This window comes from Crocodylus siamensis, chromosome 2 (genome assembly GCF_052110815.1).
Source record: "Crocodylus siamensis isolate JL-2025a chromosome 2, ASM5211081v1, whole genome shotgun sequence".
Lineage (NCBI taxonomy): Eukaryota > Metazoa > Chordata > Crocodylia > Crocodylidae > Crocodylus > Crocodylus siamensis.
Genome location: NC_143396.1, coordinates 141,404,449 through 141,546,912, shown reverse-complemented (window position 1 = coordinate 141,546,912; position 142,464 = coordinate 141,404,449). Strand labels below are relative to the sequence as shown.

Sequence of the window (142,464 nt, the reverse complement as noted above, 5' to 3'; positions counted from 1 at the left end):
GAGGGCCAGAGCTGAGTAGAGGATAGCCTAATAGAATGAAAACCTGGAGAGAGGCACTCCATAGTAACTGGTGATGGTGGGATTATTGTAGAATGGTAAAAACCAGAGGACCAGTTTGTGGCCGTAGGGGTAGATAGGAGACCCATGACAAGGTACCTTGGGTACTCTGGGTTTTGACCCCTGCACCAAGCAATGGTGCGACTGGGCTGTGGCTGAGAGAGCCAAGGCCAAGGCTGAGACTGAGAAGCCAAGCCCAAACAAGGGGGCTGGGGCCAAAGGTGACAACCAGAGAAAAAGGCCCAAGATTGTAGAGGCCAGGGCACAAACAAAAAGGATGAAGAGCCAGAGGTACCAACTGTTGGTGACTGACATCCATGAGGCATCTGTGTAGCTATGGAGGAGGCTGGAGGCCATGATTAATCCCCTTAGGGCAATTTAGTGTCCTAAAGCATTGAAAGGGCCAGCAGGGTATAGAATAATTGTGTAGCAGAGTAAGGGTCCAGAGAGTGACAGTGGAACCAAGATTCTGGCTAAGTCAATTAAAGGCAACCCAGATCACCTCAGGATTCAGGGAGCCTTCCAAATCAAAACATGAAAGACATGGCAGGAAAAATAACAGCGGGAATACACCAGGGAGCTGGAGCAAAGTAGGTTTTAAGTGGCTACCAGAGGTTGCCACAGCTGCCCTTGGGGCCACACCTGCTACAAAGAGACATTTGTTGTTGATTATAATGAAAACATTAAAGAAAGTGGCACAAATGTAGTTTTTCTTCAGAAGTGTTTACTAAAGTTACAAGAGTTACTACATAATTGACTCAAAAGTACAGTATAGCCTTCAGATATATCTCTTCTCTGCATTATTCTGTTATATACCAAGGTAATTACTAGATTGGCATAAAACTGGTATAATGTGATGGAGAGTCAAACTTTTTTAAATTTCCAACATCAAGTAAGATCTAAATCACTTCCACACAATCAAAATTGGAATAAAGAGTAATGCCTTGAGCATTAAAATGACTTGCAGGAAACTATGGCAATATTGCTGAACATAGTAATTGAATAGTACTACTGTTTCTTACCCTCTGGAAAAATTAAAATCAGCAATTTTTTCTTGTCTCTAATGTACTCACTCATTCTATTGGGGAAAAAGAAAGAAATGATTCAAACTATACTCTGTTTTTATAAAAGAAGTCCTTTTATTAGCAGTTTTGCTCATACCAAAGAATACTTTCCATCGCTAGCCAGGATTAAAACATCCAGTGGTGAAGTATGGTTGGGTACATAAATCCCTCCTTTCTAGGGTCTGTTTTTCCTGCAGTTAAAAATAATATATGTCATTTGTTATCTAAATAGGGGAATTCCAGCGTGTTGGAGCAGACTCTGTTAACTGAGTCTGCTGGACTGTGGCAATTACTGAGTTCCAGCAGTCTCCCCCATCTTGTCTATCAGTGTCCCTGTGCTTAAAAATGGCAGTGGGGGCATTTGAACTAAAGCTCATCAAATGAGCTTTAGTTCAAGCACCCCACCACCATTTTGAAGCATGGGGACACTGATACATGAGACATGGCCTAGTGAATGCCTACCGCTAACAGAGACCCAAATTCAGGAAGGTACTTACGTACCAACCTTTACCATCATTGGGACTTCTCACAAACTTAAAAGAAAGCCACATGAATCTAAATCTTAGTCAGATATGTTTGCAGAAATGATTCACAAACTATTCACTAACTGCAAAAAACTGATTTCATACTCAAAGAGCACTATAAAGTCTGAAGAAATATCCCCACAAAACAAAAGCACATAATTAAACACACCTGCTTTTTGTAATTTGAAGTCCCAGCATTCAAGCAGTTTTACACACAATTCTGATTTAGACAAACAATTAGAACATGAATGCATCCTATTTCTTATCCAACTTATTTATGGTGCCTAGAAAACCCCAGAACACTTTTAAACAGCAATCAGAAACACTTCCTGGCAGCAGCCTGTAATGGCTCAGCTTGTGCCTGTGCCAAGCTAGCTACAAGTGCAGCACAGGAAAACTCCCCATTGCTCAGTCATCCAGGTGCCTGGCTATGGTGTGGTGTGATGCATCATGTGCAGATAAAGTACCCCCCTACCCCCACCAAAGCCAAACCTCCTTGAGCTAGATCTAAAGATGCTTCAGGCCATAGGTTGCCAATCCCTGCTTTTAAAAAAGGTGCTGCTTTGAGAGAAGATTAGCCTTTAGGCAACATGACATAATGTAAAATAAATCAGCTGTTTTTGTTCTCCCAACACACTTTACAAATATTTTTACACCTTTTATTTAGTGTAGGCAATATTTCAACTTGTCAGTCTCTTCTCTTGAGACGATGCGACTTCTCAGGATAAAACTTAATTTCATTAAGTAGCATTCATACCAGCATATACAATAGATAATCACGGGATAACTAATGTTCAGAGAGTAAGTATTAGTGGCTCAGTGTCAAACTAGGATATCAAGAGTGGTCCCAAGGGGTCTGTGCTGGATCCAGTACTGCTGAATATGTTGACAAATGACTTGGACAGTAGAATTGAGTATACACTTGGTGTCATCTATAACATCTGTCTACCAAGTTATATGGGTTAGCAGACTCTTTGGAGGGCAGAATTAGGCTTTAAAATGACAAAATAAACTGGAAAAATGGTACAAAGCAAAAAGGATGAAATTCAATAAGGACAAGTGCAAGGTATTGTACTTAGGGTCAAATACACAAATACAAAATAGGAAGAGAATGGCCAGGCTGCAGTACTACAGAAAAAGATGTAGATCAGAGTTTTCCAACTCACAGCTTTCATGCACATGGCCCATCAGGGGTTAATTTGCACCCCACAGGCTCCTGCTTAGCCTCCACCCACCCCATTGCTCTGGTTGCTGCTGAAGCTGGGGTCTCCAGGCTCCCCCTCCCTCCACTACTAGGGGCAGGGTGGCATGGCCCGTGGGTTGTGGACAGCCTGGGGCTTAGGGATCTGGGTGGGTCCTGCATGGTGAAAGGTTACCAGGCGGAGCCAGCACAGTGGGAAGAGCCCAAGGGGAACCATGAGGTGACAGGAAAGCCTGTGCAACAAGAGGGTAAGGACAGAGAGCCTGCGTGGTGGCAGGGGGAGCCTGTAAGAGACACTTAGCAGCAGGGGAGCCCATACGGTGCATGACCCAGAGGTTCCACAGCTCATGTAGGTGCATCCATCAATCCCTAACCTCTGAGAAGCTGGAGAGCCCTGAAGTAAATCACAGGCTCAATAATGTAATGTAATTACAATGTAATATTACTGCAAACCCACCTTCCCCATCCCCACCCCTGCCCCCCAGCCTTCCCCTCCCCCTACACACAAAGTAAGATGTATTTACAAGATTTACAAGAGCATTGTCCAGAAGGGATTTTTCCATTCCATTCATAGCACTGCTGAGAACCTACCTGCAGTACTGTTACCAGTTTTGGGCATTATACTTCAAAAAGACATGGACAAATTGGAAAGAGTCTAGCAAAGAGCAAAAAATACATATTAAAGGTCTAGAAAAATAACATGTGAGGAAAGGCTGGAAGTCAAAGAATGATCTAGTCTGAAGAAAAGACTGAAGGGGGATTTTATAGTCCTCAAATACAAAAAGGGTTGTTATAAAGAGAACAGTGATCAACTGTTCTCTGCATCCGCAAAGGAAAGCACAATAAGCAATGGGCTCATATACCGACAGGGCAGATTTAGTTTGGATATTAGAGGGTGTGTCTACACGTGCAAATAAGTGCAACTAAATTTACTTTACATTAAGCTAATATGCATTAAGCAATTTTTGTCATGTCTCAACACATGCAGAGACTTGGCACTGAAGTTAGCACTAACTAACTAAAATTAGTGCCAAGTCCCTCCAGCCCTGCCATGTGCCCCTGTGGCCACCAGGGGGAGCTCCAGCCTCTGCCCACATGGCTGCCAGGACTTGGCAGCTATGTTGAAGCCAGAGCCATCTGCTAGCACTTGGCAGCCATGTTGGAATCTCTGACCCCTGTCTGGCCCCTTCCCTGCCCAGCACAGGGGCACCATATGTCAGCTCTCTCTTTGCCTCGCCATACCAGTGCTGCTTCAACCCCTGCCCCTACCCCTGCCCCTGCCCCTGCCAGTGACACCCAGCACCCTGCTTCTCCAGCCCAGCCCTGCCAACAATGACCAGTGTCCCACACCCCTGCTGGCTATAGTGCTGATCCAAGCAGTTCCCCCCCACCCCAGGTCCCAGAACCGCTGCACACTCACCAGCAGGGGCCAGACAATCAGGTCTGGGAGACCCTAGCCAACCCCTTCTTCCTGCACTCCCCACTCCAGCCCATCTGCCCTGCCACCCACACACCTCCTACCCCCTGCCCACCCCCCAGCACCACTCTCAGGACATGCACATGGACGAAACAAAAAAACTTTATTACCCTCACAACACCTCCATCCCTCCCCCTCAACCAACAGAGCCCCTCCACCACCCTCCCCACCCACCAACAATAAAAGAGTGCAAAACTATATACAATATTTTGGGTCTTCAAGCCCAGAGTGAGGAGTCATGGGGGAGGGGACCTAGGGGACAGATCCCCGGAGCAGGTGCCCAGCATCCTAGCTTCTGGATGTTCTCCTATGGGTCTGGGAGCCACAGTGAGCCCAGCGGGTGGCAGCCTCATGCGTGTCCAGGTCTTTAGCTGCATGGTGCAGGGGAAAGCAGTGGCCCAGGTGCATGGTGGCAGGTCTGGGGCAGGGCTGGGCCAGAGAGTCCAGCAGGCAGGAGGCACCTGAGGACCTCCTCCCAGGCCCAGGTGGGGGCCTGCTGCGGGGTGTTAGGCAGGGCCCAGGGGCCCTGTGGAGCCACAGGTGGGGTCAGGCAGTGGGGGACATGGACGGGACCACCAGGGCCAGGAGGGTGTCTGTGGTCTGCTGATCAGCATCCTGCTGCTGCCAGAGCAGCTCCATGTACTTCTACTCCAGGGCCTCCATTTGTGCCCAGTGGTCCCACTGCAGCCTGTCCCATGCCTTCACCCGGGCAACATCTTCTGTTTGCCAGGCCTGTTCCCACACCTCCCGCTGCTCTGCCACTGCCACCAGCCACTGAAGCACGAGGGTCCAGTCCTTGGTGTGCAGCTGGACAACTCTAGTGCTGGGTAGTGGTGATGCTGGGACTGGTGGGCTCTCCCTAGTGCCCAGATATAGGCCCTGCAAAGGCAAGAGATAGAAGCCTTTTGTAAGAATGTGCAACATTTCAGAGCTAAGATGCTCTGTACTAGCAGTTCTCCTCTGATTGGAGAACAGCCATGCACAGGTGCCAGGGGCCATGGTAAACCTGGTCAGGCCCAGGCAAGGCAGGCCTAGGCCCAAGTGGCTGCCACCCAAGCCCCCCAACCCCATCTTGCTCCCCTGGGGCCAGGCCAAGCCAGACTGCTGGCAGCACCTGCTGCCAAGGCTCCAGACCCCTCCCCCCACCCTCTCTCCTTGCAGCCCAACTGCTCTGCCTCACTGCTGCCTAGCCCATGGCACCTGGGCTCAGAGTGAAGTGAGCTCCCTGAAAACAGGTGAAGGGCTGGCCATGCTTCCACGCTCCCTGCAGGGGTCCTCTCTGGGGAGGGGCCCCAGAGCTGCCCCCCCCGCCAATGCTGCCACTGAATCCTGAACATGCCTCTGCTGTGCAAGCCCTGGGCAGTGTGCAATGACCTGTTTATGCAGGTGGCAGGGTACCCGAACCACTACACCTTGGTGCTGATGATCCTTCTGGTGCTCTGGGAATACCTGTGCTCCTGGTTCAGGACCAGGACCTATGATGATGTGGGGACAAGCTCAGGCTGCCCCACAACCTCCACTGACACCTGGAGGGCTACCTGTGGCAGCACTACACATCCCTGCCCCCCACTGCCGAGGAAGACATTGCCACCAGCATCAACACCTTCCTCAGTGTGTGAGAGGTCTGTGCCTTCCCAGATACAGGAACACAGGCTGCCCAGTAAAGTTCTGAACTGTATCCCACCTCCCTGCATCCTACAGGCAGGGGAAACCCAGGGCTAGGGGAGTGTGGCCAAGCCAGGGGCAGGGACCAAAGCCAAAGGAGGGGGCTTAGAGAGCCCTCTTCTAGCATGGGATTTACCATGTGGGCTGGTGAGGATGGAGCCTCAGCACAGCCCTCCCCATCCATGATGGCATCCAGCTGCACCTGGTGTGTGTGGCCCATGGGCTGTTGTGGGCTGGTGTCTGGCCATGGGTTCCCCCTGGGCAGGGGCTAGCACCGCTGTTGGCCAGTGGTGTCATGGCTGGCCACTCCTCATGACAGGCTCCAGAGCTATGTCAAGGGCAAGACAGCCATTGGCCAGGGCTCCCCAAACTGCCAGTGGAAACAGCAGTTGGGGAGGACGGTAGGGTGGGGGCACTAAAGGCCAAAGGGCCCCTCCTACAGCGATGTGTTACTGGAGGGGTCAGGACAGGGTGAGGGTTCAGCCAGGCCACCCCTGCAGTTGACACTTGCAGGTGTGCGGCCTGGGTCCCAAGGCACCAAAATACAGGTAGGCTCCCACATAAAGGCCATGGTCTCACAGACATGACAAGATCAATGATTGTAGTCAGTGACAGCCATCCACTATGCCCCATGCAGCTGTCTCTACGTGGCCAACCCTAGACCAGTGCTCAGGTGCACTCAATAGAGGGGCATGGCCAGGGATTGGGAGAGGCACTTCACCACAGCATCTGCAAAGAGACACTGCTGGAGGTGAGCAGCAGCAGAGGGCAGGTGCTGGCCCTGCTGCCAGAGACAGCCAGGCAGCAGCCCCGGGGGAGGGGTTTCATGGCTGGACAAGGGGCACAGAAAGCTGCATCCCTTTGCAACACTCACCTGTGGCCAAGCAGCAGCTCTGGAGAGGGGACAAGACAGGCAGAGACAACGTAGGTCCTGTCCAGGGGGGCACACGAGACCGGCTGGCCTCCTGCACACAGCAACAGGCTCCTTCAGACTCCCTGGTGTATATGCCCCAAGGCACAAAATGGCTGCTGACTTTTATACCATGAAGCTAGGGGCTGCCAGAGCAACCCAGCCCTGGAGCAGGAGAGTCTGCCAGCCAGGAGCCCTGGGGCTGGGCTCAGGCCAGCCTCCTAATGTTAGTGCCAGGTTGCATCTACACATGCATTAGTGTGCATTAACTTATTGCACCTAAATTTGATCACTGCACTTGCAGGTATTAAATTTAGGCACAATTAACCTAAGTTATTGCACAGTAAGGGTGCACACATGTAGATGCATGCCCATACTGTGCAGTAACTTAAGCTAAGGCACATTAATGCACCCAGAGAGTACTCTCTAACTATGAGGATGGTCAAGCAATGGAACAGGTTACCTACCAAGGTTGTAAAATCTCCATCACTGGAAGTTTTTAAATACATGGCTAGACAAATAGTTGTCTGGGATGATTTAGACAAGGATTATTCTGCCTAGTGGTAAGGGCTGGACTAGATAACCTCGTGCAGTCTCATCTAGCTCTGTTTTCTATGATTTTATGAGTCTATAATAAAAGATCACTGAGAAGCAGAGTAAACATTTGCAGAATCAGACCCTTGTCACACATTGCACTTAAGACATGATTAGCTAGATAATCATGTCTTAAGTTGTGATTAGGCCTCATGTTCTGTAACAGGGAGCCCACTGTGTACACTCCCCTTCTGGGCATTCATATAACAGAAGCCCCATCTTGCCTGCACCCCTCTCCCCACCCTCAGCTCCTTTTTGTGCATTTCTTTTTCCTTCTAAGTATTAGCAGAGACCTAGCACACTCATTGCGTGGATATGGCAAGGTTAGGAGCAAGCCAGAAAGCTGAAGTGGCTTTCTGTAGAAATCTACAAACTACATCTACATATCAACTGAGCTAAGTGTCACTAAAGAAAACAAAAGAACTAAAATATCCAGTTCAAAGCAAAGCCTGTAAGAGACAAGAAAAGCCAAGGTGCATTGAAAACATGACTGTAAATATATCCTCCTGAACACATTCCCCCTTTGATTAAGATCTATTTCCCAAAACAAACTTCCCATATCTGTCTAAAGTTTTATGCTAAATCAGTCTATGTGACTGAATCTAACCTAACTCCCTTACTGTCACCAGTGGCCTTTGATCCTCACTATGTCACATTGTATTTGTATATATTTCTCACAGTGCATTTTCATATTGACTGTCTCACCTTTGCCCTGGCATTCTGTATTTTGTTTTATACCTTTTAACTTCAATGAATGCATTCTTTAGAGTAAGTCATACCTTGTATTATTAAAATTATTATTATAAGAATGCATTGGAATTGTGATCACTGGAATTGTATTGCAGTATTGGGCTGGTCCCCTGAGTGAATGCAAGTATGTATGAGTAAGTAGGTAATTGAATGATAAAGCAAAAGCCTCTGGCTGTTAATTGACAATAGCCTAACCAAGGGAACTTACCATCACAAAACTCTACTCTACAAGCCATTTCAAGCTAATCAAGCCATCAGAAACCCTCAACAACATAGCCATTGAGTCAATCAAGTCAATGATGGACTCCAGAAACTGCACCATCGGGCAGAACCCCTGGTGACTATGACTGACAGCTGTCATCCACTACTCAAGACCCACATGGGACAGTGACCTCTGAATTGGGCAGCCAAGATGATGCTGGGAAATCACAGAAGTATGCCAGAAAGGGATAAAAGGCTGTGAAGTGTGACCCTCAGTGGTGCCCTCTCAACCAGCACCCGACCTACCAAGACAGAAGGACAAGCAGGCGACCCCCTTCTGGAGAAGACATCTCTTTGGAGGAAGCTGACCATTGACAGCAGACTCCAGTGCCCCAGATAGGTATAAACCAACATCAGTGCTACACTATTATTGAAGCAATTGCATGTGTGAGTCAGTGTCAGTGTCAGTGTGTGTTAAGGTGGCTAATACCCCTCATAACTCAAAGTTTCCATTTATGATTTTATTGGTAACTTCACATCCCATGCAATAAATTAGAATTTATTATGTTCCTGTGAGTTGGCCCTTTGTAGCCAACAGTTCAGTCAATTAACAGTGTGATAAAAGGAGGAATAAGCCACAAAGTTATTCTGCAAAAAATGTGTAATACCTTTGTGGCTTGTTCCCATCATGCTATTAATTGAACAAGTGGCCAGGGGCACCCCATTCTTGGGAGCCCCATCAACTATCTTGGGCTCCAAGCCACAGGGATGCACCATGAGTCCCCCTCCTCACCTGGAAGCCCACAGCTGACCTGTGCTTCTAGTCTTGGGGATGCATGGTGTGTCCCTGCAGCTGGGAGCCCAGGACAGTTGACTGGGCTCTGAGCCATGGAGGGTGCATGGTGCATCCATGAAGCTGTGAGCCTGAGTCATAGTGCTCCCTCACAGTTGGAAGCCTGGGTCATGGTGCATCCCTGCAATGGAGGCCTGGGTCATGGTGTGACCCTGGCAACTGGGGGCCTAGGTCAGCTGATGGGATTCCCAGCCACAGGTCCCATCAGCTGAGGGACCTCCCAGCCATGGGAGCTTGCCAGAGCAGGGGAAGGCCAGGATTATGATGGAGATTTCCAGTGATGGAGACCTCAGCGTCCTCCTGCACCAGCAGTAAGGTATGATGGGATCTGATATGTGAACCTACAATCACACTTCCTGTCAGGCACTTGTGGCATGGCGAAAAGTGCAATTGTGTGGATTGTGCACTAAATCCCATCACACCTTTACCTGCACATCTCAAGGGGTCCACATACATATCAAACAGAGTATTGTTTTTAAAACATGGGAAAAGATTCTTACAGGAAAATTTTAAGTGTACCAGGGAACCCAAACCCTGTTAACTACAATCAGAGGGGGAGCAGGATATTTGTAGCCAACAGGGGCCAATGGCTATAACAGACAGCCCCAACAAGAACAAAGACCTTGAGAATGGGGCCCATTAAGGATCTTGGGAGGGTGCAGGGCAAGAACAACCAAATCTTGTTAGAACAATTAAAAGCAGCTGAGCTAAGCTGCAGGAGCTGGGGACAGGCTGATTATCAAACAAAGCAGAAACCCATGTCTATGGCTGGAGAACCATCAGACAGGAAGGGGTGGAGCTCTGGTGCACAAAAAACCAGGGCCTGAGAGCTAGCAGGAGGGTGGGGGTGGATCTGACTCTGTAGGCAGCAGGGAGAGGAGCTACTTAAGGAGAGGGCTACAGGAATCAGACTGGCTGATACCTAAATAGTCCCTTAGGACCACAAGGAGAAAGCCAAGGGGAACTTAGAGCATGTGGTGAAGCAAGAAGCTAAAGTGGGATGACTTTGTCAGAATGCCTTTTGTTTGTGTTTATGTTTTGGCAATGCTTAAAAATGGGGCACTGTGTTGTAGTTGTAAGGGTTGAGCAATCCACAGGCAGGGTGTCTGAGAGGCACTGTCTGCTACTGTGGCTAAGACCCAGAAAGCTAGGGTCTGAGGCAATGGGCCTAGGCTGAAGAGTCTCAGGCAGATAAGGGTGGCTGAAGCTGGACAGGAAGAAGCCAGGACAAGAGTTTTGGAGCCCAAGGGGGCCTAGTGTAGATTTGGACATAGAAATCTGCTATAAAGCAGCCACTGGAAGTCCTCTGCAAGGTTTGGGCATGATTATGGGGGTGGCTGGAGGTCATGATTCTAGCCCTTAAAGTGACCAAGGCCCTTTTAAAGAGGGAGCACAACTATGGGGTGAGAAACAGAGGTAAAAGGTACCACGGAGTAGCCACTTAGGCCTTCATAGGCAGCCTCCCCTTCATATATTTAACAGCAAGTCATGGCAGACAAGAGAGGAGGCAGAGGATGTCAGGGAACGCTGACAAGCCAGTCTGGCCACTAGGGCCATTTGTAGACATACGCACCATTTTCTAAACTGTGTTAAGTGATTCACGTCACACAGTTCAAATCAAATTTCAATTTGAATTAAGGGTTAATAGATGATCATTGACCATTAGTGAGGTTTTCATGCATTTCTTCACATCTGCAGTAGAGATGGCAGCAGGCTCACTTGGAGCTCTAATACCTCGTGGTGTGCACAAGCAACAGCTAGCCTAAACCTGCCATATATACATGTTAATTAATGCAGTTTAAATTGCCTATTTAAGACTGCCCTAGTCTGCATTAACTTTAAGTAATCCTTATTGAATGAGAATTAATTCGGACTGGAGCCAATTTTAATTTGGACTACAGACGTCCACACGTGTTAGTGACAGTTGTAGTCTGGATTAAACTTAGAAAAACATAACATCTATAAACAGCTTAGGAGCACCAGACTCTGGGAAGGTCAAATACCTGAGCTTGTCACAGTAACTAACCGTACAATTTATTAAAATAATTTAATGAAACACCATTCACAACATGCTTTAAGAAAAAATATATTATGAAGCATTTGTTGCTGGACACAACGAGTAATGTAACACTGAAAGGCTTCATGACTGACAATTGCTATAGTATCTAACTATTCGGTAGCTGTCTATTAATAATGAATAGCAGACACCAAGAAAAAGTTACAATTACATTTACAATTATTTTTTAATCAGGAAAGTGGCATAGCATCATCCTATATACCTTGCAAGTAGACTATCAAAAAGTTTGAGTAAAAGCCTGAATCCGATTTCACCTGCCATGTTCTATATGTGATTGTTAAATAAAAACTTTTCACTGTGATCTGAAGCTCCCTGATTCCTTATGGACATTACAATTAATATAGGAAGTGTTAAAGTTTGTTTTTAAAACACCAGAGATAGTTCATGTGAACTACACTAATGCCTCGCTTTCTCCATTTAAAAACAGAAGAAAAGGCCTAAGAATTCATTTATAGCTGTCTGGGATAAAAATGACTCACTCGTTGTGGAAATAAATAACACAAGTCAAACATCTGACAGCAATTGCAGTACACATCTTTTGGACTTGGTAACTTAGCCAGCTTTTAATTCTGAAGAAATTGAAAATATAGGGTCATTTTCACTTTTCAGTAATCACTCAGACTAATGCAATACAAACATTGCAATGGCATTGCATGGAGTTTCTCCAGCTCATTCCCAATATTGTTAATTACAACAACTAGATTAAGGTGATTTTGTAGCAATGCTAAACAGGAGAATTCAACTGGAATATCAAAGATATTGTATGTTTTTTCCAAATCTGTTCTTTAATCATTAAAACAGAACAAACTAGGGTGGAGATTTTTTTTTAGTTTCTTTTTGAGGCAACAGCTATTCTACTGCTCTATTCATTACCAAGAGAAATAACTAGTTGCTAAATCACCTTTGAACTGTTTGTTGATGGGTGTTTACCATCTCACAGTGTTAGTATAGCACAGTATGGAAAACAGACTTCATTTGCCCTACTTTGAGTTGGACACAGTATTGTCTTTATTCTTTGCTGTAACCAGATTTGAGCAGCATCTTTATGAGTCATCTTTTCATATCTTCTTCTAGACATTATCATCTATTACTACTCTGCAGGTATCCAGTAAAGAAAAACATGAAACAATCTTCCAGGTTATTTTTGATGCATATAGACATTCCATCCAAAATCCTACCACAACTTTTGTTTATGTTGGCACAGAGATTCTAATTACCTAAACCATGTGGCAACATTTACCTGCCATTTGGAAGCTGCACTACTGTTATGTTTCCAAAAACCAGCAAGGCAAAAGCAATGCAAGCCAAAAATGCTGAAAACACAATAAAAAGCCATATAATATCAACAAAAACTAGAGCTATACAGAGGAAAAGATAAAAGCCTTAAAAGAAGAGGGACTTCATGATTCCTTCCTTGTTCATTAGCAGGATCTAATTACCAATACAGAAAAAAATCAAAGAATTTAGAGCCAGAAGGGATTAGGTGTTCAGCTAGTCTTATTTCCTTTATGACAACACTAAAGTTTCATTCATTTACACCCAACAATAACAATTCATGTTTGCTTAAAGCAGGGGAGCCTACCCATGGCATGAATGCTAAAAGTAGCAGAATGGAGGCAAGAGGGCTTGAGCCTGTGACCAAATGGAGTAGAGTAGGGGAAGGATGCTGCTATGAAAGGAGGTATCAGGTGTCACTGCCAAGAGCCAAGTTAACCCTTCCTTGGTCCTACAGCCACTGCCAAATTCAGGACTTTGGATCTCTGCTTGCCATACAAAAAACTGTGTCAGTTGTAGGGTCCAACAGAAGTGTAGCTGGGTAGGTCCACACTCCAGGCAGCCTTGCCATGCCCTGGGCAAAGCTGGTTGCCACAGTGCTGATTGCAGTGGTGCAATCATCCACCACTGCAGTTGCAACATGGCAAACTACATCTCTTTTCCTTCAAATCCCAAGATTTTGTCAGCATTTTCTACTAGCACAATTCAGTGAAGTCAGTAAGCTTAGATCTGTAAAAAAAAATTGTCACTGAGTCTCTCCAAAATTATTTAAATAGTTGGATTCTTGGTCCTTTTCATTGTTGCGCAATTTTTGCTTTGCATCTGGAAACATTTCTAGATGATCCCTTTTGTAAGTGGTACTGGTGGATTGTAAGGAATAAGTCACATTGCATACAAATATCTGAAGTATAAGAAAGTATGTAATATGTAAGAACTTAACAGATTTTAGGAATATATGCAGTCATAATAGCTCTACTGTTTTGTGTTTATTAAATGCATGTATTGCATTTATTAAAATGTAAACTGAAGTTGTGGCACAGACTAATTCCTGCATCCTTTTTATAAACTGAACCAAATATACATTCTTACATAGCTCCATGTAGTCACTATAACCATAAAGGATAAGTACAGACGTTAAAAAAGCAGAGACCAGAACTACTGCTGGTCCACTTCTGGGTCTGCCAGGGAGCGTGCTGGGAGGCAACCCCTCGTCGGCAATTAGCCAGTGGGGGACCCTGGGTGCCCCCCCCAGACACAGCAGGCACCAGTCGCTGAGCCGGGGCTATGTCTATGTCCAAATCACCAAATCTTTCCGAATCTCTCTGAATCGATTTGGAGGTTTCCAATTCGATTTGGAGAAATGAAATGGTCCTCTGATTCAACTCAGATTCAGCGATTCAGCCACCGAAATTGGGCCAAATCTCCACCAAATCAAATCAGGGACCAAAGCTTTGCACAAGCCAAGTGTTTGCCTTCTTCTAAGGGGTCAGAATGCTGGACATAGTTAAGGCTGGAGGAAGGGCAGGGGAGGCAGTGGGGGGAGAAGGGTGTTAACTGAGATGCACTGCCTGTAGTAGGAAACAGAGAGGTTCCTGGCTAAAGTGTCTTGCTCTTCCACTCATTTTGGGGTCAGGGCAGGAATTTAAACAGTTCATGCTAGTCTATGGGACCTGAACCTGTTTAGCCTCCACAAGAGAAGGTTAAGGGGGGACCTTGTGGCCTGCTACAAACTGGTCAGGGGGGATCAGCGGGTATTGGGGGAGTCCCTGTTCCCCCGTGCGCTGCCAGGAATGACCAGGAATAACGGTCACAAGCTGGCGGAGGGTAAGTTTAGATTAGATATTAGGAGGCGCTACTTCACAGTCAGGGCGGCTAGGGCCTGGAACTGGCTTCCAGGGGAAGTGGTGCAGGCTCCTAGCCTGGGGATTTTTAAAAGGAAGTTAGATGAGCACCTTGCCGGGGTCATCTGACCCCGGTGCTCTTTCCTGCCAAGGCAGGGGGTCGGACTAGATGATCTACCTACGTCCCTTCCGACTCTAGCTACTGTGATACTATGATACTATGATACTATGACCTAGAGAATAAATTTTTGCCTTTTTCCTTAGAAAGTCTTTTACCTAAGATTTTCAGAGATAGTTAACCTTCCCCTATCACTGCTGTGGCAGAGTATTAACAATGCCCTCATCTCCCCTGCTTTTATCTGTGGCATGTTATAGGGTGTCATTCACATTTCAGATATTGTTCCTTGTCAGGATGTGGCGTGGCAATTTTGGAGGTTTCCTTTGTTTAATGACTGCATGTGAATGCAGGGGATCAGTCTCAATAACCCAGGAGACCCCATCCAAACCTATTTTCCGACATCAATATAGTTGGTTCTTGCACTGATTCACAGGCAATTTGTCCATACGATGCCATGTCACATCATTAAAATGTTTGGAAACTGCAGATGAAAAGGGATAGACATTTAAGGTGAAATGCCAATAAAATCTGAAAACACCACCTCTTTCAGGACTCCATACATACAAGCAAGGGTACCTCCACACCACAGAGACTCATTCTCTTATTGCTCTGTAGCAGCTCTGGAAGACTGAAGTGTGTTTTGGCTTTTATTTTAGTTGTGGGGGGGAGGTTCCCCCCAGCTTTTGCTGGAAAACCATGGCTGTCATCCAGAACCTTGTCTAGGATTTTTCTTACAGCCCTCTCTCCAATAATTTTTCCCTATTATCCAGGCATGAACATGAGGGTTCTGAGTTCATATCACAGTTTAAATCTGGCAATCCACCTTGCCAGAAGAGAAACTAAAACAGATTTGTGTCATATAGCTGCATAGTTATGGGCTGAGGGGAATGGGAAAGTCCTGATGTGCTTTTATTGATGGTTTTAGAGAGTCAGATCTCTAGCTGGTATACATCAACATCTTTCCATTAAAATCAATGGCACTACATCAATTAATATTAGCTAAATGTCTTTCCCTTTTTATGCACTTCATGTTATTATTTGCTTATGCACTCACTGCACATTTTTAAATTGAATGAGTTCTCCTCAATTAATGTTCTAACACTGAATGGATGTCTTCCTGTAACTGGGTGTTAGGCAGCCTTTGTTGTTATGAAGATTAATGTTATTATCATCAGCTGCAAGCTAAGGTGATCCACTTGAAGTTCTGATCACCCAAAGAACGGCCTTAGGTATAAAAATTTAATTGGGAATTACCCTTTTGCACCCCATACCAAAGAATAATATCAAACACAGAAAGACATAAGGAAATGTCTCTCTCTCCCCTTCCCTTTTTCAAACTCTATTCTCATATCCAGAAAAGAAGGATTCCAAAAGAGCTCTGCCTTTATTTTAAACTAATAAGCATCCACAGTTATCAGCCTACGTACAGTTTCCCTCCCCCCACTTCAACCTCCATTCCCAGTTTTAGCTATTCAGTTTCCTTGTCCCAACCTATTTCTCTGTCCCTAAAAGTCTACTTTATCTCATCAAAAATCAGATCAAGTAGCTTCCCCTGCTATGGCAGCATGGCCCAACAGAGAGGTAACTAAGATCACAGGAAAGACAATCTCTACTCTTGATTCATTCCCAGATGCAGTCCTGGAACAGCCCAAAGCTACAATTGTGAAGACAATGCTGCTGAACCCTGTGCTGGATCATTTCCTCTGTGAAATGAATTTCCAGCCAATGTAACTGTTCATACTGAAGAAGTTTCAACTGAGTACATGCACACTGCAAACTGTCAAAGGTTTTTTATCTTAGCCAAATCAAGGCAGATTTTTGTGGGGACAACAAAATGCAGACCCTTGCCAAAATGTAATTTTCATTTCAAAGTAAGAAGGACATACTAGAAAGTCATTTATTAAGATACAGAAGTAACCCTAACAACAGGGATTGGAACCCAGAATTTCCTACTACCAGGTAAGTGCCCTAACCCCTAGACTACATAGGGTAGCACCAGAGCTAATATTTGAAGCACCTCAAAGAAGTGCTTCAAAGGACAAGTCAAACAGATACACATACTCTTTGGAGTGCTCTAAAAATGATAAAACACTTCAGAAGTAGCCCTGAAGAAAACAAGTGCCATTTAGAAGCATTCCTGTTACATAGGCACACTCAAATACACAAAGTACAAGAAGTGATCCCTGGATCCTCCAGCAGTGCTCTGCTCTCCCCCACTTGCTACTTTTTCAGTGAGTACTCTCCTCGTTGCTCCACCTCCACTGTCCCAAAGTACACTCCTCATCAGAATTGGGAGACTGGAGGTCCCCCTGTCCATCCCCTGAAACTGGAATTAGTATTCCTGCTCTCCAGCTCCAGCTGCCTTGTCATTCTGTTCTGGCAGTGGGGGACATAGAATCTCACAGTTCCAGCAGGGCATCAGCACTGGGGAGAGGTCCTCCAGTCAGCTGGAATGCTCCAAAATAGCAGCAGACAAGAGAGTGCTCATTATCATTGGCCCTGCACCCCATGTTGGGGAAGCGGGGAAGGGAGGGGAGGGAAACAGAGCACAACTACAGGTCACAACAGAGCCCTGTCATACCCCTTACTGAAGAGCATGCTTTTGTATGTAAGCCAAAGTGATGTTGAAGCACTTCAGTCAGATGGCATGGCAGGCGGCTGTATATCTCAGCAACTGAAATGTCCTATTGTTGAAGCATTTCAAAATATGTTCCCTACCAACACATGCTATGGTTTGTTATTTTGGACCCTTGAACCTTGTACTTTTGCCTACCCAGTAGGTCAGCTTCAGCAAAAAGCATAGAGGGTCCCAATGCAAACTAGACCATATGCTGGTGGTTAGCCTTCCCTCTTAGGAAGTGGGGAGCTATTGTTTTGAATCCTCTTAGGTTGAATGGGATAAGAATCCAGGTCTCCCATTTCCTTGATGAGTGCTTTTGCCATAAGGCTATTAGAGAAAAACTACTGATGTCTTCCGCTGAAGTAAATGCTGACATGAGGAAGGCATTCTGGTTCAGGCAGCTATCTCCCCTCTGAGTGATCCAGATTCCAGCATAAACAGAAATTTGTCCTTTTTAACTCAGAGTCTGACACCTACTCTCAAAGGAGAAGTGGACATCAGATGTGCCCTATGCTTGCCTACTGGCACTTCTCTGCTGAGTAAGTTATCTGGATTGCTTTTGGAAGGCTCCGAGTTCTCCCTATACACGGGAAACAGGATTCACTTCCTGTGTATAAGGTGATGAAATTTTAGGTGATGAGACTCCTAAATAGAGGTTATATAAGATCTGGCCCATAATCTCACAGCATGTTAGGTAAATTTAATAATAAGCAGTGCTCCCACCTATAATACTGAGCTAGGACAGAACTTTAATTCACCCTGCTATTAGTCTTTGGCCATAATAAAAATAGACAATTTAATCCTATTCTTTACTTTGCATCTCCAAGCCAGTTTTTGATCCTGACAGTATTTTGCATTTCATCCTAAAGATAATTAGGCTACTATACAGAAAACATACTGTCCTCTCTGGGAGTACTTTTAAATAAATTGTATTGCTTCAGGTTGAAGGCTTAACAAGCACCATGCCACACCACCTATCCACTCAGAGGCCCTGCCAGCAACCCTGCTCTGGACAACACCTACTGGACAAGGACCCCTTTCCAGCCTGGGATAGGAAGATATTACCTGCACACCTCCTCCTACAATTTGGACTCTCTTTCTCTCTCTGTCTCTTCCTCTCTCTTCTCCTGGACTTCAGTAGACTTCAGCCCCTGCATCAAGCCCCTCTAACCCCTACTGCCATTGTGGGGGGGTGCAAGGGAACCAATAAGACATTGTGTCACCATCTCCCGTTCAAAAAAACCACTGTCATTTGCAACCCCGAGTTAGGTCGTGATTTACTGAATCTCAGTCCCTTCCCTATCTTAAATTCCAGCCTCGTTCTCTCTCTATCTCTCTCTCAGCTCCAGCCCTGCCTCTCTGCTAGTTTCCCGATCTCCTCTCAATTCCGTCTCCCCTTTTCTGCCACCTCTCAGCCTCTCTTTGCTTTCCTGCTGTCTCTTCTGCCTTTCTGCCTCCTGTGCCATCTATTGCCTTTTCCCTGTGACTTTCTGCTGCCTTTCATTGCTTTCCCACTGCCTGCCACCTTTCAGTATCTCCTGCCACTTTTCCTGTGATTTTCTGCTCTCCCCCTGATCCTAGTGCCTTTTCCCTGTGACTTTCTGCTGCCTTTCTCTGCTTTCCCACTGCCCTGCCGCCTTTCAGTCTCTCCTGCTGCTTTTTCTGTGATTTTCTGCTGTCCGTCTCTCTGTTTTCAGGCTTTCCCTGCACCTTCTGTAGTCATCCCCCCACCGCCCACAGTTTCCCAGCTCCTCGTGGCTGTCCTGCAGTTTTCTCCAGCAGCTGGAGCCTTTCTCCGGCTTCCAGCACCTACTGCCGCTCTCTGCAATTTCTCTAGCTGCCCCAGAGCCATCCTCTGGCTCCCCACACCCAGAGCCTCTCTTTAACATCCACACTTTCCCTTAGTCCCATTTTCCATCTCCCCACCTACCTTTTTAGCTCCCCTGTAGCTCTGGCTCCAGTCCCAGCCCCTGTGCTGGCATTGCTCCCCTGTTCTTCAGGCTTTGGGCATTGTCTTTTAATCAATTAAGATCAATTAACCTAAAGTTAAAGCCTCAGTTTTTCAGCCCAGGCCCCTCTAGTCTACCGGTTCTAATTCTGGTCCTGGTGACCAGGAGGAGGTTAGCAGGCTGAGGGGAATCCGAGAGGCAGAGGAGGAAATTGACAGGTATTTTCTTTCCCTGCAGGGTTGTATGACCAAGGAGGATGCACCTCAAGAAGTGCCCTCCACTGCTAAGTGGCAGACGGTCACCTCCCATGCCAGGGCTGCTAATAAGGCAGCACCAGTTCCTCCAGTCCAGCTGGAGAACAGGTACGAAGCCCTGGCAGCCCTGGAGGAGGAGGAAGGAGAGGACAAAACCAGGAAGGAAGCAACTCCACGCTCACTGCGTCCCGTGCAAGCTGAAGGAGACAAGCAGGCCAGGAGGAGAAAGCATCGCGTGATCATCATTGGCGACTCCATCCTGAGAGGTACAGAGGGCCCCATCTGTCGCTGGGACCCCTCAGCACGCGAGGTATACTGCCTACCTGGAGCGAGGATTCAGGACATGAAAAGGATGCTCCAGACCATAATCCAGCCCACCGATTATTACCCCATGGTCCTAGTCCATGTGGGCACTAATGATGCGGCCAGGAGCACCCCTGATCACCTGATGGAGGACTGCCACGCTCTGGGGCGCTTGCTGAGGGAGATGGGCGCACAGGTGGTTTTCTCTTCTATCCTGCCAGTGAGTGGACGAGGCAGACGGCATGAAACGTGCATCGCGGAGATCAACTGGCAGCTACAGGAATGGTGCTTCGAGGGAGGCTTTGGCTTCCTCAGCCATGACCGGCACATCATGACAAGAGACATGCTTGGATGGGATGGGCTCCACCTTTCCCCTAAAGGTAAGCGTGCGTTCTCTTCTAGGTTGGCGGACCTCCTCCGGCGGGGTTTAAACTAGGCTCATCAGGGGAAGGGGAAGATGAGGGCAGAGGAAACATCAGACTGCCAGACCAAACAACACCCACAACTACAGCCCAGCCCAGACCAATGAGCGAAATGAGCGAATAGGTAAGCAATGGGAGCTAGGGCAACGCTGGGACTAGGGGGACAGTACACACATCCACAGGAGGCCTCAAATGCATCTACACAAATGCTCATAGTATGGGTAACAAGCAGGAGGAACTCACCCTCCTGCTGGCTGACACCAGCCCGGACATAGTGGGGATGTGGTAGGACGCAACACATGATTGGGTGGTGAATGTCAAGGACTATAGGTTGTACAGGAGGGACAGGATAGGAAAGAGAGGTGGGGGCGTGGCACTCTATATTAAGGAGGAATACACATCCTCGTCACTTAGCAAGGAGTCAGGGGAGGGGCACTCTGAAGTGCTTTGGGTTAGAGTACAAGGCAGTCGAGGGGAAAGAGACTTAATGGTGGGAGTCTACTACAGACCTCCCAACCAGGGAGAAGAGCTTGACCAAAATTCTTGGGTCAGCTTACAGAGGTAATGAAGGCTAAAGATGTGGTAGCCATGGGGGACCTGAACTTCCCGGACATCTGCTGGGAAGAACAGTCAGCCAGGTCTGAATGCTCACGTAGGTTCTTGGACAGAGTGCAGGACCTCCATCTAACCCAGGAGGTGCACAGCCCCACCAGGGGAGATGCCTTGTTGGACCTAGTGCTGGCCACGGGTGATGACCTGGTGAGGGGGATGCGGGTGCTCAACCACCTGGGCGACAGCAATCATCGCCTGCTGGAATTCACCATCCAGCACAAGGTGGCAAAGGCATGCAGTAAGGCAGCGGCCCTAGATTTTAGGAGGGCAAACTTCAACGAGCTAAGGAGGATAGTTGGAGAAGCACTGAGGTCCCAGAAGGGAGGGGAGCCAGGTGTCCAAGGAGAGTGGTCGCTCCTTAAGGAGACGATCCTCCAAGCCCAAAGGAAGGTAATCCCAATGAGGATCAAAGGGAGCAGGAGAGCACGCAAGCCTCCATGGCTCACCAAAAGCATCCGGGAATGTCTCCTTGCTAAAAAGAAGGCTTACACCCAATGGAAAGAAGGGGTCATCACCAGGGAGGGCTATTCTGTAGTTGCTTGAGGATGTAGGGGGGTAGTTAGGAAGGCCAAGCCAGAGATGGAACTAGGACTAGCTTCCCAGATTAAGGACAATAAGTCATCCTTTTTTAAATACATAGGGGGTAAAAAGAAGGTCCCGGGTAATGTGGGGCCCTTGCAGGATGCATTGGGAAATTTGGTCGTTACACCAGAAGACAAAGCTAACATGTTTAACGATTTCTTTGCCTCCGTCTTCCTAAGTAGGGACCAGAACTTCCACCTCCCTGCTGAGCCCCCCTCAGGCCCCAGGGGAGGCACACCTGGGCCAAAGATTAGCAAGGAACTAGTTAGGGAACTTCTGGAGGGGCTAGACATATTCAAGTCAGCTGACCCGGACGATCTCCACCCTAGAGTTCTAAAGGAATTGGCCGAAGTCATTGCAGGACCCCTGGCACAGCTTTATGAGCACTCGTGGTGCTCTGGTGTGGTGCCAGAGGACTGGAAGAGGACCAACGTGGTTCCCATCTTCAAAAAAGGGAGGAAGGAAGACCCAGGAAACTATAGGCCAGTTAGTCTTACCTCGATCCTAGGCAAGCTGTTTGAGAAAATTATGCTGGCACACATCCATGGGGGGCCAGCAGGGGGCTGCATGCTTAGGGGCAACCACCTTGGGTTCATCAGTGGCAGGTCCTGTCAGACCAACCTGATGGCCTTCTACGATCAGATTACCAGATCATTAGATGCAGGGGTAGCAGTGGACATAGTCTTTCTGGACTTCCGGAAGGCTTTTGACACTGACTTCCTGCCCTTTGGGCAGGGGGCTGGACTCGATGATCTCCCGAGGTCCCTTCCAGCCCTAATGTCTATGAAATCTATGAAATCTATGAAAATCTCACCCCGTTCTCATTAAGAAACTGGGGGACTGTGGTGTCGATACCCACACAGTCAATTGGGTCACCAACTGGCTGGAGGGCCGCACCCAGAGGGTGGTAGTGGATGGGTCCTTCTCAACCTGGAAGGACGTGGGCAGTGGGGTTCCGCAGGGCTCGGTCCTCGGGCCTGCACTGTTCAACATCTTCATCAGCAATTTGGACAAGGGGGTAAAAAGCACCCTGTTCAAATTTGCTGATGACACTAAGATGTGGGGGGATGTGGGCACACTAGAAGGAAGCATCAGGCTACAATCAGAGCTACATAGGTTACAAGGGTGGGCGGATGTGAATAGGATGGGATTCAACACAGACAAGTGCAAGGTGAAGCATCTGGGGAGTAACAACCGGCACCATACCTACAGGTTGGGGAACTCCCCTCTTGTCAGCACAGAGGCAGAAAAGGATCTTGGAGTCATAATTGATTCCAAGATGAACATGGGCCGGCAGTGTGGGGAGGCAGTCAGGAAGACCAGCCGTACCATGTCATGCAGGCACAGATGCATCTCGAGCAGGTCCAAAGAGGTGATCCTCCCCCTCTATGTGGCACTGGTCAGGCTGCAGTTGGAGTACTGCATCCAGTTCTGGGCGCCGCACTTCAAGAGGGAAGTGGACAGCATGGAAAGGGTCCAGAGGAGGGCCACTCGCATGATCAGGGGACAGCAGGGCAGGCCCTATGAGGAGAAGCTACGGGACCTGAACCTGTTCAGCCTCCAAAAGAGAAGGCTGAGGGGGAGTGGGTGGCCTGGTGGGGCTCCCAGTGGTGTGGGAGCCCCCAGGAAATGCCAAGCCAGTGATCACCCTGGTGAAACACCTAGCCCTCACCTTTGGGTGGGTTGCATTCCATTAGAGGTTGTTGTGGGGGTGTAAGCCCCGAGAAGGAGAGTGGGGAGTTGAAGACCAGGTATGGCCAAGGCCGCCTAAGCCTTGCAGGGGTTTGAGAACCCGAGGGGGAGAGTTGGGGCCAGGCATGGCCATGGCCACCTGAGCCCCCCCCACAAAGGAGGGAAGCCCTGAGACCCTGAGTAGAAGGGGCATGATGAACAGCGAGAAGCCCCCAGTGTGAGGGGGGCAGCGTGAGAAGCCCCCAGTGTGAGGGGCAGGGATGTGGAGCCCAGTGGGGGAAGAACAGGGGCTCAGCCATAAAGCGAGAGGGCTGAGTCCTGACCCCAGTAAGTCCTCCAATGTTGGGAGGCAGAGTTTGGGTTGAATATAACACCCAAGACCCCAATGTGAGGAGTGGCAGTGTGACAAGCCCCAGTTGAGAGGGGACAGTGATCACAAGCCCCAGGGAGAGGGTGATGTGGAGCCCAGTGAAGAGAGAATGGGGGCTCAGCCAAAGGGCGAAACAGCTGAGTGTTGACCCCAGTAAGTCCTCCAATATTGGGAGGCAGAGTTTGGGTCGAATATAACACCCAAGCCCCCAGTGTGAGAGGGCAGCATGAGAACTGAGGGGGCAGCAACGAGAAGACCCAGCTGAAGCCCCAGTGTGAGGGACAGAGATGTGGAGCACAGTGAGGGAAAAATGGGGACTCAGCCAGAGAGCGAGAGAGCTGAGTCCTGACCCCAGGAAGTCCTCCGATGCTGGGAGGCAGAGTTTGGGTCATACTACATCCATAGTAGCACCACGACCTGCTGCCCAGGGGGGTAGTGAGAGTTCCCTGTGAGACCCTGAGGCACCAGTCATGGTGTGAGATACCCCAGCTCCCCACCTCTGTGAAGGAGGACCCAGAGAGGGGGACCCCAGAAAAAGAGTATGGGTCATACAACGAGGCCTGCCAGAGCTTCCCCTGATTGGCCCAGGCAGAGGCCAGAACTAGGAAGGTCAGAAGGGCAAGGAGGCCCACCAAGAGGGATGCTCAAGAGCCAGGGACCTGGGGTCCTGACTGGCCTGGGGGTGGGCCGGGGCTAGAGGAGCCGAAGGTACCAGTGAGGGGACCACACCTGAAGGAGAACCGGTGGCAGGGAGATATATGGCCTGGTATGACGGTGGCAGTGTCTGCCTAAAGGGAGGAACCCAAGTTGGGTCCTACAGCAGGATTCTGCGGCCCACTGTGTGGGACTGGCACATAGAACATCATGAGGTCATCTGCGAGGTTTGGGCTGCGGTATAGAGGAGGAATGGAACTGCAGATAGCGCCCCTTGGCAGCGGGGCAGAAAATGGGCAGTTTATCCACTTAATTTTACATCTTTATTTATCAATTAAGATAAAGGCGTGGTGGGCTAGAAGGCGGGCGGTTTGCCCAAGAACAGGTGGGCAGGCCACGCAGAGGTTGGCCCCAAGCAGGCCCCCTGTTACATCAAGATATCTTCCCCCCAAAAAATTACTTATTCAGGGTTTGAGCTAACTGGTTATTAATTAAAAGGCAAACAAACAAAATATAATATTAAACAGTATGAATAAAATCTCACCTCCCTCTCAGTTGCCAGGTTTTGCTTTCTGGCTGCCTGAAATTTCATAATCAAATCTCCAACACTTCAAAATACTGGTATTTCTAGGGACAGTTCTCAGAAGCCAGAACTCTTGAAGTTATCTCTGGATGGAAAGGGGTCATTTTCACATCCTGGAACAGAAGCTAAAGCACTCCATCTATGAACTATCAAACAATTCCTTGTGACTACAGCATAAAAGATTGTGAGCAAAGTGAAGGGAAACTGAGAATGCTGGGGATAAGTATTCCATGAGAGTATCTTAACTCTGACAAAATGGTCCATACTCAGAAAGGTAAAAAAACACTGATGTAAAAATAAACAACTAAAACTGGCAAATCAAGGGTTAATTTTATTTCAGCCATGCTAATATAATCATTCCCCATAACTACCATCATGTCTCTTATGGACAAGAGATGCAGATTAATAACTGTATTCATGGAAATTTTAAAGGAAATTTAATGCACAAAGACATCTTCCATTTATAAACTTAACACACATCTAGTCAGAAAGACAATTCAGTTCATGTTTTCCAAAAATAATATATGTGCACCTGTGGAAACTGACTCCATGGGTGCTCCAGGGCTTAAGCACCCACCAAAAACAATTAGCAGGTACTCAGCACCCACAAGCCACATCAGGTGAGCTGGGTTAAAGTAACACACTGCATCTTCTGGCCATGTGTGGGGCTCAGCATGCAAACACGAAAAAAACCCAACCCACTGGCAAAAACTAAAGTCAGCACCTACGCTGTGGAAGATTTTGTATTTGCTGTTTTTGACAGTGAAACAAAATAATATACACCCCAAGATAGCAGAAGCAGCTGCATGATATGAAATGCTGAGGCCATAAAGCATCAGATAGCTGAATGAAACAGCAGCCTTAAGGAGAATGAGCAAAAAGAGACCAACCTTTGTATTCAGATTCAAATGTAGGAAAATTAGCTCAACTTTAAGGCTGGATGAAGCAGTGTTAAGACTGGAGGAGTCTGCTACTTTTGAATTGTTTTCAGCTTATTTATATATAACAATTAGAACATACCAGCTGTTGAAAGGTTGCCCTTTTGAAAGGGCACCAAACGTAGCTGTGTCTACATGCTAATAACTCTTTATTCTTGAAGCAGTCAATTTTTTTTTGTGAGAAAAATATTTTTTTAAAACACACAGTTAAATAGTTGAATTAGTCAACGTCCTCTCCTACTTTCTCAGTGCTCCTTGTATCTTGGTTCCTTAGCTATAGACTGGAGACAATTTTTAAATTTAATAATACAACATTTTAAAAAGCTAATAGAGTATTTTGCAAAGCAAAATAAAGATGGTTCGGTGGTAGTTTTCACAATAGATATCATAGATTTCATAAACATAGATAAAATAGGCTGGAAGGGACCTCGAAAGATCATCGAGTCCAGGCCCCTACCCAAGGGGCAGGAATTCAGCTGGGGTCATAGGATCCCAGCAAGATAAGCATCCAAATTTCTCTTGGAGGTGTTCAATGTACGTGCTTGAACCACCTCTGATGGTAGGCTATTCCAGACCTTGGGGGCTCAGACAGTAAAGAAATTCTTCCTTATATCCAGCCTGAAATGGTCTTGCGGTAGTTTATAACCATTTGACCTCATCATCCCCTTGGGGTGCTCTGGTGAACAAACGTTCCCCCAGATCCTGGTGGTCACGCCTGATAAATTTATAGGTGATCATCAGATCACCCCGAGCCTGCTTTTCCATAGCGCTCAGCCTCTCGTCGTAAGGTCTGTTTTCCTGACCTCTGATCACGCACATGGCTCTTCACTGGACTTTCTCAAGCTTCTCCACATCCTTTTGAATTGTGAGGCCCAGAACTGGATGCAATACTCCAGCTGTGGCCTCACCAAGGCCGAGTACAAGGGGAGAATGACATCCCAGGATTTGCTTGAGAAGCATCTATGGACGCAAGCCAGAATTTTGTTCACTTTACTAGCTACAGAATTGCATTGAAGGCTCATGTTCATCTTGTGGTCAGTCATGACCCCCATGTCTCTTTCTTCCATAGTTCTAGCCAGCATAGCACTGCTGAGCCTATAAAGATGCTGCAGGTTTTTCCTCCCAAGGTGGAGGACCTTGCATTTTTCAGTGTTAAATACCATCAGGTTCTCATCCGCCCATTTGCTGAGCCTGCCAGGTCAGCCTGGATTGCCCTCCTATCTTCAGGTGTGGATACTTTGCCCCAAAGCATCCACACCTGAAAAGTTTGGTGTCATTGGCGAACTTGGCCAGTCCGCTTCTGACTCCAATGTCCACATCATTAATGAAGATGTTGAACAATATGGGTCCAAGGACACAGCCTTGGGGGACCCCATTGATCACAGGGCACCATGACAATTGACTTCCATCCATTACTACCCTCTGGGTCTGACCACAGAGCCAATTTCCCAGCCAGTGGATCATGGTGGACCCAAAGCCACAGTTGGCCAGTTTTGCCAAGAGATGATCATGGGATACCAGATCAAAGGCTTTTTTGAAGTCAAGATATATATCAATCTTTTCTCCCTTGTCCAGTTGATAGGTCACCTGGTCATAAAAGGAAATGAGATTGGTCAAGCAAGACCTACCCGCAACAAACCCGTGCTGGCTATCCCTCAGGATGTTGGCATCGGCCAGTCCATTAAGGATGGCTTCTTTAATAAGCTTTTCTAAGACCTTCCCTGCATTAGAGGTCAGGCTGATGGGCCTGCAGTTTGCCAGATCCACTTTCCTCTCTTTCTTGAAGATAGGCACCACATTGGCCTTCTTCCAATCTTCGAGCCCTTTACCAGAGCACCAGGAGTTCTCAGAGATCTGTGCCAGGGCTGGGCTATGATGCTCGCCAGCTCCTTGAGTACCCTGGGGTCAGGGCCAGCTGACTTGAAAGTATCTAGCCTCTCAAGGTGTTCCTTCACGAGGTCAGCATTGATGGAAAGCAGGGGATCATCCTCACCCGGACCTCCCTGTCCCATAGTGGGCATAGGCATCCTATGGGACTGACAAAAGACCGACGCAAAGTACCCATTTAATAGGTTAGCTTTTTCCTGGGTGTCAGTTGTCAAATGTCCTGTCTAGTTTATCAGGGGTCCAATGTTGCCCTTGCTTTTCCTCTGGCTCCCCACATATCTGAAAAAGGACTTTTTATTGTTCTTGATACTTAAAGCTAGTTGGAGTTCAGTTGCAGCCTTGGCTTTCCTGGTTTCCTCCCTCCAGGAGCAGACCAGTGCAGAATATTCCTCCTTGGAGGTGAATCCCACCCTTCATCCTTTGTAGGCCTTTCTTTTTAGCCTCAGGAGGTGTGCTAGATCCCTGGAGAGCCAGGGGGGCTGCTGTGCCCTCTTGCTGCCTTTCTTCCAAGATAGAATAGACTTAGCTTGTGCATTGAGGATCGCTCCTTTGAGAAGCCACCACTCTTCCTGAACTCCCCTCCCCCTGGGGTCATGGTCCCTTAGGGCCTCACTGACAAGCCTCCTGAGCTCGTCAAAGTCAGCTTTCCTGAAGTCAAGGACTTCAGTGTTGCTGACTGACTTGCCAGCTTTACGGTGGATGGTGAAGGTAATCAGCTCATGGTTGCTGTCACCCAGCTTCCCATTGATCACTAGACTGCCAGTTAGGTTGTCCCCAGTTGCCAGTACCAGGTCGAGCAGCGCTTTACCTCTCGTTGGCCTGTAGACTTCTTGGGTCAGGTATGATAGGAAGCTTTGCAACTGCCCCTATTTTGCTGAGTGATCCTCCTATGAGATGTCTGGGTAATTGAAGTCACCCATGACAACCATGGTCCTGGAGCATGTCGCCTCAGCCAGTTCCTGGGCGAACTCCTGGTCAAGCTATTGACTTTGGGTGGGAGGTCTGTAGTAGACTCCCACCGTTGTGTCCCCTGTGCCGTGTTCCCCACGGATTTTAACTCAGAGGGTCTCTAGTTCTCCACCCTGGCCACCAACCTCAGCTTGCAGGGACGCGTAGCTTTCCTTAACATAGAGAGCTACACCCCTGCCCCTTTTATCTACTTGATCTCTCCTGTACAGGGTATAGCCATCTCTACCCATGGTCCAGTCATGGGTGGAGTCCCACCAGGTCTCTGTTATCTCTGTGACGTTGTAACTATTTGTGTTAAGCAGGATGAGTTCCTCCTGCTTATTCCCCAAGCTCCTGGCATTTGTGTACAGGCAGGCACACAAATTGTACCAGATCTGGGGCCAGGGTGGTCTCCCTTAACTGCCTTGGCCTGCTGGCTTTGCAAAGGTCGCTCAGCAGGCCAGCAGTGGCAGTATTCCCCCCATTCCCCAGCAGGCTTAGTTTAAAGCCCAGTGGAGCAGGTCAGGCAGTCTGGCTGAGAAGAGCCTACTCCGCAGTGGAGAGAGGTGGAGGCCATCTTTTCCCAGCAGCTCAATGCCTCTCTCACCGAAGAGTGGGCTGTGGTCATGGAAGCCAAAGCCTTCCCAACAACACCAGCGCTGCAGTCTTTGGTTAACTACCTGGATCCTCCTCTCCCTACTCTGAACCATTCCCCGAGCCTGGGAGGATCGAAGAAAACACCACCTGTTCCCCCAGACTCTTTAGCCCTGCTCCCAAATCCCTGTAGCGCCTCATGACCTGGCTGGGGCACCGAGCTGTGTCACTGGTGCCCACATGAATAAAGAGCATGGGATAGCGGTCTGTGGGCTGGAGGAGCTTAGGGATCTTCTCCACAATGTCTCGGATGCGGGCCCCTGGGAAGCAGTAGACTTCCCAGACTAAGGGGTTGGGGAGGCAGATTATTTCATAGATTTCATAGATTTCATAGACATCAGGGCTGGAAGGGACCTTGAGAGATCATCGAGTCCAGCCCCCTGCCCAAAGGGCAGGAAGTCAGCTGGGGTCATAGGATCCCAGCAAGATAAGCATCCAATTTACTCTTGAAGGTGTTTAATGTAGGTGCTTGAACCACCTCCGCTGGCAGACTGTTCCAGACCTCGGGGGCTCGGACAGTAAAGAAATTCTTCCTTATGTCCAGCCTGAAGCAGTCTTGCAGGAGTTTGTGACCATTCGATCTAGTCATCCCTTGGGGCGCTCTGGTGAACAAATGTTCCCCCAGATCCTGGTGGTCACCCCTGATAAACTTATAGGTGATCATCAGATCACCCCTCAGCCTGCGCTTTTCCAGGCTAAAGAGTCCCATGGCTCTCAGCCTGTCATCGTAAGATCTGTTTTCCTGACCTCTGATCATGAGCGTGGCTCTCCTCTGGACTCTCTCAAGCTTCTCCACATCCTTTTTGAACTGCGGAGCCCAAAACTGGATGCAGTACTCCAGCTGCGGCCTCACCAAGGCCGAGTACAAGGGGAGAATGACGTCCCGGGATTTGCTCGAGAAGCATCTATGGATGCAAGCCAGCATTTTGGTCGCTTTATTAGCCGCAGCATCGCATTGCAGGCTCATGTTCATCTTGTGGTTAATGATGACCCCCAAGTCTCTTTCTTCTGTAGTACTATCCAACGTAGCACTGCCAAGCCTATAAGGATGCTGCAGGTTTTTCCTCCCAAGGTGGAGAACCTTGCATTTTTTGGTGTTAAACACCATCAGGTTCTGGACTGCCCATTTGCTAAGCATGTCCAGGTCAGCCTGGATCACCCGCCTATCTTCTGGCGTGGATGCTTTGCCCCAAAGTTTGGTGTCATCAGCGAACTTGGCCAGTCCACTCCTGACTCCAATGTCCACATCATTAATGAAGATGTTGAACAGGATGGGTCCCAGGACAGAGCCTGGTCACAGGGCACCATGATGAGTGACTGGCATCAATCATAACCCTCTGGGTCCGACCACGGAGCCAATTTCCCAGCCAGCGGATCGTGGTGGAGCCAACGCCACAACTGGCCAGTTTGGCCAAGAGGTGATCAGGGGATACTGGATCAAAAGCTTTTTTGAAATCAAGATATATGACATCAATCTCATCTCCCTCGTCCAGGTGATAGGTCACCTGGTCATAGAAGGAAATGAGATTGGTCAAACAAGACCTACCCGCAACAAACCCGTGCTGGCTATCCCTTAGGATGTTAGCCTGGGCCAGTCCATCAAGGATGGCCTCCTTAATAAACTTTTCTAAGATCTTCCCCAGGATAGAAGTCAGCCTAATGGGCCTGTAGTTAGCCGGATCCACTCTCCTCCCTTTCTTGAAGATCGGCACCACATTGGCCTTCTTCCAGTCTTCGGGCACTACACCAGAGCGCTAGGTGTTTTCAAAGATCTGTGCCAGGGGCTGGGCTATGACGCTCGCCAGCTCCTTGAGTACCCTGGGGTGCAGATTGTCAGGGCCGGCTGACTTGAAGGTATCCAGCTTCTCAAGGTGTTCCTTCACGAGGTCAGCATTTATGGAGGGTAGGGGATCCCCATCACCCGGATCTCCCTGTCCCATAGCAGGCATGGGCGTCCCGTGGGACTGATGAAAGACTGAGTTCAGTTGCAGCCTTGGCTTTCCTGGTTTGCTCCCTGCGGGACCGGACCAGCGCAGAATAATCCTCCTTGCAGGTGAATCCCGTTCTCCATCCTTTGTAGGCTTTCCTTTTTAGCCGCAGGAAGTCCGCTAGGTCCCTGGAGAGCCAGGAGGGCTGCTGTGCCTTCTTGCTGCCTTTCCTGCATGTTGGAATAGATTTAGCTTGTGCATTGAGGATCACTTCCTTGAGAAGCAACCACTCTTCTTGAACTCCCATCTCCCTGGGGTCATGGTCCCTGAGGGCCTGACTGACAAGCCTCTTGAGCTTGTCAAAATCGGCTTTTCTGAAGTCAAGGACTTCTGTGTTGCTGACTGACTTGCTAGCTTTACGGCGGATGGTGAAGGTGATCAGCTCGTGGTCGCTGTCACCCAGCTTCTCATCGATCACTAGGTCGCCGATTAGGTCGTCCCCCGTAGCCAGTACCAGGTCGAGCAGCACTTTGCCTGTCGTTGGCCCATAGACTTCTTGAGTCAGGTAGAGGTCATCCACGCACGAGAGAAAGCTTTGCGACCGCTCGGATTTTGCTAAGTGATCTTCCCATGAGATGTCCGGGTAATTGAAGTCACCCATGACAACCAAGGTCCTGGAGCAAGCAGCCTCAGTCAGTTCCCGGGCAAACTCCTGGTCAAGCTCAGGACTTTGAGTGGGAGGTCTGTAGTAGACTCCCACCGTTGTGTCCCCTGTGCCGTATTCTCCACGAATTTTTACCCAGAGAGTCTCTAGCTGTCCATGCCGGTCGCCAACATCAGCTTGCAGGGACATGTAGCTTTCCTTCACATAGACAGCTACACCCCCATCCCTTTTCTCAACACGATCCCTCCTGTACAGGGTATAGCCCTCTATACCCATGGTCCAGTCATGGGTGGAGTCCCACCAGGTCTCCGTTATCCCAATGACGTCATAATTATTTGCACTGAGCAGGAGGATGAGCTCCTCCTGCTTGTTGCCTAGGCGCCTGGCATTAGTGTACAGGCAGGCAAGTGTGCCCTTGGGGGCTCTTGCCTTGCCCACAGATTGTGCCAGGGCTGGGGCAGGGGTGGGCTCCCTTAAGTGCCTTGGTCTGCTGGCTTTGCAAGGGTTGCTCAGCAGGCCAGCAGTGGCAGTAGTCCCCCCATCCCCCAGCGGGCTTAGTTTAAAGCCTGGTGGAGCAGGTCAGCCAGCCTGGCTGAGAAGAGCCTCCTCCCCAGGGGAGAGAGGTGGAGGCCATCTCTTCCCAGCAGCTCGCTGCCTCTCTCGCCAAAGAGCGGGCTGTGGTCATGGAAGCCAAAGCCTTCCCAAAGACACCAGCTCCGCAGTCTTTGGTTCACTGCGTGGATCCTCCTCTCCCTCCTCAGCCCATAGCCCTCAGTCCCCCTCAGGATGGAGTCTCCCACGTCAAACACTTTGTGTTTTGTCTCGGGGAGAGCGGGGGCGGTAGCTGCAGTTGGGCCTGTGTTGCCTGTGGTAGCTGGCAACTCATCAGGCTCTGCTGGGGCTGCAAGAGGTTTGTACTTGTTGCTGACCTCCAGAGGGGGAGGGGCCTTGGTGCGGCGGGCCTTAGGGCCCTTGACCACCTTGGTCCATGTCCTTAACTGGACAGAATGGGAGGTCCCGGAGTCCTCCCTTGTCCTGGAGGGAGACCGTGGTCTACCCTCCAGCTCCTGGGGGAGAAGGGCCTGGCAGTAGGAGTCTATCTCCTGCTCGCAGTCCTTGATGGCACGCAGTCTCTGGATTGTGGCCTGGAGCTCCTCTACCTGGCGTACCAGAGACCCCAAAAGGGAGCAGACCCCACAAGGGGAGGTAGCCATGTTCTTGGGCCCCAGAGTCTGAAATAGGGACAGGCAGCCCCCACAGCCGAGACCCAGGGGCTCTGTCTGTGTGGAGCCCAGAACCATGGGCTCTGTCTGGGTGGCTATCTCTGAGGTGCTGGGGGGGCGGCTACAGACCCCAAGGGGACCCGACGGGTGTGGCGAGTGCCCATCTGCAGCATGCCGCTGGTATGCGGGCTGGGCCCGAGTCTACCTACCCTACGGGGCTCACAGGCAAGGCCTCAGGCCCTCCTGCATGAATGTCGTGCTAACTCACATGCCGGCAGACAAGCGTGCCTGTTTGCGCAGCCTGTTTGCATGGCTCTCTGGGGGGCTGGGCGAAGTAGGAACCTGGGCAGGGCGAGACCCAGCCCGGCTCCCACTCAGCCACCTCCTCCCACTCTCTAGGGGTTAACCCCCTCCCACCACAGGCCCCGCTTACCTCTGGCTGCACTGGAGGTCAGCGGGGGGCTCTACGGCTGCTGAGGGGTCTCTGGGGGGCTTCGGGGGAGCAGGGGCACAGCGGGCTTCCACCTGCATGGCTCTCACCGCTCCCGGAGCCTAACTGAGGCTTTTGCTTTTGGCAAAAACTAAACTCACCAGGGAAAGTTACTATCTCCCATAAGATAAATCACTTAAATTAATTCAAACATTCTCAAAATTTTATTACAAATACATAATTTTGTCCTAACTCTAAGCTATTCAGGGCAAATGATTTAGGTACCAGCATAGAACTATAAATCTTTACTACTTGAAACTAGCATGAGAGTGAGGCTTTTTTTTTTAGCTCAGCTCAGAGTTGCAATACTAGTTTCTTAAGACAGACCAAACTACTAGGTGTACAAGTAGGAAGGCAGAACACTACAGACAGTACTCACTCATGAGATAAAAAACAGGCTGGGAGTTCAAGTCTGCATGTGGGCAAGTGATCTTAAAGCTAAATATGTGATAGTTGCTGGATTCATTTTTTTTTCTGCTCTGAGACATGCCAAGCTGAGATGCGATCTAGATCCCATCTGACCAGTGACAAGGCTCTGGCCTACAAAGATGGAACTTGGGGTTTCACCATACCATACTGAACCCCAAGATTCTAGGCCAGGCTGCCATGGGAGCTCTAAAAATGTGTGAGAGGATGGGTGAGTCAATGCAGCCAAATTGTTTTTTTCCAGTTTGATCCATGGGTCTCTACAGACCAGTTTAGAAAGGCATCTTTTGTGGCTAAAGGGTCCAGATTGTGAGCTGGAAATAAAAAGGGTGGCAGTTCAAGTCTGGGAGTGGGCCTGGAATCTTAAGTCTCAGTTTATGCTGGTACCTGGATGAAATTATTTTTTTCCCACCTTGAGACATGCCAAACTGAGATGCGCAGCAGAGCACATCTCACCAGTGCCCAGACTCCAGCCTGCAAAGAGGTAGGGTTTCTGTGGGAATCCTGGGAATATGTATGAAGATGGGTGAGTCGGTGTGGCCAAAAGGTTTTTTTTTTTAATTTTTTAGTTTTTGGGCAGCCAAGAGAGTTTAGGCCTCAGCCGGTAAGAAGACAGCAGGCCTGTGGGCTTGTGAAGCATCTCTGAGGGTGAACATCAGGCTGACAGATAAAAGGGGAGAGTTTGGGGCTATTCGCGGACCATTTTTGCTGAGCAGACAGCCCTTTCACGTGGCCTGCCAATTTTTATTTTTTGGGGGGCTGCCAAGCACAGCGGGTGGCATGTGCCTCTTTCTGGCCGGTGATAGTGTGAGCCTTGGGTCTCTAGGGAGCAGCGCAGGCAGCCATGGCTCGGTAAAAACAATGTCGTTCCTGCCCTAAGACGTGTCAAGCTGAGATGTGCTGCAGAGCCCATCTGACCAGCGCCCAGACTCCAGCCTGCAAAGATGCAAGGCTTGTAGTGGCATGCTGAAACCCCTTGGTGAAGCACATTACCCCCAAAGGGGTTTCAGCATGCCATAACAAGCACTGCATCTTTTCAGGCCAGAGCCCTGGCACTGCTCAGACAGGCTCTGCAGCACATTTCAACTTGGCATGCCTTGGGACAGCCCCAGGGCTCAAACTGCCATCCATCAGAAACAGGTGTGCATACCCCACCAACCTCGGCAGCACACACAAATTTTTTTTTAATTGATGGGCCATGTGAAAAGGCAGTCCGCCCAGCAAGAAGGGGCCATGAGCAGCCCCATATTCTCCCCTTTTATCTGCCAGCCTGTTGCTCAGCCTCAGAAATGCTTCAGAAGCCCACAGGCCTACTGTCCTCTTACCTACTGGGGCCTGAGTGGTCTCAGCTGCCCCAAAACTAAAACATTAAATAAATGCATTTTGGCCGCACCAACTCACCCATCCTCAGACACATTCCCAGGTCTCCCATGGAAGCCCACCCTAGAAAACTGGAGATTGACGTGGCATGCCAAAACTCCTTGGGGTGACAAGCCCTGCATGTTGCAGGCTGGGATCTGCAGCACATCTCAGCTCGACATGTCGCAGGGCAGAAAAAAAAATTAACTCAGCCATAGCCATAAATTGAGACTTAAGATTACTTGCCTATACCCAGACTAGAACTGCCAGCCTTTTGGGTCACAACTCACCGCTTGCCATGGCACCCCTTCCACAGATAAAAGCACTACAGTAAAGACTCAATGTCTAGATGTGCAGTTCTATTAGCCTGCATAAAACTAATTAACTCAGCCTCAGGTTAGTACTTGTAAATAAATACTATCACTCCTGTGATGGAGTTCTTCTCTGTGAAGCAACACACATGTAGAAGTTGATGGGGCTGGCTGGGGCACAAGGCTGCTTCAATGCAGGGGCTACCTGCCGGTTAGCCCCACACTGGAGCACTCTCATGCCAAAGCCTGCCCCCTGCAGCACACTGAGCCAGTTCGGATCAGCCTGAGGCTGGCAGGCTGACCCCCAGATTCCCCTGCCAACTGAGCTGCTCTGACCTAGCTCAATGTGCTGCGGTCCCAGGTTCGTATGAAGATATGGCATCCAGGAGCAATAAACTCCAATGCAATATGCACCGGAGTCTATTCACTCATCTTAATTTCATGTGTAGATGAACCCCTTAAGCATAAATTTAGGCTCCTAAATGATGAATATTCAGATATTCAAAAACATCCAAGATTAATGGCAACAACATTCATTCAGTGACTATATTTGGGACTGCAAAAATTCCCAGTCCCTTAAGGTGCCTAGACATGCAGCAAGGCTGCTCCAGTATGCTGTAATTACAGCGTGTGGGAGCAGACTTGATTAATCAAGTCTGCTGGAGTGTGGTAACTACCGTGCTTCTGCAGACTTTAGTGTCACATGTATCAGCATCCCCATGCTAAAAAATGGTGGCGGGGGCACTTTAACTAAAGTCCATTCAACTAGCTTTAGTTAAACTGGACTGCATGAACAATGCGTGCCTCTGGAGGCTGGTGGGGGGCACGGTGGCACTGGCGGCAGTGGAAGCGTGGCATGGGAGCAGGAGTGTGGCAGCAGAAAATGGGAAGTTCCCAGAGACGCCGCTGGCACCGTCAGCAGCAGGGGACAGAGTGATGACTGCCGACCAGAGGTCGGCAACTACCCACAGATTCCACCGGCAGTACTGGGGGGGTGGTGAGCAGCAACTTCCCGCCTTTTCGTAGGAAGCACCACCACGCTCAGAGAGAGCCTGTGTACCTGCGTGCACCCCTTACACATCTCCAATGCCACCCTGTCACCATTTTTTAGTGTGGGGACACTGATACATGTGATGCTCTGGGCACTTTAATTAAAGCGGCTCTCAGAAGTGCTCTAATTAAAGTCCCCCCGCCCTCACACCCCAAAGACCACGTCTATAAACACCCTTAAGTTCTGACTTCTATGTACATACAGAAGTGTCCCAGTCTGAGCAGCTAAGCATCAGCTAAGCTAAAGTCCTCAAAGGAACCCAGTCCAGCAGATGTGCTGCTAACTTGCATAACACACACCAACAGAACTGAATTCAACACAAAGCACAGCAGCCACACTGAAGCAACACTTGACTTTTTCAAGCAAAAACCTGGCTAGAAAAGGAGATGCTGATGGTGTGTGTTTGTAGTGTCACTGTTAGGATTTAAAAGGTAATTAGCATGAATTTAATGTTTGTTGTTATGATAGTTTATAGCTTGTTATACGTCTGTAAACATAATCACGCAAGGTGCTATCACCAAACACATAGTGATGCTATTCATATGATAAATTCCATAATCATGTGTCATGTTTATGAAGTAATCTTTGGTAACAAGTAAATTACCAAATCAGAAAATACCCTGGATATAAAACCGAGGCACATACACTTGATTGCCTTGTCATTGTAATTTAAAAGGCAATTAATATGGAATGTAATGCAACTCTTGCCCAACAAACCAGTGATAGGAGCATTTGCCAAGGAAATGCAAGACTGGGTTTGTAGGCACTTCTCAGCCAAAGGAGATTCAAACGTGCATCTCTCACCTCTCTGGACAGTGCCTTAATCCCCTGCCTACATAACAGGCCATGCACCTTCCACCTCTTCTGTTGAAAGTAGGTCCCTAAGTGCCACAAGTCATAAGGAAGTCCATTTGCTAAGAAGAAATAAAGCCAAACAAACTTGTGATGCTTCCTCCTCGCTCTTTGACAAAGAAACAACTTAGGAAAATGAAGGAATGCTATGAATATAGTATATCTGGACATCAGCAAGATTTTTGACTATGTCCCAAATGATCTTCTCATAAACAAATTGGAGAAATGTGGGCTGGACAAAAATACTATAAGCTGGTTAGATAACTAGCTCAATAGCCACAAGCAAAGGGATTATAAATGGAACCATATCAGAATGGCAGGAGGTTCTGAGTAGAGTCCCACAGGCATTTGTCCTGGGTCCAATGCTGTTCAACATGTCTGTTAATGACTTGGTTGCTGGAACAGAGAGCTTCTTGGGCAAATTTACAGATGAAACAACACTGAGAAGGACTTCAAACATGTTGGAGAATGGGAATGCAATTTAGAAAGATCTTGACAGACTGGAAAGCTGGGCTGGAGCTAATGGGATGAAGTTCAATGAAGGCAAATGCAAGATGCTACACCTTGGGAAGAATAATCAAAAACACAAATGTTGTAATTATTTTGCACTTGCTGAGTGCTATAGGTGGCCATGTTCGCATGTGCTTAGTGGTTGTGTGGCAGGTGCTGGGTGGATGGGAGGCTCTGGGGCTGCAGCGTGGAAGCAGCATGCGGCTGGAATTTTCCGCACGGGGTCTCTCAAGGGGAAGTCCAGGGCTTGTCAATAATGTGACGGTCACCGCCCCGGGCAAATGAGAAAGCGCCGCATGTAATTAGACCGCCCCGCATCACAGAGAGTATAAAAATCATCGCGCTGTGAACTTCGGGGTCTTTGCGTGCCCGACGGAACGAAACGTACCCCACGATGACTGACACGGAGCAACCTTCGGCCTGATCAGCCGGAGGGAAGGACGCCAGACCCGCCTGATCCCGACGACCCCTCCCCGCTTCCACACGAGTGTGAGTGGGTGCTCCCTGGTGCACCCAGTATAGTGATTTTGTTTGTTTAGTAATAAAATCAAGCCTGACCCTGTAAATCGAGTGTGATCTGCATAAGCCCAGCCATTATAAAAGATCCTGACCACAACAAATAGAAAAGGGGTTGCATTTGGGATGGCAGCACTACAGAGAAGAATTTGGGAGTCTTGGTACATCACTGATTCAATAAGTCTGCAGTGTGATGTAACTGCACAAGAGGCAAATAGAGTTTTGCATCCATAGCAACATTAAGTACAAGACATGGGAGGTGATAGTGCCTCTTTACTTGGCACCGGTCATTTAGAGTACTGTGTTTTGGGCTCCTTATTTTAGGACACAAAGTTAAAAAGGGTCCAGAAGTGGGCAGTAAAAAGGATCAATGACTTGGAAGGCAAGTCAGATAAGGAAAGGCTGAAGGAAATAAGTATATTCAGCTTGCAGAAAAGGCACTTAAAAGGGGATATGACAGCTCTTTAGATATTTGAAGAGTACTGTCATAAAGAAAAGGAAAAACACCTTTTCCCTTTTGCTGCAGGAGCAGGATGCAGACCAATGGCTTGAAGTTGCAGCAAAGCTGGTTGAGACCGGATATCAGAAAAAAAAATATTTCACAATTAGAACAGAGAGGTAATGAAATTGACTGCCTAGAGAAGTTGTGGGATCTGCATCATTGGAGGTGCTCAAGATAAGGTTGGACAAGCATTGGTCAGGGCTAATCTACACATAGCTATGCTTGTGCTCTACTGTGGGTAGTTCCCATGTTTCTGGGCTTTGCTGATTAATATATGTAGCTGGGAAGGAATTTTCTCCACCTCCTGCTGCTACATGCATCAGGTTCTGGGGTTTGGGGCAGGGTGGGGGTTCACCTTCCTTAGAAGTATTGGGAGTTGGCTACAGCCAAACCTGGAGATTCTGATTGTGGTGCATCAGTGTTCCTGCCAGGACTAAAACCTGGGGTTTCTTAGTTAGGTTGTCTAGCCCCACTACTCAGGGTCAGACTGATTGCCATATTTGGGGTCACAAAGGAATTTTACCCCATGGTCAGACTGGTAGACTGTGGCAGTTTTTTTACCTTCCTTTGTAGTAGGAGGTGTAGCCCTCTTCCTCAGATTTCTTGAGTATTTTTTAATGACCTTTGCAGCAGCAGGACATTGGCCACCCAATCAGAGACTCTCTGGACCCCCCCGTCCCCCTCCCCCCAAAAAAAGTTAAATAGCTCCTCTATCTCCAGTCGAGCCCACACAGCACAGAGCAACCCCCTAAAATACTCAGCTGTTTCCTTTCCTGTTTTCCCTAGCTCCTGAGCTCCAAAGCCTTTCTGCTGATCTCTCTCTCTTCATGCTCTCTCCTCAGGCAGACAAGGTTCTTTGGGTAAATGTGATATCTTTTATTAGACCAACTAAATAGTTGGAAAAATTGTTCTTTGCAAGCTTTTGGGCACAAACACCCTTCTTTAAGCATAGGGAGAGTCTGCTGGTGTGTGTGCTCTCCTGGGTGGAATAAAAGGCAAAATGGAAAATGCAGGTCTGTGAAAATGCAAATGCGTGGCAGTGAGGATCAGAGACCATGGGAGACAACAGGTATGAGACAGGAAGGGAGTGGGGGAATGCTGACCTGGTGACATAATGTAGCTGGTGAAATGCAGACAGGTTACTTGGGGTTATCGGATGGCAGACAGGTTATAACATGCCATATATTTGGACATGCCAGGACAAGAAATGGACATGCCAGGACAATAACCTGCCAACACATCTCCACCACTCCCACAATAACTACAGACCTATCACCTCCACAACAGACCTATCACCATCCCTGAATCTTACACCTCCACCTCCAGAAATGTAATATACGATATCCAGTGCGCTAAACGCCTCGATGGAAAATACATGGAAGAAACCAAATGACTGTGTACCAGAATGACACGCACCAAAAATCTATCAAAGAAAAAAAATACCCAGTTACCTGTGGGTGCACACTTCTCACAAGACAACCACACTCTCTCCAAGCTCTCATTTCTAATCCTCAAAGGAAATTAAGCGAACACCTTTCATAGACAAACCTACAAACTTCACTTCATCAATCTACTGGATACAAATATCATGGACGAAATATAGACATTGGATTTATGGCACATTATAACCTGCCTGCCATCCAATAACCCCAGGTAACCTGTCTGCATTTTATAAGCTACAGTCTATCACCAGGTCAACATTCCCCCCTTTCCCCACCACCCTCCACCACCTACCTGTGTCATACCTATTGTCTCTCATGTTTTCTGAACCTCACTGCTATGCATTTGCATTTTCATAGACCTGCATTTTGCATTTTGGCTTCTGTTCCACCTAGGAGAGCATACAATTCACCAGCAGACTCTCCCTATGCCTGAAGAACACAGTTTGTGGTCAAAATCTTGCAAAGAACAATTTTTCTGACTATTTAGTTGGTCTAATAAAATATATCACATTTACCCAAAGAACCTTGTCTGCCAATGTCCTTAGACCAACAGGGCTATAACCAACCCCCTCTCTCCTCAGGCACACACTCTTTGTCTAGGCTGTTCTTCCCATTGTTATGCATAGCTCGTCCTCCTCCAACTGATGCCTCTGGGGCATTCTCTCTCAAAGAATGTGTACAAAGCCCACCTGAAACATCAACAGGATTCGAGTCTTGCTGCTTCTAGGAATCCCTTGTCTTGTCTTGTCCTGTACATAACCAACCCTGGCACTTACCCCTTTATTCCCTGTCCACAGGCTAATGAGGTAAACTGAGGCACACAACACTATAACAATATGAATGCAGTTAACATAGAAATTCTAATATTATAAAAGCCTAAGTCTATCTGTCTCTGTCTGTCTTTAATGCTTTCTTTGCACTCTGATTGGCTGACAGAAACAGCTAATCAGTGCTCCAAGCATGGGGGAGTGCCACCATGATTCCACCCACACTGAGGATTGAACAGGGGGTAGGGGTGGGGGTGGGGGGGCCAGCAGCACCATCATTCCTGATGGGCAATTAGCTAGTATTACAATAAACACCATAGAAAAATTTTTTTAAATTCCCAATTTCAACCTTTTCTGTCACATAAACTGCATCATTCTTCCTGAATTTGTGTTGTACTTGTGTCTTTCAGTGTATGGCCACAGATTATGCATTTACAAAAAAATGACAGTGTCAGGGACTCAAACCCCAACTTCCTAGGTCCGTTGTCTGACCGCAAGAGACAGGCAACACCAGCAAGGTCTTATCTTAAAGCTCTTTATTGAAGCATGCATACAACAACAAAGAACAGCCCATCTCCTCCAAGAACCAGCCCCCCTTGATAATAAGTAAGCAAGTTTATATAGACAGTTTTGCATCACAGATTCTACACTTAATTGACTCAACCTCTATGGTTAGTTAAAAACTTCTAGTGCGCATGACATGATACGCACGTAGGTGGGAATTTCCCACTGTAAAAGAAAGCAAGATATCAGGTTAGTGTGAGAAAACTTCTAATTAGTTCAAACTGGCTTTTGGCTACATACCGTATTTTTCGGACCATAAGACGCACCTGACCATAAGACGCACCCAGTTTTTATGGCAGGAGAGACTATGTGTGCCGGTGGCCGGCCATTTTTATTGCCGGCTCCCGGCCACCGGCACGGGCGCCGGCTTCCGGTGTAAACAAGCGGCGGATGTCCCACTCGGGCTCCGCCACCTCCGCGGGCAAGCTCCGCCCCCATCTCCCCGGGACATGGCATAAACAAGCGGCGGGTGTCCCACTCGGGCTCCGCCGCCTCCGCGGGCAAGCTCTACCCTGTCTCCCCGGGACACACACCTTCGGACCATAAGACACACCCTCGTTTTCCCCCCACTTTTGGGGGGAAAAAAGTGCGTCTTATGGTCCGAAAAATACGGTACTTGTTTTGATATGCTAAATCAGGGAGGAGGATTGCATCCCTGATTGTTTCAGCTGTGTCTTTGAAGCACAGAGTCTGCTTTGTAGATTTATCTATGGTCTTGTTAATTTCTACAGCTACACAATAATAGGCTTTGAGCAGTTCTTATGCATAAGCATCTTCCTTATCATCAAATATGCAACTTTCTTTTCAGCACTGTTACTTATGCCAGTGGGTTCAAGGTAGGTTCAGTTTGTACCATCCCTATTTATCAACTCACATTCCAAATGTCATCCTGCATACAGAGAGTTCATGATTATCCTGTTTATGGCCTCTCAGCAGTATTTTCTTTGTTGGCTTTTGGGCCCGCTCTCAAACATCATATATATCAACACACTTATCATTTCTCTGCGAAATGAAGAAAAATAAACTTTTATAACAGACAGTACTATGATGAGGAATACCATAGACATTTTTGTTAAGTTGTGCCTTTCTCCAACAGAAAGAGCTGCTTGTGTGCATTTCTTCATTTCTCAGAAAAATGGTGTGTCGTTTTTGTAAATGCATAATCTGTGGCCATACACTGAAAGACATAAGTACAACACAAATTCAGAAAGAATGATGCAGTTTGTGACAGAAAAAGTTGAAATTGGGAATTTTTTTTACTTCATTGTTGAAATTATAAGAGCCAATCAATGGTGATGAAAGATTTTGCATCAAAAAGCAACAAAGAATTTTTAGCAGAAAGCTGTGAGAAAAAAGAAAGATGTGACAAAAATAGTGGCTTTCTGTACCTTTCTCCACCAGAGAGCTGAGTTTGTGTATGTTTCTTCATTGTCACAGAATAAGGAATAGAAGATAATGACAAAACAGTAGATAGCAGGCAGGGTAAGTGTGTACCTTAAAAACTAACTAAATCAGAGGTGCATAGCATAAAGTTTTGTAAGCAGCCGCTTACTTTATCAAATGCTAACTTCTTTCTTACTTTTTACCTACTACAGCATCTGATGAAGCATTTATTTACTACAGAATAAGTCCATCAGCATCTGATAGTGAGTGGCTGCTTAGAAAAGCTTATGCATCTCTGATTTAGTCTATAATGTGTAAATCTATGCCTTCTTTCTGCCTGACTTCAGACTAACACAGATAACTGCCTCTCTGTGATCTTGGATGCAAAATCCTTTATCACTGTTGATTGAAGCCAGTAGATAACCTCCAGACGCACAACACTGTGATGCCTTGCTTTGGGGCAGTGGTTCTCAACCTTTTTAAACTCAAGGCGCCCTTGGCAAAGGTCATTCTTAGTTTTCACTTTCTTTTTGATTTAAAAAAAAAAAAAGTAAGAAGAAGGTAATTTTCGACCGCGTGTGCGTACGCGACGTGCGCGTGCCCAGGCCGCCTCAGCCCCGGGGCGGGGCGGCGGCGTGGTTCGGGCGCTGGGCGCTAGAGGCGCTGCGCAGCAGACAGGCCGGGCGCGGCGCGGTCATCGTGGATGTGGGGCGGCGGCGATGGAGGGCGAGAGCACGTCGGCGCTGCTCTCGGGCTTCGTGTTCGGCGCGCTCGCCTTCCAGCACCTCAACGCCGGCTCCGACACGGTGAGACCTGCCCCCGCTGTGCGCGTCTCCACGCGGGGGCCTGGGGCCTGGGCCTGGGCGTCCCCGAGCCGCCGGGCGGAGGTTGCCCTCCCACTGTCTGGGTGTGCGCGCGCGCTGTGCGTGGGAGGGGTGAGACGGGTCCCGGCCCCCGCAGTTGCTTCGTGTCAGCCCTGGAAGCCCGCCCCTCCCCCAATTGCAGTTTAACAGCCGCGGCCTCCCGCGCGGGGCGGGGCGGGGCCCGGCCTGCCAGTCGTGCTCACAGCGCCGCCGCCCGGCCACTTCCTTCCTTTCTGTTCCCTTCCCTTCTTGGTGCTGCACATGGTAGGGGGGAGCTTAAGCCTCCCTCAGAGGCACTGGGTGTTGGCTGCAGCAGCCAAGCCTAGGGAAGGTGCCTGGGTCGTGCCAGTGCTCCTGCTGGGGCCCAAGCCAGAGGTTTCTGGCTGGAGGGCATTGCCCCTTTGCTCCAGGTCAGACCCAGCCTCATATTTGGGATGTGGAAGGAGTTTCACCTTATGCTCAGACTGGCACAGGCTGCAGGACTTTTGCCTTCCTCTGTGGCGCGGATGTGGCCCTCTGCCAGGAGTCCCTCAGGTGTACACTGACAGCATTTCACAGAACCAGGGCATTGGCAGCCATGGGTCCCCTGCTTCACCCATGGCAGGAGAGGGTGTTGTGCCAGGGCTGACAGTAGTCTTCTGTAGAGTTTAGATCGGATATCAGCAAAATACAGCCTGCGGGCCAGATTCAGTCTGCTAAGGGGATTTGTCTAACCCATGGTGGGTCCATCGGCCTGCTTGGCCTGGGCAGTGGAGCGTGCAGCTGATCCCACTGGCCCCAGGTGTGCAGTAGAGCTGAGGCACTGTGGCCAGACTCACTTCCTGGCAGCCCCCCCAGTGGCAGCTCCTGCCAGCCTCTGCCACTGGACCCACCCCTGCTGCCCAGGCAAACCAGCCTGCTCACCCCACACCCACTGCCAGGGACAGTGGATGGAGTGGGTGGGTGGGGTCTCCATAGATACTGGCCCAGGACCCATGTGGGCAGGACACACTGATGGGATGCAGCTGTGAGCAGGCAGGGAGTGGCATTCAGGAGCAGGACAGGGGCAGAGAAGGCAGGGTTGGGATCAGGATTGGGGGCAGTGACAGCGTGGGGTCAGGGCCCAGGGCAAAGCCACAGTCCATAGCGCACACATCCCTGCAGTGGGCACTGATTCTGTGGGCACAGGTATGCAAAGAATAGATCATGGCTCGGCCCCAGCCCCACTCCGTAACCACCCCCAATACTGATCCCAGCCTGGCCTGGACCAGTCTCCATGGAGACCTTAGAATTGCCTGGTGGCAACAGAGTGGGGCAGGCCCCAGGCAGAGCCACTTAAGGAGTTGCTGTTTTGTGGGTGGGGGCTGAGCTGACCTGGCCTGTGACATTCACTAAAATTCCCTAAGTGGCCCTCCAGCCCAAATAATTGCCCACCCCTCATTTAAATTATGAATTAATTGTACAGGTTGGTTTAGAAAAAAGATAATCTTGCCTTAGGCAGAGGATTGGAGTAGAAATTCTCTTACCTAGATCAGTGGTTCCCAACCTTTTTTATACTGTGGACTGGCAAACATTTAAATTTACATATTTAAATTTAATTTTTATATGAGGATTGGATCCTCTTGGGGCATTGCAGCCATAGGCACCAGGGGACTCTGCAGGGCAGGGGACTGTGCAGGTGGTGGCCTGCGGGGATTGAGCTGGGGTCTCCCAGTAAGAAGGGGCTCCACTGCCTTCCCTAGGAGCAAGTAGCAGAGCTGCCTCCCCACACTCTTCCCCAGGCATTTCCCCATCCACATGCCCCTCCACCCAAGTGTGGGTAGGGCTGGGTGGTCCTGCCTTGCCAGGCGCAGGGCCTGATACCTGCTATGCAGGCAGGACCTCGCCTCACCAGGCACAGCCATCATGGCAGGAGTGGGACAGGGCATACAAAGCCAGCTGTCTCTCTCCAGGGGCTGCCCCCACCCCAGCTTTAACCCCGCACATGACTGCCAGCGGCCCAGCAGCCAACCCTTCCATGCCACAGCACAGTGATTGGGAACGTCTGACCTAGATTACAGGTAAACTTCTGTGTAGACTGCTGATAAAAGAGGTAGGAACAGGTCTACAATCCAACCTTTTATTTGCTTGCACCTTAAAACAAGAAAACAAACTTTTATCCCAAAGTCTATCTGGCTACCTGCAACAGCACAACATAGATCTCCTGTATACAGGCTGGGGAGGCTCAAGGTGAGAGGAGGGTGGCATGCAAATCGGCAGCAGGTCTTCTTGAATTTTCAGAGTTCTCCAAATTTCCCTCCAGCCCATGCCCAATATTTATAGATGTCTGGTTTTAATATTCTAATAAATGACCTCTGATTGGTTTTATTTAAATTTCTTTGTTTCACTGAAACTTTTGGAACTGGACTGAACCAGATCTTTTGTGGACTTGAAAGGTATCAATTATTTGGGATTTATATCCTTGGAAAAGAGTTGTACGTTGTCTGGTTCTTATCTCCTTTCCTTCCCCATTGTGGAATGCTGTTTCTGGTTCTTCTTTACCTTACTTTATAGCCTTTTTGACAGGCTGTTTTTGTTTTTACTAATTGTCTAAATACTTTCACAAAAACAAATCTATTATAACAAAATAATATCTAATGCATTTGGTTACATGAATCACTACTACTACTACTTGAAGATAAAGCTATGATATGGCGTATATGGATCATTTAATGTATTTAATTCTTTTGCCTCCTTTTAGGCCTTGTAGTTTAAGTGTGTTTGGTGATTTCCTGTCCATGCTGACCAACTTAGTTGTCATGGCTGCAAAGGTTCACACTCCTGTTACTCAGAAACAGGCTTTGGACCTTCTGCTTAACAGCACTTCTGCAACTTAGCCTAGGCCCCCTGAAAATGGCCAAGGCTGGCAACAAGGGGTTGACAGTGTTTTTGGGCAGAGTGCCAAAAACGCCTACAGTCTTGATCTGTAAGATGTTAGCATGTTGAAAGTGGATGGCAGGGGAACCACAAGAGTCTGGATCCTTGTAGCAGCACAGCCCCCGGTCCCTTCCTTGTTCTCCATCTCTAGGCACACATGCCAAACAAAATTCCTTCACATGCCACGCTCTGGCATGCATGCCAGGGTGGTTGCTTACCCCTGGACTAGATGACCTGTAGAGGAGAGTTAAAAACACCCTAACAGATGTAGCAGAAAGGGAGGGCAGAGCAACCAGCAAAGCCCAGAAGCCAAGAAATACCCATAGAGGAACATATGCCTAAATTGGACCGACCAGTGGCTGTCCAACCTCTTTGTGAACTCCTCCCATGTTGCAGTATTTTGCGTGTTTTAAAATTGTCAAAGGGGTTATGAACTAGGTTCTAATTGCAGTACTTTTTGTCTTGTTTGCAACATCAAAGACACCCTCCAACCTGCTTCATGCAAGCAGACTGCCCTCCTTACATGGAGCTGACTTGGCTTAAATGAGGATCAGCACAGAGGAAGGAGTTTGTCTATGCATATGTATTTTCAGGCTCTGATTACTGATCTGGAAGCAGAGTTGGGACTATTGGAAAACAATTTATGGTGCCTATATGATTTAAAGTTTAAACTACACTTTAAATCTACTTTTTAAACTGTGTTCATAAACATCAAGACTTGGATGCAATTCTAGCTGTCCTTTATGCATTCAGTTTAGTTTTAAACTTTTTCTGAAGAGGAGACCTTTTGTGCTAAAAGGTCTACTCTGTTACAATGTGGTGTAGAATTTAAGTACATTGTTGCGAAAGATGTAAGGGTGCCTGTAAATCCACAGCAAGGTCGCTCCAATGGGCTGTAATTACAGAGCATCAGAGCAGGTTAATCAAGTCACCTAGGGCATGGTAATTACTGTGGTGCAGCAGACTCCAGCATCACGTGCATCAGCGTCCCTGCACTGAAAAATGGCAGCAGGGATGCTTTAACTAAAGCTCATTCAAAAAGCTTTAGTTCAAGTGCCCCCACCACCGTTTTTCAGCATGGGAACACTGATACACATGATGCTCTGGGCACTTTGATTAGAGCAGCTCTTGAAGCCGCTCTAATTAAAGTGCCCCCACTCCCAAAGCACATCTATAAACCTCTAACTGATTTTGTCACTAAGCCACAATGCATATACATGTGGATATACATGATGTAAATTATTTTGTGTTCCTGCATCAGAGACATGGGTTTTCTGGAATATTTTGAATTGGAAAATTTTCCAATGCCCTAAATAGAGCATGATCTGATTTAGCATGTTCATTTGACTTGTATTTAGTAAACAAAACTAAAAAAGTACCCCCATGTTAATTTTATGTCCCAATAGCCACAAGTATGTGAACTGAAATATTTGATTAGGGAAAAAAATTAAATACAGCACACTTGATGTAGTTTAAATGTTATATTCAAACAAATTCAAAGCTTTACATGGAAAGAAAATTATTTTTATTGGGATACTTGTAAAAATATAAAGACAATATACAATAGCATGTACTTCCCTTACATTGTCTGTTTAAATTTAAGAAAAAAAAACCAAAGGCACTGAAAGCAGTTGACACTAATTTTAGCACACCCAAAGAACTGTGTATGATATACTGTGGTTGTCCATTCATCTACTTCAGCAGAGTTTAACATTCTTCCACTGTGGTCATTGCAGCACCTCCAGTTTCCACTGTCGCTATCTGTAGAATCACTTTCACTACTTATTAGTTCCATTTCAGAATCAGATTGAGGCAAATCCGATTCAGAGCTACTTGAACCATATTCTCTTTCGCTAAAGGATGGTTTTACCAATGAGTCTAGGGGCAAGGGCAACTTATCGTCACACTGCATCTTCTTTACTAGCTGTGGTTCTGACTGATTCTCCAAAAGCAAGAGATTTTGAGAAATAGAAACAAGCTTAACAGTGCATTCATTTGGTATTGATTTGACCTGCACAGCCAATTAAGTGAATTCATATCTTAATTTTTTATTTGGATTATTATGTGAGTGTATTTACCCTCCTGTTCACAAATCAATTAAAGATATATGTACTCTCTCACACACTTCCTAGGGATAATCACCTGAAAAACATTCGTTACAACTTTGAAACTGCCAAGTTTACCTAATATTGTACTGGCATCCATTCATTGTTACTAATGAATTTTATGAAACAATTAATTTTTAGAAATGGAAAATGTCCCACAGAAAAATAAAACACTGGAAAATTTTCCACCCCACATCTCTGTTCTGCTTAAGATTTTGAGGAATAATTATTAAGAGATGGCTCAACCTTTTGGTCCAAGGCTGACAGGCAGTCATCAGACTAAGTCCATGTCCCATTGAACTCCACTCCCCCCCCCCCATTCTGACAAGTGAAGAGATTCTGAGAAGAGATCTCAAATCATTCTTTTACATAATTGTATGTTTAAAAACAAAATGCTAAAAACAATTAAAAACCTATTTCTTTCATTTTTTTTGCTGGTAAAATGTTCCATTTGCATCTGTTCCATCTTTTGTTCTCCCTGTCCCTCATTTTTATATATAGTCTGCTGAACTAAAGGGGAAGTAGCAGAAACATTTTGGGGCCATTTTGCCACTCTGCTGCATTTTCTCACATACTTTAACTCCGCAGTTCTGGCATTAAATGGTGGAGAAATTGTGTCTCCCGTTAAAGCAAGGGACAGGTGCAGAAGAACAAAAATGTAAAATATTTGTTTAAATATTAAAATACCTTGCTCCCATAATTAATTTTCCAGAGGACATAGCAAAACAATGAAGACACTATTTTCTAATGCAGTTTTCCTTTGTTCTCTCTCTCCTTTCCAAGGAAGGTTTCCTTCTTGGGGATGTGAAAGGTGAAGCTAAGAACAGCATTACTGACTCTCAGATGGATGACGTTGAAGTTGTTTATACAATTGGTTAGTCTTTTTATTTCCAGTATTTAAGTTCCTAAATTGGAGCGTCAGGCTGGCAATTTTATAGAATTTATTACAGCATGATATTTAAATGTGGCATTTATAATCTGGTGTGCTGATGGTTGTTTTTTTAACTTTCGGAAATTTACAAACATTTTAAAAACAAAACATTTTCTCTAACAGCTTGGATTTGGAAACAAAAGTATCCATGTAAAATTCTTTGAATCTCTTTTCTATACCAGATAGCTAAAAGCAAATGTTGGACCCTGTACCTTTTCTTCCTTAGGTATATTGCTTAGCTACTCTTGGTCCAAATTCACTTTGGAGAAAATTGGCATAACTCTAAATTCATTGAGGTTTAAGTCTTTTTTCTCCATATGTAACATGTGGATGGTATTGCCTTATACAAAAATAGTGTGAGGATTAATTTGTGTCTTAAAGCTGGAAAGTATTATGTGTGAGACTCAAAAGCTATTTATGTTGTTGTTGACAAACTTTCAGATTTTTCATTTTGGGCACTAAAATGGGGGGAAGCATGTTATATTTCAGACCAACCTTTGAGAGACACATATGAGAGGCCTTTGAGAGGCATTGATTCTTTAAAATGCCTTACAAAAAAGCAAAATTGCTATTGTGAGACAGTGTGTGGGCCCACATACAAACACATGCAGGTGGAAGAGAGCTTACCCTACAGCAGTGGTGCCCAAACTTTTGGCCCTGCAGGCTGGACGAGTGGTGTAGGGTGGGTTCATGGTTTAGATTCACTCCATGAACCTAATCTGGCATGCATGGGGCCAGGGCTCAATCCCACACGCACTGGATTAGGCCCCAGTCCCACAAATCATAGTCTAGCCATGGCCGCATGCTGGATTAGGCCCACCGCCCCTACCCCAACCCCATGTGCTCTCGATCAGGCCCACAACCCTGGCTCCAGCTGAGCCCTGTTTGTGCCGGATTGGGCCCCTCTGCCCTAGCCGTGCATGTGCCAAACCCTGCCCTGGGTCTCTTTTATGTCTTGAGTTTAGTCCTGCACATGCCAGACTGGGCCCCTCTACCCTGGCAAAGGTGAGTATTTTACATTTACAACTGAATTAATTGAGTGTGTTGTTATTTGGGCAGCGGCATACTCTTCAGCAGTCCCCTTTGAAAGGTCTCTCTCCTAAAGCCATAACCTACCCCTATTGGTCATCAGCTTCAGTGCTTCAGAAGAACCTTGATGTTATGCAAGGTTATAGTCCCAGAGAGAGAAACATGGTGTCTCACATAGCCAGGATCACTTTTCTAAACTATAAAAATCAGGAGGCATGATCCAGATATATATCTGAAACATGCCTACATTATTGTGCGTACTATAGTACTATAATCACTGCTTTCCTTTTGTCTGTCAAATATATTCTTGAAAAGAAATTTAAATGGTAAGATTTTGATGCTGAGTAAAGAAATGGAAAAAACTTTACCATTGAACATTACCAATCCTTTGCTCTTCTCCTGAAAATTGTTGCATGAGGGTAGACATTTGTGTCTGTAGTTCGCAAGTTCTGAGATTTAACAAAAAGATAAGGAGCAGTTTGATTACATCTTTTTAGCCTTACTTTTGTACTCTAAAAGGGCTGGGGGAGGAACCAACTATGAGTCCTGCTTGGCACAACAGAAAAAAATAACCAGTTTGTAATTATGCACATTTAGGCTGTCTAGTTTTGGGAAAAAACCAAATATTATTTTTAAAGATCTTTCTCCTTGCCAGTGTAAATAAATATGGGACTATTCAGTTAAAAAATAATGAATTTTTGACTGGTTACATCTTTGGAAAGTTTGGCTATGAGTATGGTCTATAAAGAATGTATGTACTGAACATGTGGCACCAGATTAACATGTTGTTTTCTTTGCAGATATACAAAAGCATATTCCATGCTATCAGCTTTTCAGGTGAATATCTTTTAAAATATCTGCAAAATTAAGATCATGGTTTTCATTGGCAGTTAAGCTCTAGTTTTGGATGCCATATCAGCACCTCAGAATTGCCGATACAAATAAATTATATCTCCCTCATATAGTATTGTATTTTATGTACTTTTTTTAGCTGTATATCTGTATCCATTTGTAAATTGATATACCACATGTATTAGTGTATGGCAGAACCCTGGTCAGCACTCTTTACATAACTGAAACTCACTGGCTGCATCTACATGAGGTGCTTACTTTGCTGTAGTAGTCCTGATCATTTGTTTGGGTAGATTGTGTGCTGAAGTCTGTGCTACCGTTACCTCAGCAATTCATATCCATCCTAAACTGAGTATTTCTACACACTCTGCAGTCACATCTGGCATTGCAGTATAAATACATCTTAGTTTTATTAACCTTGTCTGTTCAGATAAAACAAGACAACTGTTAAGTTGTTTTGGAAAGTATTTGTGCTACAGCAATAGTCTTTTGCTTTCTAATGTCTTCTAATTATCTCTTCTAGCTTTTACAGCTCTGCAGGTGATCTGAATGAGGCTGCACTAAAGAAAATGTTATCAGGCTGTGAAAAGGTATTTTTTCTGAAAGGTATCCATTCGCCAGGGGCTGATTTAGGGTATTGTGCTTACACTAGGAAGCTATGATGCTGAATCACATTTAGTTACCTGTCATTCTGTAGCTTCACACCAGTTACTTATTCTGTTGTTATACATATTTTGTCATTTTTCCTTGCAAAATGAAGGGATAGGTCATACTCACTTCTTTCCTTTCTACTATTTTTGTAAATCTTTCTCATCTCCCAAGTATGCTGCGTAAGTGATCCTGTAAAACCACCTGGTTTCATCTCTATAAAATCTGCAGCGTGCTTCAGGTTAAATAGTTCACTTGAGATGCAAGCAGTTGGTTTTCATGTTTAAGTGCTTTGTAGAACAGGAATGGGACCACTGGAGAGATGCACACTGCACATATGTACATTACTAATGGGTTCTAATGCTGTCTTTGTGTGCTCAGCCTCTTCTAAATCTTCCCTACCTTTCCATATAGTGAAGTAATTCTAGAAAATGATATCACTGAAGATAAATCTTTCTTTTTCCCCACAACCCAGAATGTGATCGGCTGGTACAAATTCAGACGTAATACAGACCAGACAATGACATTCCGAGAGAGAGTTCTTCACAGGAATTTACAGTCAAAATTGTCAAATCAGGGTCTTGTGTTTCTTTTACTAACTTCCAGTGTTACTACAGAAAGCTGTTCCACTTACAGATTAGAACATGCTTTGCATAGACCACAAGAGGGGTAAGTATGTCTGAGCTGCTTAGTCTCTATGGTTTTAGTAGAGCACAGTGACATGTGACATGCTATGATTTGTTTGATGCCATTTGTCATTCTAGTAATTCTGGTCAGAACTACTATTTTCAGTGTCAAGATTGACTAGTTTACATAAGATACCTATTGATTTTCTTCCACAAAAATATAATCTTCAAGTAAGATAGATACAGCTAGAAAAACAAATCTAGAAATAATCTTTTATACAAGGGGTGTTAGATGCAGCTCCCAATGCTGCCCATGGGTTTCAGTGACCCACAGGCAGCATGCAGGGTGTGCCAGATGGCCCCCCACACAGCATCCATTCCAGCTCAAGTCCTGGAGCAGCAAAGCCCTGCAGCTCTGCTGTTCTAGGACTGCCCTGCATGTGACAGCCACTCCAGCACACATCCCAGAGTGGCAGAGCAGCTGCTGCATGCAGCACATCCCCATGGCAGTAGCTCCAGAGCCATGCAGCACAGCCCTGGAGCAGCCAGACCAGGACTGGGCCATAGGCAAAACCCACTCTATCCACTCCAGGACATGCACTGAATCTGGAATGCAGGGCCAGTCTGTGGGTCCAACCTGGCCCCTGGACTGGCCCTTGAGTTCAACATCCCTGCTTTAGGTGTATATTTTCTTCCTTTTAAAATTAAAAGAAGGAATCCAACCAAGTAATTTATTTTTCTTATTTCTTTCACTTGTATCCTCTCCCCATCCTGCAAACCCTTGACTACATTCACCCTTCTCTGCTCCAAGTTTTCCAGTATTTGTCACATCAGGTGACCTAGTAAAGCTTTGCATTTCATCCCAAGTAGCACCTTTCTGAGGAGCTATAAAACAGGCACATACCAACCTTTGCCAAAAACTGCTTTTCAACTTTGACAAAGCTGCCCATGATATGGGCAAGGAGGAATGCATGATGGTGGCTATATTAATTGAATCGTTCTTAATTTATGTTCTATAATATCAAGTTATTCATATTGGGAATACTTTCTACAGGCTGGGCAGTTCAATATATTAATCATAACAACATCTGGGTATCTTACTAGGGGCACACCAGTAATTAACTAACCATATCAGCTGATGCCAATACAATAACCAATATTTAGTAATATTTTAAACTACTGACATAAACCTTTTGTTTTACATTTAACACACACATATATGCCTCCTGCCTGCTCTGTCCCTCAGTGAGGAAGGTGGTGAAAACCTTATTCCCATCACCCCCTTCACCCTTGGCTACCACCTGCAGCCCTACTCCCCACACAGGCCATGCAACTGTCCTGGGCAGGCAGGGTGGACCTTCATGTGGACAGTGGTGCCAGGTACATTTGGAACCCCAGAGCATACCACTGCCTCAGTGCCAGTGGACCCCACACAGCCAAGTCCCGCAGCTGCTAGGGAGAAGTCACTTTTGCGAAGGCACCTAGTGCCCAGTGGAGTGGAACATTCCTCACACCTTACCCTGCCTGCACAGGGCTCAGCACTATGGCAGCCCCAGCACTCAGGCCTTTGCTGCGTGTACAAGCATCACCATGGCAGTTGCAGCAGCCATTGGTAACGGTCCCTTTGTTGCTGAGTGCAGCACCCTGTGACTGCTCCCGTGTGCCCCCTCACCCTCATCGCTGGGACCTGTAGTCTCAGCACAGGCTCAGGCTGGTGAGGGGGCATGGGGACTGTGCTCACTAGGGTCCTCTAGGCACACAGCCATAATTATCGGCTACAGTGACCAAAAAAACGCACTAGCCAATAAAGTTGTTTCTCCTTTTATCAGTGCCAATCCAACCAATATATCAGTGCACCCCTATATCTTATCTAGCTTGCTCAAGCTAGCATGCCGTGCCTACCAGTTTTTTTATGTTGCACTTTACCAAGTAGAGGGATGTCAAAATTCAAATAATTATACAAGTATATAATTATTTTATAAATATTGGAATTCAATACCATGTAGCACCAATACACAAAATGATAAAAACCCCTCCACTTAAATTGGTCATAAGTTTTCATTCATCACGTGAAATAAGTTTCAGATCTTTACATTTGGAAAGCAGCAAGAAGGCAAACATTGTGGGGAGCAAGCAGCCTGATCCCTGTACCTTGTTCTCCCCTCCCCAGTACATACCTGTCTACTGGCTACTTGCCCCCTCTGTAACCCCGTGCTGCCTTTCCTGGCTGATATGGGTATAGGAGGAGCCCCAGCAGTACACAGGTTCTTTTTTCCAGCATCTGCTTCCTGTCCAGACACTCCCAGTTAGAGTAGTACAACACCTAGCTGACAGGTGTGGGGAGCCCCAGAGCTCATTCCTGCAGCATATGGCAATAGTGGGTCAGGTAAAGTTGTGGTGGCACACAGGTTCCATCTTTACTGCCTGGCTCCCTTATGAAGTCCTCTTATTAAGACCTGTTGTTGTGTGCTTACAAAGAGGGGGGGAAAAAAAATCTATGCAAGAGGATACTAAAAAAAGATTCAGTTCCTGTTTTTGTATCAGTTTCCTGCTGAACAAAGCTAAGTATGCTACTTATGGTTGTAAGGTCTGTGAGAATTGTTAATAAAATAGAATTTTGCATCTGCATCTAACTTATACTACTGACTTCTGGAACTCATCATGATAACATTAACAGCTCTGCTTTTTATTAAAAAGTTTGTTTCAGAAAGTTCCTCTAGTGGTAACCAACTTAGGTATGGCAGAACAGCAAGGTTACAGAACAGTGGCAGGTTCCTGTATTTCTGCTGGCTTTGGCAAAGCAGTAAGAAAACACAGGTAGGAATATACACTTCTTCATATTGAGTGTGTGTTTTCTAATGATACCCTGCAGATTTCAATTACTAAAATTCTGGCAGAGAAGAAACACTTAAATTAGTTTCAGAATAAAACCACAGTGGGGGCAGGGAGGAAGAAATCACCTATATTACATTTACCTACAGTGCCTCATTTGATAAATACCAGCAAGTAACCATCATAACTAAAAGGCTTAGTACTTAATATTGTGTACCAAAGACATTATATAGTCTAGCTTAGTGTTTCTCAACCCATGGGTTGTGACCCAAAAGCGAGTCGCAAGAATATTTCAAAGTCGCAAGTGGCAGAAAAATGTGCAACAGCATGGGTTTCCCCTTGCAGGCTGGCAGCGTTCCAGCCTGCAAGGGGCTGCTTGGAGTGCGGCCAGCATGCAGCCAGGCAGAGTCATGGGAGTAGCCTTAGGAGCCAGATGAAGGTAAGTGTTTGGGGAGCAGGGGTTAGAGGGCTAGGGTTTGGGGGCTGTCTGGGGGTGTGAGGGGGAGGAAGCGTATACTCCACACACCACCACTCTCTGCCCCAGCTGGCAGCAGGTGCCAGGCAAGTGCAGGGCTCCACCAAGCCCAAAAGGCTGCAGCATCATCTGCCTCTGGCCTGAGCCCTAGCCCCTCACTGCAGCAGCTTGGCTTTGGGGCTGCAGCAGGGGCCTATCCTCCCAGTGGCTGTGAATAGTGCCGAGCTGCGTTGCCTCGGTGCTTTCTTCAATGGCAAACACCACTCCTGTTGGCTGTGCTGAGGCCGGTTTGGGTGGGCAGCTCATCATAGGGCCCTGCCTCCCACCCATCAGCTAGGCTCCAATTAACACTCAGTAGCTCCAGTTCACACACAGTAGTGTCCAGCCCAGGGTGTACTCCAGGGGCCCACTCATCACCTTCCCCTGACAGCTGCAGCTCTGGTTCTGTGCCAGCGGAGGCCCCCCTCTGCCCCATCACCAGCTGCTTTGCGTCACTAGCTATGGCCCTGAGGGCATCTCCAGCAGCCTAGAGCAATGAGTCCTAGCCAGGGGATAAATGAGGTGTGAGGAGATGAGCAGATTAACTAAGCAAAAACCCACAGGCTATGGCTTCTTCCAGGGCTGTATCCCTTTCCAAGCAGCTAGACTGGCATCTATAGTTACAGGGCCGCACAGCCTTGAGTCTGGAAAGGTGTTAGTCTGAAGTCAAGCAAAAAGCAGCATGGATTTACACCTCATATACACACTGTGCCTGGTTTATACATAGAAGTGCACCAATACATCGGTTCACATCCTATTGGCACCAATAAAAGGAAAACTGACATTATTGGCAATTGGCTGTTTTTGCTGATGTCACCAGTAAGTGCTGTGTGCATGCACGCAGCCACAGCATGCATGTGGCCAGGAGAGCAGCCTCCAGCCAGTTAATTTATTGGGAAGGGGGCAGATTGAGGCCCCCATGGTGAGGGAGGGAGTGGGACAGGGCACAAAATAGTGCTGGTGACTCAACCAGGGTATGCAGGTGGGTAGCCCCACCCCCATCTGTGCATAGGGTAAGCTGCCTGCTGCATGCTTAGGTCCAGGGCTGTTCTGGAATAACCACTTCTGAATTATTCCATTTGTGAACAGGATCATTCCAGAACAAGTGTGCCTTATGCAATTAACTCAGTGAATAAGACCATGTACACAAAAGACTAAAAAGCTTGGCATTTACATGGGAGTGAAAACTATTCCATTCATTGGAAAGCTAATGCAGGAGAACATTTGCATTATCCTACTCATTCTCTACCCAAAAAACAGTCTTTGAGTCCAAATATAGTTTATCCAGCAGCAAAATAAAAACCCTGATCTACCACTGCCTTGATCTAAAGTGTTTTGATGATTACAGATTCAGTTAGAGCAACGTGCTGTATCTTTCGTAAGAATTCACACTCAAAATCTTCTGGTGCACATATGTAGTTAAGCTTACCATTTAATTACAGGTTTCCATCGCTTTATGTGGGTTCTGTATGTGCAAATTCACTCTTATGTGATGACCCTTTTTATACCAAAAATTCATTATATGTGAAGTAAATTCACTCTTATGCAATTGGTGTGGTGGAAGCCTGCAATCACCTACTTTGCAGTGCATAGTGGGAGTGACCCACATCAAAATATATTCTGTGTGGATCTGTGTTTTGCACTTGCTACCAACTACAGAAACATCTTGCAGACAACATTATGATAGTGCCCTGCACTTGTGTGTACTATCTGCTGTGGGCAAGTACCAAAACATCTTGTAAAAGTGGTAGAAATGGGTCGGGGGGGTCAGTACAATCAAGATCTTGGAACATATCCCTATTTGTTACATTGTAAAGTGGGTTCCCTTTATGCAAAATTTGAGTTATGGGCCATTTTCCAGGAACATATGTACTGCATGAAGTGAGGGAAGTCTATATACATTATAGTTGCAAATAATACACCTCAGGCTCCTCTGTCTAAAGGTCAGATTTTTTTTATGAAGATGGGTCCCTAAAAGAGGTTCAGAAGATTAATGAAATGTATGCTACTCTTCAGGAAGAATTGAAGGTAAGTCATTAAACTGCAAAAAAAGACAACAGTTTTTTTGTTTGTTTGTTTGGTTTACATTATGTGGTACTGGAAAAAAGTGCTCGAATGGGACTGGATTTTCATTTTTACAGAAATAACTTTACAGTAGTCTGGCAGCCCAAAGCTGTTAGATTTAAACATAAAATTGCACCCTGTTGTATTGCAACTAAGTGTAAAACGGTCTGATGTAAATGAGTAATAATACTCATTTACAATCTGACCTGGATAGGTCACAGGGTTGGGCAGATGAGAACAAGATGGGTTTTAACACTGACAAGGTGCAAGGTACCGCACCTGGGGGGGGAAGAACCAGCAGCATACCTACAGACTGGGGAACTCCCTTCTCATCAGTGCAGAGGCAGAAAAGGATCTTGGAGTCGCTGTTGATTCCAAAATGAACATGGGCTGCCAGTGTGGGGATGCAGGCAGGAAAGCTAACCACACCTTGTCATGCATCCACAGATGCATCATGAGCAGGTCCAAGGAGGTGATCCTCCCCTTCTATGCGACACTGGTCAGGCCGCAGCTGGAGTACTGCATCCAGTTCTGGGCGCAGCACTTCAGGAAGGATGTGGACAACATGGAAAGGGTTCAAAGGGGGGCCACTTGCATGATCAGGGGGCAGCAGGGCAGGCCCTATGAGGAGAGGCTACGGGACCTGAACCTGTTCAGCCTCCACAAGAGAAGGCTGAGGGGGGATCTAGTGGCCATTTACACGAACTAGTCAGAGGAGACCAGCAGGCAGTGGGAGGTGGGGGTCCCTGTTCCCCTGAGCACTACCAGGAGTGACATAAAATAAACACAGTCACAAGCTGGCAGAGGGTAGATTCAGATTAGACATCAGGAGGCACTACTTCACTGTCAGGGCACCTACGATCTGGAACCAACTTCCAAGAGAAATGGTGTTGGCTCCTACCCTGGAGGTCTTTAAGTAGAGGCTAGATGAACACCATACCAGGGTCGTTTGACTCCAGTACTCTTTGTGCCATGGCAGGGGGTTGGACTTGATGATCTGTTCAGGTTCCTTCCGACCCTACCAACTGTGAAAAAGGTTTCTAGTGATTAGAATTAAGAGAATGAGTTATCTTCATTTTTTTCCAGATATGAAAATAATCTAGTTAAACAACAGCTACAGTTTCTTTTCAGCTCATAACCTCTCTCAAATAGCAGCAGCTGAGTCTGAATTCAGCTTGTTGCTCAATACAAGCCTACAACTTCTCCCACAGTGCAGGGTGGTTTAGAGATAAATCCCATTCTTACAAAAGGGGGGTGGGATCTGAAAGCACTCTCAAGTATGAGGGGTATCTATTATTGTTACTTCAAACTCCTATGATAAAACACAGCAGTTTTCCTTTTCTTTATCCTACTTATCTGCAGAAAAATGATACCAAGCATATCCAAACTAATCTTAATGAGAACCAAGGATGATTTTGGTGACATCTTGCTTTTGGACCAAACAAGCTTTCAAGCACAGAATACCCTATTTCACGTCACTGTTTCAAAGCTTCCTTCAACTATATAGTCAGTTCAATAAAAGGTATCACCAAAACAAAAAAGTCCCCTCACTTATCACCTGTTTCCTGGACCGTCATAGCTACAGTGACACTCCAGCCTTTCTACAGATTAAGATTGGTCTTTCTACGTATTAATTATACTTTGGAGTGAGTGAACAATAATGTATTCACATGGAAGACTGGGCTATTTGGCTATCATTACAGGAACCATGAAAGTTTTTGTAGTAGATGTAACTTCAGTGACTGAGGTAGTAGATAAGCCTTCTAAAATGGGTTTCCTCTCAGTTTGGGTAATCACCTAAAACTGAATTGCACAAACTTTAGTATCAAGTAAAATAGTAATTCTTCCATGTACTTGAGTAATGGTTCAGTGTAAAATCATGAAGGTTTTGAATTTGAAGATAGCAATGTGTGCAAATTTTGCAAAAGCAAAACATGGTAAATTCATTCCTGCTTTCTAAAATTATCGACATCATCTTTATAAAAAGCGACCTTGGAAAAAATAAGTTAGTGGTTTATAAATGTTTGTTTTTTTTATCATAACTAGATGCCAGAATTAAAGATCATTAAAGAAGTCTTTTTTCCCCCCCCCTTTTTTTTTTTTTTTTTTAAAAGGCAACTCAAATCTGTACCCTCTAAAATACTTTCAAATCCTTAGAAAAATAATATGTAGATAATAGATTCATTATTTAAAGTTCTTTATAAACTATTATAGGAAAATCCATGATTCCTAGCATTTATTAAAATATATAATAGCATCTAAATCTCTGGAAATAGTCATTCAAATTTGTCTGGATAAGCACAGCAAAAACCAGTTGTGTTAAAATTGTTAAAAATAGAAGAACAAGGAACAGTAACATGATATAGTATATATACCTACGCTATACAAACGACATACCGTCCAGAGACTAGTCTTCCAAAGAAGTATGTCCTATTTCTTGGAATTTCATAGATTTCACAAATTTCATAGAAATTAGGGCTGGACGGGACCTCATAAGATAATTGGGTCCAGGAAGGGGCAGGAAGTCAGCTAGGGTCAAGGGATCCCAGCAAGATAAGCATCCAAATGTTTCTTAAAAGTGTCCAGAGTAGGTGTTTCTTGGGGGAATCTATTCCAAACCTTGGGGGCTCAGACACTAAAGAAGTTTTTCCTTACGTCCAGCCTAAAAGAGTTTTGCAAGACTTTGTGACCATTAGACCTTGTCATCCCTTGGGGTGCTATGGTGAACAGGTGTTCCCACAGATCCTGATGCATGCCCTTTATGTAGTTATAGGCTGTCACCAAGTCACCCCTGAGCCTGAACTTCTCCAGGCTGAAGAGTCCCATGGCTCTCAGCCCATCTTCAAAAAGCCTGTTCTCCTGCCCTCTGATCATGCACATGGGCTCTCCTCTGGACTCTTTGAAGCTTCTCCAAATTCTTCCTGAATTGTGGAGCCCAGAATTGAATGCAGTACTACACATGCGGCCTCGCCAAGGCCAAGTACAGTGGGAGGATGACATCTTGGGTCTTGCTCAAGATGCATCAGTAGATGCAAGCCAGAGTTTTGTTCACTTTGCCAGCTGTGGTATCACATTGGTGGCTCATGTTCATTTTGTGGTCAATCATGACCCCCAAGTCTCTTCTGGCTGTGGTGCTAGCAAGTGTAGCATTGCCAGGCCTATAAGTGTGATGCAGGTTCCCCACCCCCAACTCCCTCTCAGAGGTGGAGCACCTTGCATTTCTCCATATTGAATGCCATCAGGTTTTCATCTGCCCAGCTTATTAAGGTCAACCTGGATCAGCAGCCTGTCCTCAAGTGTGGATACTCTTCCTCTTGAACTTAAAGATCTACTATAGCAAACCATCTGTGACTAGAAATTAAAGATAAAAATTAAAGTATTTTTCAGTTATTGTTTGCCATTTCAATAGTCTTACTGTTCACTATGTTTTCAGTGTTTTGTATTACTATCCTCAGTTCTATAATAGTGGACTGTTTTTAACAATTTTGTATAATGTTTTGTTAGACTGCAAAAAAGCTTTTTTAAAACTATGCACTTAAAGCTAAATTACTACAATTCATCATTACAAATGACTCTCTTGCAGAAAACATGCACTAAAGTAGAAGTTAGTGAACGAACAGTAGAAAAACTCTTAGCAGAAGTAGGCCAGCTGAAACGAGAAATAAAAAGGAAAAAGGAACAGACACAAACTTCAGGTAACATGAAAAGATTTGTAGTTTTGTTAAGAGGTTTTACATTTGTGTGATAAAACTTGCCATCTTAATAGTTAAAATCACTGTTCAAAATAGTTATTTTTGTTGAGAAACCTTTAGGTGAAAATAGCAAAAAATACAAATCAAGCTTTCAGACTACATTTATTGTAATGGAAAATATTTCCCCACAAGTTATCTTCAGCTGTAGTTTGCCACTATATATTAAGCTTCAACTTTTATAAGTACAGTTTTAATTTCTACAAGTCACTAGCAATCTGACTATGTACAGTATTCCAATGATACATTTGTTAACCATTGAATTTATGGAAAATACCACGGACACTCAAATTTATCCATCAGCATAGAAGTTGCTGCTTTTTGACACCTACCAAAAGGGAAAAGGTGAATAATTCCTTGTAGTTGCATACCTTTTACTTCCTTTTAACCTCTCATCAAATTCAGTGAACTATATAATAATAAGATCTAGAAATAGTTTTTTAAAAGTTACCTAAAATTACAGGAGATAAGCACGAGACATTGCTAGTTTAAAGTAATTAAACCATTGTTTCTCTGTTTTGTTTTTCAATTATTCAGGTGAGAACAAAAGCAGTTCCAATGAACCACCAGAGAATATTTTTCTTTGTCAGGCTTTACAGACATTTTTCCCACATTCTGGACTGCAGACCTGTATTGTTTCTTTACAAGGCAGACCAATACTTGAACATTGCTGTAACACTGACCACAACATTAATATAACAGAAAAACTGACTCTCATGCTAGAAGACAGTGACTTCCCCAAAGGAGGGATGAAGCAGTTGACTAAGCGTAAAGCTAGAGCGACCACAGCTGGACCAAGATCATTAAAGAAATCACGGCCATTGAAACTTCATCAAAAACTATTTCAAGGAGACCAAGAGGACAGTGACCAGGAAAGGAAGATTACACTAAGTGGGACTGAAACAGATGAAGCAGCACTGGAGAAACTGAAGGACACTGATGAATATCCACACTCACCAACTTTCTAACCATTTCACACCAAATGTGGGATATTCCAAATGATGATTTGCTGCACCAAGAGCCACTGCCAATATATTTACAGTGCTTTATCAACCAGGAACATTATGGGACAAAAACTAAATGTAGTTATATTTTGTAACATTTTTAAAATTTAAGATTTTATTTTGTTTACATGTATTCTACTTTTGACATGTGGAGTGGAGTCCAGATTATATTCTCTTCCTCAGGGTTTACGTTGGGAGGAAAAAGTAATGCAGTAAACACTGAAATTGGGATATAACACACTTGCCTCTTCAGGTATGAGGTCTGCTTGTAACTGGTGCTGAAGAAAACTAGTGCCAGATCGTAAATTATATATCTGCCACTATGCAAAGCCTAGAGAACCAAAGCTACTAACTGGATTGCATTATTCACCTGCACTGCTGTTATCTAGTGTCAGTATACTAGAAACTAGCAGTTGAGAGAAAATGCAACAGCTTGTTTTCCTTGCACTTCAAGTGAGACTTCTCCTGCTTTATAGGATTAATTTTAGTGTAGGAAATGACACACAGATTTTTGAAAAGTTTATGGCAACTTTTAAGTTCTCATTATTACAGACATGGAGAACTCAGAGTGTTCAGTTTTAGTTTGTTTGCTCAGATAGTAACAGTAATGCAGAACACTTAGCATCCCTCCATACGAGAGAGATGGCATCAGTTATAAAAACAATACAAGTCCAACAAGTTTATGGTATTAATGAGCGCATAAACATGAATTACAAAATAATTTTATTGTTGCTTTATGGAAAATTTACCTAACTTATTCTGGATACTTGATATTGCAAAGCTTTGGGTCATTCCGAAATGATGGGTCCTTGTATACAACAGGCATGAACCCTGGGGGGTGGAGAGAAAAAAAAAAGAAAAATCAGGTTAGTTTCTACATGGGGGGGAAGAAGGAAGGGGGGGGGGAAAAAAATACACCACCACACAACCCCAGTTATCTCCAAAAATTAAGTTTACAGCTATGCTTACCAAGTGCTTGTGCTCTTTTAATACCTTTTGAAATCTCTTTCTGTTTCTTGTCACATAACCCTGTAAAGGCAAAGAACTGATTTTTAACAGCTTATCATCTCAGCAGCTCAAGTTAATTTGCTAATCAGTGTCTAAAGTCTAACTAGCAGGGACTCCTGCAGGCTTTTATAAAAACTGTGTGCGTCAGTCTACTTGCGCAAAATTATTATATGGAGTTTCTCCTCCCAAATCATGAAGTTTCTCCCAGTTAACCAGATTAATATGAATTTTTATATTAAGATTTTAGCTTTAAGAACCCTTCGGATAAATGACTATAACAAATACTATTTGTTGCTAAATTGATGCAAGACTACATTAGACTTACCAGTTATGTGTCTTCCATGCATGCGACCAGTATATGGAGAAACAAACTGGGACAGAAGCTATTGAAAAAAAAGACAGAAAATATTAGTGAAAGTGTTCCTGAAAACCAAACAGATAACTTTTACAATAAAACTTTCTATAGTAAAAGTCGCATTCTAACACTCATATCCTTCCTATTTCAAGACATCATAACTTACCTCAGAAAATTTCACAAGAATAACCTACTGCTTTTCAACCAGAATTTAAAAACCACATACACTAATTTGATGTTCATATTAAAAGTAAAGTTTATACCAATGTAAAACCGTTAAACAGTCAATACATTTATCCAGCACTCAAGTTAGGAAGTGCCAGAATTAAGTCGTTCCTTGCAACCTTAGTAGTTTTCCCTGTGCGTAGGCATTTGGCAATTTTTAATTATGTGATCATACTTTTTTTTCCCCTGCTCCTGCCCTATTCAGTGCAAAGCATAGACTGAAGCTCACTAAATAGTAGCTTAAGTTTTCAGTATTTTTGGTCCTCTTTATTCAGTGTGGTCTCATGTATTTTATTGCATCCCAAATCCCACTCCAAATAGAGAATTTTCTTCATATTCCATTAGGCTTTACTAAAATTTTAAAGAAAATTAAATCTTCAACACCTCTTGCAGCTCAGTGGCATTAAGTCCCCTACTTCTGTACACAGAAACTGAAACATGGACTAAAATAAGCATCTAGTACAGGAAACTAGAAATCTAGAAAACTAGAAAATTAATGTTTATCTGCCCCTTACTGCCCGTCATGCGGCCCTTGATGGCTTGCTAAAACTCAGCAAGTGGCCCTCCACCCAAAATAGTTCCCCGCCCCTAGTCTAGTAATTTTGGACAATATTTGAGAATTTTTACTTCACTTACAGTTTGTTCAGAACACAGAATGGCAAGTTCTCAGCACTTGAGATACTGAACATCTCAACTTGGAAAAAGTGTCCATCCTTGGCTAGAGATGCACAAGGTTACTTTGGCAGAAAAAAGAAAGGAGTTGTAGCCTGCACAGCAGCATTCAATTGCCTTGCTTGTGAAAGCATCACTTCTCTCCTTGCCTAACTTGCACCTTTCAGCTTCTGATACAAATGAGGCAGAGGTATTACAGGCAAGAGCATCAGGGGGAAAAAAAGATGAGCCTAGGGCTCCATGCAAAACTAGTATGCAATGATTAACTCTTTGCAAAACAAAAAACAGCCGAGTCAAGCGTGTGAGTTCCCTCACAGACACTGTAAGATAAGATGGGAGTATAACCAAGATCATACTACGTCCACTTTCAGCCCTTATTTCCCTGCTCCCTCTTCACTTCAAGGCTTCTATTCCCTCTCTTTGCATCTTTTAGGCTGCTTCTCTTTTCCCCTCTGTACTCTCCAGGTATCAGCAGAAGAAACAGATTACAGGATAGACTGTAATCAGTTCAACCAAAAAGGCTTATTTGGCAAAGTTTTAAGAATTACAAATACAATTATGGAAAACATCACACAAGCTTAGCTGTGGAATACGACTGTTTCTAAGCTCACTATTTTTTTTTACACTTTCAACACATTAACTCTGCAGACAAGTCAGAGGTGCAAAGGGGTTGGCAGTCCAGCTAACGACACACTTAACCATAGGTTTTATAAATACTGAAACCTTTCGTATGTTGTAATTATCAGCTTGCATTTATAATTTTTTTCATAAAACACTATGCCCTTTCCATTTCCATCCATTTACTTGTTTTTACTCACTTTATTAGTACAGACTAACTTTCTGTAAGAAGCTACCATATTAAGCTCTTTACACGTTCTGAATGCCAGGACTGACCCACAAAACTAGTCAGGGTCAGATTTTCTAGTTAGCAACTACAAGCATTCTAGGATATTTCTTTCTTTAACTGCCCATTCACAGAGAGGGTGATATGGTGCCTGAATTGACCCAGAACTCTTACCACCCTGAAGAGTATTCTAGAAGAGTCTATCTGGATTTATACTTTTAATATCATCCTATAATGATGAATGTGCCTGTCAACAATGCAGAGGAAAAACAAAACATATGGTCCATTTCTCTTCCTTGCTTTTAACAGCATCTACAGCAATTCCTGGTGGTAGTGCAAACGGAATAGACAGTATAAGTATCAGCCACCACACACTGTCCAATTCTATACCTTTTATTCCTAGGGTACTCTCTCTAATCTTAAATTCTCCCTCTCTTTCTTCAGCATACCTCCTAAATAGCACACTCACTCCAAAATAGAGACCAAATAATTGCAGCATGAATCCAGTGTAAAAAAAACTCACCTGTACATTCTTGTAGTTTACATGTATGCCACACAAGACACATTTCTTAGGAGGCTCCTTATATGGATTTTCCATTTGTATCGGCTAAAATGAGAAATAGTTTACCTTTCTTTCACAGTGAAACATTTCTCTCAATTACATAGCCACATTCTAAAGGTAGCATTCTCTAGCTTTCCACTTCACTTCCCCAGAGCACAAACATATTGTAAAGCTGAAATGAACTTAGCAAAAGCACGTGCCATTAGACAGTTTTCTGTTGTGAACTCGGACCTTTACTTTCTTGTCCTAGAATTTGAGACGCCACCACATGTTACTGAACAATGCATTTAACAAAATACCGTCTCTCTTCCGTCCCAAACTATTGGAGGAATAACTTCTAATATAATAAGTTTATTACTGCTATAGCAATGGCTAATAAGGAAATGTGGTCCCTGGTCCATCTTGAGCACTGAAGGACATTTTTCTAGACTTGCATAACACTGGGTGTCATCTACGTAACAGCTGGGTTCTTACCACACAAGCCATATTCTTGTTCTTTATTCTAGTCATAAAAAGAAAGCACCACATATCTACGTACTAGGCCTGTGCAAAGCAGCAAATATTCGATTCGGCTTCAACTGATTCAGAAGGACAGAGATTCGAATAACCGTCCCAATTCAATTAGTCCAATCTGGATCCAAAGATTCATCCATAGACTAAACAGGCAGCAGTCCTCGAGGATGCTGTGGACACAGCTGCCTCCAGCTGGTAAATCTATTGTGGGCAGAGGGAAGAGGTGTGGGGGAAGGGGGGCAGATCAAGGCCCCCACGGCAAGGAAGGGAGGGATTGGGGCTGGGAACTCAGGGAGAAGGGCTCCTGCCACTGCGTGCCACTAGTCCAGGAGGGCATAGGAGTGGGTGTGCGCCCCCAGATCTGCGCAGTGTGGGGCGGGCTGGGCCAGGCTGTACTCCAGATGGGTGGTGGAAGACACTGGGAGTGGGGGCTCTGCCCTGTTGCCGCTTGTCCAGCTGAGGTGGGATGCGTACAGGATGCGGGCATGGCAGCACTGAGAATGGGGGCTATGCTCCGCTGCCGCTTGCCCAGCCAGGGCAATGTAGGTGTTGCTTGATCTGGGCAGAAGGAGCTGGGAGCAGGGGCTATACCCTCCTACCACTCAACCAGACAAAACAGGGAGATGCAGGATGCTGCCGCTGCACTGCCTCAAACAAGCACCACACAATGGTGGAAGCTGCTCCAGCCTCCTTGCATCTTCCGGACAAGCTGCAGCTTCACCTCGCTGTGCCCTGGCTAGCCAAGCAGCAGGAGGGCACGGCAGTGGGCACATGCACCCAGATCGGGGAGGAGCCAGTGGCAGGGGCTATGGCAAATTTTAGGGTGGCTGCAGCCCCCCCGCATAGCCCCCACTCCACTGGGCTCTGCAGGGTGGGTAGCCACCAGTAGCACAGCCCTGGCTCCACCTGCCCTGCAGAGCACTGCCTGGCAGCAGAGCCTAGCCTCCTGGAGCACAGCCCAGCCTAGCTCACCCTGCACAGATCCAGGGGTACACGCCTGTTCCCACGCCCTCCCGGATCAGTGGCACACAGCAGCAGGAGCCCCCGTCCTCAAGTCCCGGCTGGGCAGCTTATCCCAGCCCCAATCCCATCTCACTGTGGGGATGTTGATCTGTGGCCCTGCCTTCCACCCACCACAGACTGACTTACCAGCTGAAGACTTACTGTCCTCAATTGAATGAGTTACCAAAGCTTCACACAGCCCTTCTGTGTACCCTCTCCTATTAAAAATGGGGAACACCCTCAACCTACTTTTAGAATCCACTATATTATCAAAACTCTTGTCATTAGAGCCATTTAAAAGGTCCTTAAAGCAATTAAGTGGGTGTTCTAGGAAGTCCAGGTAAAGTTTTCCTAGCCTTTCTTTTTTTTTTTAAAAAAAGGTGGGCAGGGAAGCTGTACAGTGAGTGAACCAGATCCTTGAGCCTTTGAACATCTCCCCACTTATTTGCTCTGGATTCCAGAAATACCAGTCACTGGCAAAATACCACAAATTAAAAAAAAAAAAAAGAATCCAGCAAAATAAAATATAGTTTTAGAATTATTTTAACAACCCATATTAATGTTACCCTGTCGACCTGCAGTAGAGAGCTATGCCACCATGCTGCCCACATCTACTTATAACATATGTGGTATGTAGAATATATAGAATATGCATAAATATATTAGTTCCATACACGTGCGTATATAACTATCTATCTTATTAGTGCTTTAAAGCACTAGGAGAGGTTAATTATCTGCTGATTCTTTCATAGCTTAAACAGACAGATATAGACATAGCTTCCCAGTACTCTTACATATGTTGGCAACATATCACCCCAAGGGCTTCTGGAGGGTTATTTTTTTGTATCTTCGTATATACACATGCTTTTTTCCTTTCTTAGCTTGCATATATCTCTAGATCAAGACAAAAATAGATATATCAAGATATCCTGATTTACGCAGAGAAGCTAAGAAGGGGGGGGAGAAAGAGTGCATGTGTATGTAAAAAAATCTCAAAGGCTGTTTATACACATGCTCCAGCAGCAAGTGGGCAGGCGGGAAGAAGGTACTTTAATTAGAGCGGCTCCTAGAACTGGTCTAATTAAAGTGCCTGAACTGTCTTGTGTATCAGTGTCCCCATGCTTAAAAATGGTAGTGGGGGCATTTTAACCAAAGCTTGTCGAATAAGCTTCAACTAAAGCACTCCACTGCCATTTCTCAGTGCACAGGGACACAAATATACAACATGCTGGAGCTCATTAATTACCATGCGCTGTAATTACAGTGCATCCTGAGCAGCCTCGCTGCTCATATATAGGTGCCCAAGAAGCCCTTGGGCAAAATGTTGCCAACACACCTAAGAGTAAGGGGAAGCTTCTACATATATATCGAGAAATACCTATATTTGTATCTACTTATATATCTGTCTATGCTAAGAAAGAATCAGCAGATAATTAACCTTAGTGCTTCAAAACCTCCAAGCCATTCAGTATCAACATCAGAAACAACAGCCCTGTCTGTTCTCCAGCAAAGCTAGACTGCGCTCCCTCCAAGAGGGAGAACTCTGGGGCATGCCCAGGGTCTCAGCTCTCTGCTCTGTAGCACTCACAGTACCTACCTCAAAAAGCATTAGGAAGCTAATTTGGTAAAACCACCAGAGTTTTGCATCCAGGAAAGGCACTCTGCCCACCCTAGAATAATCTAAACACAGAACAGCAAGGATCTCTTGGGCGCTATCTTACACTACCATGTGGCTAACACAGCAAGGTGAGACACAACACCCTGCCGCGTGCAGCCACCTCAGAGCCCAGGCACGAGCAGCAAACGCTTTTGCAGCTCTGCGACAGCCCACAGCGGATAATCAGCAGCCGCCTCCAGACGCGCGCAAAGCTGACGCCTCTTACCAGATCCTCTGTACGGGTTACGGGCCCCTGTCGCGAGCAGCGCCGCCTCTGCCACAAGGCTCCTGGAGTCAGAGAGAACAGAACAAGCCCAGCTCCGCGATCACGGCCTTCAGCTAGCGTGGCGGAGGCTGCCGGGCCGGGTCCCGAGCGGCCCGTGGCCGAGGGGCCAGTTCCCACCCGCAGGCAGGGCGCTAGGAGCAACCTCAGGCGACATATGGGGAGCGCGAGGCTGCCCAGGGCCTACACCCGCCGCTTCTACTCTCACCTGCGCTAGGCGTCAGGCCCCGGCAGAGCCCCCCCCACCTCCGCAGCGCCGCAGCCACAAGAACCGCCATTTTCTTCGTTCCACCAGGCGCCCTTTACCACTTCCGTTTCCGAGGACCTCATAAGCACATGCGCAAATACCTTTCCCCCTCTTTCCAGCTCCACGAACTGAAGAACTTGAACTACGCGACTCTTTGTTTCCCGCCCCGCATCCAATCGCGGCGCGGCGTGGCTCGGCAGCCAATAACAACGGGAGCAATTTGTCCTTCCTACTTCCCCGTCGCGTCATCTACAAGGCTGAGGCAGAAGTGACGTTGCCGGGCTGAGCTCAGCCGGAAACAGCCTCTTCTCTTCTCTTCTCTTCTCTTCCCTTCCCTTCCCTTCCCCGCACCATCCGCATCATGAGGATGCCACTGCCGCCTGGCTGACCCAGTTCCTGCCCCCCCGGGCCGGGCGATGCAGCGGGCATGGAGGGCGTGGGCCCCGCGGTGCGGAGGCGGTGCCTCCTCCCCGCCTGCCCCCAAGAGGCCGAGCCCCGGGGGCAGCTGTGCCCTCCCCGAGGTACTGGCTCCTTTCCCTCACCAGCGGTCCGCGGGGGGAGGGGTGGCTGTTGGGAAGGTTGGAGCTGCGCGAGGCCCGTTGAGCGGGGGGCTGGTTCTGGCATGCTGGGGGGGGGAGGCCTCGGCCCCAAATTACCGTGTTTGTTGTAAAACAAATATGCAAATAAGCACGCAACTAAGACTTATTTACCTTCTGTGGATGACTGGAAATCGTGAGTGAGTGAGACCTGGGTCAACAAAGTAGAAGTGTTTCTTTATTTCTAGGCAAGCAGTTGTAAGAAAGTGCTGACAGCAAAGCCAGAAGTTAGTTATGACTCTCTGGGAGTAACTTGAGTGTTGCATCTGCTGCATCAGTTAGGTGTTTCAAAAATTATCATATATTTTGAATACTTGTACTGTTATTGATTGTACAAGGGTGGAAATTATTGTACACCTGGCAACACTGGCCTGCTCCTTCTGCCAGCAGAGGAGGCTCTGGTGCCTGCTCAGCTGGAGAACGCCAGGCTTCAGCACCCCCCTCAGTGACAATCCCAGCACCTCCTGCTAAGACCCTGGCCGCACAGCTCCTCACACCTGTTCATTTATGCAGTCCCAGGGCTTCCTGGTTGGCTTCCTCCTGCCCCTGGCTAAGCTCAGGAAGGAGGTTATGGCTGTGAGGACCCCCCAGGGGACTGCAAGGCTGCTTTCCTGTCCCTATTTGCTCAAAGACGGGAGCAGATGCTTTTCAGGGCTGTGTCTGTTGGCTCCTTGTACTACAGGTCCAGTGGGCACTGTTGGGCAGGCTCTGCTTAGTGTCCCCCCCTTGGTGCGCTCCTTATAAACCTGTGACCCTTACTCCTTTCCCTGTTTTACTTTTATTTGTTCCAAGGACTCAATTGTCTCATCTGCAGTGGCCTCCTTAAAGAGGGCTTCTAATTTTACTTGGTGGGCCTAGGCCTACGCTTCCCCAGTGACATAACAAATAAACCTGTGTCACAAGGTGTCCACTGGCTCCTTGGACTCATTTGAGGGCCAGTGGGCACTGTCCAACATGCTCTGCCTTGTGTCCCCCCTTGGCGCACTCATTGTGAACCTGGGACCTTCACTTCAATGCCTGTTTTGTTCCTTTATTGTTCCAAAAAATCAATTGAGACATATCCAATGGCTCCCCTCTATTAACAGTCAGGGCTAATTTGCTTTGTGGGCCTAAGACCCATGTCCCCAGCATGTGTCAAATAGGCCTGTGTCACACAATGGCAGAAAGTGGATGTTGAAAGGGGGAGTGAAATAGGTATGACCAGGGGGGGTTTTTCCCCACTGTTCCTCTTCCTCTTGTAGCCTTAAGCATTTAATGCAGGGGTGGGCAAAATGCGGTCTGTGGGCCGGATGCAGCCTGCCAGGCCATTCTGTCCAGCCCACGAAGCCCTGCCAAAATTGAGAAAATTAATATTTATCTGCCCCTGGCTGCTTGTCACGTGGCCCTCAATGGCTTGCCAAAACTCGGTAAGTGTTGAAATAATTGCCCACCCCTGACTTAAGGTCTGGTTTCAGAGGCTGAATCTTTAACTTCCGTAGAATACAAATTGCATTTTACTAGCACAGCAAATTGAAACATATATGGACATATGTATATGTGCATACATAAATTATCTTTATTCTAACGTCTACACACACATCCTACAATATTAACGCAGATAACTATATAGCACTAGTATAAGAATCAGTGTCTAGGCCAGGACTCATGACTGATCCCTTTGAAGGTCACAGTGCTTTTGCAAATCCACCCTTCATTTGTCAAAGCACAATAAAGCACAGAGTTAAATTACTAACAAAACTGTAGTGTGTTGCATCTTGGGTTGCATGTACTAAAACACGCTTTAAATTGTGAATCAACCTTATATCTGCCATGGCATAATCACAAATTTACTACTTTTTTGCAGTATAATAACGACAGCGAAGAGGACATGTTTGGGAACTATGACAGCTTTTCTGGAAATGATTCTTTACTAGCTCAGGTTGATGACCTGGAGCAAAAATACATGCAATCTGCTGATTTTGCTTTGCACCAAGAAAATCTGGAAGACAAAGCTGTTGTAGAACCTGCATCAGGGAAGCTTCACATACAACACTCCAAAAGCAAGGAACTCGTGTTTTCTGCCACAGAAAATATTAATGGTTTCAGAGTGAAAGAAGAGGATAATTTCTGGAGCAGTCCAAATGAACAAGAAGAAAGGACTCAAGAACTGGGGGATTTTATTTTAGATGATTTGCCATGCTCACAGCAGCTATATTTCGAGGAAGTGGATGCTTCTACAAAACAAGCAAATGCAAATACTGGTAACAATCACATGAATTCTGGTCTTGGCAGAATCTTGAATCAGTCATTTTGTCACAATGATGTAGAGCATACCAAAACAAATAATGAGCCATCCCCAAACATCACAACTGATTTGAATAAAAGAAAGTGTCTCAAAGATCACCTCAAAAGTGCTATGGCTGGAAATGCTAAGGCTCAGGCTCCACAGATTTCTAAAACTAAGCAGCTCAAAGAAGCTATTCTGTCTGAAGAGCTGTGTGTTGCCAAAGAAACAATTGAAGCTTTCTCTGTTGATCTTGGTCCTTTTTATGGTTTACCCAGTAAAGTTAAAGATCTTTTTGTACAGTTCCGTGGGATTGAAAAGCTCTATGGTAAAATTACTGGTTTTATTTTTTTGTAAATGAGCTGCTTGTTATTGGATAAGGGTGGATATAATGTTTCCAGTTTTCAGTTTAACCTTTTAATTGTGTTTGTGGAAACCAGATATTTCTGTGTTCTAGGAAAAGGCTCCTAAATAAAAAGGTGGAATTAGTTAAACTTCTAAAGGAAACCCCTTTAATAATGTAGCTTTAAAAAGTGGAAGGGTAAGAAACTTAAGCTTACACTTAACTTCGATTTTCTTTTAATTTTTTTTTATACTGCATGATAATCAGGGATCTGGGTTTTCTGTTTCCCATGGAAAAACGGAGAAAACCACAGATTCCCTGTTTTTATCAGAGAAAACACGGATTTCCCTTTCTAGCAGAGAAATCTGCAGATTCTCTGCTTTTGCAAAGAGCTCTTGCAGGCTGGCACAGCTCCAGCCTACAAGAGCTGATTGCAGAAAGGGCAGGAAAACCCCAACCCTACCTGGAGGGGGAGGGGGAGGGGAAGGGCAGGGCCTGAGTCTCTGAGTTAGTCAAGGCTGGGCTCAGGTTCAGACTCCCCCTTGGCTCTTCGCCCCCTGGATGCTAGAGGTAAGTGGGGCTTGGGGGTTGTGGGGCAGGGCTGGGGAAGGTGGCTGGGGGCTGAGGGAGCAGGGACTGCTGCCAGGCCCAGGCAGCACACCGCAGCCGGGAGCAGGGCTGGGGGGGTGAGGGTAGGGGTGTCCCTCTGCAGGGGACTTTGCAGGCAAGCAATGCAGGGTGCAGTGTGGTGGTGCCTGCTGTGTGCAGGCCGCACACATGCCACCTTCTGGGAGTGGGCACAGGGACACACTCCCCGCCTTCTTGATCTACCCCCCAGCACCTTCCCTTTCCCCTGTCTTGCCACGCCCCTTCCCCCCACACACACTTACCTGCTGGGGTGGGTGTCAGTGTCTGTGTGTGCATCTGGGGGGCAGTTGTGAGGGAGTGAGGGGCGTCAGGAGGGCTGAGGAGGCTGTTGGGAGTGCAGGCACCAGCAGTGCTGGGGGGACCTGTGGAGGGCCTGTAATTTTTATCACGAATTTTGGGTTTTTAATCAGAGAAAACTAGGATCCCTGGTGATAATGGATGCAGTAAATCACCACAAGAAATTTGAAGGAAACCTCATTCAAGTAATTTTAACTCAGTTTCATCCACCTCAAGCATTTCATGTTCCTTAATGTTGTGACAACTTAAAAACATGATTTCAGTTTAAAACTTTAGGGGGTCACTATTGGATTGCTATTTCTCACTTGATGGTTTTCTGAATGTGTTTTTCTGATGCTTGCATATGTGTGTTAGAATGGCTGAATATCGTTGTAGTTTTTCAAAGCAATGTTATTTCTATTCAGGTAAGTAAAATTTTAATTTAATCAGCTGATAACCAGTATAGAGATAGTTAAGCTATCCTTATTCAGAGATGTGCCAGATGTAGTTGCTCTGGTGTGAAAATATTGTAACATTCTCTGTGTGTATCACCAGGTTTGGTTTTGCCACTTTTTGTAGTAGTAGCATTTACACACTATTGCATTCAGTATATTCTTCAAGACATTCTGTTGTTAGTTTGGTTGTTTTATTTTTGAGATATATACGTGGTTCAGTGTAAGGTTGTCTCCTAGTTTTTTAATGGCGTGCAAGTAATGGTATATTGACAGAAAACTGGAAAGTCTGGAAAGCTGTTAGGGAAGCATTATTTTACTTTTGAATGCATTGTAAGTAGAACCTACATTTTTAATTCAGTGTTGATGGACCACAATGATCTCAAATATCTTTTGCTTGAATTACAGTTTGAAATTTGAACTTTAAAATCAGTTTAAGCAGTAGGCTTTGTTTGAAGCTTCCTTTGTTTTCAGAGAGATTTTGTAAAGACTATTTGCCATTCTGGATTTCAAAAAGTCTTGTGTGCTTGGCATCTGTGCATCATTAACTTTGAGTTAATTACTAGAAAATAGCAGTACTGGATTAATGCGAAAGCTTATAATGCTGTTGTCTGCAGCTGCAGCTGTTCCAAGGCCTGTATAGTATGATAACTCTTGTGTTCAAGTATTGAACACAAAATTTAAAACATACTTGGAGTTTTTAGTTCAAGTTTTTTTCCAGATGTTAGGAGCCAAAACATGAAGGAGCTACTTCATATAATGTATGCATCATTGTTACTGTGCAGGATTATCCCGCTCTCATTTCTAGTTATCTCAAACAGTTCACCAAAGTCTATCATGTTTGGCTTTGTTTATGGCAGACAAATTTAGTATTCTGTAAACTACAAAAAGCTACTAAAATAGGTTGATGATATATAATAGCATTTGCCTCAGTGAAGCAGAGGCATTAAGTTTTCGATAGATTAAATCATAAGCAAAGACATTACTTTATTGAAGTGTTCTTCCAGCAAGCATGAGCCATATACTAGAGGTTTAAGGGCTTTAGTTACAACCACTGGGTGTGATCTTAGAATAGAAACTTACAACAGTTGCTTGTTTGGCCACTATGCTATATATTTCAGGCTTAGGCAATGTCTGAGTGTTCCAGTTTCTCTTAAAAATTAATATTATGTGACGGTAACTTGGTTAGATATGCAAAGGCATTTATTTGACACATGACCGGTTTCTGTGTGAGGTAAAGGAATGCAAATATTACTCTTCATATGTTGTTGTCAGTAGTACACTTCTTGTTCTGAAGCTTCTTTCATTTGTTTAAAATGGTGGATTCTATCATCTTGCATGCAACTGTTTTTAATAGCTTCTGAAAGTGTTCAATCATTTGGACCTTCTGGGTAGTAGGATGTTATTATACAGCAGTGACCCTCAACCATGGTGCTGAGAAATTCTTTTAGTGTTCTATGGGGTGCCAAACAATGTTAGCACTATTAGGTGTACAAACAGCTACACATGATTCACAAGATAAACCCAGAGATTTCAAATATGATTCCTATGTGTCAAAAACATTGTGTCCTCTTGTGGTCTTTCTGAATTCTTTGCAGCAAAATTGCACTACTATTTTTCTGTAGTCAAGAAATGAGTGAAAGCTAAGAGCTGGCATTTTCCAAAGGGGTGCCTTAAGTCTAAAATGGTTGAGAACCGCTCTTGTATAGACTACCTGAAGAATGGAGCTTTCTGTGTGATTAGCCAGGGGCATATGGAAATACTTTGTTTTGTGATTTTTTGACAAGGAAAAAGATCTGGTAGGCTGAATCATCAGTTCTTTTTGGAGCTCTAATTAATGAAAATCCTCTGACAATTCATCTATTCATATCCTTCAGGAATACAGAAAACATCTTAATTCTTCATAAGCATATATATTAAAGCAGTTAGAGGAAAAGAGAACACAAAATAACTCATTTATTTTCATTTTACAGAGTGGCAGCACACTTGTTTAACATTAGAATCTCTGCAACGAAGAAAGAATTTAATATATTCATTGCCAACCAGTGGTGGAAAAACACTTGTAGCTGAAATTTTAATTCTTCAAGAATTACTCTGCAGGCAGAAAGAGGTTTTAATGATTCTGCCTTACGTGGCTATTGTCCAGGAAAAGGTGTGGAAACTGTTCTTGATTTTGTTTATTTGTACTCTGCATTGCAACTTTGTACTTTTTTTTTTTTTTATACCAGTTATGTTGGAAAACTATTTCAAGCCTCAAATTAAGCCATGCAAAAGTTCTAACACAAACACGTTTGCATTAAGGCTGTGCAAAGCTTCGGGTGATTAAGGCTGTGCAAGCTTCGGGTGCTGATTCAATTCGGAGGAGATTCAGCCCAGTTCGGCAGCTGAATCTCCAAATCTGAATCGAATTGGAGACCAGAAAAGAGGTCCAAGTCGATTCGGAAAAGATTCAGCGATTTGGACAGTGTCCATTCACCACCACAGGAAACTGGACCTGTGCTCTGCTGGTAAGCAGGCGGCAGTGGCCCGGGCTCCATGCCAGTAAGTTGGGGGGGGGGGCCTGGAGGAGCGGGGAGGAGACCACGGGGGGCCCATGCCAGGCCCTATCCCTTGTCTGCTCCCCCAACCCCATCAATGCCCTGTTTGGCCCCAGTGTCATAGTTAGTAGGGTCGGAAGGGACCTGAGCAGATCACCCAGTCCGACCCCCTGCCGTGGCAGGAAAGAATACTAGGGTAAAACGACCCCAGCAAGGTGTTCATCTAGCCTCTGTTTAAAGACCCCCAGGGTAGGAGCCAGCACCACTTCTCTTGGAAGTTGGTTCCGGATCCTAGCTGCCCTGACAGTGAAGTAGCGCCTCCTGATATCTAGCCTAAATCTACCCTCTGCCAACTTGTGACCATTATTCCTAGTCACTCCTGGTAGTGCTTGGAGGAACAGGGACTCCCCCAGTGCCTGCTGGTCCCCTCTGACTAGTTTGTAAAAAGCCACTAGATCCCGCCTCAGCCTTCTCTTGTGGAGGCTGAACGGGTTCAGGTCCTGTAGCCTCTCCTTGGAGGGCCTGCCCTGCTGCCCCGACCATGTGAGTGGCCCTCCTCTGGACTCTCTCCATGTTGTCCACATCCCTCTTGAAGTGCTGCGCCCAGAACTGGACGCAGTACTCCAGCTGTGGCCTGACCAGTGTTGCATAGAGGGGAAGTATCACCTCCTTGGACCTGCTTGAAATGCATCTGTGGATGCATGACAAGGTGCAGTTGGTCTTCCTGACTGCCTCCCCACACTGCCGGCCCATGTTCATCTTGGCATCAGTGTTGACTCCAAGATCCTTTTCTGCCTCTCTACTGACAAGAAGGGAGTTCCTCAGCCTGTAGATATGGTGCTGGTTCTTCCTCTCCAGGTGCATCACCTTGCACTTGTCGGTGTTGAATCCCATCCTATTCTCATCCGCCCACCCCTGTAACCTGTCTAGATCTGATTGCAGCCTGTTCCTTCCTTCTAGCATGCCCACATCCCCCCACATCTTAGTGTCATCAGCAAATTTGAACAGGGTGCTTTTTACCCCCTTGTCCAAGTCACTGATGAAGATGTTGAACAGTGCGGGCCCGAGGACTGAGCCCTGAGGGACCCCACTGCCCACATCCCTCCAGGCTGAAAATGACACATCCACCACCACTCTCTGGGTATGGCCCTCCAGCCAGTTGGCGACCCATTTTACTGTGTGGGTGTCGACACCACAGTCCCCCAGTTTCTTAATGAGAATGGGGTGAGAGACAGTTTCGAAGGCCTTCTGAAAGTCCAGGAAAACTATATCCACTGCTACCCCTGCATCTAAGGATTTGGTGACCTGGTCATAGAAGGCCACCAGGTTGTTCTGACAGGACCTGCCTCTAATGAACCTGTGTTGGTTGCCCCTAAGCATAATCTCCCCTGCTGGCCCCTCGTGGACATGTGCCAGGATAATTCTCTCAAAAAGTTTACCCAGGATCGAGGTAAGACTAACTGGCCTATAGTTCCCCGGGTCCTCCTTCCTCCTCTTTTTGAAGATGGGAACCACAATGGCCCTCTTCCACTCCTCTGGCACCACACCAGAGCACCACAAGTGCTCATAAAGCCACGCCAGGGGTCCTGCAATGACCTCAGCTAATTCCCTCAGTACTCTAGGGTGGAGACCAGACCAGCTGATTTGAATCCAGTCCCTCCAGAAGTTGCCTAACTAGTTCCTCACTAACCCTTGACCTAGGTGCACCTCCCTTGGGGCTTAAGGGTGGTCCAGAGAGGGGGGTGGCTGTTCCAGTCCCTGCTCAGGAAAATGAAGGCAAAGAAATTGTTAAATATGTTAGCTTTGTCTGGTGTGACGACCAAATTTCTTAGCGTCCTGTAGGGGCTCCACATTACCCAGAACCTTCTTTTTGCCCCCTATGTATTTAAAAAAGGACTTCTTGTTGTCCCAGATCTGGGAAGCTAGTCCCAGTTCCATCTCTGCCTTGGCCTTCCTGATTGCCCCCCTGCAGCCCCGAGCAACTGCCTGCCTGGTAATTGTCCCTGGTGATGGCCCCTCTGTTCCATTGGGTGTGCACCTGGCTCTTCAAAAAAAAACACACACACTCAACAAGTCCTGCCAGGCAGAGGGGTGATCCACTGCCCCATGCTGCATGGGGGACTGTGCCTTGAGCCTCCATCTCCCACCCAATCTCTGAGCCCTGTCAGTGGCTGCCCTGCCTGGCCCCAGCATCCCAGTGCTTTAAAACAAAAACAAAGCCCTGCACTCACTGGCTGCTGTAGTGGCCGTCAAGGCTTCTGGGGGCTCATGGCAGAGCCCCCCTCCACGCAACATGGGGCAGTGGGGGCCAGCAGAGATCTTGTGTGTGTCGTGTGGTTCCCCTCACCCCCTCCCCAACCTGGCAGTAGCCAGTGAGTACAGGGTGCCTTTTTCTTTTAAAGAGCTGGGATGCTGGGGCCGGGCAGGCCAACCATTGATGGGGCTGGGAGAGTGTGCTGGGGATGGGGCCTGTTTGATTTGGAGATTCGGCCAAATTGATTTGGGACAGTGATTCAAATCACCAAATCTAATCACTGTCCCCTGAATCAGCCGAATCCGAAGCAAATACCAGCTGCTTTGCACAGGCCTAGTTTGCATGTCTTAAACAAATATCCAGGAAATGAAGAAGGTGCTTTTGTTTTTTAATCTAGTTTAGAGGCTGTCACACTGTTCTCTGTAATGAAGTATTCACTGGCTTTGGTTGAGACCTTTATCCCAAGGGCTTGTCTACCTACTGAAGTTACTACAGAGTAATTTAGGTCATGAATTTAGCTATTGATATTTGAGTGTGAACACTGTGCCCCAAAGCATTCAATTAGTATACTGCAAATTTTCACCCTGCCTTACTTGTGGGCATCTTTCCATACACATACATAAATCCTGACATAGAGATGGAGAACTGCATTTTCACTCAGTTGTTTTTTGTTTTTTTTTGAATGGCCTTAATCCTGAATTTATGCCTGCTTCAAGTCAGTTGCAAATCAGTATCATTAAATGTTGATATGTCCTCTTTATCTAATCTGTACTCTTGCGCTTTATTACACTGCAGGTTTGGGCTTTGTCAAGTTTTGGAGTAGAGCTAGGTTTCCTGGTGGAAGAATACGCAGGCAGTAAAGGAAGATTTCCTCCAATCAAGCGGAGAACAAAGAAATCTCTGTACATCGCTACTATAGAAAAAGGACATGGCTTGGTGAATGCTCTGATTGAAACCAGAAGAATTGGTGATTTGGGTCTAGTTGTAGTAGATGAGGTTTGTTAAAATAATTTGCAATAGGTTTATTAACATGCTGTGCCTTTTTAATTATTTACACAAATATATATTTTCTAGCAGATTATTGTGCACATACTGTAGTGGAAAACACCACTTAACAAGTTGGTAACTGACTAACATTTGTCCTGTACAGCAGGAGTTTTCAGCCTTTTTTAAGGAGTATACCACCTCTTCTGGTGGGTATCCCTCCTGGACTGTACCCCCTGGATGAGCAGGAGGGAGGGGTGTTTTCCCCAGTGACCGGTTGATGAACCAGGGGGGTAGAACTTGGGTGGCAGCAAGAGAAGTGGGGGTACTTGGGAAGTGCACCACCACAGAGTGGCGTGCAGCAGCACGCTTCCCAAGTACTCCCAGTTCTCCACGATGCATACCCCCGGGGCATTCCCAAGTACCCCCAGGGGTATGCGTACCCCCAGTTGACAACCTCTGCTATATAGTATTGTTCACTTGGTGGCTGGACTCTTGATACAGTACAACCTGGATACCGCGCAGGTGTAAGTTCCACCCCCCTGCCTCCCTACTCCACAAAAATGAGGTTTTGCCAAGTAAATGGGGCCATACATAGCTGAGTGCATCATCTGTACTTGGCAAACTTCTACATATGAAGTAGGTCGTGAGTCTCACAGCTACGAATGAGATCTGGGTTTCTATTGAATTTTGGCACATCCTGTATTTGAGAAGGTTCCTTAAAGATAGTCATCAAAGTTATTCAGCAAATAGCCATTGAGTGGTTACATGACAAGGAGTATACAACCCATAGTAGAATAAAACACACTTTAAATGACACTTTAATAGACCATCTTGATTATGCTTTAGTTAACTCACAATTTGGGCCTGTTTTTGGTATTAACTAAAATATTGCAGGGCAAGATCACATGGTCACAATTCAGTTTCTCTCCTGTTCCTGAGAGTAACAAACAATTGTACCACCTCTAGGATAAACTGAAAGGTGTCACTTCAGTTCATAATAAACAATGTCCAGAAAATATGTGTATACAATATGACTCGCATTAACCTGTTTATTTCAATTATATGTAGTAATATAAACAGAAAAAAAAACCTTTTAGGATTCTCTTTGATTTCGTACTTGTAGTGGGTTGTTAATAAAAGAAAAGCCAGTACTGTCTTTTGCAGTTCACATTCTTCTGGACAAAGACACACAAAATACTTTAAAATTAACTAATAATAAATATCACTACAATTAGTAGTGGTCAGGTCAGGAAATGCCATTCCTATGACCATTTTGTTTTAATTAAATGGAAGGCAGACCTAGTGGTAAACAAATACCAGTGGTATTAACTTTTTCCTCACTCTCCTTAGTGAAATATGTGGTTAGTAGGTGATATTTATTGAGGAAGGTTTACAGCCAAAATTCAATAAAATTATATCAAAGACGTACCTGACCATGTGTTTTCTGAATTAAAATATGAAGTTGTGTGGTGTGACTATATGTACAGGGATGGAAAAGTCTGTAATTATTCTAACAGTTCCCATTCTCAACTTCTTATTCAAAGTTGCACATGATTGGTGAAGGGAGTCGTGGTGCTATCCTGGAAATGACTCTTGCAAAAATTCTGTACACCAGCAGTAAGTAACCCCTGCATCAGGACCATAATACATGTTATAAAAATTTTGTGAGGCTGCATAATTTAGATAAGTTTATTTTGGTTTGAGCATATCCAAAATTTTTCAAAACTTGGCTCTGTAACGGTGTACTTCACCTTAGATTACTAGTTATTTTTTCCTTGCATGGTATGTTGCTTGTGTTCCTGGGGTAGTCTTCTGATAATTCTCCTCTTTCCTCTCATAAATTCCAGTGTGATGTGGAATCTTGCTTCCAGAGGGTTAGCTTCTCCTTCCTGTTAAATGGTTATAAAGGCTTCAGGGACCACTGAAGCATTTGTCAGTACAAATGATAGAAGAGGTCACTTGAAAGCAAGGATAATTTAAGTTAGATTGAGCCCTATATATATTAAAACTTTTGCCAAAGCTACTTTTTTACCACAAGAAATATAAGTTCCTTTCTTCTTTGTTTATTTAAATACATTTTTGTCTCCTGAAGCTTTGATATTTTAGTACCACTGGGTGATTATATTAATGAGCAGATCAGCTGTTAAATTTGAGAAGTTTGAAAACTGCCAAACCAAATTTGGGCTTTTTGGGAAATTGAGAATAAGATTTTATGAACAGCACTGGAGTTGCACAGAATGCAGTGAAACTGTTAATGCCTTCATGCATTGGGAGGCTTTCTTTCATTAATATATTTTTGTAGCTCATATATTAGATTTACAAAATTAGGCTTCAGTAGAGCAACTATTATATTGAAAGAGATCTATTCTTGTTACAGCACATAAAAAGCTCTAATTAATTTTTATTGAAATGGATAAAGCTGCTGTGTTCATTGCTTTTTAAAATTTGATTCCTAACATTTTCTCTTGCCATAGTTTTTAGATACTAGTTCCTTTCCTTAATGGCTTAGTGTTGCAATGATAAAATAGAATAATGCAATGATAAAATAGACCCTAAATAAGGCATTAAGCATTTTTGTCATAGGTACTGTATTCTGTATATATAAAGGGTTTAGTCTGTCTGTCTGTCTCTGTCTGTAACGCTTTTGCAGAACTCTGATTGGTTGTCTCAGCAGCCAATCACAATGCTTACTGAAACAACCAATCAGAATGCTCTGCACAGACAGACAGCAAGATATGGGGGAAGGAACGGGACTCTTGCAACTCTCAAGCTTGGATATGGCAGAGGGGGACTGAGTGGGATGGTGGAGCACTGCCATAATAGCGGGGATGGAGCAGGGGGGTGAGGCCAGTGGCGGGGACAGTGGGATGGTGGAGCACCACCAGGACAGACTGGATGGTGCAGGGGAGTGGATCCAACATCACTAACTTCGTCCTTGTCCTCCCCAGCCCCGCTCCTTGGAGGGGGCAGCAGTGCAGGGTGCTGACAGAGGGGATGGCTTGGCAAGCTTTGCCCCTCCCCCTGCTCTTGGGAAGAGGCAGCATCATGGGGTGGTGGGAGGCGGCGCTCTGTCCCTGGTCCCACCTCCCATCCCTCCCTGGTCATTCTTGATGGGCAGTTTGCTAGCATAGTAATAAATGTGTCTTGTAACTTAACATCTGCCTTTTCTGTTTTACAGAAACTACTCAAATAATTGGAATGAGTGCAACTCTAAACAATGTTGGAGACTTGCAGCAGTTCTTGCAAGCAGAGTATTACACTGATAGTTTTAGACCGGTACATATTCAAGATTAGCAGAAGCTCAAACTTAGCATTTTTAAGGTTAAAAGTAGAAGTCAACCTCTCAGTGTTGGACCTCCAGCCTCAGTCCTATGCTCTGTCCTTGCTACAATGACCACGTGACTGGCTTAGTTTGAAAGCAAATGCATTTCTTTTATTGGGCTACCACAAGTAATTAGTTTGCAGCATGCCTAGGGAGAGAAAAACGGGCACTCATCTCCAAAGATAAGTGGTCTTGCCTTGGCCTCCTATACACTAGTTGTTTACATCTTACAAAACATTTTCCTGATGCCAGTCATTGTTTGCAAATATAGTTTGTCTAAGGGAGTAAACAGCAAACATTATGGATATTCAAGATCTTTTCCATTTCCTTTATTTGGTTTCACTCTGGTGAATTAGCATCACTCATTTATTAACATCACATTCTGTGATCTGCTTTACTTAGGCCAACAGTTAGGTTTTCAGTGCACAGACTTTTGTGACCTTTCTAACTATTTTGGCTTGGAAACCAGCTTTAGTCAATGTAACATGACACCTTATTGTGTTTGCAGTTATAATGATATAAAGACACAGTTTATTACCATAATTTTAACTTATATCTTAACACAACCTATTTTTATCCATGGCCATTGGCAACTGGTGCTAATTTAGTCCGGGGTGGGGCACAGCCGCCCCCCACCCCCCACCCAGTGACCAGTCAGCAACTGAGGGAGGGTCCCCCTGTGGCCAGTCTCACCAACCGGGGCAGGGTCCCCCATAGCCAATGGCACCAACTGGGAAGTGGCCACAGCTCTTCATCTGGTGCTTCCGCCTGCCCCCACACCTGTTGCATAAGCAGGGAGCGTAGCCTCTCAGGGTGCACATGCACCCCCTACACATCGCCGCTGTCTATGGCATAGGATTGTACCCTTTTCATTAAACTGGTTTCTAAATTATTGTTAGTCATAAGAAGAAAATGACTAACAACTGTTTATTGTGATTGAGAAGGCACTTTTTATTCTTCATGACTACATGCATTGCTTAACTTAGGGCTGTCCAGTTTGTAGGTCACACATGGTCTGCGGGCTGCATACAGACTACAAACAGTTAGCATGTGGTGCAGCCTGCACTGTGGGGAGGATTCTAGGGAGGGGAGGCCACCCTGCAGTGTGTGGTTCATGTGGTATGTGGCCCTTGGCCACACAGAAGTTACACAGCCTTGGCTTAATTTATGGGTTGGCCTTTTTTCTTTTCACCCCAGGGAAAATATAGGTTTGTATAGTCTGAAAAAAATGTTTGAGAATGAAAAAGATGTGTTTCTCCTTTTGGATTGGTTATATTTCCATGATGTTTACTTTTTGAAAAGTCAGTAGTGGCAATGGAAATTCAAAAGCCAGAGGTACTTGATTTATAATAACTACTGTTGAAATCAAGAGGCTTTGCTATTTCAGTCCCCTTCAGCGTAATACTTGATAGATGATGTAATATGCAAAACTGAAATTAGTCAGCTCTCTGTGAATTTGAGAACCCACAGGGTCAGTCACTATCAGTGTAATAGGGCAGTGGGGGGTCCATCTACATGGTGCATGGCCCAGAGGGCCATGGCTCACCCCATGCACCTCGTACAGCATGTGGCTCCTGCTGGTGTAGACCCCAGCAACTTAAAAGTTGGATGGCCTTGGCACAGAACTCTTAGTGAAGAAGACAGTAATTTGGTTAATATGTTAATGTGCAATTTCTCTTTTTGCCAACATAGGTGGAATTAAAGGAATATGTTAAAATACGAGAAAGTATCTATGAAGTTGACAGCAAAGCAGAGAATGGTTTTACTTTTTCACGTCATCTTAATTTCAAGGTAATAGTGCTAATTTTGTGAATTGTTTTAGTTTCTTAAGTACTGAATAGTGTTTAAAAATATATGTTTTTTAAAATCAGGGTTTATTTATAGTATTTTTACAGAATAGGCCATTATGACTTAGTGGTTCCAAAATGTTTAATGTAAAAGGGAAATAGTAATCATAACAATTCATGTTGTTATTTGTAAAGCTTATTTTTATTTTTGGGTGGTGGGTGACTATTAGTGGTTTTATATTTTCTTTGTGTGAGAGGAAAAGAAGGCAAGTTCTTCCATTTGCTCTCAGGAAGTTGTAGGAAAGACCCTTGTCTTCCACACTGGCTCTTAGGTTTCTGGTGATTTTTTTTTTTTCCCCCCTACCATTTTAATAGTTGTCATAGTTCATATGTGGGGTCCAATGTACTTGAGTCACAAAGGTGGAAATGGTAGGATAAGAAAGGTGGTCATACTGTTGTTGATTCTTATTTGTGATCCCTGCAATCCCACGGTTCCCCATTCCACACAACTGTAATGTAGTACTTGGTGAGACTTGTCTCTTCCTATTGCTATGCATAGCTGTATATGTCCCCAAAGTTTCTCTTGATCTCTGAACCAGTCGAATAGTGAATGAAGGTCTCCTTGAATTGCTGGTTTAGGTGCTGTTTTCCTTTCATAAGAGTGCTGCTAATAGCACAGTGGACATCACATCGGTGCTTGTAGCCCAAGGACAATAGGAATGAGGCAAAATATTCTGTTCTCACCCTCTGTTCCTCTTGAGTTCAAAGTGCAGGTGTCCCTTAATTGAAAGAGTCATAGTGGATAAGCTGATTCTACTAACATTTAAACTTTTGTAACATTTATGATGAAGCAGAGGGGATTATTCAAGTGAGTAAAGTTAAGAACAGATGTACATATTTGCAGGCTTGGAGTCTTAGGCTTACTGCAGATAAATAAAAAGTTGTATTGTCTAATAAATCATTTAATTTTTATTTTAGTATTCTAGTAATCTGGAAAGAATGGATCCTGACCATCTTATTGCATTGGTGACTGAAGTTATTCCAAATTACTCCTGCCTAGTCTTTTGTCCCACTAAAAAGAACTGTGAAAATGTAGCTGAAATGATATGCAAGTATCTGAAGAAGTATGTGTCTTTTATTACTGTTTTAGACCACCCTTAAAGTGTTAAATCAGAATTGAACGTTTACCTCTAATAACACAAAACTACTCACTTTTCATCTGCAGTGACAGTAGTAAAGATCCCTGACCAAGAAGTAGTTGTCTTCTGAGAATAAAATTATGCAAGACTGTACAACTTCTGTAGAACTCCAGTTTTAGGGTTCGTTTTTGGTTAAGTCAAAAACAACCATTAAAACACAACTTTTCAGGAGTTAATTAAGAAAATAAACAGAAAAAGAAAATGTAGGGTTCATTCAAAGAGGCATGCTATGTAATTTACGTCTTATTCTTGTCATTCTTTGTAAATTAACACTCCCCTTCTCTGTTCTTGCTTTACTTCCTGTCATGCACAGTGGTAGAGTGTTGCTAAGCTGCTTATGTTTAGTTACATATATTGGGAATATAAGATGCAAACAATAAATGCAAATTAAAGATTACATTGAATATTGTATATTGCAAATTATGAGCTGTGGACCTGGACTAGAACAGGGATGGAGCCTGTTGGCATGAAACAAGGATAGACGTGTGGGAGGTGGAGCTAGCAGGGAGCAGAGTTGGCAAGAGGCAGGCACAAGCAGGGGACAAGCTGCCTGTCCTCCCCACATCACGTTCTCCTCTACTGCCCTGCAGCAGTGGTGGGAATGAATTAGAAACAATCCTCCAATAATGAGATTCTATACATGGAAATTTTTAACAAATTTATAAATTTTCCATGTATAGAATCTAATTATTAGGGGAGTTTTCGTAAATTCTGTGTTGTCTTATTTACCTGAATCTATGGTTAGGGAAAAGAAACCTCTTGAAAATTGGAATCTTTATGTACTATATATTCCCCCATTCTGACTGCTGCTTCTGAGGAAACAAATCTGTGCTATTGCAAGACTCACTATCAGTTCATGTGGTATTTTTTACTTAACTCAGTTGGTGTTTTTACATGTGCTCGGGGGGTGGGGGTGTACTTTAATTAGAGCAGCTCTGAGAGGCTTGCTAAGCACACTAATTAGCACACCCCAGCAGACTTGATTAATCAAGTCTGCTCCAACATGCTATAATTACAGCGCATCAGAGCAGCCTCCTGACATGTGTACAGACACCCAGTGTCTTTGAAACCAGAAAATGTTTACTGTATCCTAGTTCTGTTTTGTTGACTTTATGTGCAGGTTGAATTCTGCTTGTATCTAATTCTGTGTTATTTCTTTGGTAATAGAGTAATTGATTTCTAAATTGCAAATATCTTACTGTAGTAATGGATAATGAGCAGAAGGAGCTTCAGTGCATCTTTTGTTTTAATTTTTTGTAGTTAAACAATTTAGACTTTGATCGTTCTTTTTTTTTTCTTCCCTAAGAGAATACGAAAATCACAAAAAAAAAGAGAAACAAGACCTTCTTATGAACTTGAAGAATATTGGTAATGGAACAATCTGTCCTGTTCTAAAGCGAACAATTTCATTTGGCATTGCTTACCATCACAGTGGGCTTACAAGTGATGAAAGGAAAAGTATAGAGGAAGCTTATTCTGCAGGTGTTCTATGCCTTCTTACTTGCACATCTACTTTAGCTGCTGGAGTCAATCTACCAGCTCGAAGGTTAGCCCCACAAAAATATCTACTGTATCATTTCATTAAAGCCTACATTGTTAAAACCCTTTAACATACTTAAGTTTGAGTTTTGTTCCAATCAGTGGCTAAGCATGTCACAACACTTACAGAAGGGTGAATGTGTACCTTGACTCATAGTGACTTATTCACAGCACTTTGCCTTCAAGGTGCCTGCTTTCACATCTAATTAATTTGGCACAGAGAGACTAATATCTGAGATCTGGGTAAGGGCATCATTACCGAACTCTGTCATTCAGTTCCCATAGTCCCTTGAGTGTACAACAGTGTCTTTGCTGTCTGCACGGGACCTATAACCTATCTTTACTAATCAGAGTCTTGTTCCAAGGCCTTTTTCCTTAGTGGCCACTTCACCCTATGTAACTTGCATAACAGAGGATGCTCAGGTCACAGACAGAGCTCCCTCCCACCTTCCCCAACAAGGCAGTCCTCAGACTTAGCAGGTCTTAAGTCAAAACTTTGTAGCTCGAAATCCATTTTCCTATAGGAAACAATGTTATAAATGTGGAGTTGGTTCTTGAACCAAGTCCTGATACCCTATTTTCACCAAAAATAACCCGGAATTTTGTACTCAACCAATTATAGATGAGTTAATATAGCTACATTAATGTATTTATATTGTAAATAGCAATCATTGATTTGGAAGGACTTCTTTGAGGTGACTTTGCTAGACTTATTGAAGGGCTCTTGGTTGGTCTTTTTGAAGGGTTCTTGGCTGGAGTCTTCTCAGGAGTCTTGGCTGCAGGTTTTTCTGAAGTCTTGTTTGCTTTCTTAAATAAAGTGTCCAAGGAAATTTGGACAGATGTTCTCCATGGAGACTGGCGACACAGCGAACTTGTTTGCTGGTGTGGTGTCGAATCAAGTGTTGTAAAGTCAAAACTGACATCAAAATTGAAACAGGGTGTCAATTTATAAATGGTGTAAGTGCAAAATGTAATTCGACACGTTGTAAGTCAAGGACTGCCTTACTCAAAATTATCCAGGTTTGTGAGCTGCATGTATATAAAAATGGGATTTATTCTTCACTTATTTCTTGTCATTCCCAGGTAAATATTTTTTTTCCTTAGGGAAAACTTTTTCCTTTGTATGATTTTACTGATGCTTTAAATACCTGAAACGCAGAATGTAACTTATCTGGGTCTTTCCTCTCTTTTTTTCTTTTATTTTTAATTCCTTAGGGTTATTTTAAGAGCACCCTATGTTGCAACAGAATTCCTGAAAAAGAATCAATACAAGCAGATGATTGGCAGAGCTGGTCGAGCTGGTATTGACAGTGCTGGTGAAAGTATTCTTATAGTGCAAGAAAAAGACAAACATCTGGTAACTTGCACAAAAATATCAGTTTTTCGAGTCATCAGACTAAATTTCTGTGATAAACAGGGACCTGAATGTCTTTTGCTCAACTTTGCATTCTCACATGTAGTCCTTCTTGCTTACCAGTAACTGTTACCAGAAACTTTCCTGCAATTGTGAAAGGCACTCAGATTCCTTGCTAGAAGACGTATGTATTTTCTGACCATATATCACTTCGCCTGGCTCATAAACTGATCTCTAGAGGTCAGTCAGAAAACTTGGAAATCTCCAGGAATAGTTTTTAATCAAGTCAGTACATATCAGAATATTTTTGAAGGTGAAATATTTTCTCCCATTAAGAGAATTCATCTTTTGCTTTTTATTTTAGGTTCAAGATTTAATAAACAGTCCTTTGGAAAACTGTTGCAGCAACCTTTTACTTGAGTTTACCAAGGGAATACAAAACCTCCTTCTGTCCTTGGTTGGGTTACAGGTATCAATTGTTTTCTGTAGCTAAGTAAAGAGATGCATTATGATACTACTAATGAGAATGTAGATAACTATTTATGATATTTACTGGTAGAACTATTTTTCTTTTATGGTAGTTTCCATATTATTACATTTGTATTACAATCCATATTATTCCATATTATTACATTTCATGGAATCCATTTGGGACTCATTTTGCTTCATTAGGGTTGAGATTAATAATGTTAGTGTTCACCAAGGTCTTGTTTTTAATCCTGAGTAGTTCATTAAATGCAATTATAATCAATATAAACAAAGAAAACTTGTGGTCATGTTATCCAACCAAATTACTGAATCCTGATAAGTTTCTGACGTAGACAAGGCCAAACTGTTTTCTGTCTACTAGGTACTTCAAAGCTTTGGTTCTAAAGATACGCTTTTAAGATAACTTCTTAAAGATAAAAACGAATTTCAAATGCTAAAAGCTGCAGTAATGTAGCAGGGTGGCATATGATATTCTGTTGAGCCCTTCTTCAGGCAGCACGTTCATCAAATTAGTTGCAGTTATCCTGAAGTCACGTAGACGTGCAGGATTAACATTCTAGTATGGAGTCTTCAGTAGGCATACTGTTTTCAGCTAGAAAGAGGGCAGAAGCTAGAGTTAACACTTTTACTGAGCTGTGACACTACTTTTGTGTCATACGTGATTAAAACATCCAAACTATTGTAGATTGCAAGAAACTTTGAAGAAATTTGCAACTTCATGTGTGGTACACTGTTTGGTGTTCAGCAAAAGACACTGTCAAAAGAAAAGAGCCTTTCAGATATAATTAAAGAATCACTGGAAAGCCTAATAGAAAAAGGACTCCTAAAAGGAAAAATCATGTCTGAAAAGGAACAAAAATCCACAAGTAATCTAGCGATCACACAGTTGGGTCAAGCTGCTTACAAAGGTAAGAATTTGTTCCTTTCCATTGCACTTCTTTCCCCATGTCTTTTTTAAATCTGTGTTTTTTATTTTCGTACTTAACTAAAACTTTTATCCAGCCCCTTCCCACCTGTCTGAATATGATGATTAAAATAAAACACCTGACAGAATATCCTGGAGTCTGTACAGCTCTATTTCTATAAAGAAGCCTCATGTCTTGGAATTTTTTGAACATGTCATTTAAGTAGTGAATAAATAACTAGTTAACCTAATCCAGTGATTATCAGCCAGGGTTCTGTAGCACTGTAGGGTGCTCTGAGATCCTTTTTAAGGGTGTCATGGGGTGCTATACAATATTAACACTGTTAGGTGTGTAAATGCCTACATGTGATTCACAAGATAAACCCATATATTTCAAATGGGAATCCATAGGGTCAAAACCATTCTGACCTTTTGAGGTTTTCTGTGTTCTTTGCAGCAAAATAATTGTTTTATTATTTTTCCATAGTCAACAAATGAGTGAGAGCTCATGCCATGAGCTGGCATTTTCTGAATGGCATCTGAGTCTTATGAGAGGTGCCTTCAGTAAGACTGTTCAGACTTCCTAAAGGCCTTCAACAAGATCCTGCACAAGAAAGCTAAATTGATGAGAAGTATCCAGGTCACCAGATGTAGAGTATTGTAATGGATCAAAAACTAAGCAAAGAATAATTAGTCTGTTTTTCATTGTAGCTGAAGTAAAAAGCAGAGGATCTCCTTGGCTTTCTAGTCTAAATCTTTTATTAAATATATGAATCATCTTGAAAGGGGTGTTTTCTAGTAATTTATCAAGATTTACCAATAAGGGTTATTTTAATTATTCCAGACCTTGAGAGACCAATCAAAAATCTAAGTTGACAAAATGAAAGGACAATATGGTAAATGAAACTGTGTGCCTAAATCCAAAGTAAGGCACATTAGAAGAGAAAACATGAAGTACCTGCACATCTTTTGGGATCTGAATTAACTCACGATATCAGTTTTGCATCGTTGTAGATAGCTAACTGAAGATTTCTGATTGTGCAGCTGCACTCAGAAAAAGCAAGACGGATGTGAAGATCCATGAGGAACAGGATGATAAATAATAAAGACAGTAGTATAGTACCTTTATATACTCAATGATGTGTCTGTATCTGGAGTAGAATGCAGTACTGGTCATCTTGGAACAGATGCTACAGAACTAGAGAGATTTCAGAGAAAGGCAACAGAAATAAAGCACAGAAATACTCATGAAGAGGCATTGTAACCATAAATCCCAACTGTAAATATTGGGACTGTTTTAGTTTGGAACAAAGAGGAATAAGAAAGGGCATATGCAGACCCTGTTTCATAAAGGAAGAACATGGAATATTCAGTGTAATATAAAAGTAGAAAATCCGAAATCATAAAATAATATTTTTTCACATAATATATAATTTGACCGTAGAACTCATTGCCAGTAAATGTTGATGGCAGGAACTGAGCAAGGTTAAAAAATGGTGGGATGTTTGTTTTAAGAGTATCCCAAGTTATACCGAGCAGTGATTTTTGGAAAGTTAAGTCTCATACTTCTGGATTTCAACCAGTCTCTAATTGGAGACAACAGTATCTAACTAATGTGTGTGAGCCATTTGAGAATTATAGAAATAGGTAACTATCCTAATTTCTTTTAGGATCTATAGATTTGGCATATTGTAATGCTCTCTACAGAGACTTGAAGAAAGGTTTAGAGGGGCTAGTACTTGAGAGCTGCCTTCATCTACTCTATCTAGCAACTCCATATGATATGATTTACCACTGTAACCCAGACTGGATGATCTATTTTAAGCAGGTATGGCATAACTTCCAAGCCTATTACAAATGCTACCCTGTACAGTGAAGTAAAACTTATATTACATAGCTGTTTTCTTCCCAGTATAATAACTTTGGTCTGTGATTGTCTTGTTAGACATAAATCTAGTTTGAATGTGCAAGTCATGAGAGTTTGGAGAGTTTGAAGTCAGAAACAGAAGGAAACTAATTCTGACTACAAACAAGTCAATGTAATGGCAAAGTAACTAATGACTAAGAGAAGATTATATTCATGGTCTTTGTTGGATTATTTTTATAGTATACTATTTTATAGTATACTTCATGAAGAGTATTAAAAATTGCAAAAAAAATAGGGGGGCAGACTTTAAAAACTTATACATGGCAACTCCTGTGCTGGCAGAAAAGATAAACAGTCATTGATTTAATGTAATTACAGATCCTGCCATTAGCTGAGTAATTAAGGTTAGTCCAGTTTGCTCTATAGTTTAATGTACTGTTTAACAATGTTAACCATGTGATCAAAACTATCTAAAAAGATACTGTAGTAAAACTGAAGAATACAGTCTTCCACAAAATACTTCCACATAATAAGGAAAAAGTCAAACTGTAGAGAAGGCTGATTTATATAGGTCAACCCTGCATGTAAGTTGAGTGCAATTTTTGTAGTTTTGTTGTAGGAAAAATAAGGTAGATTTATCACTGGAAAAATACATCAATGTTCCTATAGGGGGTGGTGAAGAAATGCAAATTCTATAAGCATTATATACATTAACTGAGATTAACATTTTTAAAAGGTTATTTATTTACTGATGTAACAAAGTAGAACAGCTAAGTGACATTAAGTGCGCTATATTCTATCCCTTTAACATATTTTTGCAAATCATACAGAGAGATAAATTCATCTTTAATATTCCATGGTTTGTTCTTTTTTCTTTTTTTAAATTAATTCTGCCTTTTAGTACACTCAGTTAAGTGCAGTAGAACAGAAAGTAGCAGATATTGTGGGAGTTCCTGAAAGCTTTATTACAAAAAAGGCATCTGGTCAAGTCATCAGAACGGTAAGTAAAAGATTATTGTTTTTAAAGGAAAAAATAGTAGAATAGTAACTTCATCAATCAAATTATTTTATATAGAAAAAATATGTACAACTGATAATTAGCATTTGTTAATCTTTCAATTATGGTAATGTTAAAAGCTGCTTGTTACTAGTGCTTTGCTATTATAAAGCTGTATTTATTTCATATCATATAGCCATGGACATTGAGGAATCCAAGATTCTCCTGTTGGCCCTGGAAAATGTTTATATTTTGTTATTTTGTCTGCAATTTCATAAACACAAATCAGACAGTTAAAGGCAGTTTGGTCTGCCCTGCTTCTGCAATCTTTGTTTCACCAAAATAGTTCCCTCTGCTTCTTTCTCTGCTTCAAAAATCCTTGAATGCAGAATTACTCCATTTGTTTCGTAGAATTAGAGAAGTCGGGAAATGTGCCGTATAAAAATCTCATCTGTTGGATTGTAATTCTAAATTCTAACTGAACACCAGTTTTCTGTCTTCCTAGGATGTGGACATTGGTGTTATAAATAGGCTGTACCTATCCTTCGTTCTTTATGCCTTGCTAAAAGATACCAATGTATGGGTGGTTTCAGAAAAATTTAACTTGTCCCGTGGTTACGTGCAAAATCTCCTTAACTCAGCTGCCACGTTCTGTTCCTGTGTGCTGCACTTTTGTGAGGTAATATATGTTCAGTGGGTGGTGTCTAGCATGGCATCGGTGAATGTTTTTATTTGTAATTGCTTCAAAGCATGAAGGAAGTATTTACTAGGATCTCTGTTGCTATAGACTTTTAGTACTCAAATCTGAACATTGGTATGGGTCATCTTACTGTTTAGAAAAGCCTTTGTGTATTGGAATGAAGTTTTCATATTAAAGGCTAGATTGATATTCTCGGATCATGAATGTTTAAAGTGTACACTTGGAGCTTTGCTACAAAATACCAGGATCCAAATGATTGCCAAAGGTTTCCCTCTTCTTCCACCTTGAAATGGTGTCATCTGAGAACAGGGTTAAAACTAGCTGTTTTACTGCTGCTTTAGCCTTTCAACATCAGAAAGTCCAACATTGTTCCCAAAAGACTATATTCCTGAAGTACCTCCTAATTCTTCAGAAAGGTCCCTGCATTGGGATGACTGGCAGAAAAAGGCTCGATACAACTTCTGATACTGTCCAGGAGGAGTATTTCAGGTGATGACATAACATACTTCCTTTTCCAAAGGGAACATATGCTCACCAGCCTGACAGAGCTCCAGCTGGCTAACTAACTAATAAAAGGCTTAAACTGGAATTGTGAAGTTCCTTTTCAGATTGTAATATCCTTTGTTTCTGCAGGAGTTGGAGGAATTTTGGGTTTATAAGGCCTTGCTTACGGAACTTACCAAAAGATTGACCTATTGTGTTAAGGCAGAACTCATCCCTCTCATGGAGGTGGCAGGTGTTCTAGAGGTTAGTACATGCATATTCTGGCCGAAGTTAGCCTATGTCAGTTTTGTATACTAGCCTTAACCATGTGATATCTACACATCTGTGAAAGAAACTAGAGCAGGAGTCAGCAGTGTTTTTGGGCAGAGTGCCAAAAATACCTGCAACCTCAACTTGTAAGATGTTGGCATGCCGGGGACAGACAGCAGGGTTGAGCCACAAAGGGCCTGATCCTTCTTGTGGAAGCGCAGCCCTGGCCCTTTCTCCAGCATCTGCCCCAAGGCAAGAATGCGCCTGGCACCAGCAAAGAACTGGGCTGGGACTCTGCAGATCCCTGTGTAGGTGCTTACAGCCTCCCAGTTACCTGCCACAGCCAGCCTGGGCTCTGGGCAAACCTCTGCTGCCCACCATGGAGCCCAGGCTGCTCACAAGCAGGCAGCGGGGAGGCTGCAAGCAACTGCAGTGGGGGGCAGGACTGCATTGCCACAACAAGCTCCCCCACCGTCCACCCCAAGGTGCACATGCCAAGCAAAATGCCTTCATGTGCCACACTGGCACGTGTGCCAGGGGTTGCCTACCCCTGCTACAGAGCATTTTGTTAAGAACCTATTTTTTTCCTGCCACTGTTTGGGTTGCTAATTTTCTTGTGGAAGGAAGTGAATATATTAAACACATAGCATCATGTTTGTGTTTTAGTGACTGCCATAGCTAGTCTGTTAAGTTTTATGTAAAAAAAAAAAAATGTTTACCTAGGTAAACTTGAGGTTGATTTATGTAGTATTTTCAGACTTATGCTCCTGACTGCTGGGACAAATGCAACAAAAATATTGTATATTTCTTAATCTGATGCTCAAGCCAAAATAGGATCCAAATCTGTCTACTATAGCAATGGGAAAAGGGAATTGATGGATCCAGAATTTTGTAAAGGAGGGTGCAAGAGAAGCGACTGGGGCTGCGGGGGTGGCTGCATCCTTGCTCTGAATTCCACCTCCCCCAACACCAGGATGAGTGGATCACACCCTGAAAATAGCAGTCAGTAACTTTTTTAAGTCCCCAAAAGAGTTAAGAACTCAGCATTCCCTCCTCTCTCCTCCTTGCTCAATGTTACCTCCAATCCCCTTCTCTTCTATTTGTCACCTCCCCCGCTACTGCCCCTGGATGCCTTGGAGGTGGGGGAAGCTCCAGGGCCCCCCATTCCCAGCCCCAGCAGTTTGTATGGGGAGCTGTGCTCAACTAGAGACAACAGTAGTGGTGGTGGACAGGTTCCTTCTCCCTGAGCTTGCTCCTGGGCTAATGGAGAACACCCAGGGGATTGGGCGTGTCACTATCCCAGGAGGTGCTGTACTGTAACTGTTGCTACCCCGGGGACAAAACTGGGGTTAAATATGGCTATTATATTTAACATTTAACTTAGATGTTAAATATAACGAACAGTCAACAATGCAGTATATGTAGACTTGCATGGAACTTTGTGGAGGAAATGCTGTTAAAGCTAGTGTTGAAGTCGGATATTTTCTAAAATACTTTTGAAATGTGTGAGATAAAGCAGCGCAAGAATAGACATCTCTAGACTTCTAGTAGTCTGGACCATCCAGATATAAGGTAGTTGAATACACTAAGTTAACTGGACAGTGCAGCATCTTCTCTATGGCATTTTTAGCTAGCAAAAACCACATCCTCTTTCTTCTGAGAAGTCAGCTTATTAACTGTCACAAGCTATGACTGCCCTAAGGAACAATGAAAGGTTTCTATGCCTCTCAAGACTGGTTTTGTTTTCAAGATGACAATTAAGTGTGTGGGTTCACATAAATAGAAGAGAAAAACATATGACTAAGTAAAATAAGGAAAAAGACAGAGAATACAGTTCAGAGAGCCATCGGGAAGCACTTCCATGACAAAGTTCAGTTATATATGTGGCTTAAGGTATAAAACAAGTTCTCATAGTTTTTTTTCTACCAGAAAAATAATACCTGTGATAAGATGGAAATAGTCTTCATTTAACTGTGGAAAGATCTAGAATTGCTTGTTTTGCACGAATGTTGGCTAACAAGTACCCAATAGCCTCTTCGTCACTTTTCATCACAGCAGTTCTATCCTGGATAAAGTATCTGAGAAAGGAAAGAAAACAAAATCTCTTGATCCTGTTATTTAAATACCACAGACCTTCTCTGTTGAGTACATGCAACTCAGCAATCATGGTTTTGTGCATAATCTAAAACTGAACAGGTTGTCATTTTTTTGTCCTGTGACCATGTTCAAATATGGGTGCAGAAATGGACACATCTGTTGACAGATGACAATTAAAAAGATGCAGATATTTACAAATGCAGTTAGTGACAGGAAATAAAAGAGGCAGAAAGATAACTTGCCACAGAACAATGAGACTGAAGTTAACATGCAACTGGGGAAACTCCAATGACAGAAACACTAGGTGTGAATGTGGAGGAAACTTTGAGATTAAGAACACCTTCTGGCCTGCCCATGTGTTGGGGAACCAAGCATCAATGAGGACCTTGCTAAAGCTACAGATTGAACAGTAACATGTGCCTATTTCTGGACCCAAATTTGAATATAGTGACAGGACATAAGAAGAAGAAAGGGGCAGATCTATTTATTTAGGTAAAAGTTCCTAACAATAAATCAGCTTCATCTCCGCACAGTATCAGTCTGGCATTAGGATGCTAATTGATATTAATCCAGATTAAATAACAGAGGGGTGAATTTTGTGCAGTCATCACAGAGTTTTGACTTTGACAAAAAAAGAAAGGCTCCTTGCAGTTCCTATTAACTAACCTAATATTTTTTTTGAATGGTTTCATTTTTGTCTTGCAGGCTCGAGCAAAACAGCTTTATAATGCAGGATACAAAACTCTAGCACACTTAGCTAATGCAAATCCTGAGATACTGGTGAAGATTGAGCATGTGTCACGACGTCAGGCCAGACAAATCATTTCATCAGCAAAGGTAAGCAGAAGCTTTGTAATTTGAACTGCCAGGGATGAATGAAAACTAGTTCCCATCTAGTAATCTTTCTCTAATAATTTGTTTAAGACTTTCCTGACTAGCAGGAATAATATGAGATTCCCTGATAGGAGTTCACCAGAAGAATGACAACAGAACTTGGCTACCACCTTATTTTTAAAAAGGTAATTTCTCCATGGTTTGTTACTGCCTTTTTTTAGAACTTGGGAAAATAATATTTCTTTACTGCTATTTGTTCTTCAAAAGTATTATTATTGATCTAGCTCCAACTGTTTTTACAAGAAGATTATTTACCTATTTTTTGCCTGTGATTTCTATTCCCCATAGGAACATTTCTGTAAATGACTCCTTGTTATATACTCAGTGGGCATGTCTGCATGTGCACTTTAATGCACATTACCCTATTTTAATGTGTATTAAAGCATCACAAAAAGTGCTCTTTAGTTAACGCACATTAAAATAGCCTAATGCACATTTTTCTAGTGCCTCACAGTAGAGCTCCTAGATTTTAATGTGCGTTAGGTAAAGTTCATTAATGAATGTGTAGATGCTACCCTGTGTTTACTTTAAATTACTGTAAAAGGAATCAATTAAATACTCTGATCTTCACACTGAATCTGTGCCATAGACTTAGAGTACTGCGCATGTGAAAACAAAAACAATACATTAGGACAGGATTGACATCTGGGCAGTTGCAGCTGGCAGTGGGCAGGCTGCAAACAGCTGTACTGGGCTCCAGAGCCCCGGCACCAGCTCCAGGCCAGCAACGGCTGCATGCACGCCTCAGGACAGGGAAGGAGCCTAGGTAGTGCAACCCTGGCCCCTCCCGCACCATCCACCCAGAGGCACTCATGCAGCCACCACCAGCAACAAGGATTGGACCCTCATGACTCCCCCACAGTCTGCCTCTGGCATTCAGAGTCGAGGTCTGGATCAGGGTTGAGGTGTTTTTGGCACTCCAGCCAAAAACATTGCTGACCCCTGCATTAGGATGCTTGTTGTTGTGTTACTATCACCTCTTGCTTAGAGACACTTCAAATATGATGAACAAAATAGCTAAACTGCTAAACAGACAGTTGCCAAATACTGCAATCTTCCATAATATGATTAACATCTTCATATCGGGTGTGTATTTATTGCATAATGCAAGGAATCTACAGCCTACTTCTGTATACTTGTGTGATCAGCCTGCTAGTGTTAATATGAAAATTTATTTTAACATTTAAAATAGAAGTGCCTTTTGTTGCAAGCACCCTGGAATAAAAATGTTATTTTGAAAAAAAGTCTTGCTGGACTGTAATTTTTAAACGGGACCTTGCTAAAGGGACCAGATTTTAAATTTTGCACATTTTTTAAACTGATTGTGGCATGTCGTTTGCACTTGTTTTAATCCAAGGATGCTTACTACGTGGTGCTATGAACCAGTCTGTGGATTGGATTGGGCACCATGCCCCCAGATTGGGGCCTCAGGCTGCCTTCCTCACCCCTGCAATGCCAGACTGGGGCCCCATTCTGCCTCCCACAGCCCCATACCATTGGATTGGGGTGCTGGGTTGCACCCACAGCTCTGCACTGCTGGTTCAGGATCAACACTGCCTGTACTGGGCCTGATGCTCCAGGATCAGATATTGTACTGCCTCCAGCCAGCCCAGATTGGCCTGGACCATCTTCCTGTGCCAGTCTAATGCATTGTCTGGCCTGTGGCTTCCCACAGGTTGAGATTTCACAGCAGGGGAGCAGCAATTGCTGCCACTGCTCTTCCCCTCCCCCCCCCCCAACTTTTGGACCTGTGGGGACCCCTGAGAGCCAAAAGGCATGGCTCCCTGGGCTGGATGTCGCCCATGGCCAGGCATTAGGCATCCCAGTTTTAGCCTGCTAAATTTGACAATATAAGCAGGATAGGCTCCCATGAAAAGAATTCCTAAGCAGGAGAACTGTATTTATTTTGGTATAACAAATGTGAAAATTAGCATAGTAGTTTATCATTGTTGAGTCAAAACTCCAGAGGTTTTGTTCCTGGTACTCTTAATTTCTTCTTAGTTTGTTTCTGGAGGATTAAATACATCCCTGGAGGGAATGCCAGGCTTTCAACTTTTCTGTTAATGTAGGAAATGCTATGGCCACTTGTGTTGATTTTATCTTCTAATAATGTGATTTTGGGCATAGATGTTGCTGAGTGAAAAAGTCGAGGCTCTACAAGAAGAAGTTGAAGAACTGTTGCGGATGCCTACAGATACCCCAGAGGGGCTGCTGACTACTGCCACAAAACCATGAAGCAATAGCATGAGTTGTCATAGTTCTCAATATAGTTTAGATTTCCTTTTGCTGTACATGTGTAAAACTTTGTAATAAATAATTCTGTACACCTTATTTGTGTACATTTTTGAAATTAGGATATTCTTGAAGCACGGGTGTTATATGATGGTCTGATGGTTACAAATCACAGAAAAATAGGACTGGACAGGACCTCAGACAGTCACCTAGTCCAGCCTCCTGCTGAAGGCAGGAACATCCCTGTTTAAACTTGTCTCATGAGGTGGTTGTCAAACATGTTCTTAAAAACTTCCAATAATAGAAGATTCTGCAGTCTCTCTAGATAATCTATTCCAGTCCTTAACTTCCTACATAGTGAGAAAGTTCTTTCTAATAGCCAACTTATGTTTCCCTTGTTGCACTTGGCACCATTACTCATCCTGTCCCATGTGGATGCAGAGAATAGCCTGTCATGGTCATCTTTATAACCCCCCTTCATCTACTGAGCAGCAGAATGGACGTGTAAATAAATACCAGGAAATGCATCTTTGTCATCTGTCATTATTTGTGTCAGTAGTTCCCCTATATGCACATTGGATTGTTGGATTTGTGTTGTGAGGTAACAGTGCCATCGCCAGGTAAAATGGCTTTACTCAAGATGCAGGAGTAGGAATGAAGCACTGAACCCCACAAAATCTGTTTCCTTAGGAGATGCAGTAAAAAGGTTATATGTAGTAGAAACAAGCAGAGAGATTTAATTCTTCAAAACTCCAGTCTGAGGAAAAATTAGGTTAGCATTTGTCATCTCTGCCACTAAGTTTCTATGGGCTGTATAGTGCCAGGTGGATGCTCACATCTCCCACAGGCTTTCTCTAATGTGAATTTTGTTACCTTTAAATTTGAAATAATAGTCCCTTCAGCAGTTTGAATCAAACCCCTGCTATAGTCAAATTACATCTCATTTGCTTTCATCAAACTCATCTATTCAGTCAAGCTGAGCATTATTTTTTTTACCTTCCATTCTCTAACTCAGAGGTTCCCAACCCCTGGGCCACTGGGGGTTTTTGATGACAAAAAAGAAAGGTCATCAAAAGGCCCGATACCGAGCTGCAAAGAGTTGGCTGCCAGTCCACAGGAGGGTTGGCTGCCAGACTGGAAGTCCAGAAATGATCGGCATACTGCGGATCGGCAGCCAACCCTTCTTTATACAGTATGCCGGTCACTCTGGACTGCAGTTTCCTGGTCCACGGTCACTTCCAGTCCATGGTTTGCCAGTCTGTGATCTAAAAAGGTTGGGGACCCCTGCTCTAACATGAACATGTAGCAATATAGGGTTAAAAAAAACCCTACCAGAACAAAATACTCCATTGCACAAACTTCTTCCCCAGGGAGGGAAAAGCAAACATGTGACAGATGTTAATCATGTTTAAGGTGCCATTGGAAGGTGCTCAGTATGCTGCTTCTTGAGCATAATAAGGGATCTACATAACATACGGTGTAGAGCTTGGTATGAACTTGCTATTGCAAGGCTCTATCCCATGTTGGCTTCAGCAAATTTTTAGTAGGAAATGATTTTTTCCCCCTGTTTATTAAAAAGATCTGACAGTCCTTAGGGCTTATGACTACTTAAAGGAAAAAAGTTCAAAAGGATTAGCGTGCAAGTAGAAGTTTTTATCTCCTGTATGGATGATCAAAAGTGGATTATTCACCCAGAGGTACTATTATTTCAAAATAACAGCATCCACACGGAGCTCTAGTAAGGAATAACTTGATCTTTTTTAATTCACACCCTATCTTATTCTACACAAACTGCTCTGTGCCAATTTGCTCTTCCACATGAACGTTATAAAATGGATTCATCATGTTCCTAAGATCATAGGAGAGGTCCAGAGTCTGGATGTATAATTCTGTGTGAATTGGCACTAAGATTTTCAGGAAATCATTTTAATTCTATGCCTGTAAAACTGCTCTAATACTAAACCTACCTGAAAGAAAAGGACTGTCTGGGTCAAAATTCCTATTTACACAATTACTGTAATAAGTGAAACTTGCTTTATTCTAGATGGCCTAGGTCAGTCACATGGAAATTGGCTTGCTGCGCTATTCTAGTTCTCTCCCATTTGTAAAGCTTCATTTTACCTTACTCATTGTGGTCCTAGCTTTGGATATTGCTTGTAACATAAATCAACTATTTTGAGATAAGTGGCTTTTATGACTTGCTTTTTAAGAAGGTTTTCAGTGTTTTGTTCTGTGTTGAATGTTTTAGGGGTTTTGAGTGTTGGAGTGTTCCAGAGCATTGGAGCATTCCAAAATTGTCCAGAGTTGTGTATTCTATGATTATATATTTATGTTCCACAGAACTGCAGCAAAATGATACCATTTTGTCACCATGACAAACCTAATTTTTCTACATAGCAATGGAATGTTTCCTCTTCAGTCTGATTGCATTGTATGCTATTTTTTACAGTTTCCTGAATTAAGAATTCCATTTATCACAGTAAACAAAACTTTAAAATGGCAAACTACATTGTTTAAATTAGAATCTTGTAAAAGTAACTGTACTTCCATCTTACGAATTCTGCTTATATTCCAGCTTTCCCTTGTAAAGCCATATGAAACACTTGGGGAATACAGAATAGCTTCAGGAAATATTCATAGGTTGTTAGGGGCTGGAAGGGACCTTGCAGATCATTGGGTCCAGCCCTCTCCTCTAGGAAGGAAGACAACTGGGGTCAAGTGCCCCCAGCAAGGTAACTGTCCAGTCTCCACTTGAAAATCTCCAGGGTAGGTGACTGTACCACCTCTGGAGGGAGTTTATTCCTCAGTCTGGACACCCTGCCTGTGAAGGAGTTTTTCCTGGTATTAAGCCTGAAGTGGCCTTCCAGGAGTTTATATCCACTGGTCCTGGTCTTCGCCAAGGGTGCCCTAGTGAACAGTTGTTCACCGAGCTCCTGATTTACTTCTCTAACATAGTGGTAAGCCACTATCAAGTCCCCTCTCAACCTTCTCTTCTTTAGACTTTAGATCCCTCAGCCATTCCTCATATGGCTTGTCTTACAAGTCCCAGATCATATGGGTGGCTCTTCTCTGGACCCTCTCAAGTTTTGCCATGTCCTTATTCAAGTGCAGCGCCCAGAACTGGATGCAGTACTCCAACGGCGGTCTCACGAGTGCTGAGTACAGCAGGAGTATCACTTCCTTAGTTGCACCAGTTGGTGCATGCCAGCATGTTGTTTGCCCTGCTGGCACATTGCACTGACGCCTCGTGTTCATGCAGTGGTCGCTCATTACCTCTAGCTCCCTTTCAGCTGTGGTGCAGGTCAGGCTGTCACCTCCAAGCCTGCATGCATGTTGATGGTTATTTGCCCCTAGATAGAGCACCTTCTGCTTGGAAGTGTTAAACTTCATCTGGTTCTGGTCTGCCCAACTCTCGGGCCTGTCCAGGTCCACCTGTATCAGCACCTTATTTTGTGGCATGATCACACTACCCCATAACTTGGTGTCATCCATGAGCTTGGCCAGTAAGCTTTTCACTTCCCTGTCCAAATCATTGATAAAGATGTTGAAAAGCACCAGTCCAAGCACAGACCCCTGAGGGACACTACTTGCCACTTCACATGCCAAGATGGCACAGATCCATTCATGAGAACTCTGGGTCCTACCCTGTAGCCAGTTTCCCACCCACTGGACCGTTGAGCCCACAATCTTCCAGTTTTCCCACAAGGATATTATGGTATACTAGATCAAAAGCCTTTTGGAAGACTAGGTATATAACATCTACTTTGTTTCCCATGTCCAGGTGGCAAAAGACCTGGTCATAGAAGGGGATGAGATTGGTAAGACAAGATCTGCCCATGACAAAGCCATGCTGGCAGTTGTTCAGAATCTTACCCTCAATGAGCATAGGGCACATAGAATCTTTAATGAGCTTTTCCAGGATTTTCACTGGGATAGAGGTTAAGCTGATTGGCCTATAGTTGCCCAAGTCCTCCCTCTTCCACTTGGTAAGGATGGGCACAATGTTGGCCCTCTTCCAATCCTCAGGGATCTCCCCTGTGCACCATGAATTCTGAAAGATTTTTGCCAGGGGTTTCACAATGACCTCAGCCAGCTACTTCAGCACTCACAAATGGAGTCCATCCGGTCCCGCTGACTTATAAATGTCTAGCTTTTCTTCTAATTCATAATTATGTGTGCAATAAACATTGACAAAAAGTTTAAAATTAGAGAAAAAAGAGAAATTGGGCCTATGCGAGAAGGTGCATGGACCAGTTGAAAGTTTCTGATCCAAACACTGTTTCATATGTAAAACCACTTGAGGAGTGTAATGGATTATGTGGTAAGTGAGGGCACGATTTGACTGTGTATGTAGATTAAGATCAATTTTCTGGTTTACAGATAGATTTGGAAAAGATTTACTTTCCTGTTACGATTTTTCAACTGTCTCCGATTTTTAGTGTATCGATTTGATCTTTTGCTTTAAGGAAGAAAAGTATCCAAACAATTCTGATACTGTTTAATCAAAACATGATTGTGGAAATCAAGATTTAGAAACCACGCAACAACTTGTCATTCAATATTTTTGGAAAATTAACGTATTTGTTGTGGCTACAGCATTTGAGCAATATTTTAATTCAATTTTTAATATTGCCTCCCTACAGATTTAACTTGCCAATGGAATGTTCATGATTTCTTGGGTAGAAGGGGAAATTCTGATCACTAGCATGTGGCAGTTTAATGCAAAAGCTTGAACTCTTAAATTCAAAATTTAAATAGTAAGTGGCTCAGCTAAACCGTAATTAGATAGTGTGAAGTTTCCCAACAAGTTCATGAACAAGAAAGATACTAGAGACTGGGGAATATAGTGTTTAATTTTGTTTTTTCTGGTTGGTCAGGAACAGCATGCTTTAAATATGAGTTGTACTGAAGGCCCTTTCCTGACTTCTTGGGGTAATGAAAGGGAAGGGCAGTTCCTTCTAGAACAGATAAGGAGTATCGAGGCTATGTTCTAAACTACACCAGTTATTTCACTGCAGGGTGCCTCTGTCAGTCATTAAAAAAAAAAAGTTGTAAAGGCAAAAGGGGCAGTTGTGACAATCAATTCTATTGTGACCTTATATGTAATGCAAGTCCAGAATCTTAATCAAGTCAATGATTCTGTTTGGGTTTTATCATCACTTTTAGCATATCTTGTCTTTACTTACACCGCAAGTGATAGAGAGCCCATCGCATCCCTCAGAAAGTGCCAAGCTGTAAAATTTCAGCAGGCATTGATGGGAGGGAGTATGTGACTCTAGTGGCACCCCTAGTAATTCAACTTTCACGCTGAGTCTCAAAAATGGCCCACTTTATTTTTTCACTTAGCTCCTGCATGTACAGAGGTTGGTAAGAAAGAGGTTCAAAGAGCACTTGCATAAACAACTTTGCACAATTGTGACCAACCCGGGTCTGATCCTTCTGCATGATGCTGCTGATAAATGAAGATAGCTTGGCTTACTCTAGGGAATGGGGGCTGCTGCAGTGGCAACGGCTAATTGGACTCAGGGACAGGTGCCCTGGGAGCAACAGCTGAATCAGAGATCTCCTGTTGCCCCTGTCTGGAGAGAACTCCTTTGGGTTACTTTGTAGCACTTCAACCAGGATGCTCTATACCACCATAGTCCTCTATTTTTTAAAGCTACAACTTTGTAACTACAAATGCAGGTGTATCCAAGGAGTTCTCATGCTTGTGAGAAAGGTTACTTGAGAATTTTCTGACTCTTTTTCACTGAACTTTCCTTTCCTAAAGTTCTTTAATATATAGGAGCTTTCTTAGCTTTGTGTGCTGCTTTCAGTTCTGCTTTTTGAACAGAAGTTGCTGAAACCAGGATTGTTGGTCCCATTTCCTTGGTTAAGTCTACACTCAAAGCACTGCGGCATTTTCTAATGTTTCCTCATTACTTCATACTAGTTCCAAGAAATGATATGTACGCAGTATGTGTAATGGCAGTTCTTCTGCCACAAAATATTTAAAACCTATGATGTCAGTTATGAAATAAAATACTGAGTATGGTCTTGGGTTCCTCTGGGAAATAAGAAAGTTTAAAAGAATCTCGAAAGAAGGATAGAAGCGAAACACTCCTAAGGTTTAATCCTAGTTCTGACAGTTTCTTATTGCCTTGGTCAAATCTTTAAACTGCTTTAATTTTCCCATGTGTAGAAAGAGGATAAGAACCACCCCAGCTAATCTTACAGGGGTGTTGTGAGGACTGAAAGTTTGCTGAAGTGATCTGAAATGACTACCAGGAATTAATTTGTTATGAGGCTTGCATTCAGTACGGTAGCAAGGGAGGGGAAAGCAGGGCAACCACCCTGGGCGCCCAAGCAAAGGGTTGCCAACAGGCGAGTTGTGAGCACTATTTTGTTATAAATATATATTTTTAATTCGTTTGACATGGCCAATAATGTTGCTGATAAATGCCACGTGTATGCACCCAGCCACAGCATGCATATGGCCAGCCCCGCAGCTTAGAGGGCAACATCCAGCTGGTGAATCAGGGTGGAGGGGGAAGGGAGGACAGGACAAATCAAGGCCCTCCAGTGAGGGAGGAAGGGGACCTGGACTGAGGCAGGCACTGTCAGCTAGGGCACAGCATGTGACAGAGTTGTGAGTGGCTTATACAGGGGGCACAGGGAGGTGGGGAGGGGGCAGCCCCAACCACTGTATGCACCCCCAGGCAAGCATGTGGGGAGTGTGCTCCCCCTGGATCTGTGCATGGGCCAAGGGCAGGCTGCCATTGCGGGCTTGCCCTGGACACCAAACTTCCTTGCTACGGCACTGCTTATACCGTCCCCTTTCAGTGCATCAGAAAGGAAAATAAAAGTTCTGGTTGCCTGTTTACTACTCTTTCCTCCACCTTCAAGATTTTGCTGGTTAATAAGAAAGCACAATGCTCTCTGGAGTTGACAGTGTTTGCCCTGAATGTGCAATTTACACTATGTAAATTGTATGACTCAGCAGAGAATTGCAGAGAGCAGTGTTAGCAGGGGCACAAAGAGTTATTGTGGGATGTTTCAGAGCAATGCAGTTGTTTCTGGTAAAAACAAGGTACGGTAATATTGATGCTTTGCATATCTAGCATAATTACAAATACTTTAATTATGTTTGCTCCTACAGTTTTGTCACATACTCAGGTGAGTCCTTAAAAGCTAAGTTCATGTATATGGGTGGGTGGGTAATCCATGGGATATGCCTGTCAGCCACTGGAATGTAAATTGCTCTGGCTGACATTTGATAGACGGAGTCCTTCCAGGACAAGCAGGATGTGTGTCTGTATAAAGTTAATGGGCTGTCTGAAATTGGCAACCATAATATTATATGAGCCACCAAGCAAAACTGAAGTCATTAAAGTCCTTACTCAAAGGAAATAGCAGATATGACAACAGTATGTCAAACAGGGTGTGTTAGCTTGTTCTCATGTTGCTGGATTGCCTAACAGTACAAAAGCCAGCAACAGGGCTGTGGCAGGCCAGGAACAGGTGAGTAAGAGTAATCATTCCTGGACTTCCTTGTGTTAATCCAGGAAGAAATGAACTCATGCAGAGCAGCAGTTGAGCACCTGCAAACCATACAATTTGTTTTAAAGAGCATGAACATCAAGAACAGGCCCATTTTGTGAACAGGGTGGGGCATGGATTAAGGGCAGAGGTTTAATTTTATGGTGGTCACCCTGAAAAACACCCATTTTAAACATTATAGTAGTTAAAACCCTTGAAAAATATGCATGCATGATGGTGAGAGGGCCTGCTGGGTCACAGCAGTGTGGAAGTCTCAGCACCATCCTACCAGCCGGAGGCTCAAAGTCCTGCTAATGTTGGACTTTTACATCCAAGATTGTTGTTGTGCGATTTGGGAGTGTTCAACATGGTTCAGTCTGCATTGTCAGTCTCACTACTGCTCTCAGCTCACTGCAGCAGTACTGCAACAGCTTCCAAACAGCTCTGATGTGTGGAGGGGGCTTCTGGTCTGAAAAGCAGCGGTGTAGGAAAATGGACATATATAGATTTCCCTCACCAACAGCTGGGGTTAGGTTCCTGAAAGTTCTTGTGGTTGGCAAAACTGTGGTAGGTAAGATAAAAGGCTTATGGGAAAAATGGCAGGTGGTGGGCTGGTGCACAGCCATGGAAAACCATAGTTACTGAAAACTGTATGCCTTGGTAGCCAAAATGGTATATAGAATATTAAGTGTGGATACTCAAGACCATGGTTAGTGAGGGAAACCTATACTGTCCTCCTATTTCTGCCTGGGCCAACTTCAGCTTCTTATTTCTGCTGCCCTGCATCAGTGTCCAGGGTGCTCTGGGCCCTTTCTCTCTTGCCTGAGGAAACAAGTCTGCTTGCTACTAGAAAGTGATGGGGTTTGGCTGGTGATCAGAGTGGGGTTTGGGCAGGGTTCAAATTCAGGAGAAGAGAAGAAGTCCAGGCTGCAAGAGTTGTTGCTTGTAGCTGTGGGCCTAAAGACACAGGCAAGGTTCTTTGTGTAGATGTGATATTACAACTCGAGTGTCCAGGGTCTGGAACAGACTCCCCCAGAGGTGGTACAACCACCTACTCTGAATATCTTCAAAAAACTTCTGGATATTCACCTTGCTGGGGTCATCTGATCCCAGCAGTCTTTCCCACCCACGTGCAGAGGGGCTGGACCTGATGATCTCGAAAGGTCCCTTCCAGCCCCCAACATCTATAAATCTTTTATTAGACCAACTGAATAGCTGGAGAAAAGTTATTTGCAAGCTTTCCGACACAAACACCCTTCTTCAGGCAGTGGGAGTCTGCTACCTCTGGGCTGAGCGACCCGTCATACCCGCGAGAGGCTGGGCGTTTTCGAGGGGAGGCAGAGCAGAAGTGCTGGGGCCGGGGACCCACAGAGGTATCTTGGGGGGTCCCAGGGCAGGGCTGCGCCTTCTAGACAACTGGTGGAGTCGTGAGGAGAGGCGGTCCCTAGTCCCGGGCGGATCCCACAGGCCCCTCCGCGAGCGACTCCTCCCCCGGGCCGGGGCCGTGCAGCCCGGGAGGCAGCACCTGCCCCGCCGGAGCGGCTGAGGAGAGGACGGCGAGAGGCAGGGAGGGAGGATGCTGGCGCTGGTGCTGGCGCTGGCGCTGGCGCTGGCGCTGGCGCTGGCGCGGGGCGGCGCGGAGGCGGGCGCGGAGCTGAGCGCGGCGCTGCGCGGACCGCCGGCCGCCGAGGTGAGCGCCGCCTTCCTGTCCCTCACGCTGGACGCCAGCCTGGCCACCGCGCCGCAGTACATTGCGCTGCTCGGGTGAGTACGGCTCCCAAGGGACCCGAAATGTCCCGCCAGTGCCGGCCCCGTGGCTGTGCGGGGGAGGAAAGAGCCGAGTCCCACTCCTTCCCTCTGCCCTTCGATTGAGGCAGGATGAGCCCTGCTGTGACACCCCTGCAGCCTCCCCGGCCCCCGAGGAAACCACCCGCTGCCCCGGACTCAGCCTGGCTTCCTGCAGCTCCTTCCTCAGCTGTCACCCTTCTTCTCTGACCAGAAGCCTTTTCTTCTTCAGCTCTTCTTCCTGCTTTCCTCTCCCTGTGGCTCCCCACCTTCCCATCTCCTTCTCTTCATCCTTTTGCTGGCGGCAGACCCCTCTCATTCTTTGTGCACTGGGTTCCCTTGTGCCCTCTGTCCACATCTCCCCAGCCTTTTTTTCCTGTGTTGTGTCCCACTTTTCTTTCCCTCATGGGCCTTTCAAGACTGGACCCCTCTCAACCCCCCCTCAGAAAATGCTGGTTCTTGCTTGTTGCTCTTTTTGTGACTGTGGAAAAATCACAGAGCTGTTCTTTGTGGCAAAGGCCTCAGAAAGACCAGGGCAAGACAGTGTTTCTCACACCCTGGGTTCCTAGTTGAAATCTTTGCATTTACCTTGTGAATCACATGGAGGTGTTTTCACACCAAACAGTGCTGCTGTTGTGTGGCACTCTGAAAAGTATATACACCACCCACCCCAGTTGAGAATCACTGGGTACATCTACATATTCATTAATGAGCCTTAGATACTGCACATTTAGCTTAGTATTTCCTTAATAATAAAATACTAACTAAATGAGCAGTACCTAGAGTTACTGTGCAGTAGCGCCAGCACATAGTTATTTAGTGATGCTTACTGTGCATTAGCCTAATAACACTGCACAGTAGGCTATTATCATGGTTTTTGCCATGGCATGCTACTGGTCAGTGTTATTAGGCTAATATGCAGTAACTGTCTCATGGGAGAGAACACATTCCCCTCTCTCTGCTTTTCCTGTCTTTCGTGCATGTTGGCCACCAGAAAAAACTGCCGTGGTGTAGGGTTCTTCCTGGTTGCCTGTCTTTTTTTTTTTTTCACTCCCTGGGAATGAGATCCTGGAGCTGAGCTATTTCCTAAAAGTCTGGTACTTTCGCAGTGCAACAAGAGGAGGAGACGGAAGTGTCCTCCAACCTGTCTGAGAGAAGGTGCAGTGGCTCTGTGTTTCGGGCCTCTCTGATATTCAGCAGCAGAGTAAAAGCAGAGTAGCTAGCTGCCAATCAAAGAGCTCCTGATTCCTGCTCTGTCAGTTTTTTCTGCCACTGGAAGGAAGTTGTTAGTGGCTGTTAATCTCCTATGTGTTGTCTCATAAGGGAGATAAATAGCACCAGTGCAGATGGTGACTAGATGCTAAGGAAGTATCTCTGTTCCTCCTGTGTAGTGGCTGCTGTGCTCTGGGAACACAAGTCCTGCTTGTTACTCCAGGGAGAGGCCTGTCTGAATGCAGAAGATTTCATAGCTTAGTTTAAATGCTCTTTGAAAGCTGCAGAGTTAAACAGGTGTGAACTCCTGTGTGGACTGTCTTTGATGGTTTAAAAGGGGCTGATGTGGGTTTAGCAGAAGCCAATGCAGGGTCCATTTTTAATATCAGTTTTAAATTAAAGCAGTGCAACTTTCTTGTAGATCTAAGGCCTTTGTCTGGTCTAAGAAGATAAAAAGAGAAAACATTATATGCTGGTACCAGCATTTGAGCCTGAAATATGGGGTCTGTCGTTGCCTCCAGTTGTTAGCATTTTGGGTGGAGAAGGGAGGGGAAAACAATAACTAAATACCTTCCATTTGCAAAGAACTGTCCAAATTGTATCCATAGAATTTTGGGGGTGGAAGGGACACTGAGGGTCATCTAGTCCAATCCCCCACATCTGTGGCTACTTTTCCTTGATAGTGAGGGTTTTCCTTGGACAGCACTGCCTCACCTGCAAAATTACAACTTCCTACATGTGCCAGTTCAGTGATGTAGGGGCAGCTTGTTACATGACATGGTAGCAGAGTATGGATATGGGGATGCTGTAGCCAACCCAGGCAGTGTGTGAATGGGTGGGCATAGAAGGAGACAAAGAGGAACGCAGGGGTGGGGAATTATTTGGGCCAGAGGGCCACTTAGGGAGTTTGAGGTGAGCTGTTGCAGGCTGTCAGCATCTGCTCCCACCACAACAGCTCACCAAAACTCTCTAAGTAGCTTCACCCCAGGGCCCAGCCCCACACTGTCACCACCTGGTGATCCCAAGGTCTCCATGGAGATTGGTCTGGGACCACATGGGCAGAGCACACAGATGGGATGGGACCATGGATGGGTGGGGAGCAGTGTCAGAGGGTGGGACTGGCAGGCAGGACTGGGATCAGGATCACCGTGGTGACAGTGTGGGGCCAGAGCCTGGGACAGAGCCGCAATCTGCTCCCAGCATGCCCCTGTCTGTGGCACTAGCACCTGTCACAGGGACATGCAGGCAGCATGTGGCAGCTCTGTTCTAGGCCCCTACCCCATGGTGTCACAGTCCCCTGATCCTGGCCCCAGCCCCACCGACCCATCCTGCTCCTGGGTGCTGCTCCTTGCCCATCCCTGGCCCCATCCCATCCACCCAGCTACACGCCCTGCCCACATGTGTCCTGGGTCAGTCTTCACGGAGACCCCACACACCCACTCCATCCAGTACCTCCAACAGTAGGTATGAGGCAAATGGGATGGGGTGCCTGGGCAGTGGAGTTGGGTCCAGCATGGCAGCATAAACTGGCAGCAGCAGCTGGAAGGAGCTGCTGCTTCAGAGGCTGCAGGGAAGCAAGCCCAGCTGCCATGCCACCCCAGCCCTGCTGCATCCCTGGAGACAGTGGTACTGGCTGCATGCACCATGACCCAGGCTGCTCTCTGCACCTGGGTCAGGTGGTGCCGAGGGACCTTCTGCAGGCCGGACAAAATCCCTTTAAAAGCCAAATCTGGTCTGCAGGCTGTATTTTGCCCACCTCTGTAGTAACATGACTTAGGATATAAAAGGGAATGGGAACATGTTCTGCCCTTGAGGCCATGTGCTGCGAAGTGTGGATCTGGATCTGAATGTCCCTGGTATTTAGATCCAAGGATCTGGTTCAGACTCCATCTCTACAAATAAGACTGGTTTGCTGGATTGTGATGAGGATTTTTGTTCAGTTTCTCCATGTTCCCTCCCACAGCAATCGCAAGCTGCGCACTTTAGCCAAAGGATTGTCTCCAGGCTTCTTGAGGTTTGGTGGCACCAAGACAGACTTCCTGATCTTTGACCCAACAAAGGATTCGACTTTAGAAGAGAGAGAGCTTTGGGAACTGCAGGGAAATCAAGGTAAAATGGAAGGTGTGGAGAAGCATGTTCAACCAACAACCAATCTTTGACTTAGTTAAAGGCTGCACTCTGAAGCCCACTGCAAATACAGCAAAAACATGGCAGCAGCATTCAGAATTCACCAGTGATTCATGATTCCAGTCCAGGTTTAAATATCAGTAACTGGACTGATGTTCGTGAATCTGTCTCAAGTTCTTCAGGACTCAGTTCCTATTGCTGGAGAGAAAAGTACATGCAAGTAGGGCCTGCTGTAACTACACCAGAAGGCTGAAGGAACCAATTCCTATAACTGGGAGAGTGGTACACAGAATTAAAAAGAAACAGTCAGATGAGAGAAAAGAGATTATTCTGCCTGAACACTGACTAGGCTAGGAGGCTAATGCTGCACAATTTGGGGTCCCATTCTTTACATTTAAATATGGCAGGTCTGAGAGCTAAGATATTGGTGGGTTGTTCGAGTGCCAAGCTTTGGCCTCTAATATATTTCTTTGAGAAGATGCATAGCTCCTTAAAGTGGGTTTTACAGTGGAGAGCCTTGACAAATGGTAATATCCAAGGGTGCTGGTAAGTGTTAAATATGAAGTCAAACGTTCCTTTCAATCCTATATGTTTTCTTGCAGCAAACATCCTCTCCTGTTTTCAGTATGATGGCATCAGTGTGTGGTTTATGATCTTAGATGTGTAAAAATAAGTAAATAAATAAATACAAATTTAATGCTATGTGAAGGCAATAGTGAGGATTTCCAGAACTGCTATCAGGGCCATTTCATGTGGGATCATGTTAGACATGATCAGGCAGGAACAGGCAGTTCCTGTTGCATGGAGCAGGAAATGTTGCTTTTATCTATGTCATGCAATGACAATGGGTAATGACAGGTCTTCCTGTATTGAGGGTTTTTCTATTTATTTGTGTGGTGCAGTACATCTAGGGGCTGCAGTTCATAAGGTCTTTAGAACAAGGCCTCCTAAAACTTAAACATTAACAAAAGTTTACCAAATTATGCTGCCTGTTATCTAAACCCACTATATCCCAAGGCAGGCATTTTGGACTTCCCACAGACAGACTTTGCACATGCTTAAGCACTTTTTTTAATTGGGTCTGTAGTAGGGAATATTGCTCGATCCAGTAAAATGCTTGCAATCTGTAAAAGCACAAAAAAGCCTGCAGTGTACCTAAGTGGGGTGACCAGAGCAGCAACCCTCGGTGCTGCCTTGCAGGAGGGGAATAGCCGCACTAGGCTGATCACTAGGCCTGTGCGAGTTGGCAGCGATCCAATCCGGCTTCAGATCCGGCCACTTCGGATGGCCATGATCCGATCTGGAGCTCCAGACTGGGTTTCCACCTCAATCCAGCCGAAGCAGCTCTGAAGCTTTGGAGTCACCTCGGAGATCCAGCCATAGGATATAATGGGGAATCAATGAAATATCTATAACTTTGTTGTTTTTTGTTTAATTTGGAGGAAACATGCAGGGATGATAGCCTCTGCTGAGAGCATAAACCCTGCCAAGTTTCAAGAAGATTGGTATAGGGGTTTGGGAGAAACTGCACCCCAAATTCTTAAAAGCCAAACTCATGTCATGGCTGTGTGTTCCAACACAGGGGGGTCAAAACTGCAGGGTGGTAGCTCTTACAGAGGCCACAAAGCCTGCCAGGTTTTATGGAGATCAGTGCAGGGGCTTGGGAGGAACTGCACCCTAAGCTGTGGGCAAGCAAAACTCGTGCCATGGGTGACACTGCGTGTGTTAAGGTGCAGCAGGGTGACAGCTGCAGCGATGCTGGCCCCTGCTGAGGCCACAACCCCTGCCAACTGTCGAGGAGATCGGTGCCGGGGGGTTCTGGGGCCCTGCACCTCTGGCTGCTGACAGACAAAACTCATGCCAAGACTCTCTCTGTCTTGGGCCAGTTGATTGTTTGTATGGATTGTTTCCTGTCCTTAGCCTGGTTTTGTAGGTGCTAATTGATGCTGGTTAAGTCCTTATGTAGTAGCTAGGTTCTGTGTATTAAGTTCCTAGTCCCTGTGTGAATCATGATAGATTGATTGGTAACTGGTAACACAGTAGCTTAGCAGCCAGGCCTGCAGCAGTGTCTCCCCTCCCCGCCCCAAGGCAGACACAGTCAGTCCCACAGCACACATGGCACCAGTTTTGCTTGTCTGCAGCTTGAGGGGCAGTTCCCCCCAAACCCCTGCACTGATCTTCTTGAAACTTGGCAGGATTTGTGGCCTCAGTAAGAGCTACCACCCCTGCAGTTTTCACCCCACTATGTTGTAACGCCTAGACGTGACATGAGTTTGGCTTTCACAAATTTGGGGTGCAGTTCCCCACAAACCCCTAAACCAATCTTCTTGAACCTTGGCAGACCTCATGCTCTCTGCAGAGTATACCACCCCTGAAAATTTCATCCAAATTGGACAAAAAGCAACGTTATAGATATTTTATTGTTTCCCCATTATACCCTATGGTCGGATCTCCAACGCAGCTCCGAAGCTCTTCGGAAGCTCCGAACCGCTTCAGGAAGCCTAACAAGGCCAGCACTTTGACCTGGATGTGCTGCTTTGGACCCCAAAGCATCCGAAGTGTCTCCGGATCCAAAGTTCTGTCTGAAGCCTCGCACAGCCCTACTGATCACACTTCTGCAATCAGTACTAGCCTTTGCTACCCTGAGTATCACATGGCTGCCCCAGGTGCAGAGCTGCTCAGCTATGCCCACTGAAAGAGCTACCACTCTAGGGCTACATCCACCACTAAAGACTGAATATTGTTGGATTATGAAGCAGACATCTCATGTGGCTCGTTTCATTTAAGCAGGATTGGGTTGATTCTTCCCATCCATTTCTCAAATGGTTAATATGGTAGGAGCAATCAGTCTACAAAAATGCCTGTATGATCAGCTCTGTACAAACTAGCTGTCTGTCTTTATGTGGACTCTGATCTTCTATTTACTATAGCCTAAAAAAACACTATGAAAAGTTTATTACTTGGCTCACTCATGGTTGTTTTTTTTGTACTGCAGATATTTGTGGAGTAAGTTCCACTCCTTTTGCTTTGGAAGAACAACTGCTAATTCAGTGGCCCATCCAGGAGAAATTAATCCTTGAGGAACAGTATTGGAAAAAACACAACACCACCACCATTACAAGTAAGATGTTTGACTCCTGAGCTGCAATTTGCAATAAAAGATTGGAAACTGATTTGTGTTTCACAGCAAAATTTTCAGAAGTACTTAAGTCTCATTTTCAAAAAGCATTTAAGATCCTTATTGTTACTGAAAATCATTGGAACACCCACACCTTTCAAGCATTTCTGAACATGTTACTCTTAGTCCATGTTTTTCTATTTCATATTTAACATGATTGCCAATTCCAACAGGATTTGAGAAGGTGTTTGGCATTTTCCAGGAAAAGGCCTTCTGTGTTCACAGGGCAGGACCCTGTGATTCATGTGCCATGTGCACCTACAGCAATAAAGAAAATAATAATTGCAGGCATTAGGCTGCACTCTGTTCTAGGTTAATTAGTACTTTAGGCCTTCGAAGAAAGAAGTTTTATTATTCCCTTCCTTTTCTTACAGGAAGTACACTGGACATTCTCTACAACTTTGCCAATTGTTCAGAATTTCAGCTGGTCTTTGGACTTAATGCCTTGCTGCGGAAAGGCAACTCTCAGTGGGATAGTTCGAATGCTCAGTTACTCTTGGATTACTGTGCTTCCCAGAAGTACAACATGTCCTGGGAACTTGGGAACGGTAAGTGACAGGTCTGAGGTATGTGTATGTGTGTTAAGGAAATCAGAGCCATAAGTATATCTTCTACCTGAATGGCACAACATTTCAGAAAACTCTTTGATGTGCAAACCCAGTTCAAGAGTGACAGATTTGTTACGCCTGTGTCTTAATCTCTTTTGCCAGCTGACCTGTAAAACCATAATTCAAATGTGTTTCAGATTGTTTTACAAGTAGAAACAGGATGGATCACAATTTGGGGCTTTCCAGATACCGTGTAATGGCATTTAGGGCCTAGAGATTGTTGGATGCTGATAACTGCTCTCTGTTAGGGAGGAGAAGGCAGGGAAACAAATATTGCTGAGGTTAGAAATATGGTCATTGCCAGAGAGGGAGGGGGAGCATCCCTGGTAGTGGGTAATAAGAAAGAACACAGGTTTGGGAATGGGGGAGCTAGAGGTAGACTATGTTAGGAAAGAGTAGTAGAAGAAGCTTAGTTCAGGTGGCAAGACAATGAGAAGTAGTGGAGGATAGCAGCGGTCTCTGAGGAAAGAATTAATGGGAGAGGATGGTGGAGGTTCTTTGGAGCCAAGAAGATAGAGGGAGATAGCAAGCCAGGAAGTGAAAGAGAACAAGGAGGGTGCTAGCTAGATCAGGCTGGGATAACCACTATCATGTGGCAGTTGACATTAATTTTCAGGGCACCATAACCTATTCAAGAACTGATTCTGTACAGCGTAAGTAAAAATAAAATGGTGTTTTATTGGTGAAAAGAAATGGTAGGAGACTCACTGCTTAATTTGTACAACATCAGTTCATTTTTTGTACAGCACTTTGGGATGAAGTGTGCTAGAGAAGTGCAGATGATTTTTCTTATATATTTAAAATAATTCAGGCAGAGCACTGGAGAAGGTACTAGCTGTGATAAGCCTTTGATGGTAGGGAGTGGTCTTCTGAAGTTGCTACGGTCCTTTTTTTCCTGACATTTCATGTTGCTTTGTAGCTTATCTAGTATCTGCTTTTTGCATTTAGCACCCTGTAAGTTGGTCAGTTATTACTGCTGTGCAAATTTTGACCCAATCATTACACATTTCTTTTGGAAGCCTACTAAGAAGAGTCTGTGTGTATGCATTTCTTCCAGAGCCAAACAGCTTCAGGAAAAAGTCTGGCATGTATATTGATGGCTTCCAACTAGGACAAGACTTTGTTCATCTACGCCACCTTCTGAGTAATTATAGTTTCTACAGAAATTCAAAACTGTATGGCCCTGATGTTGGTCAGCCACGGAAGAATACTCAGAAGTTGTTGAGGAGGTAAGAAAGCAGAAAACAGGCATAAGCTTGATAAGATAGGGCAGGAAATTGAACAAAGGCTGTAGGAGTTGGGTCTGAGAATGCTGAAGGTGTTAAAGACGACACTGAAAGAATGAGATGCCATTGAGAATTCATTTGTTCTTAGTTTTGGAAAAGAATCAGTTCTGGCCTCACAGTGTGTAACTGAAACCCAAACTGCATGCAAGAGACGAAGCGTCAGCTCTTAATGTCATTTAGCCCAGTTCCACTGCTGCAGGTAATATCTAAATCAGCTGAGGATCCATCCCTGCAACGTAGCAGAGTTTCACTAACCTGCACACCTTGCAGTTGGTGATATAGTACCAAAAGTAACAATAGCATAAGTAGGAGTATACTATATACATTAAGTTGTAGGCATCAACTTGAGGGAAGGAAGAAGATTAAGGGATAAGGCACAAAGAATGTTTATTGAATTGAAATGGGAAAGTCTAAATCATCCAGAAAAAAATTATCACTTAGCATAGGTTAGTAGCATTCCAGTGTACCAGAGAGAGAATTCTGGAGGGATTTTTAATATCTTCCTCACTCAAAAAAGTTCAAATCTACTTCTAACACATTCAGCTTAAATAAAAGTTGTAACTTGTGGCCTGTACCTCAGGATCTCCAAGAACCACACAAACATTAGGTAAACCTTTCAACAATTCACTGAATACCATTTTATAGATGAGCTAAACTAAGGCCCAGGAAGGGTAAGTGACTTGTCCAAGATCACTTAGCAAGTCGTTATCAGAACTAGAATTTGAATCTAGATGTTCCTGGCTTTAAGGCCTAGAGTCTAGATGCTGCTGTTTGACTGCATTAAAGACATGTTTGTTGTCACTATCAGCCCTTCATTCACAGTATTATCTGCTTTTCTCTATCAATATTCAGTATGTTTAACATAGTAATGAAACTCTGCTCTTTACTTTCAGCTTTCTGAAATCAGGAGGGAAAGTAATTGATTCTGTCACTTGGCATCAGTAAGTACAAAATATGTGTCCGGTTGCTTTTATAATTGACATAGCTTTTTTTTTTTTTAACGGTAATTTTAAAATATAATAAGGGCAAAGGCAGAGTAAAACAAAATCAGTTTATGTAGAGTTGTCCCAAAGACAAGGTTTGCAGTTCACAAGACATTTAGTTTTTGCAACATTTCCCATGAACTAGATCATGGGTGGGCAATCTTCAGCCTATGGACCATATTAGGCTGCTGGAATCTTTAGATCTGGCCCATGGACACAGGTCTTTGGTAGCATTCAGTATGGTGGCTTTGGCTGCAGGTGCTCTCCCCTTGCCACTGAGGAAACAAGCAGCAGCAGTGGCGGGGTCCTAGCATCCCCCTTGCTGTCCACCTTCAGCGTGGAATGAGTCATTCCACCTTTCAGCTGAAAAAGATGTTCCATAGATCCTGTGCTGCTCAGTGCAATTGTTCTTGTGGGTTGATGATTGACTTTGCCAGTTTCATAGAGGAGCTGTGCTGAACTCCAGGGATCTAGACACTGAAGCAGGAATCCAAACAAGTTCACTCAGAACTCTGCCTTGCATTTGGCAAGATTTTACTGAACCCAGCAGGTTTTGAATAAAATGTTATGGGCTCAATAAGCTGTCATTTTCTTAAGATATTGTCTGAAAATTTTCCAACCACCTCTACATGTAGACAGCTGCTGTTCAAAATGCATGCAGTCAATATGGCATATTGTCTCCCTCTGGTGGGGAGGTCACATGCAGAGCTAATAAGCCTGCTTACAAAGTGGGTCTCCCAGCTCAGGCAGTAGAAAATAGTGCTTTTAGAACCAGAATTTCTATGTAAGAGCCACACTTCTGACATCTTCCGTACAGCTGATGCACTCACAGCTGATGCACTCACAGTGAGTTAAAACAGTATTTTCATTTTAATAAAAGGAACAACAAAACAAAATGGACAGGGTCCAGTTGCACTGAGGACTGGACAGAGGGTCCTGCTGGCCTCAGCTCCCCCACCCCAGTCCCTGCAAGAGGCAGAACAGCAGCAGCATGGTACGTTAGGTGGTGGCACTCCATCCCAACCCCCTCCTCCTCAGTCCCCATCATTCTTGACAGGCAATTGGCTAGTTATAGATAAAAATACATCATATACTAAAAATCAAACATCTACTATAACATTTTAATTTGATTTTTTAAATTATTTTTGTCCTGATTTATGTTTTTTAGAGTATTGTGTATAGAGGTAATTGCATAATAGCTCAAAATAAAGTCTTGTTTTTGTATATTGTGTTGGGGGTGGGGTGGTGGGATATATGGTGTGTGGGTGGGGGTTAAGGGGCATGTGGCCAGTGTGTGGTATCTACCCAAGTGCTATACATGTGGGGGGTCTGCTCAAGTGCTAGGTCCTGGGAGATGGCCAGGGATGCGGGGAGGAAGGGAGGGGGCAGAAGGCACATGCAGCACAGCTCACCTGGGTGATGTGGTGCAGGTACAGTCCACCCCCACCCTCCATCCAGCCCACGGCTGCCCCCACAGTGCTCCACTTGGGGTTGAGCTCTGCCCACTCCCACCCGGGGCAACCTGCATTGCACTCTTGACTGCATCTTCCCATGGCCCTCGTCCTGGCCCTAGCCAGCACATGCAGATTCCTAGTGAGGCTGCTTCTGGTGTGGCTGCAGCTGCCCAGATACTGCTTGCCCAGTACACATCCCCATGGACACCACCCTTCCCCATGCTACCTGATGCCTGGAGTGGTGCAGCAGGGGCAGGAGGAGAAGCCACTGGAGGAGGGAAAAGCCAAGCTGTACCAGTGTGGCTGCAGCTGCACTGACAGCAGCCCTGCTAGGAAACTGTGTGCTTTGGCCCTGGCCAGCAGATTGGAGCTCAGCACAGGCTGCCCCAGGCAGGAGTGGGCAGGGCTTGACCCCATGGAGGGTGCATGGGGCCAGCCAGGCCAGATCCATTCAGTAGGAGGGCTAGATCAGGCCTGTGGGCCATATTTAGCCCACCCTTGGTCTAAAGACTCCTGTGTTTCAGAATGGTTCAAGCTATACTTTCAAGTCTACCGGCTTTGCCTTGGAGAAGGAAGGGTGGCATATGTAGGTAAAAGTAAGAAAAGAGTGCTAAAATGTCAGAAAGAATTTAATTGCCACTTGTCTTGGAACAGTAATGGTTTATTTTTGCATATGTAAGCCCTGACTATATGACATCTTTTTGTAGTGACTTTGCCTGATGAGTTTTGATGATGTTTCTCCATAGTGCCAGACCGCCAGAAAGGATTTCTATCTCTCTCCATCTAAGATGCTAGTTTTTTCTTTTCTTTTCTGTCTTGCTGATGCAGACCATACCCTTCCTGTGCCTGCCTGTCCTACCTCCTTCCAATGCTGTACAAGTGGCTTCCCAGCTGTCTTACCTTCTTTCTCCTTGGTCTTAAATAAATAAAGAATGCAATCAAAAAAGAATGTTTTTTTAAATACAAGGATTGTCTAATAGACTGCTTGGAATGCAAAGCTATCATCCTTTCAAGGTTCACTTATAAATGAAAATCTGTGGCCATGCAGATCCTAGAAAGGCAGGATTTTATCATTCTAAACATAGTCAACAGTCAGCATATTGTGGCATAGTGTACATAAAGCCCTAGGTGATTGCTACAAGTCTGGTCTGAGAGGGACAGGAGTATGAAGTGTCATCACAAAGAGGGGTCTTTCATCTTGGTTTGATGAAGGTACTGAATACATTTTTCAAATTATCACAGGTCATTAGGCATTTTCTTCTGACCAAAACAATGGTACAATATTTCTGTCTTGGAGGATTTCAGGTGGGGTTTTTCACATTTAGAAAAACCCAATAAAACCTATACAAGGAGCAGCAGTCTAGCTTGTCTCAAAATTCAGCAATCCTACAGAAATTTCACAACATATGTTTTCCTACTGGGTGGTGAGAAAGAAACCATTCACATGTAAAAGGACAGTAACTTCTCAGGCTTAACTGGGGTAAACCACTATAACTAAGTACAGAGTCAAGAAGCTTGAGGCTGAATCTTCGCAGGTTAGCCTAAGCTGCATAGATTGAACCAATTAGAAAGTAAATAGACATTTGTTTTTGATTCCAGAAATGCAGCCACATGCCTGCAGTGCCCAAGGCCAGAAGGCTGCGGGTGTCAGAGCAAACATTTCTGCTAGGCTGGAGCTTGAGCCAAGGCTAATCTGCCCACCCTACAAGGGGGCGGGTATTTGCAGGGAGGTGCAAAGCATTCAAGGATGCTGGGGGACTGTGAGTTAACTTGAATCTTGAGGAAAACTGGGACAGAAATTCAATAAACCAATTTAACCAAATCAGTTAAGTCTGATACTACATTCATCCGGGTTTGTCTTAAACCAGTTGCAACCATTTTGAAAATGGTTTATGTGCATTGAATTTCTATTGTGTTACATTTTTAGCTGGTTTCTGATCACTTGTGCTGGTTTATGTGTAATTTCTGTCCCTAGCCAATTAGTCTGAAAGTGCAAGCTGCTCTACAAAAATGGCAGTTCCCAATTAGACACATCAGAAACGAGGTTCTTCTATGACAGGGGCGGGCAATTATTTTGGACAGAGGGCGGCTTACTGAGTTTCAGCAAGCCATCAAGGTCTGCATGACAGGAAGCCCAGGGCAGATTAATGTTAATTTTCTAAATTTTTTAGGAGCCCCATGGGCCAGATAGAATGGCCTGGTGGGGCGCATCTGGCCCCCAGGCCACATTTTGCCCACCCCTGCTCTATGATACCAGCGGTTTATGAATGGCCTTGCATTATTACAGCTGTAGAACCGTACAAACAGTAACATGATTGTGAGAGGGACATTAGATGGAAAAAAACCATCATTTGCAGTTCAGGGAAATTTACCTGTTGTCCTATTTAACTGAAAATATCAGTTGTCATGGGGACTGAAGCACCATCGCTTGCCTGCAATTAGATGGACATGATTACTTTTAGGAACAGAATAGTGCCAGTGAAAGCTATGTCTATAGAAGGTGAGGGTTCTGGGCATGTAGAAGTGTAGGGAGCAAACAAGAAGGTAACTGATAATTTTAGAGAAATGTTGTCTCTGAACATAGGACATAGCATGACTCGGAAGAGTGGGGTTTAGTCTTAGTTTACAAAGGCCAACCCTGAGCATCGCTGCGAGCCTCAATGATTCATGCTCTGGTCTGTTTCAGTGTCATTCCACAAGCCCCACAGTCACCATCTAGCATGCCTGCTCTATCTTGCAGTAAGTGAAAGCTAAACCGAGGTAGTTGACCCCTGAATGAAACAACTCCTTAGTTACCACAAATCAGTTTCCACTTAGCATGAGCTAGAGCAGACACAGGAAACAGTTAACATGGAGCAGCGAATGCATGGTAATTCCCACCCCCCTCCCAACCCTGGATCTTCTTAATCAGTTTAATTTATTTGTCTGCCATACCCTGAGAATCTTGCAAACATTAATGAGGCTGTAGACCAGAGGTGGGCAATTATTTGGGGTGGTGGGCCATTTAACAAGGTTTGGTGAGCTTTCATGGGCCACATGGGTAGCCCCACCTCTTGACAATTGCCCTGCCCCTTGATTGCCACCTTGGGACTGGAAGTCCCGTCTCTAACCCCTGACCTTTAGCACTGGACCTTTACCCTCCCCTGACCTTTACCCTCCCCTTGTCCCCCCAATACTCCTTTTTGGAGGGAAGGGTTGCCATCTTAGAACCACAAGGGAAAAAGCAAATCATACACTAAAAGTCAAACACTGACTATAACATATTTTAATTTTTTTACAAAAAATATTGTCATTTGTGTTTGCATAGTGTATATAGAGGTGATTGCATAATAACCCAAAAATAAATTCTTAGTCTTGTATATTGTGGGTGGTGTATGTGTGTGTGAGTGGTGGGGGGGTTTGTGAGGGAGTGAGGCTGTGTATGTGTGGGGCACAGGGTATGTTCAGGGGGGTGTATATGTGGTAGGGTGTGGAGACAGGATTTGGGTGTGTAGCACTTGTGGGGTATGGGGGGGTGAGGACCCTCCCAACACTCCCCCTATGACACAGCAGAAGATGTTGGGCGCTCAGGGCTCTGGTGCCCAGCACAGGTGCTGGTGCCTGGCAGTGCACTGCTCTGGCCAGCGCTGCACATCATGGTAAGAAGTGCAGCTGCCAGGCCATGTCTATTGCCGGCACTCCTCACTGCACATGCGCAGCCCCCACATTTGTGCTGCATGGGAGGGAAGCCCCATGAACTGGAGCCAGCTGCCTTTCCTGCCTCCATGACCCATGTCAGTGCAGGGGCTGTGTGCGTGTGGCAGGGAGCAACAGCAATAGAGATGGACCAGCGGGGGCTGCATTTCTCACCTCAATGTGCAGTGCTGGCCAGAGCCGAGCATCAGTGCCCCACACGCCCCCGCCTGCTGCTGTTGCTGCTGCTGCTGCCTGTGGGGGCTGCACAGCATGGGGAATTTGGGGGGAACCCCACAACTCCCTCACACCCACACACTCTCCACCCAACTCCAGGCTGCCACTACCCTCTAGGCACTGACTCTACACTGCAGCCAGCCCCACACTCCACACTCCTGATGTAAAAATTACGGTTCATTTCTTTTGGAGGCTCACAAATAATAATTCCTCAGGCACACATTATTAGCAACACAAAGGGTATATTTGCAAATAGGGTCAGAGTGGAGACAAAAGACCACTCTGCCCCCAAGGAAACCTCTCAGCTGGCTTTTATCTTCTTCTCCTGGGCACGTGTGCAGAAACAGGAACTCTTACAACTCATTTCCGGTTCATACAAACATACATGAAATGACGTCACGTCGTCCGTCGCATGTGCATTATAATTAACTACTTAAGTATGCGGGGTGGATAGGCATATATGCATTAGCTAATTATGCATGCTTAGAAAGCTCTCCAGGTTACCAAAAGTTCAAATCCTCTCTCTCTCAAGGACACAGTCATTTGAATTACAGCTTCTGTAATCTGCATGAGAAAGCAGAGGGAGGCTTGGGGGGAGTATAGGAAAAAGATAGTAAATTTGCCAAGAGGGGAGGGATGTCCTTGGTGGTGTTTCTTTTTATCAGGTACGAGATACAAACTGTGCAGTTCTAACAACACTCTATTCATTATACATTTTTAATAATATTTCTAACACTCCCACATAGCTACAGCTCCACCCCCACCTCCACCGCTTCCTTACCTGCTGCCTGGAGCAAGTGGGATGCTAGGGAAGCCAACCAGGTCCCCTGCAGCAGCAGCCCTGCCTGGAAGCTGCCTGCTGGCCAGGCCGGGCCCTTCCACCTGCAGTAGTGAGAGTGCGGTGCAATAGGGTATGTTAAGGGCATGTGTATACGTGGGTGCCTTGCTCCCACCCCCATGGGCGGAAGAGCGGGGTGGGGTACAATTCATTGGTGGATGATGCAGGCTGGGCGAAAGTGCCTGGCAGGCCGGCAACCGTATTTTGCCTGCCTCTGATTTATAGAGTAGTGACATTGTTTTGAAATGCTGATGTTTGGATATATAATGCCTAATTCAGGAAAGCTCTTAAAAACATGTTCAACTTTCAGTATATACTTGATCGTGCTTGACTTCAGTAGAATCTAAGTAGATGAATAGAGGTGCTCTTCTGGGTCAACGTCTATTGTTGAGGTCATTACCAGGATGATGTTATGCATAATATGATATAATCTTGTGCTAATATTGTATAATATGCCATATTACTAATTTTAATTTAATTAAAAAGAAATAACTATGTTGTTAGGTTTTATAAAATCCAGAGAAATAATGCAAATTGAGACTAATAAAAACTCTTCAGTAAATAATACCTCACTACATACAGCAAATCTGTCATGATGGAAATTTAGCAACTGCATCGAAAAGGGATTTTGATACAAAACACACCTGCAGCAGAGAGCATTGCTGGAATATTTTAGAGCGGTCAGGTCCAGTGTGAGTGGCAGAAACCCTTTTTAGGAAATGTGGTATTGGTTTTGTAATTTAAAATTAACCAGCACATTTCAAGACCCATGGGAAGCCCTAGGGGCCAGAAGACGTGGCTTTGTCGGCCAGCAGTTGAGCAGCACTTCCCTAAGACCTTGATCTCCCAACCCACAGTTGGATACATCTGACTTGAACCTCACTTCAGCTGATGGCAGGGAAAGCCATTGCCCAGGTATCCGTCTTCTGGGTGTGTAACCATCCCAGTGACCCCAAGATCAGCAAAGTCCTTCAGAAAAAAAATGGAAGTTAGAACCTCTGCTTCCAAAGCCTAATAGCACCAACAATTTGGAGGGGTTTTCTTCTGTTTATCATCATAAAGGACTTAGACACACTTTTTTCTAGTAAACTAGATAATTTGGGATCCTGGTTCTTTTTTTTAAAGCTTTGTTTTTTATAAGTGTAGGATTTTTCAGTCACTCATGGCCAGTGATCAGTGTGCTCTCACAGATGCAAATTCAAACTGCAACCATGAAAGCTTGTGGTTTGCACAGTTTGAGCTTATGAATACTTGAAAAGCACATGAGGGAAAGGAGGCAGGGAATGTTAAATTTAAGGTTGCAAGAAAAGCCTGAAGTCATGTGAATAAATGCACTATGTAACAAAGCTTTTTAGATCACATTTTATTTTCTTGGCTGCTTCATTTACTTTTGCTCTCTTGGGGGTGTCTTAACTTTTCAGTTACTACGTAAATGGCCGAACTGCTACCAGAAAGGATTTCTTGAGCCCTGAAGTGCTGGATACCTTTATTACAGCAATAAACAATGTTTTTCAGGTACAGTGTTTTGTTACAATGTCCTCACACTTAGATCCAATACTGAGTGTAGATTAGAATAGGATAAACTAGCAGTTAATTTAAGCAATCTAAGAGATTGTTCTCATTGTAAATAATGTAACAAATATTAACAATGCTAACAACATCTGATCCTATGGGAAATATTTTGATGGAAGGTGAATCGTCATTTAACCATAAGGCTGGAGAGAGTATACACTACAGAAATGAAAACAGATGGATTTGCCCATGCCGTCACAGCCTCAGAGATGGAATTTCTGGGTGGATTCTGTCATTTTTACATGAAGTAGTATCTCATTTACTATGTATTCCTGCTGACTTCAGTAGGATGGCATGCAGAGTAAGATGCCACATAGCGTGAGTAAGGACATTTTTTATGTGCCATTTTCTGCATCTGGTCACCAGATCTTCCCTGGAGCTGTGCTTCATTCAACCTGAGCTTGCTAGGAAAAACCTCTGAAATTCATACAACTTACCCAGAGACCTGACTGGATCTGATTGATTTAGGGAGACCCATGGGTTTACTTATTTACTTTTCTTTATCCTAACAATATGACATTCTCTAGATTGTTGATGGAACTGTTCCTGGCAAAAAAGTTTGGTTAGGAGAAACAAGTTCAGCCTATGGAGGTGGAGCACCCAGACTGTCTAATGCGTATGTTGCTGGCTTTATGTAAGTAGAACAGCATGCATTTACTCTTTTCCAAGGTGGTTCTGGGAGACCTGCTTACAGCTCTACCTTTAAAGGCATATCAGCAACATTCTTCCTGACTAAGTAGGAATGGGTGTTGGTTTCTCTGAAGCCTAGTAACATTCATGCATTTACAGATCTAAGTTCATTGCTCTTAAGCCATCCATTTCCCATGGCCTGAAGCTGTTACTCCAAAATGCATCTGTGAGATTTAAGCATAAAGGATAGCCAAATATGCAGTAATCTGTAACTTCTGGCTAGAAAAATAGGTTTCTCAGTCTTCTGAATAGGTAAAAAAGCAGGACTAAGTAAGTGCAGTCCATAGAGGATGGCATGGCCTTTGTACCTTTCTTTAGAGTAGCAGATTGGGTTTAGAACTGGAAGCATGACCCACAAAAACTATGGCTGCCAGCATCCAATGAAATTGGAGAAGTAATTCTGGTAAAGTCCCAAACTTCAGTTGTAACTTGTGTCCCATCCACTTGTGATGCCAACATAGGATCAGTTGACAAGTTTGAAAAGACCCGTACAATAAGATGTTCTTTTTTCTTTCTTTTACCCAGACTAATCTCAAAACAACTAACCATGTTGGTATTTAAATTGTCCCTAACAGATTTCAGAGTTAAAACTTCACTGAAATGACTGGAATACTCAGACCTTTAATTTATCTGTCTGCAAACTCAGAAAGACACCACACTATTGTTTGGTTCATATTATTGAAGGTTATCTTGGCAACCAAAAAACGTCTAGGGAATTTAATTGTCAAATGAAAGTCAACTGCTAGAATTAAATATAACCTGAGCATCTGATAGTCCACCTCAATCTGCCTGTGCTGAACTCAAGATCATATAGTAACTCCTTAGCTCCACCAGTTGCCTTTGTTAATGCAAAAGAGGAAAATGGCTTGGGAGTTCAAGGAAACAGTACAGTTAAACCAGGTAGCTAGTCAGAATCCAATCCAAAATGCTTCTCCAGGGATGCTTCTCCAGTTCCTGATTTTTTTATTTTTTTATTTTGTTGCACAGTGTTTTGTTGGAGTCGGCATTGTCTCATTTTTCTTATTTCTGCCGTACGCAGAAGTCAAAAAATAATTTAATCTACATAATTTAGTCTAGATCAACAGGTATTTTTCTACATATTTTAGGACTGTTTGCATTAATGTTTAGCTTATCTGTCTTTCTCTTCTCCTGCAGGTGGTTGGACAAATTAGGACTGTCAGCTAAATTGGGAATTGATGTGGTGATGAGACAGGTATTCTTTGGAGCAGGAACCTATCACCTGGTGGATCAGAATTTTGAACCCTTGCCTGTAAGTATACAATAATATTAGTTTGATAACAACTTCATATATGTATATTTACATGCTGGCTAAAGCTGATGTACAGGCAGAGGTCAGCTATTATAACAACCTGGCAAGAGCTGCAAATACTGAAAGGTACTCACAGACATGTATCCTTCTGTCTAAAATCAATTAAGTTCTGAGTATGGATCAAATGTGCTATAGCAAAGCAACCTCTAGCAAAAAATGTTGAGAGAGTCTTTGAGCCTTAGCAGTAGAGATGAGCCTGAGAGAAATCTGATCGTGGTCCAAACTTTCCAGACTCATGAGGATTTTGTTTAGTGTTTTTAGTTTGGGTATTTTTTGGGTGAGTGATTTTTTTTTTCCAAAAGTTGTGATGAGACATCACTGTTTAGCTCTTTTAACTATGAGCTAACAACATAATATTATTTAAGTACAAAGCAAGCATTTTATCACAGCGAAAACCAATGTACTTTTTTCTTTCCTATATCACAAAGAGAACATGTGTTATTTGGAACAGTGTTTTGTTCTGATGAAACATTTTCTGCATTATAGCTTCTGTTGGCTTTGTCTAAATAAGCAGCTACACTTAGGTGAGGGAGTAACACTTCCCTGCCTTTTTCTTCCCTTTTCTCCACATGTGGTCCCCACCCAAGTTGTGGCTATTACAGATTCCAGGAAACAGGGCTGATACAGCAAATAGTGTCTCTAGCTACAGTGCTGTTCTTTGTGTTCTCATCAGAGTGGCAAGGCTGCAGGTGGAGGAGGAGTTTCTTTAATCTGAAATAAAAGTAATCAAAATGAAAAGCCACTGCTTGTTCCTGGGTACAAAAAACATTAACAAAAAATAACAGTCTTCACAAGTGCTCTCAAGGCTGCTCAACCCCATGTGAGACCAAACCATTGGATTTTGGAGTGTAGCCAGAGTGCTTCTTACAAGTTCAAGAGCTGCAGAATTGGAACTGGCAAGTGGGCTATGGAAGCAGTGGGAAATGTATACAACCATAAGCAAACCCATCTCTTTGGGTTTGCTGGTGAGTTACCCAGCAGAGCAGTGAAGCTTGTCCACGTCCTTTGCTCTGAAAATCAGACAGTGTCCAGGGTCCAGCAGAAATATGAAAATAAAGACAGTTTCTAGGACAGCTAGAAGCTTTTAAGCTTTGATGTGGTCCTCATATGGTGTGGGTATGGTCAAGGAAATGATACTGCAAAAAAACAGAACGTATCAGCTCTGCGTTGTTTTCCAAGCCATATCTAGTAAGTTGAACCAAAGACCAGGTTTTTCCTGTTGCTAGCACTACAGTGCTCTCTTGTGGCAGACAGAAAGTTGAACTCATCAATAAAAAACTGAGTGTAAAAAGAACAGTTCAACAATATAAAGACACAGTTATGATCTTGCCTGTTTTTTGCCTTAGTGTAATTGCCGTGATTTCTGTGAGGTTGCTCTGGGCTAGCAAAAATGTGCACCTTCAGGATAGAATCCCTGATATTTATTGAAAGGCCACTTTAGCAGTGAAGAATGTAAATGGTTAAAGCTGTTTTAAAGGCTTAAGTATCACCAGGCACACATGGAGCCAAACATCAGTTGTTTCTTTCCAATGCTGAGGATAGCTCAATCCATATCGATTTCAGTGGAAGCTCAAGGTGCTTAGTGCCTTGTAGGAAGTACCCAGCATTTTTCAGAATCAAATCCTCCATCTCCCTCTTGAACAGCTTTGTATCCCCTTCTCACAAGCACAGTGACTCTAAACACACTATATGAATGCATTCATTTTACAGTTCAGGGTTAGAATTTGCTTCTCTTTCCCATTTTTTGTGAATTGAACAAATTGTACATGAAAGATCCAATTTTAATCTCTTATCAGGTGATAAAAGGCAAACATGAGAGTATCATAAAAGTGGAATTCATATTTTAGGGGCAGTGAAAGTTGTTGGTGCTTACTGAGAAACCCTTCAGCCCAGGGAGTGCACTCAGCCTTCTAGCGTTTTTACTTGGATTCACTTTTAAGCAAACACAGCCTGTATCATTACATTCTTCTTTATCTACCATTGCACCAGTGGGTGCAGCTGGACTTGTTTGAAAGGACTGGTAGTATTTGCATTTTAGAGTGTTCACATTCCAGTAATTTGATGGGGATGGCGCACTCACTGCACTATCACTGTAGCCAGCATACAGCAACTCAGAAGTGTGCTTTGGGGCTAAACTGCATTTTCAGCCTGAGACTTCACACCCAGCAGGGCTCAACATTCAGTATTTGACAGTGAATCCTGTATACCTGAATATAACAAATTATAAGGTGATAAGGGGGGAAATGGATATGATCATCCATGCTTGTTTGTACTTGTTTCATGCAAATCGGGCACAGCCCTCAGGATCTTGGCTGATTGTCAGGCTCAGATTTTGAATGTTAAAGAAAATGGTATCATTTCACAAGAGCACCTCAGGGTATTATTTTACTCTGATCTTGACAGCTAATTTGCCAGACTGGATTTTTTTTTTGTGCAACACAGGATTACTGGCTTTCCCTGCTATACAAGAAGCTGGTTGGCACCAAAGTCCTGCACGTTGGCCTGAAGGGGGCAGACCAGAAGAAGCTTCGGGTATACCTTCATTGCACAAACTACCACCAGTAAGCATTTAAACACAACACCCAGGACAAAGGACTACTTGGAAAGAGAAGGCCCCATTGCAGTACAAGCCCATGGGAAACCATGAAAACATGGCAATAGCCCACAATAGGCTTTGCAATAGGCTGCAAATGTTCTGCATTCACACAGTGTAACATGGAGATTTGTGAGGGAAATTTTTAAAACATTAGAGACTTTCTGACGAAATGTTAAAATGAGCAGGTCATGTGAATTGCTATCCAAAATTACCTAAGAAAGGAGGGATTGGCTTGTGGTAAAAAACAATGGGTGACCTGGGTTTGTTTTTTGCCTTGTAATAATCTCCCTGAATGGCCTTAGGAAACTACCAAAACTCTCTGTTCCTCAGTCCCCAATTTTTAGAATGGGAACATTTCTTTCCTTCCAGCCCTGGCCTGTCTTGTCTGTAGAATCTTCCCCGGTATGAGAAAGGAGACCTGCATTAGTACAGAGCCTTGCACAGTGAGGCTCTAGTGGCAGGGGAAGCCTGTAGGTGTTAAAAATGGTAATGATGCCACCCACCATTGGATCCTTCTACAGTGGAAGGATTTCCCTTTTATCTCCCTGCCATCCATCACAGTTCCTCAGCAGACTAGGCAAGGAGCTGGCTCTGCAGCCAGAGCTGCTGATTCAGTTGCTCCCTCCCTGCAAGGACCTCTATTCCAGGAAACTATGAGCCCTAACAGGGAGCAGCTCAGCAGTATGCTGTGGGGAAAGTACAGATAGCCACAAGGAATCATTTGTCACCACTTCAGGCTGTGGAAGCACATGTGCTCTGGTGCTGAGGGGACAGACTCTGCCCAGTTAGGGAGGAACTTTCTTCACAATTCTGTAACTTCACTTTAAGAGCTGGTCATAAATATGCCCTCTCTCTTACCTTTCAGCCCCAAGTACAAAGAAGGAGATGTTACACTGTTTGTTTTAAACCTCTACAATATCACAAAGCGCTTGCAGCTACCTTATTACTTATCTAATAAACACATAGATGAATACCTTTTACTACCTCATGGGAAAGATAACATATTTTCAAGGTAAGAAGACATAATTTTCTGTTGTTGTAAAAAGTACCCCAACTCACAAGTAGGTGGCCTGTAACCAGGTCTCTATGAGTCTCTAAATACAAAGCATAAATACTCCAACAACCTCTCTCTTTACAGATCTATTCAGTTGAATGGTCACGTCTTAAGGATGGTGGATGATAAAACACTGCCAACACTTAACGAGAAACCCCTCAGTCCAGGAAGCATGCTCGGCCTTCCAGCTTTTTCATATGGGTTTTATGTCATAAAGAATGCCAAAGCTACTGCTTGCATTTAAATGTTATGCACACACTCCCAGGGGGTTTATAATAGCAGTGTGGCTAGAATTAAGGTTTGATAGTAAGGAGCTGGCAAGATTCTGGCAATCTTGATGCAAATCTGTTGGTGGCAACAGCACAACCTGAGGGAGGAGAAGGCATAAATTTAAACTGTGTATGGTGTGTGCAAGGAATATGTTTATGTTGAGCCTCAAGAACTTTATTTCCAGGGGGAAGAGGTTGATTTTTCCTTCTCTTTGTCTCTAAGAGGTACATTTACAACCATTCTTTCATTCTGTATGCCTCTGCCACAAGAGTTACCTTGCATCTGCAGATCTCCCAGCCAGAGACTTAAAAGGTCCCTCATCTTCTAGTTCTTATAAATATGTAAGCACAGTTTTTATAGCAGCACTGTTTTTTCCCTTACAAAAGATGGGGTTAGTGTGTTTCTGATTATACCTCAATGTCTTCATTGCATGGTTTCTTCAGTGCCTACGAAATGTGACAAAGCAGGAGGCAATTGTGGGGACTGTGAATTATGAGCTCTGATCATTGGGATCTCTGATTAGTTGGTAGTCATGTAGGGAGCAAAGAGAGGAAAAAACACGCTCCATGGCAAAATAAGGAAAAGTTTTATATGAAGAAGGAGATGGAAGCAGAGTTGGGGAGAATGCAGAAAATGAGAAAGAAGGAAATTAGGTCCACTAAAAGCATAGCTAAAGGAACAGGGGAAGAGGCATACTTCTTTCCCCTTATTTGATTCCTGGCATAACTCAGATCATCTGAAATTGGGTGAAAATGACTGTTGCCCACTGATTTCCACTGAGTTATGGCAAACTACATCAGCTGGGGCTCTAGTCCTGCATATTCAGAACATAATCAAAGCTCTTGAATAAATAAACTTGTCGTCTTGTCAACATACTCAATACTCAGTATCAGTTTTAAAGACACTTCATCTCATAGAGAGAGAAAAGAATCCCGCAACATAGTAGTCATTTCCAGTATCCTAATGATCGCTAGTGCCTGACTGAGTGCTCATTAAGGTTATAGATACAGCAAGAATGAAAAGCTGTATCCATTTTAGCCTGTACTCATTTTTCAGACTTAAAAACCCCATAATCTTTCTGTAACTCCATCAGAAAAAAGGGTCTCCTGTATAAAGGTCCCTGATGTCACTGAGTTATGATCGGTTTGGCAGTCCCTGTTTTTTGTCCTTGAAGAGGAAGAGGAATAGACAGTCTGATCCAAAGCCCAAAATCACTGGAAAAACTTTGGTGAGGGACCAGGCTCAGAATAACTACGTAGCATTCCATGGCCCTAGGAGAAAGGTGATTTCTCCCAAACAGACCCATGAGCCAGCTTCATAGTTACAAAATTCAGGAAACCAATACAGATTTTTTGGGCCACCAGAAGTGAATTGCAGCTGGACCCTTCTCTTCTTGGCAAACTTTCATACCATTTTTTTTCTCATTTCAATCTATTACATTTTTCTTTATACCCACAACTTTCACCTCTGCACAATTCCTATCCACAAGAACTACTTATTCCTTCATAAATAAATGCAAATTTATAATCTCAAATCTGTGAGGTACCTGAAGACACGACTGCTGTCTCTGATAAACTCGTATTTGTACCTATATGACATCCACTTATTTGTGCTTATTTTGAAGTGCATTGGGGAAAAGTACCACATAGCTCTATTTTGTTTTTCAGAATTTGAAAGGACACTATTGAGTAGATAGGGCACCAAATCTGAGTATTGTTTTTTAGAACTTTAAAACATACAATTTAAAGATATTTATTTATAAAGTATCATTTAACATTTTCAGGGAAAACAGATGATTTGTGTTTAATTTTTTTCACAGCAATGTTTTCAACCACAAAATTGCAGAATTGTGCTAATACACACATATGAGGAAGTAAAATGGGCTATAAATCAAATGAAACATTTCTTTTCATTATTCAAGTTTAATTGCTGAAGTAAGTAGACAGCATAAGTGACTGTTGACAACTAAATTAGATCAGTAAATTTCTTAATTTTAAGAACTAAAGTGTTGAAACTAAGTGATTCAATTTGGTTTTAGCCTGATTGTCTTTTTAAACTGTTTTTTAAAAAGCCAAGACAGTCAACACTGTTTTTAATATTTGTATGTGACTTTTTATATTTGCACATTTTTAATAAAGTAATTTATATTACAGTTTGGTAATTCCATTTTTAAGTGACTTGTTTTTAGCATATGGTCGGTCATGAGAGGAATCTGACAGTTGAATTTCTTCCTTTCCATTTAGGCTATATCAAGCAGTCTTTTTGTGATTTCCTATAAGTGCCTGGTAGACAAAACCTTGAATGATGCAACCTTTTTTGATTACATTTTTTTGTGGAACATGACAAGACACTACTTTACAAACACTTATCTTACCATTTAAATCACAAGGGATATAATATTATAGAGGCAAAGATTGTGGGAAGGCATTAAAAGGAATTAATAATTTAAAGACTTATTTCCCATATCTTCAAAAAATGAGCCATGGTGACAGTTTGGGTTTATTTCCTCATGTAACTACCATTATGGACCAATAACTGGTGATATTTAGAACCTGGATAATGCTTTTCAACTTGAAAATACAAACGTGTTACTATATGTTATAAGTTGGCTTGGTGGGATTCGATTTTTATTGGTAAACATTTATAAATGTTGATCTCACCTCATACTCGCAGACCAATGAAAAAAAATGTTTTCAGGTCTCCTTTTGGAAGGCTGCATAACTCAGAGCAAAAAGATTTTATGCACAGCATTAGTTTATGTATATAAAACCACAAAGGTCTATTTACACTAGAATTGATAAGAGTTTGGCCATGAATTTAAACTGCAGCCCAAGCAGGCTTTAGTCACATATACAGTAATCTTTTCCTCTTATTAACTGTAATCTTCAACAAGCCTTTAATACTTTTGAATAGTCAAGACTATAAGGTGCATTTTTTATTAGATACACTAATGCTTCTGCATGATGAATCATACAGTAATGGGACTTATCCTCAGATCAACCTGAAGAAAAATAATCTGTTATATCTGTGTCTATAGAGCTATTTCTATATCTATAGATGCCGATGTAGATGGAGCTCAATAAAATATTGGAACTCCTCCTGTAACATCTCTTTTACATAATATTAAGTTGTAATTAAGCTTGTGATTGAAGAATTTATTCCAATTTGCTACACCTGGAGTTTCACGATATCAAATTTCAGTAACTGTGGATTCCACAAATGGTTCGATTGCACCTCTCTTGGTAAATTTTTCTGTTTCTCCAGTTTTTCCTATTAGGCTAGCTTTCATGGATTAAAGTTAATTGTGTTCAATTTTTGTGAGGTCTGGTGTGCTGGAAAGGGAGGGAAGCTGTGTCATAAAATACCAGTGACCCTCCTTATGACTAGTGTCAGGAGTACATGCCTTGACCCTCTCCTACCCAACATCCTATTGCGCTGACCTTAAGTTAGGTAATACAAGGAAACTTCTTACTTAAGGCAGCACATGAAACACCTGCACAGCCAGTCCTTGGGCCCAGCCCATTTGTGCATGGAAATAAGGGAAGAACGTTTATAAAACATGCTCTCTATGTGGGGGCTGCCCTTGACCATCCAGAATATATTAGTCTGTCTTCTGACAGAGGTGGGGCACCAAAAGCACATAACTCCAGTGGTCCAGAGTCTACACTGATAGAAGTTGTTCTCGGTAGTCCCCACACCAGACCCCAAGCCTAGACATTTTCTGCAAGTGCTATAAGACTTTATTTGGGAAGATGTTTAGAAAGCCAAGCTAAGTTGGGAGAATGTTTAATGAGTTTTAGATTTGTATCTTATTTGAATACTCTACCTACTTTTACAGGTAATTTTTTCCTCTTATTTTAAGCTGACCTGAGCCTTTGTCCAGGCTAAAACAAATATAATTATTCAGAATATAATCTCCATCTCTTCAGAGGAAAAGCAGCAGTGATGGTCAAGTGGCTACCTTACCAGGGCTAAGTACAGATGGTCCAAAAGCCCAAGGCTGAATCAATCCAATCTTCACAGGTTTTTCTAAACTGTCTTGATTGAACCAATAATGAAGTGAACTGCCCTGCACTTCTGAAACCAGAAAGGCAGCCAGATACCTCCAGTGGCCCAGATCAAAAGCCAGGGAGGGGGGGCAGGAGGAGGTGGGGAGGTGCTAGAGCATGCCTCCCAGGCTGCGAGCCCCTGCCAAAGGCACCGAAATGCAGCCCAGAAGGTCCCATTCCCTTTTTTTTTAATTTCAGCTTCTATGTTGTTTTCTGCTGTTACTGGACTGCCAGAACTACATTCTTCAAACTTCCCTCTTTGTTCCTGCCCAGATCTTGTTAGCTATTCTTTTCTGAAACTTTTAGTAAAACTTTCTTCCCTGTATCAGATATAAGTTGTAAGAACAAAGCAACCTAATAAGACCATAGGCTAAAGTACAGAGATAACAAATTTGTGTAAATGAAAAGAAAAAGGAAATAAGGAAGTCTCCCTTTTGGTCCTTTTTGCTTTCTCATGGATATAAACTTTTAACCAGTTGGCACTTTTCTGGTCCACAGGAGTTCTGCTTTAATCCAGTTCTGAAACAAACAAATTTAAATAAAACCAATCAGAGAGAATTTATTAGAATACTAAGACTGTGTTTATCAGCCATTTATAAATAGTAGGTATAGGCTGAGGGGAAATTTGGGAATTTCTACATGATACCTGCTGGACTGTTTGGAGGATCCCCTGCCATGGAGACCCTGAGCCTGGCCAGCTTTGCTTAATGGCAGTCAAGACCCACCCCATAAGACTGCTTTTTCTCAGCTATTAATCTTACTTTGTTAATTAATTAACACACTTCTCACATTGGTTGGAATGACCAAGGGTCCATTTAAGCTTTTACCCATCCACCCCTTGTAATGTTTGTTAACAGATTTTAGCATCCCTGGGCCAGGCATGATGAAATGACCCTTGTTGTGGAATGTATTGATTACTTGATGCTTCCTTAGGTCAGGGTCACCACTTGTCTGGGGAATTTTGGGGTAGTTCTAGGAACTAGGCTTGTGTTCTCAATTCCTTGATTTGGGACTGTGGGTCCTACAACATGGAAGAATTTGAGCTGTAGGTACACAAGATTTCCAGAACCTGCTTCTGGGATAAGGGAGCATTTGAAAATGATGGAAATGCTCTGGAAAACTATAGCAGGGCACTAAGATGCACCTTCTCCTTAAAGCTGAAGATGCCTGGCCAGGGAGCTTGGTAGGTTAAACAGAGCTCCCCAGCTACAAGTAACTGGCCACACCTGCTGATGTCACCTGACCAGCAGGAGACAGGGTTCTGGGATATATAAGCCCAGGCTGTAGCTAGCAGACTTTCTCTCTGGCAACTGATGGGGAGGGAGCTCCTGCCTGCTAAAGCTACCCAAGCCTTGGTGCTGCCTGTCTAGCTCTCCCAGTACTGCCTGCTCTGCATCTAGGTGTTACATGTCTACAGAGGACCAGGTACCTAGACAGAGGCATGTTACTCTGAATGGAAGTTTGTTCTCTTAAAGGGGCACATAGCCCTGTTATTGTTAGCATTTAAAGTTATTGCCTAGGGACTTGTGTTTGTGTTCATGTTTACCCTGGAGGATCATGATGAGGCTAGAAGGGGAGGTTTGGAGGCCTCATTAGTGCCAGGGGAGAGAGAGGGCATCTGATTCCATAGACCCTGGAGTGCTAGAGGGGCACAGGAGGCCCAGAGGGGTGCAGCTAAGGGGGTGCAGAACCAGGCACCCAGGACAAGAGCACAGAGCCAGGCATCTAAGAGAAAGGCATGTAAAGCCAGTCACTAGAGAACTCAGTGCCTTAGTGTTGCAGAGAAACAGAAGCCAGGGGGCTCAGCACCAGGGACACAGAGTTGACAATGATAGTAACACCTGCAAGGCATGGAACACACATAAGAGAGGTCAGAGCATATATGCAGTGCCCAGTATAGCTGAGAGCATGAAAGGCAGCCTCCTGCCTAATGAACAACTTAATTATTTACTAACAAGGCATGGCAGGTGAGACAGGTGGGCAGACTGACACAGAGGTCTGCCTCAGGACAGCCCCCTGTCACAGACCTTCCTAAACTGTGGTCTTTCTGGGTTGCGGCTGATTAAAAAGTTTAAGCCAGACAAAAAGAAATGTGGAACTCAGAACTCTTGGTTCAGAGATTATACTTTTTATTAGATCAATTAAGAAATTGCAAGAAACTCTCTTTCTGCAAGCTTTCAGGCACACACGCACACTTCCACAGGCTCAGGGAAAATTAAAGATGGTAAAAAGTCCCCATAGGTTAAAAAACAAACAAACAAAAAAAAAAAAAACACAACTTATTTTTTGCACAGAGGAAGCTGAAGGTGAAAATCTGTTCCTTTGGGTCCATGAGAGTGTCTTTGTGAGTTGCTCTTTGTGCAGATAAGGCAGGATTCCTTCTCTGGTAGTGTCAGATGGCAGACAGGCAGGGAGGTATAGACATGGAAGATGCCAAATTTTAGCTGGTTTGTTTTTATTATTTAAAACTTCATTGCTGGACAACAAGAGAGTTTTCTACACCTCTCTGCCTGTCTGCTTTACAGGGATCACTTCTGGCAGTGAAAGGTTAACAAAACAGTTAGTCACAGGAAGAGAGACAATCAGGAGAAACAGCTAAAGGAAAAAGACCGAGCTTAAAGGCTCAAATGGTAGCCCTCCAGGGCATCTCCCTGAAAGATGCACACCAAATTACTGAGACCTCTGAAAAACTGCTGCTGAAAAAAACTTTTAATCTCCTTGAGGAGAAAGCGAAGGAATCAGAAGTTGGAAGCGATAAACCCACGCGGCAGAAACAACTATCCAAGCAATAATTCAGGAGTCAAAAACTAGAAAGCTGGCAGATCATCTGGCTTGTAAAAAGTAAATGCAGGCTTTGAATCAAAAGTTAATAGCTTCCAAGGGAGTTGTGGCAGTGATCCAAGGGGGCCCTGGGGAAGGTAGTAATAATGATCATGATGAAGAGGGAGGACTCAACACAGAAAGTGATGAACCTCCATCTTAAATACTTAAAAACAGCAAATGTATGTATTTATTGTGCATCTGTGTATTTGGAAGCATGTGACTGGAGATTGAGTCTGTATGCATGCTTCTGACTTCCTGAGACACGGGCATCTTAGGAGTGACAAATGAGCAAGATTTGAAGGCTCAGTCCTCTCATTTCTCTGTCCTGCAAGCATTTAGACACAACATAGTATAGTTCACTCCAGACCAGGGCATAGAGGCTCAAGTGTATAGCTTTAGAACCGTCCAGGATTACACTTCTGAAACCTACTAGCTCAAATGGCTACTTGAATTTTCAAACTGGCAAATACCCAGATGATAATTGACTACTTTGCATTTCCAGCAAAACCAGCAGAATCTGTTTTATCTATAACCTCACTCCCACCCAATCCACAGCAAGGCAGCTGCAGTGTGAAGATAAGAAATTGCAGGCTCTGGAGCTACACCAGGTAGACAAACTATGTAACTCTCAATATAGAGAGACCCTAATGTTGCACAAAGCCGGTTCGTTTCCCTGGAGGGAACGCAGAGATCACAGACACATAGACATCAGTCGGCACAAAAGGATGTATTTGTTTGCAAACAAAAGTCAGAGAGTGGAGCTTTGAAGCTCAAATCGCCTCTGGCCCCAGTTGCATTTGCAAGCGGTTTTTTTATCTTCTCTCTCCTGGGCATGTGTGCAGACACAGGAATTCTTGCAGCTTACTTCCGTTTCATACAAACATACATGTATGTGATGATGTAGTTACATCGCATGTATAGTATAATTAGCTATTTAAGTATATGGGGTGGAGAGGTAAATATGCAACAGCTCATTAAGCATGCTCAGTGCTACAAGAGTTCAAAAGTTTATACCCCAAGGCCATACAGCTAAATTCCAGTCTCTGTAATCAGTATGAGAAAGTTTAAGGAGGATGGGGGAGAGGAGCCTTGGAGAGTATTTCTTTCTTATCAGGAACAAGATGCAAGCTGTGCATTTCTAACACTAACATGATCGACATTACAAAACCAACAGCAGAACCTGGTTCAACTACATCTGGTTCAACTAAACTACATCCATTAAGCTTTAATTATCACGCTATGATTGGGCCCCTAAATGAGTTATAACCCCATGCATGTGTAACATGTTACAACCTGTAACATGATACTTGGTTGTAAAGTGTAACATCTATCATGGCCCATATGGCTCCTCAGAATGGAAAAAAGGGGTAAAGAAAAGAAAGCAACCATTACAGAGGTCTTAGCTCCATTTACCCCTGAGCATCTTAGAGCCACAGAAAAAGCTCAGGGACCCCTGAAAAGAGACACAGCCATAACATGGTTAACAACAACAATCAATCCTCGTAAATTCTCTGATTTAAAAGTCACAAATTCTCTGCTTAAAAATCCCCAAACCCATGATTAAAATGAAATGCCACGGGGGGGGGGGGGGGGGTGTCAATTGATACACACGTTTTATTGATATATTTATAATTTTAAAGCAAATTGGAAGCCTACCAGTGCCTCAATCACTATTATAAAATAATTCTAAATACCTATACATTTTGGTATCTGACTTAAATCAGAGCTCCCCCTGCCCCCTTAGCTCACAGAACACAGGTCCACCCCCTCACTCCCAAGCTACAGCCCCCCCAGCCCTGCTGTGACAGCTGAAAATTATGTCTGTGTGATGAGGTGTTTGCTGAAGGCTCTATGAAGATTAGACGAAGTGTTTTTCTGTCATTTGTTCAAAAATTAAGCGGTATGTTGTTGCTAAGAGCCTAGTTAAAGTTTAAGATGTAGTAAGGCCTTGTATAAAGTAAGGCCTAGTAAATTTAGCAAAGCCTTGAAGTAGTAAGGCCCTGTGGTATAGTTAAAATTAACCTTATCAAAAGAATGTAAGGCTTGTACTGCTATTGGTCAGTCTATGGACAGCTGAAGTAAAAAGAATTTAATGGCTGTAAGTTATCCAGGACACTTGTACAGCACTGGATACTCTGCTAGCTGTGTA

At 44.4% G+C, this 142,464-nt stretch overlaps 4 protein-coding genes across 11 annotated transcripts; 3 read left to right on the top strand and 1 right to left on the bottom strand.

Moving 5' to 3' along the window:
• Positions 1 to 43,729: 43,729 nt before the first annotated feature.
• Positions 43,730 to 63,308, top strand: ABRAXAS1 (abraxas 1, BRCA1 A complex subunit). Of its 3 annotated transcripts, none has more exons than XM_090036980.1 (9): positions 43,730 to 43,869; positions 49,714 to 49,800; positions 51,687 to 51,723; positions 52,262 to 52,328; positions 52,862 to 53,055; positions 55,710 to 55,829; positions 58,302 to 58,386; positions 62,006 to 62,117; positions 62,709 to 63,308. In XM_090036980.1, the coding sequence occupies exons 1-9, from the start codon at positions 43,767 to 43,769 to the stop codon at positions 63,137 to 63,139; spliced, it is 1,236 nt and encodes a 411-aa protein (XP_089893106.1). In that variant the 5' UTR covers positions 43,730 to 43,766; the 3' UTR covers positions 63,140 to 63,308. The 3 variants fall into 3 exon arrangements, with proteins under 3 accessions (XP_089893106.1, XP_089893107.1, XP_089893108.1); XM_090036981.1 differs by having other exon boundaries at positions 49,710 to 49,800; XM_090036982.1 differs by lacking the exon at positions 55,710 to 55,829.
• MRPS18C (mitochondrial ribosomal protein S18C) lies at positions 61,780 to 70,795 on the bottom strand. Of its 3 annotated transcripts, XM_090036984.1 has the most exons (7): positions 70,645 to 70,795; positions 70,240 to 70,301; positions 66,803 to 66,886; positions 64,509 to 64,566; positions 64,145 to 64,204; positions 63,925 to 64,006; positions 61,780 to 62,071 (listed from the first exon to the last, which is right to left on the bottom strand). In XM_090036984.1, exons 1-6 carry the CDS (start codon positions 70,790 to 70,792, stop codon positions 63,930 to 63,932), a joined length of 489 nt encoding a protein of 162 aa, XP_089893110.1. In that variant the 5' UTR covers positions 70,793 to 70,795; the 3' UTR covers positions 61,780 to 62,071; positions 63,925 to 63,929. The 3 variants fall into 3 exon arrangements, with proteins under 3 accessions (XP_089893110.1, XP_089893109.1, XP_089893111.1); XM_090036983.1 differs by lacking the exon at positions 61,780 to 62,071 and having other exon boundaries at positions 63,882 to 64,006; XM_090036985.1 differs by lacking the exons at positions 61,780 to 62,071; positions 70,645 to 70,795 and adding an exon at positions 70,505 to 70,638 and having other exon boundaries at positions 63,882 to 64,006.
• Positions 70,796 to 70,930: 135 nt separating this feature from the next.
• Positions 70,931 to 101,560, top strand: HELQ (helicase, POLQ like). Of its 3 annotated transcripts, none has more exons than XM_090036979.1 (18): positions 70,931 to 71,064; positions 72,983 to 73,379; positions 77,095 to 77,273; positions 80,708 to 80,908; positions 82,444 to 82,516; positions 84,078 to 84,175; positions 85,914 to 86,012; positions 86,987 to 87,132; positions 88,514 to 88,753; positions 89,962 to 90,103; positions 90,465 to 90,569; positions 91,275 to 91,497; positions 93,164 to 93,321; positions 94,262 to 94,360; positions 94,863 to 95,036; positions 95,691 to 95,804; positions 98,613 to 98,744; positions 100,929 to 101,560. In XM_090036979.1, the coding sequence occupies exons 1-18, from the start codon at positions 70,960 to 70,962 to the stop codon at positions 101,034 to 101,036; spliced, it is 2,793 nt and encodes a 930-aa protein (XP_089893105.1). In that variant the 5' UTR covers positions 70,931 to 70,959; the 3' UTR covers positions 101,037 to 101,560. The 3 variants fall into 3 exon arrangements, with proteins under 3 accessions (XP_089893105.1, XP_089893102.1, XP_089893104.1); XM_090036976.1 differs by having other exon boundaries at positions 72,983 to 73,730; XM_090036978.1 differs by lacking the exon at positions 94,863 to 95,036 and having other exon boundaries at positions 72,983 to 73,730.
• An 8,442-nt stretch (positions 101,561 to 110,002) lies between these two features.
• On the top strand, positions 110,003 to 134,318 carry HPSE (heparanase). 2 transcript variants are annotated; one of them, XR_016440853.1, is made up of 12 exons: positions 110,003 to 110,315; positions 113,512 to 113,657; positions 116,671 to 116,796; positions 117,228 to 117,401; positions 118,519 to 118,690; positions 119,641 to 119,688; positions 127,353 to 127,446; positions 128,031 to 128,137; positions 129,349 to 129,463; positions 131,966 to 132,055; positions 132,985 to 133,131; positions 133,258 to 133,391. XR_016440853.1 is itself a non-coding variant. In XM_090036975.1 (12 exons), exons 1-12 carry the CDS (start codon positions 110,128 to 110,130, stop codon positions 133,415 to 133,417), a joined length of 1,596 nt encoding a protein of 531 aa, XP_089893101.1. In that variant the 5' UTR covers positions 110,004 to 110,127; the 3' UTR covers positions 133,418 to 134,318. The 2 variants fall into 2 exon arrangements, 1 of the variants encoding a protein (XP_089893101.1); XM_090036975.1 differs by having other exon boundaries at positions 110,004 to 110,315; positions 131,966 to 132,084; positions 133,258 to 134,318.
• Positions 134,319 to 142,464: the final 8,146 nt, after the last annotated feature.

What these genes read in the sequence shown, in the direction of transcription:
- ABRAXAS1 (XM_090036980.1), top strand. Translation starts at nt 43,767, where the DNA reads ATGTGGGGCGGCGGCGATGGAGGGCGAGAGCACGTCGGCGCTGCTCTC. An exon ending in TCAACGCCGGCTCCGACACG is followed by an intron (nt 43,870 to 49,713) that starts GTGAGACCTGCC and finishes TTTCCAAGGAAG; the next exon opens with GTTTCCTTCTTGGGGATGTG. An exon ending in CTCTTCAGGAAGAATTGAAG is followed by an intron (nt 58,387 to 62,005) that starts GTAAGTCATTAA and finishes ACTCTCTTGCAG; the next exon opens with AAAACATGCACTAAAGTAGA.
- MRPS18C (XM_090036984.1), bottom strand. Translation starts at nt 70,792, where the DNA reads ATGACGCGACGGGGAAGTAGGAAGGACAAATTGCTCCCGTTGTTATTG. An exon ending in AGCTGGAAAGAGGGGGAAAG is followed by an intron (nt 70,302 to 70,644) that starts GTATTTGCGCAT and finishes CTCTGACTCCAG; the next exon opens with GAGCCTTGTGGCAGAGGCGG. An exon ending in TAAACTACAAGAATGTACAG is followed by an intron (nt 64,567 to 66,802) that starts GTGAGTTTTTTT and finishes TTTTTTCAATAG; the next exon opens with CTTCTGTCCCAGTTTGTTTC.
- HELQ (XM_090036976.1), top strand. Translation starts at nt 70,960, where the DNA reads ATGCAGCGGGCATGGAGGGCGTGGGCCCCGCGGTGCGGAGGCGGTGCC. An exon ending in GTCAATCTACCAGCTCGAAG is followed by an intron (nt 88,754 to 89,961) that starts GTTAGCCCCACA and finishes TTAATTCCTTAG; the next exon opens with GGTTATTTTAAGAGCACCCT. An exon ending in TGTCCTTGGTTGGGTTACAG is followed by an intron (nt 90,570 to 91,274) that starts GTATCAATTGTT and finishes AAACTATTGTAG; the next exon opens with ATTGCAAGAAACTTTGAAGA.
- HPSE (XM_090036975.1), top strand. Translation starts at nt 110,128, where the DNA reads ATGCTGGCGCTGGTGCTGGCGCTGGCGCTGGCGCTGGCGCTGGCGCTG. An exon ending in CAGTACATTGCGCTGCTCGG is followed by an intron (nt 110,316 to 113,511) that starts GTGAGTACGGCT and finishes TCCCTCCCACAG; the next exon opens with CAATCGCAAGCTGCGCACTT. An exon ending in CAACACCACCACCATTACAA is followed by an intron (nt 116,797 to 117,227) that starts GTAAGATGTTTG and finishes CTTTTCTTACAG; the next exon opens with GAAGTACACTGGACATTCTC.